We start from the raw sequence: 125034 nt of genomic DNA, 5'->3' as shown, positions 1-125034 counted from the left end.
ATAGAGATAGAGATAGAGATAGAGATAGAAATAGAGATAGAGATAGAGATAGAGATAGAGATAGAGATAGAGGGAGAGATAGATAGAGAGAGAGAGAGAGGGATAGAGAGGGAGAGAGTTTGACTCTTTGCACAGGTTGAATCAAATGCAGTACACTACTAACATTTCTAACATTTCACTCATATAATACTTTCACAAATGAGAACATATTTTTTTTTTAAATGTTTATTTGATATTCTGTTGAAGATCAGACCTTAGCCTTTTATCTATCTCTGGGCAGTAGCTTCTGTTTTTTGCACCTGGTATATCCATAACTTCTGACATAGCTCTGTTTCAACATCTGTGACTCTCACCAATTTGTACCATTTGACTGTGTGCGTCAAACACATTAGATTTACATCTGTCTGAGCAGGACTGTTGTATTGTGACTACATCTTTTGTCATGAATGTTCATGGAAGTAATGAGTAGCTTGAGGGAATCAACACTAATGACTCACAGGTTGTGATGGGTTTTCAGTGTTAGAGATATTATGTTGGAGCTTGGGATAGGGAAAGGACCATTGTACTGGCAGAGTGCAACATACATGCCCATTTGCTGAGGGCAACAAAGATCTCATTTAATATCCACATTCACACACAGGAGTTAGCGATCTTTGCATCACCATATAAAAATCGCTTTCTTTGCCTCCGTTCACACATGTTGCTCAGGAATAGTAATTATCACGAGAGTTAAAGAAAAAATCAGCTGTGAGTGACGGAAATGTGACTCTAGGTGTTAGAGTGTGCAGACCTACTGTGGCCAGTTGTATTATGGGACTTTAAAAAAAATATATTGATATAGTCTTTGCATGTGGTTCACACACACTTCATAGGGCAAATTAAGAAAAAAAATTGCATTGCGATGTCGATTGGGAGACTTCATGATTTTTTATTTTATTTTATTTTTTTTTGGTGTCAAAACACATGAATTAATGATGTTCGCAATTCGTTGCAAAAACTTTTCATTTTAGGTCTGTAGGGCCTACATTTGTATGAATACATTTGTTGACAAGTCAGTTGCCTGTTAGGTCATAGTGCTCCTGTCCAATGCCCATTTAGACAAGTTAGAGAAATATCTTTTTATTATGTCATTTTTAGCAGCATTGGATTTTATCCCATCTACCAACAAATGCTGACTGAGAAAGAATATTTTGAGGTGATCCCTGGATGATCTGACAGTGTGGCAGATGTGTGTATGGGGGGAGGGGACCGTTCCTACCAGCATATCTTCCAAAACTTTACTAACAATCAACTTTATCTTTGACTCATCATCCAGAGAGATCCTTTGAATGAGACTGTTCACTGTAAAGATGAGAGATTAAATTTAAGATTGATTATTTCACATGTGGAATACTGAAATACATTGTAGCTCCATGATCTGGACTTGTATAATAGTCATCATTGTAGATTGTCCAAACAGCTTTGTAGGGGTCATTGTATAAGTGCGTTAACACTGTTAATGTCATCCATTACTGACAATACTTTGGTCTCTATTGTGAGAATCCAGGTTACTTTGCTGATAGCAGGGGATGAAGGATTTGCCTTTACAATGTATGTGGCTTTTAGTATTCTGGGTCTGTATCTACAGGAAGTTTATTTTGAACAGGTCTCTGTGCTTTTGTTGATAGCAGGATCAAGATAACCTGTAGAATAATGGTGATAGCTTCATGTAGTATAGCATGGTGGACTCATTATGAAGGGATTACATAAGACATACTGAGAACTTGTAGTCATTAAAATGGTGGTAATTTGCTAAGAGATCCTCTTCTTCCTGTTTTTTTTACCCCACAAATTCTCAAGTAACTTCCTGGCTTTTTGCATGAGAAGAAGAATGATAGCTGTAATATCCCATGTTGGATTGTATACCATTGCTCTTTGAAGTCTGTTTTATCAACCATTCTTCTCATTTGCCAAGTTGAAATTACAGTATGATTTGTCACTGTATACAATGTAAGCTTCATTTATTACAAACACCCCCTATCTTCTGGAAGAATGACTTAATGGTACTTATATGTCATACCTGCAGTTGCATCTAAAGGTCTTGTTTTTTACTGCATTCAAAGTTGGTTCAGTGCTAACTGAGTATTAATAATTCGGCCATGAGTGAGTGTCTCATGCAGTGCTTAGGATTTCGATGAGGGCTTACCAAGTGCAAGTGACTTGCCTTTATTTAAGCCTGTAGTATTTGGAGATTTATGTCAGTTTATAATTATACCTCCGATTATGCTCCACTATATGGATGATTCCTGTAAACATAAGCAGTTTTTCTTTGGCACCATTTTTTGCTGTTACCACATATTAACCCCACTCTCTTTATCTATAGCAGTCTTTGCTCTTAAAGGCATAATTTACCATTTGCAGATGAAGCAAAAACCCAGCATTAATGCTTTAAAATAGTTCTAAAATGTGAGTTAGGGATAGCAAATTTGAATCGGTAAAATTGATGTTAAGTATTGATAAATATACAAAATGTGAACAGTAGTTATAATAAAAATGTTTCCAGACTAAACCATCTACAGTTATGGTTTATTGAGAAAAATATCTCCTTATATTTTAGACTTTATCACAAAAATTTTATGTGATAGGATGTTTTGCGGTACAACAGACCTACATATATGCATTAAATGTCATATCTTGAATTTTTTTTTTGAAATCACTGTTCCCAAAGGTAAACAGGGCCTTTAAAATGAAAGTGGGGACAAAGTCTTTCAGTTAATTCATGGTATAAAGGACTTTGTTGTGCGTCCTTTTGCAGCAAGCAGCAGCAGTCTTAAAGTATTCCTTAAAGGGATGGTACAGTATTGGTGGAGGCGAGGACTGGGCTTGTAACTTTATTCGAGATACTACGAACCACTTATGATATAGTGCAGAGCATGCCATTCTAAGACAAAGTCCAAGTTTATTTGATGGAAATCGGTTTTGGAATGGCTGAGACATCCAAAAACAAAGTAAATAAAGTGATCATAATAAAAGTTGGGTCCAAAATTTTATTAGGATTACTCTGTTTTCGGTATCCTTGTTGTTATGATGATGATTCTTTATCTTTCCTGAAACTTAAAAAAATATATAAGTTAGAAACCAGTAGGTGCCTAGATATGCTGGAAATATCAAGATCTATTGGTAAGCATATTGCCATACAGTAACCCGTTGAGTCCCTGAAATCTCATGTCTGTTTTGTGATGCCTTATCTTTGTAATATTTGATTATAATTTTTAAAATAATTGTTTATCAGGTTAGAATTTTCAAACTCCTCTAAATTGCTACTGGTATATTTGATTCTTAAAATTGGCAACACATTGAAATATTGAAGTTTTTTTTTGTCCCAAATGTAATAACTTTCCTGTTATATGGTTTTAAGCATACATTGTATATCATAAATTGAAAAAAATTAATTTGATCTTTCTCCGATAAGATATCTTATAAGTCCTACAGAGTGAAGTTAAGAGGTGCCAATTTGATGGTAACAAGATGATGATTTCAGTAGCAGATTCCCTTGTGACTTGATTTGTTAAAACTTTATGAATTTATAATCTTACTAAAGAAATTATATGTATATATTTTTTTTCATTATAATTTTTTGTTTTTATTTTTATTTTTTTATTCAAAAGAGTATCAGTATCTCCATTGTACCATGGGCAAGTGCCTGCAGATGTGTATTATAGCCATCCGTCATTCCACATTGTGTTCCAGTTGTTTTTTTTTTTCCAGCTCAGCGAGGTAAAAAATGAAATTGCTGGTTTTAGTTATCATTCATTATTTAAAACATATGCGATGGTATTCTTTATGATATCATCAACTAACAGACCTTGCCCAGACAACATCGGGACAACATCCGTAGATGCCACTACTTGGGCCCAGCAACAGGTTAAAAAGGGCAGGTCTATGGTATTTTTTTTATTTTTTATTTTTTAAGGAGATGGCTTTCTTCAACTTTTGTAATTTGCTTTTCAAAAGTTTTTCCCCAATAAGATCGCATAACCAAGACCTTTCATGATACCTCCACTTACACATTGTTCTTGTTCTGGAAATTGTTAAATGTTTAATGAAACAAGTAAAATGAATATTGAGGACAAGTGAAACATTTGAAACAATTAGTCAGACAAGTTACATAATTCAAGTCAGACTGTCATTTTTGTTTTGCTAGTCTTTATCCAATCTGCAAATAACTTTGCGATTATTGCAAAGAACTCTGTTGTCATGGCCAAGGTCCAACTTTGAGTTCACCTATCTCACTATAGTAACTTTGACTCTAGAGGGGGCTGTTGCTATTCAAGTGAGGGACTCTGGAAAAAAGAAGAAGTATGCAATGCACATCCTGCAGATGTCCTCCTACAAAGCATGTAATTTTTATGCAACGAACAGATGCTTTGAAGGCATCGTGGTATGACAAAGGAAAAATTGTATGTAGGCATCTGAAATTTTGGTTCTTACTCATAAATAATTCATGTCTACACTCCTGTGTTCACACTTGAGTCCCAGTCTGTGGATGCTGTAATGGTTATTTTAGCGGGTGGAAACGTGGCTTGTATCGACGATGAGTAATGCTTACTCACCAATAATGGAAATACATTTAGCATGTGCGACTGGTCCATTATGCTATGGGGACATCAAATGAGTGGCACTGAGTGGGGAAGCATAAATTACATCACTGAATGTGAAACATGTGTGATGTCTAAAATTGTTGCCATATTTTTTTTTTTTTACTTGAATTAGAACAAAGTATCATCAATCAAAGAGCTACAAGCTAGTGATGCACTGTTTTCACACAACCAGACTTTTTTTTTTTTCGTATTACTCAATCTCACAGTCACCTGTAGTTGTATCTAAATGCTCATTGAATGTTAAATCATGTTGATGTTTTGATATACATCTACATGTATAACCCGACTCTTTTGTGAATTGTGTCTTTGATTGCTGGGCCAAATCAACATGAAAAGGGGAAACCTGTGCAAAAGATACATCTTTTGTACTTAACCCATTGAGGGTGAGCCGATTCTCATATAACATACATTTCCCATAGATATCTGCTGGAATATACCCAGGACTTGTCTCCAAAGGGTTAAGAGGACAGTGCAGTTGGTTTGAGGTCCATCCTGTGGGTGGAGGAGTCCTTGTGAAGATCACATGCAATCTTTCGTGGTTGAATTTTGAAAAGAACCAAAGCACAGAAGTAGTTATAATGTAAATACGCAAAACCAATCCTCCTTCATGACTTGTCTTACGAAGCTATACAAGTGTTTGCGATGTACGCAACTTGAAGCTGACAAAATGTCAGTCACAAAAGGATGTGATTGATTGTTGATTTTGTTGAGTAGAGGAATGTTTAAGATGTCTTTGTCTGATAGGGAGGGACTGGTGTCTCCTTGGTGTCTGGATGAGATTAGGAGGAGGTAGGATTAACAATGGGAGGAGGTTAGGATTAACAATGGGGGTAGATTGATTGAGTCAGCCCCCACTATTCTGTTTGCTGGTAGCTGGTGCTGAGCATCACTGAGCCACCATTCTTACTGTATTCACTTCTTTTTAAAATTCTATTTTATGTACTGATGGTCTATAGGAAACATGGGAAGTTAGTCATTGAATGACATCAGATAACAACAACAAAATCTTGTGAGAATGAGAAAAATTCTGGCATAACAGGACACTGAACTGTTTATTTAGGCAATCAATATCTCGAGAAGATTTTGAAATTTTTTTGGAGACTTTTTTGTTCTTGTGCCCCCTTCTCTCTGTTTAAGTATTTTATGTATAATCACAATGTATACAAATATATGCATATTATGTATGTGTATGTATATACATGTACGTGAAGTAAAGATTACAAATATATACACCATATGCAAAGAATCACTTTGTTTGAATATTGCTTTTAGACCAAAAGGTAATGGAAGAACTTGGACTGACATATTTCATATAAATAACATGTGCAAGTGTTGGCTTTAGAGGTAATACTATAATGTAGGCTTTATACAGGGAGGTGGGAATATACTCTCCTACCTCTTTGCTGTATACCTTCATGTGTTTGTACTTATAATCTCAGCAATATTTCTTGCTGATTTTGTCAGCCCATACCATCCACTTGACTGAATTTTAAAGTGCTTTGAGCTAGAATGATGAATTCCCAAACACTTCAAAATAGTTTGACTATTTTGATATAATGGACATTTGACCACAAACGAGCAGTGCAAATTCTACCTCCTGGGTTTGGCACAAACTCCTACCATCTGATTTTATGTACAGGTGATTAATCATTCTACATTTCTTTCTTTAGGTGGAATTTCCCCTCCCCCATAAACCTGAAAGGTTGAGTGACCTGATACAGTGTATGTCTGTATGTATTTGACTTTTCATGTGTATGGATTTCTGTTAATGTGCATGTTCTTTGATAATTACAACTGAATAGAGGAGAGAGAGAGAGAGAGAGAGAGAGAGAAAGAAAAAATAGTGTAGCAAGCTCCTTTCCTTGGTAATAATGTAACAATTAATTTATTTATACTTTATGTAAAATAATAATGAATGATTCAGAACCATCTATATTTGACAAAAGATGACAAAATTAAATGGTAACCCGAATGTTATTAAACTGATGCCAGAAATTTACTGGAATTAGACATAAGAAAGTTATGGAATTTCAAAATATTACATGTTTTGTGAAATTATGATTTTGTTTGCATTCAGTTGTACAAAAGTGAGCATGCTATGATATTCTTCTTATCTCTTCTTACACGTATATCTTTTTGTTTGTTTGATAATTCAACAACCACAACCCCCTCTGAAATGAAAGTCATAATTCTATTAAACTCATTATAACTCCATAGTACCGTATTTCAGTGGGAGAGATACATTTCATTTTCTCTTTCTGATTTTGTCGAAAGTTTAGATCTTTAAAATTATATCAATTAATTTGCAAGTTCATGGGATGATTTTGAGAAATTACTTAATAACCACATCAGATTCGTATTACTTGTTAAAGCAGGCCAAGTGACTGATTTGGTTTTGTTGAAATGGAAACTCTTGACATTTTGTTACTTACTCTTCTGTTCCATATATTTTCAAAACTTTACCCTATTGAGGTGGAGTTTTACTGTTTAGATAATGATAAACAGAAGTAAGAGATTAGGGAGAGAAACAAAGATAGATAAAAGATGTTTGTTAAGGGGGTGGTACAGAATTACGATTTTAAGTATTGTGTTCTGGCACTGGGCAGGTGAATCCTACATTATGCCCTGGATCAATAATGTGACCTAGCCAAACAAAGAATATTGTAATACACTTACCGTACTTGAGTGAACACAGATTGCAAATCACTCTAATTTGAAATCAATTCTCATTGTGTGAGGGAAGGTTAGTTTCTGCAACCAGACCCTGTTCTGATAGGATTTAGAATCACATTTCAACTTGATTATTTAGCTACTTCTTCATTGCATGCTGAAACACCCTTACTCCCCCCCCCCCCCCCCCCCAAAAAAAAAAAAAAAAAAAAGAAAGAAAGAAAGAAAGAAAGAAAGTATATGACTGTGATAAAACTTTACATGGTAGGTGTCAAGTACAACCATATTTTTATTTTGCAATGGAAGTGATACCATAAGTAGACATAGAAGGACTCTGAAGGTTAGTTAGAGCAAGACTATTTATATGGATTATTTGACACTTGGGTGTCTGCTGTCCAGACTGTGGCCCTGTGTAATGCATGTTGGCACAGTGATTTAGGCATAATGCATGCATGATGAGCTGCACTGTGTGTGCCTATTGGCAGCACGTGCCAGGTACAGCTCTTATCTTTGTAGATTGAGCAGTGCTGTGGTTTTGTTTGTGTGTGTCTTGCTATACAGAGTTAGGGGCCCTGTCTTATGAATATTCATGAGGTCAATGACTGCCCTGCATTCATTTTTGTGCTTACACTAGTTTGTGGCTCATACATATAGTAAAAAATTTTCATGAAAGTCATTGTTTCTTGATATTGTCTGTTTTGATTTATACAGGAAATTAATTTAAAATTCTGTTGCTGTTTTTTTAGTGCTTTGTTTAATTCAGAAAAAAAGCCTTGCTTGTACATGTAAGCACTGTTTCACAGGAATTTAACAGAACTAATACATCTGTTATTCAATTTTGCCAAAATGTTGGCTAATTATATGTGTGAGAAGTGTTTTATAAATGGGAAGTATTTCATCATTCATCAAGTGTTATTGCCAATTTAAAAAAAAAAAAAAAGAAGACACCTCCCTCACACACAAAATAATGCACAGATACCAATAACAGCACATCATTCGTACCAGTTCATAATAGGTCCCCTTTCATGACATTGGTGTTTACATCTTTCCAAATGTAGAGCATTAATAGTGACCAATGTAAAAGGTGTGCGTATGAGAAATGAGATACATAATAATAATAATAATGAAAGGTATTTATTGAATAACATCTCTTGCAGCCCGCAGACTGAATTGCGGACATCTTACAAGGATCATCATGAATACATTCAAATGTACAAACATGTATTAAATATATTAACTATTTTTTACATTCACTTTCTATTAAGACAATGCATTATTTGCCTGGAGCGTATGGGTTGGAGGAGTGAGTGGGAGAGATAGATAAACAGATTAATGAATAAATAAATAGATAAATAGATAAATAGATAAATAGATAAATAGATAAATAGATAAATATATATATAGATAGATAGATCAGGAGAGAGAGAGTATTGGAGTATGAGAAAGTGGAATGGTATTATATCATATTGCCTATTTTTCATTGCCTGCTGAGAAGCAAATGAGGTTTTCTATCTTGTAAGGTACAGAATGCAGTGTATTTAGCAAGCAGAGCCTTAATTATTTCCAGATAATATAAATCTCAGTTTTTATCAACTAGTCCCTTTGTCATTCAGTTGTGAGTGCATAGAGTTTCCCCCCACTTGCTCTGTTCATATGCAAATAACTTCATGAATTATTCATGGGGTGAGTCATTCAGTGATGCAGCGTCCACTGTCAAAGCCGAAGCTGTGTCATCTCTCCCAGCTAGAGAAGGGAGACGAATGTGACAGGGATGTGGAAAGGATGTAATGGTAGTGACGTTAGGGTGGGGAGGGGGGAGGTATGGATGGGTGGGGTGGGGTGGGGGTAGTGAGTATGGTGGACTAGACAGTAGGGAAATAAAAACCCCTTTGTCTTGGCACGGTCTTGGAGGGCTAGCATCTGAGACAAGGGCCAACATGTGTCTAGGATACTCCTTTGTCAGAGAAATGCAGCGGGGTTTTGTATTGTGGAGACGTTCATTCATGCGTTTATGAACCCAATTGCCTGCTAGCCCAGGGCAACTGAATCCCACTGTTGGGCAGAGTGAATGTGAAAGGACTCTTTGAGTATAATATTTGTAGATATATATTTATATTTTCATATAATAGATTGTAATATAAAAGTATTGCATCAGAACAGAATCCAAAGACCTTGTTGTCAAATGCTGTGGAAGAATGAAATCAGTTTTCTTTTGATTTTCTATTTCATTGTATATTACATATTATTACATTACATATTAGGCGTATATTTCATATTATTGTAGTTGTGGATATATAGTAGGGTTTTCTTCTTTTTGAAAATAGAAAACCTATAGTTTGTGTCAAATGGTTATCTAGATTTTTCAATAGTATGTACTTAAACAGGTTATGGATTTTCATTTTTCCTCAATGAAAAGATGGAACTAAAAGAAGTGAAAATTAGAATAACCATATTGAGCTCTACATTTGAAATGATATTTAATATCCATATTGAGACTTTAATTAACCTTGAGATGCAGCTGACATTTCGCGTACCGGCTGAAACGTGACTTGCTATGAGGCTGAACGGGATGGTGTCTTTAAGATGATAATAAATGCAGCCTTGTAATCAGATGCAGTAGGATTCTCAGGCCCAATTAACTCCTGAGCCTGCAGTTTCAATTCTGCCTCCTGCCATCTGCACACTTCTTTGGTCTCCGCACTAAGGGTTTTCACACTTACGAAAGAACTCGTTTGTAGGGTATTTCACATTTTGAAAACATGGTTTGTGATTGTGGTTCAAGTTACAATGTATTCACACTCTGGAATGAGTGTTTGCCTCGCTGACTGCTAACTGCAAAAGGCATTAAGTTACAGCAGCTGCATCACAAACTCCATGATCTGACTATAGCTGCATTCACACATAGGAGTTATCTGTTTTTGCATTGCGATTTTGAAATATTTGCAAATTTTTACGCACAAAGAGAACCTCTCAGTGCAAATTCAGGGCTTTGAGTCTCCCGACCCCTGACCCCTGATTGTACAGATACAGAACATTATGCCTTTTATGGGATTAAAAAAATTAAGGGTTTCTTCATGTGCCATTAAAACACGGAGTGGGAGTCAAATTATTGCAAGAGTTTCCATCATGATGTTCATTGCAAGAGTTGTTTTTCTGTTTGTTTATGTGTGTGAGTGTGACCACACACAAAAATTAAAAGTTCTTACTGTGCATTGCAAGAATCGTGAAAAAGTGGCAATTTTTGGTGTATGTGAACAAGTCTAAAGAAACAGGCAACCATTACAAACTTACATGCAAGCAGAGTTTGTATGTTTATGTGCATGCACCATATCATATCAAAAGTAAATGGAAGGTCAAGTTAAGACTCCATCCTCTTAACTGTCTCTTAGGGTGCATATCTAAAAAATTTGTTGAGGCAGAATCACAATCCTAAATGTGTTTGAGGCATTTTCAAGCGATACATGTAGATGAACACAACCATGTTTTCAAGCATGTTTAGAAACGCCGATTTGAAATGCCATTCAGAGGGCGATTTGAAATGTGATTTGAGACCACAATTGCCTTTCTTTGAGTAGATAAAACAATGCCGTTTGAAATGTATTTGTATCTCCAAGCTGCCAAGGTCAATTCCAGTGTACAAGCCGTGGGTTTAATACAAAAAAGCGTGCGCCTCAGTTGACCTCTACTTCCTGGGTCAAACTGCACAAAGTAGCTCCGCAGTGATTCACTCAAATCACAATTATATGATGTTCAGATAAATGCGGCACCCTGAGAATCGCATTTCAAACCACGTTTGTAAACTCCATTTGAAACACGTTCTGAGACATGATTCTCTCTCTGGAGTTAGATAAACACAGCCTTAGAATTGTCCCTTCCAGAATGGAGCAAGTCTCTGTTAGAAAGCACCTCTGGACCCAACATGATTTTAGACTTGCGTCTGTACAAAACATGATACTATACCAAATGTGCTATGCAAGAGGTAATCCAGCAGCATAAAATGTTTCACTAGTCAGGTTGACAACAAGTTCTTCTGCAATCTGAAAAGACTCCCAACATTTGTGATGATGTATCCAGATGAACAGTCATGTGGAAATGTATGAGTGAATGTTGTCAGGTTCACATGTTAGGATACAATGCAGTTTTTTGTCCATATGTGTGGGAATGTGTATTAACTAACATAATTTCATCTTTTGCTATTTTGTATTATCAGTAAAAAATTTCTGATTGTTGCGAACCGTAGTATGAAGAAATGGAAATCAGTTCATTGAGGTACTTTATGTTGCTTCATTGAAGACTTTCAAGCATTTTTATGGTAGCTATTGGCAGCTTGCTTGGAAAATTCTGCATTTGTGCATGCATTTTAGATGGCATTAAGCCAAGCATGTATTATGTTACCATTGAGACATTTAGTTGAATGATGTTTATGAAAACCCTTGTCTGCCTAATGATAAAGATCTAATTACATCAAGGCAGTGTATCAAACCAGAACGTTAATAAATTTTATGAAGGCCTCGCTCTATTCAGACCTGCCCATTTCTGCTTCTCGTAATGCTAATTGTCTTTGTCAGAGGCAGCTGATTTCTGCAGTAGAAGAGAGGAGATTAAAGGATGCAATGCCCTCGTGATGAATGTGACCAATATTAACTCGTTGAGAACAGACTGATTTTGCTACAACACACATTTCCCATAGACTCCTGCCAGAGTATACTCGGGACTCGTCCTAAACGGGTTAAATTACTATCTTTTCCCTCATATTTGATAAGAGGTCAAGTAGAGTTCATATACAGACCAGAATGATGAAGTATTCTCTGCTTGTGCCTTTCTCTCATTTTTTTTTAAAGGTGATACTACTAGTACTCTTTGATTCTTGTAAATTAGTTCATTTGCTGGTTAGAGTTAAAATGACAGGAAGAGATCAGAATACATGTGTGTCATACTGAACTGTTTTGTGCAAGTGTAGAATTTTCTGTGTAGGCCTATGTATCTTCAATTGTATATTAACTATCAAAATATAATACACATCATCCTTTTTTTTTTTTTGCTGTGGATACTGTGGTTAAATGTCCCTGATGATGTGTAGTAAAAAAAAAAAAATAATTGTCCTTATATTTTGTGATTAACCAGTATGTTGCAAAATATACCTGAGACCATTGTTTGCCTTTAGATCTTAGTGTAATAGACTTACTCAGTGAAGAGAACGTCTAGTCTGAAGAAAATAATTAACCTCTTTATAAAACAAAATGACAAATTTAGGAAAACTAAGAAAGTAATATTGATGTTATGAGATGATGCCCTTACTTTGTTTTGATTCTTTTATATTAGTTTTTGTATTGATCCAAGCCATGGGTTCCTGACTAAAAAATATCTTTCCCAGGAGTCAACTGCTTCACAACCATTTTCAGTATTTTTTTATTCATAATTTTAATAGCCAGTGGATACCTTTCCTATCCTTTTCTTTCAATGCAGCAGGTTAGGTGGTCGGAATGAAGTTAGGAATGGGGCCCCAGAGAAGGCAAAGAATGGGGAGGGGCTGACACGATCGATCCATGTATTATAGTGGGGATGTTGGACATGAATCTTGTTCGGTGAATGACTCACCGCGGACTTCAACCTGTCGGGATTTGACTTGCATTAATGCACGGCCAGCACATTAGTAATTATGTCTACGCATGTATCGGGTGCGAGACAGGTGGGTGCGAGAGAGGTGGGCATGTGCGGGAGCGGTTGGTTGCTAGGCAGAGATGTGAGTTTGAAGTCGTCGTCTGCTCTGGATATGAGGATGTTGAAAGGCAATGACATGCATTGTGATGAGTGATCGTAGGAGTATCGATTGTAATGAGGCTGCCCGCTTACCCAAGTGTTCAACGCGTGTTTAAAATACAAGTTCACTCTATGCTCAAATGACTTTTATACTGAAGTTAGAGTTAATCAGCCGAAGGGAATGACAGAAGTGTTATCAAAATCTGACTTAAAATGAAAAAAGTTCTGGAAATCTGAAATTAAACAAAATAATCTTTTGTTAATTATCTTTTGTTATTTGTTGTTATCTTTTGTTAATTGTTGTCTTGTAGTAACCTAGCAGCAGTGCTCTTTTGGGGAAAGTGCTGTTATAGCAACGTATACAAGTGTATATTAACCAAAACCTAATCTTCATCATTTTCATTGCCTGTATGGTCTGTAGTGTATATCTGTACTATGCAACAGATATACTTCAATCTTCAGAAAGCAACAGGTTTTTGTATCAACTTTTCTTGCTGTGATTCTTACAGACAGAATGAGGAAATGATTATGAGAAAGAGTGTGATTTTACAAAATATAAGAATACAGTGTGATTCTCAGAAAGAGAGGGAAAGAAAGAGAGGGAGAGAGAGAGAGAGAGAGAGAGAGAAGAGAAATGTGAGTGGGAGAGGAAAGAAGAGAGTCAGGAGTAGAAAAGGAGAGAGAAGAAAAGAAAGAGTGGAAAATGGCTTCTGGAATGATCAGTGTGATGACGGCCCAGCCAGTCATCAGCTCATGAATAATTCATGAGTCATCGCAGCACCTCTGCCTATACAGTGTAGGGATCCAAGCCATCCATCTCAATTTACTAATGTGATATCTTCTATGTCCCTCACTGAGGCAGATCAATAGGGCATATATTTGTACTTTCGACTACCATGTGGCTATTTTCTTAAAGTCTGAGATCTCAATTTTACTCTAGATTAATCTGGTATCATAAGAGAAATTTGATAAAACATTGTCGCTCTTATATTGTCAGAATTATTTTGTCTCTCTCTCTGTCTCTCTCTATTATCTGTTTTCTTGTCTCCATGGTGATAAATATTTGTATGACTTCGACATCAAATGAGTTTTGTAGAGGAGGAAGTGTAGTGAGGTACCATCTATTTTCATCATAACAAACTTGTTGGTACTTGTGAAATCCCTTTGTTATATCAACATTTTATTGTATTCAGGTTTGAATAACAAAGAATTAAAAAGAAAGTTTGAACTTTAAGGAAAAGATAAAGATGTTTGCTATAAGAAAGAGTCCACTTCATATCAGAAACAGCACAAGGATATGTGGAATTACAGAAATTTAGGAATGTTTGTGAATATTTACAATAATGTCAGTTTTCATCCCTGGATACCATGTTGTGTCATCAGTCCGGTTTACATTTGCAGACCTACAAAAACATGGAATAGTATACAAATAGTGAATGGTCACGAGTGCAATGGTACAAGATTTTGCACGAGGTGAAAGATAAAGGCACTCTATTCAACGAGGCAAAGCCGAGTTGAATAGTGCGCCTCATCTTTCACCGAGTGCGAAATCTCGTTCCATTGCACGAGTAAAGACCGTACACTATTTGTTTTATACAACGTCCAAGTAGATCTCTGTTTGGTTGGAGGATTGTTGGGTAGGTCTAAGTAGGCCTTGAAGTCTATATGAAAAATATAGCCATACTTACATGTGGATCCACTGCGATTCTCTTTCTGGCTTGTGCAATCAGTGTAGATACAGGTAACAGCTAGCGCTCATACACGTACACTAGCACTACGTACGTAGGCCTACATACGCGCATGGGATGTGCTGCACGCGTTCACCGCGCTAGCTGCAATATGCAACACACAGTACATGCAGTACCGTACAATTTCTCGAACCGTGGAATAGAACGAAAAAATCGAACCAAGTTGCACGCAAAAATAGAACCAAAATTGCACGGCGCGTTGAATGGAGTACTTATTGAATATCACGTCACCGGCAATCCTCCAGTCAAATTACAAGGATCTACTTGGGCGTTGTATAATATCATATATTCTGTGTCTTTTGCATACTGTTAATGAATGCTCACTGAAGGAAAATATCCATGGATTAGATCATGAGTATCATGTAGTGTTTGAACACTACGGAACATTATTTATCACTAAAGAGCTCGGTGAGCAAAATTTGTCAATTTATAAAACTGAGCCGCCGCATTGTCAAGCAGTGTTTTTAAGCACCGAATGAATGATCAAAATAAGAATTTGTAAGTGTCTACCCATGGGCCAATATCTGAAACTTGATTGGTGCATTTGTCTGCTTGGTGAAATCCTTTATTTGATTGGACGTCATGGATCCTTGGAGCTCATGTAAACAAGATCCACTCTGGATGTGAGCTCTCTACTCATCCTGCCTTTCAGCAATGTTGAGAATTTTAAAGTTACTGTTTACCATGGGAACAGTGATTTAAAAAATGTTTGAGATATCTTATTTGATGCAAATGTGTAAGTCAGTTGTATCACAAGACATCCTACCATATCAAAATTTTGTAGTTACACCTTAAATATTAGGAGATATCACTATTTTTCTCAATAAACCATAACTGGTTTAGTCTAGAAACATTTTTGTTAGAACTATTGTTCACATCTTGTATATTTAATGATACTTAACATTGATTATACTGATTCAAATTCTTACATTGGCTGTTTCTATCCCTAACTCACATTTTAGAACTTTTTTGAAGTACTAAAGCTGTTTTTTGTTTGTTTGTTTCATCAGCAGATGGTAAATAGTGCCTTTAACCTGTGACAGGTCATGTATACAAGACATCTACAGCTGAGAGGGTGGGAAGCGCATGACTACCATTACATAAACACCATCGCCAACAATACACTGTGTTTATTGTGATTTGAATGAAGTTGATAGGCATCTAAACTTTGAAAATTGGATCACCTCCACTTTTTCCAGTCCGTCTCTAGAGAATATTTGATGTAGATGTTATCGTGGTCTGTAAAGAAATCATGGATAGTGCTGAGAACATTTTGCTTGCATAGAGAGTCTGTCTATACAATTATGATATTAAAAACAATGAAAGGCACAAATTTTCATGCAGCTTGGTTCAATGCTGTGTGGTTTTATCAACCATCACTGAGAATGGACATCTCCCTAATTAAATGAAATGGAATCCCCATCGTTAATTCTTTAGATGCATCCAAGCTTAGGTTTTGCCATTGACAGAACACACCGCAGCAGCTGTGCCAACATGCATATGCATGAGCTATGACCCGCCGGTGCATGACCTCATGCATAATTCATGACCTTGCACCCATGTGTGTACTGGAGGATAAAGTGATCGCGGGCATGAGAGAGGGAGAGAGGGAGAGAGAGGGAGAAAATGCACAGGCTTCATCCAGACGAAGCATGATGTACAGAGCTAGCATGCGTTGGATCTGGGCGGATAGTAGGGCTATGGGAGGCCTATTGTAAACATTCAGATTTCTGGCAAAAAGGGCAATTGTGCTGAATTTGTGGGAACACAGCGTGATCTCTGCTGGGATATTTCTCTCTAGTGAGGAGAATATTCTTTTGATGCTGTGGAAGAGCTAGACCAGCAGCCCTATATCTCTCGGTGAGTATGCACTTTATATCGTCAGAAGGGCCGTGTCTCTTTGCATGTGATTTTTTTTTTCCCTCCCCCGTTGGTTACCTCAGGTGTACATTAACACATGGTGATCGGTAGTGGGAGAGGTGTGTACAGAGGCTATGGTCTATGTCTTGACAGAGACAGAATAGGGCTCATTTGATGCTATGATTTATTAGCCAACTCTGAATATCTCAATGAAGCATAGTGATATAGCTGGAAGAACTGATGCACAAGGAAATACCCAGCCAAATATTATTGAAAGCAAACCATGCATGCCAGCCACAAAGAATGTAGTATACTGTGAGATATATAAATATATGTGCCTATTTCAGTATATTATATATATTAAGATATCTGAATTATATACTATGAGTGAAAGACTCTCAATGACATCCTAATGTTATATCGTAATCATGTTAATTATCTCATGTAATATGCTCTGTGAAATTCTTTGAACCTTACATAGTATAATCTATTTCTCTCATGCATAATTCAATTTTGATTTATATTTCTGTCAGGACTTCCTGGAATTTGTTCTCAGTATTCTGGTGTGAGTGAGAGTCAAATTGCTTATATACCTTTTAGTTATACAGGGCTCCACACTAGCTTTTATTTTTGGTGGCCCAAAGGCAAACATCCCACCTTTTTTGGTGGCCAGATCAGGCTACCAAATTCTTCATTTCTGAAATTTTGGTGGCCCGACGTTCGTTTTTGGTGGCCCCGGGCCACCGGGCCACCGGGCCACCGGGCCACCGTTAATGTCGAGCCCTGCCTTATAGTTTGAGTCTATATCAATCATGTGGTTCCAGTGTATTGCATTACATATATTATGTATATATCATATTGATAAATGGTATGCCATGTACTCCTGTCATTGCACACGTAATGAGCCTGTCACCCGAGGCATATGTCCCTGTACACTATATGCTCATGGAATGTCGCTATGATGTAACTCCTCTAACTAACAAGTTTACAAAATTTTGATGGAAGGGGATGTGAACAAATTATTCCTTCTACATTCTGTATACCTATACCATATATTTTGTGAATTGAACTTTTTTAGATTCACAATCAAAACCTATCTGTGGTATGGGAAATCCATTATCAAGGAGCAAAGTTTATCATTTTCCATCTTGGAGATAATATACATTGCATTTATTTTGATAAACAATATCTTTACCTGATGTTGAATATGGAAATGTCGGTCAATTCCCAAGGGAAAATAAAACCACTGAGACATGTATGGAATAGGTCTTTGTGATAAGCGTGTTTTGGGCCAGATAGTCATTGTATGGATTGTGTAGACACTATGTGCATAAGTGTAGCCCTTTCCTACTAAAAGTCAACAGTAGGCTGTATTTATGAACTATAGGCTTAGTGAGACTTTCATATCACAAACTTTACGAAGACATGTTGATGCAATGGATGAGTTTTGTATGGAGGGGTGTGATACAGCCATGTACCTCAACAGTACTAAGTAATGTGTGATTGCTTACAATGAATTGTGCATTTGTGCATTTCAAATAGTGTTCGTCTTCATTGTCATATTAATGTTGAGGAAAGTCAAGATTGATATGATATATGAGCAAGAATCGTACGTTGATAAGATGGAAAGTGCAGTGACCTTTCTCAGAGAGATGGCAATACAGATTATCATGTCATGGATGAGTGGAACTGGTAGTAAGAGTGTGTATCAAAAAGGGATGCGTGTGTCGCATATGGAAGATGAGAACCAGAAAAAGGGATGAAAGAAGGAATGCAATAGAGATGATGATATACAGATAGAGAGATAGATGGATAGATGGATGAATAGATAAATTGAGACACAGATAGAGATGGATGAATGAATAGCCAGAATGAGAAAAAGATAGAATGAAAGAGATATAGAAACACTAATAAAGAGAGACAGATAGTTGGATATACAATGTATAGAGTTAGAGAAAGAGAGAGAGAGAGAGAGAGAGAGAGATAGATAGAGATAGAAAGATACAGAAAGATGAATGGAGAAATTGAAGGAGACGTAATATTATAGCCAGACAGAGGGCCAGTAAACAACTTGATGTACTTGTAATTAACATATAAGATTGAATGTTCTCTCTCGTAGTGGTAGATGAACATAATAGAGAGCGGTTACACACGGTCAAAAATTTGTCATTTGAATGATGATTCCAGTGAAAAATAATTCTAATGACGAATTTTTAGCACGTGTGGAAGCAAATTAGAATCACGAATGCTAATCACAATCACGAATTCAAATTCTAGTCCGGAGTTGAATTCCAGTGAAGTTTCACTCAAATTATGGTGCGAAATTTGCATGTGTAATGCTTGACCTCCAAAACATCTTTTGAGGGGCAGAGCTTACGTGACCCTTCAAGCACTTCTGTAGATAATACGCATGCATGCATGCACTCGATCGTACGTTTTGATTAACAAGTCACCAAGGATTACGTAATGCCTTAGCTCGAGAATTCGAATTCTAATCACAGTTTTCGAGCAAGCATGTGTAAGGTCCGATAATTCTAAAGACGAATTGCAATCATCATTACAATGATGATTCAAGTTACGAATTTTCTCTTGTGTGTAACCGATCAGAGAAGAACAGAATGGAAGAAAGGAATTAGGAGTGGAGGGATATACAAATGTAAAGTAAATCCTGTTTTTGTATGGTAGGGACAAACTACTTAAATCGAGAGTTTAAGAGCTAACCCACTAGCCATGGAATTCATATGTAACCTCGCACACGTCTGTGAGAAGTTCATAACTTAGTGGTGAATGGGTGAAGGTTTGACAAAGTTGTGCTGGCAATGAATGGATATCATATTTTTGCAAAGTTTGCAGGAAAATGGAAGGGCCAGCAAAATACAGTCATAGTTTTCCTTGATGGCATTTTCATGTAGGACTGTATAGTGAGATGATGCCCTACTGAGTGATCTGAAATAATGATGAGAGCACTACCTTGTACAAACTCAGATCCTGTATTGAGTGATAGTGTTAGCACTGCATCAGCAAATCAGGTGCCCAGTACCGTTGCCATGACAACATTCCTCTTTCACTCACCTGGCAGCAGATTTTGGTACCTCTGATGCAGGTGAATGTTTGCTCTTTTACTTAAACTCTCTTGTGATGCATTTTTAGGAGGCAAGAAAGATTATGAAGGTACAGTAGTGTTTGTAGTTGCATGCTATGTACAATTGTAAAAGGGACATTTTCATGGTATTGGTTTTATCAAAATATCCCACATTATCGTATCACAGTCACATATATTATTCAGTGGCTGTATTATTCTTTTTAAAAAAAATGAAAAACCCTTGCTTGGTTGAGAAACTTGCAATGTTGCTACACTGATTTATCATATTTGTTTATCATAATTTCTTCCACTCCATATTTGCAAATGAAGTCACACAAAGATAATTTGTTTCATTCAGAACATATAAAGTTTGTATTGCTAAACATTTTTCACTTAGATCACATCATTGCTTGGGGATGGGGGATGGGGGGGGGGGGGGGGTGATGTCTTACCGGATCAACACTGGAAAGGACTTTACTTGCTATGTAGTCATTATTCTCTGAAAACTTAGACACTTAGATCTTATATCTCAATGTTTTTGTTTTTAGATTAGACACAATTTATGTTCTCATGCTGCTTTGTTTTAAAGTTTGATTTAATTCTATGTTATCTACTTCTTTGTTCCCTTATTCTTGACTACGCAGTATACATTGCACTGCTCTTTGAGCACCTTGTGAAGGTGGACAAAGCACCTCACAAATTATCATCGGTATTACTTTGTAAATGACCAGCCTAGAATCTATGGTCATAAACTCTTTGACGCCTTTCCAGCTGTGTCAGCCAAACTTCCCAAGACCTAATAAAGAACTTCATCTTCTCCATCACACTCTATTCACTACCTTAGTTAGGTAGCTTTAAAGGGATGGATCAGGATGTATCTTTTAAAATTTTTGATTATTATATTTAATTGTAGAGCTCTGTATATCTTGTACTCGTTTGGAAGTTAGAATTTGTGTAAGAATTGCAAGGTTGTCCCGTTCACTAAACTGGAAGGACTTTTTTGAATAATATCAAGGGCAACACTGCTTTTGCCTGATTTTAAAAGTTTATATGACCCACCAAATTCCTTTTGATAAGTGTTAATGAGACATTATTGTGCTTTTAGAAAGAAATATCAAATGCTTGTTAATAGTCAAACAATATATCTTTTGTATGCCCCTTGTACATGTAGGTGATTTGATCATCTACCCATTTGTCTGGAGTACATACTTAAGAATCAAGGTGTAAAACAATTATGTTCCATCCAGAGGTAATATCAGTTTGTATCCTACTTGATTGGAAGCAGTAGGGCCTACCATATTATAGTGTAAATCCAGTATGCAGTGACTAGCATGCATTGGATTAGGGTCATCCATATTCCTTCATAATCTGAAGGTTTAGTAAAAACTCTGATAGACAATTTTGTACTGTAATGATAAAAAGGTAGGGGCAAAAATTGTATTAATACTATTGATACTAGAAGAAGTGATGACACTGAACATAATGATGATAATTGTAATAAGATGAATAGAAGAATCTGGTGAAGCTGTTCATTCCTAGATGAAACTGTGAAGAAAAAAATCCTGGTCCTACCCCCCCTTCCAGGTTGTGTTAGTCATAATGGAGCAAGTGGTTTATAGAGTAAGTTGGATTACTGCATAAATGTTATATTTATGCAGAGTGTAGCTTTACTACGAAGGCTGAATAATTTTCCTTCCTTACTCACCGTGAGTAAGCACTATGGTAGGCTGACTGGTACAGTGACCTTGTACTCCTTCTAGTATGAAGTGCCATCGTGCAGTACATGTAGGTGACTAAGTTATTTCATGGAAATACATATGTGGGATCTGTCAGAAAAACAGAGAGAAAGAAGTGAAGAGTTTGTTTGCAAAAGCTGATAAGTCCATATTTGCCAAATGGAGATATTTGAGATTACAGGTCAACAAAAATATATAGAATAATAAGAAAATTTTTGCTTCTTTTGACCATAACTTCAAAAATGTACCTTTATATGTAGTGACCAATATATCATTTAAAAGGTATTATTTTGTACTTTATGACTGAGACCATACTTCAAAATCTTCAAAAATGGACTTATCGGTTTTTGCGAACAAACTCTTCAATTGCAATCATGAGCCATTCTTGACAGCTTTAGAACTGTGTGGTGCATTGCCAATTTGATAATGATAATATTGTTGATAATAGGAGGAATGTTTCAGATACAAGAAAGTCACTGGGTTCCAGCATTTAGATTTCAAATAAAGCAAAATGAACGAAAACAAAAATAAACAGATTTTTTGATTTAAAGTATTTATACAAAGCAATTGTTTTCCAGCCTTTAGGGTATTCAGTAATATGCATAAAATCCATGATTTAATGACATAATTATGGAACTTTATTGTCCAATAATTAGCAAGTTTTTCAGAGAGGAAGATTGTAAAATGAATGGTTTAATGAATGGTTTAGGCAAACAGGTGTGATAAATGGAGGATTTTTTCCCCTTTGTTTACTCCCGCTGCATATCTGGAAGAACCACTAATAATAACCATGGTTGTGAATTAGTTCATTAATAGTAATGTTTGAATTGATTGCTTCAAGGATTATTAACTAGACTTTATTGATGAAAGACATATCTTGGCTCAAGGCAACATAAATGATAAACATTATTCGGTGGTTTGTTTTAAATTTGTTTTCATTTCTAGGAAACAAAAAGGTCAAGGTTAGCATTTGCTCTCAAAATTGGATTGAGGTTAGGGCTGGAGTTAATTAAAGTGGTAGGAATTGTTGGCAGAGAGGGATTTATATAGGGTTAGGCATAACAAAAGTGACATTTGGAAAAATATTGGAGAGACAAATATCATTAACCCTTTTTGTTCTTCTTGTAATTTTTTTTTTACTGATTTTTACAGAAAACCGCATATAGTTCTACACGCTGTCCAAAGTCCCTGGCACAGTAGGAGTTAAACCCATTATAACCTGAGGAGCTGTGGTGGCCCAGTGGTTAAGACCACAGACTATCAATGATAAGGTCCCTGGTTCAAGTCCCCTGGCTGCAGCCATTTTCCCTAATGATTATACTTTAAAGAAATATATTTCTGTATATTTCAAAGGATTTTGTTGTTGTTGTTGTTGTAATCATGGGACATAGTGATTGTTTTAAAGTGACTGTTTAGAGAACAAATGTCTTAAAAGAGACACACCCTGTATACTGAGAATGATAAAATTTGACAGGTTCAAATGAGAACATGCAAGTTGATCATTTATTCTCTCAGAAAAAAAGGAAAAAGCTTATTCTGAAGTGATGACATGAGCTGTTATGATGTGTATATTAAGTCTTCTACTTTACTGGATGTCACATCCAACATGCTGACTTGTCCTGGGAAACCAGGTTTCTTTGTTTGGCTAATGAAATATGAAAACCACTTGCCCACAGAATGTCTTAGATACTTGCTCAATACTGCATTCAGGCAGCAAGGTCAGGTAGCAAGGTCAGGTAGCAAGAAAAAAATACTTTTTTTTCCCTACCAAACCCTGCTTTTAGGATTTGAACAGTCAAAACTATAGATGAATGAAAAGCTCTGTATATTAAAGCAATGTTGTGAAGATGGAAATATTCAGTTCTGTGCATAAAACGATGAGCTGGCTGGTAGTTTGTGAATGTTCATGTGATGAAGCTTACTTTGGCAAGGAGAAGTTTTGGGCAGATTGAAAAAAAAAAAAACCAGCAGCTAAACAAAAAACAACAACAACAACAACAACAACAACAACAAAAGGACTTTGCCAAAAAACAATAGTGAAAGCATTCTGCTGCATTTGTGATTGAGGAAAATGAATTTAGCAATCTATCCATGGATTGACAGTAATCTGGTAACTTGAAACTCACTCAGCTGAAGAAGCAGGTTGTAGTATAGTGTGCACACAAGACCGTGTATTTATCGGTGTCATGTGTACATGTGATATGAACCTATCAGTCATGAATAGCGACGTTGGGGCTATGTTCCCAATGATCATACTTAATATTGTTAGGGTATGGATCGGCGCGCTCTCAATTCAATCCAATTTGGACACTGTCGACCCCAGAGCATTCAAATGCTTTATATTGCCTTATGGGGACACTGGATAGGAGCTTGTTCTTACTTGTGAAGAATGCAGGAGTGTCTGTACATTTGGTTGATGTTTTGCCATGCCCATCAGAAGTGGTCATGGGCCTGAATTTGTAAAATTTGGAATCAGTTTACTAATATATTCAGATTTTATGCATTTTTTTTTACACAAAAGATGTTCTTGACAATCAGAAAGCTTTCCCAAGGCTTGCTTGACATAGCAATAACTTGTAATGTATGCAGAGGGATTCCAAGTACTGAAGTTTATTCATCAGGAACAGTTTGATGGAAAAAAGCTTGTTACTAGAACGCAGGAAAGCAACATTGAAAAAAATCGACTATTGTAATGGAATATGCCATATATTCAGCAAGTCTAATTTTTCATGAATCTGGACTTCTTGACATTTTCACGATTGGTTACATTCGCCGTTATTGAGAATAGCAATTGACAGAGAATTGTATACATGCATGTTGGTTTTATGTTGGGATCATAATTAACATTTTTGCGTGTTTTGAAATTCGTGAATAGCACCCGACTCACAAAATTCACAAATATTGGGAGCTGTAAAATATATGGTGTATAGAGTACAGTAAATCAGCCTATTCGGAGGCAAGGGCAGATATAGAACATATTTTTTCATTGTTTGATGTAAAGTTTGAGTTCTGGTTCTGTATAGGAAAATAACGCCATGCTCATCAACAAGCACAAAATAAGAAGCAATCAAACAAAATAAGCGATCAAACTGTTGTAAAGTTTGCCTTTAGATACTGTCACATGGTACAAGACATATGTAAAGTTTGCATATCAGATGTTTCTGCTTGAATTGCTGTCTGACCATGATATTGGAGTAACCAATTATGCAATGGGAAATATGTTCATTATGAAAATTAAAATGTTTTGTCCCCAGATAGTTGGTCTCTTAAAGCCTTTATACCTCTACAGATCTCTCTGAAATAATGAACCTTAGCCATTGGTCATTGAGGTTTATCGATTTAGAATCACTGTGAATGTTCCATGCAAAATACTGTGCAGCTGTGCGAACCAAAATCATTTCTCACTCTGTGCTATGCTAATGGGAGGCTGGTCATGATAGTATGCTGTGTTTGGCTCTCAAAGCTCATTTTCCTGTGGGTGTCAGCTGTTCTAGTGTCGTTCCTGAGGGTTAGTTAGTCTCAATTAAGGCTCCAATTAGCTGCTTAATTGAAGGACTGGGGGAAAAAAAAGGCTTAGAGTGCTGCGATGTAGTGATGAGATTGATAAAAGCCATGCATACTAACAACAGCATTAACCTAAGCTATCCACTTGCCATTGGATTTAATGTTAACCCTTTGGCCATAGGAATCAATTTGAACTTGCACAATATCAACAGGAATTTTAGGCTCTAGGAGGGAATGGATTTCAGAGGCATGACACCGCCTTTGATTAAAAAGGGGCTTGAAAATTCCCTCTGTTGGCATTTGTTTCCTGCATAATATGCAAGACCTGGTGCATTTCTTATTGTGCATGATAAACTATCAGCTTAATGAGAAAGTTTTACACCTTTTCCTACCTAGACCCTGAACGTACAATTTAAGTTTTAGATATCAATGCAATTACAAAACTTATGGTGCAATTATACACTATCACTGTCATGATTTTTACTTTCCTTTTTGTCCCAAAAAGATAACATGGATCTTCAGGGAGTTAGAATTTGAGCTCAGGGGTACTCTTTCTTAATATTTTGTGATATCAAAATATTAGATTTAAACAAAGGTGTGAACTTTTCTTTTAATTAGTCATTGTGAAATGACTCAAATCCAACTGACTATGACAAAATAACTTGAATTGAATAGTTCATCACTTACTTTGTTTCATTGTCTTGCATGCTGTAAACTGAAGTTTGTCAGGGTTCTTCTGTTAATTGTTTAATAGTGAATCCTTTGTTACTTCAATTCTGATGTATATTCATGAATTATCAAAACACAGTACATTTTGTAGACTGTTTATTTAACAAATTATGAATTGTTTTTCTTTTCTTTTGAAATGTTTTCTTAATTGAGTTATAGAGATTCAAACAAGTTGTCAAATGAATGTTATACTACTTTAGAAACTCAAAACATTTTGATTGATAGGAAGTATGATAATCAGTTGATTCATATGAAACATGTAATTAAAATTATCGAAATCATGCAGTGTTTTAATGAATAATAATATCATACCAATTTCGCCGAAATTAAGTTTTTGATACAGAAAACAAAGATCATTATGGGAAGGGATGATATGGTTTCAATGTGAGAACTGCTGTAAAGGAGACTAATGAAGTGTGATGTAAAAAAAAAAACAACTAGGTCGGCTGATCTAGAAACCTTCCAACCATTCAATGCCTGGCAGACATGGATTGATAAAGAATGTGAATCAGCCTGAATTTGTATCTGTGAGCAACATTTGTCAGCAACCAAAGGATCTTTAAATTCAGTTTCCCCAGCAAGTGCAATTCCACACCATGTTCAATTTGACATTCATTGTCATGGGCAGACATCCGGGTATTTTACGGTGGGTGGAGTAAAAAACAACACACAATTGGCATATTTTTGAGACAAAATTATCTATTTTTCTTCCATGATTGGCTTTCAAATTCCATGGAACTGGCAGATATAGCCCATCTTAACATTTCCGATAGCTGCAAGAAACATTATTTATAAATTGTGTTAAAATAGCGCAAGATGGAGGATTCTGAATGTCCATGTGTTGCCATGTCGTCTGTATCACCACGTAAATTCATAAGCTTGCACTACATTTGCAAGTTGAATGCTTGTGCATGCACAGCATTACTCCGATTCACACTCCCGCTCCGCATAGTTCAAAAATAGGAGAGGCGTTTGTTTTTACTCAAGCTGCACCAAAAGTGAACATACACCCAACCATGAGAATAGAGATAAAATCCAAAAAAGGGGATGGAGAGAGATTTCAAAGGGATCAGATCTGTATTAAAGGTCCTGTTTACCTGTGGGAACAGTGATTTAAAAATTTTTCAAGATATGGCATTTAATGCATATGTGTAGGTCTGTTGTACCACAAAACATCCTATCATGTAAAATTTTCGCGATAAAGCCTAAAATATAAGGAGATATCTGTATTTTTCTCAATAAACCGTAACTGTAGATGGTTTAGTATGGAAAATTTTTTTTATTATAACTATTGTTCACATTTTTCATATTTAACAATACTTAACATTGATTTTACCCATTCAAATTTTTACAGTGGTTGTTTCTATACCTAACTCACATTTTAGAACTATTTTAAAGCACTGATGCTGGGTTTTTGCTTCATCTGCAAATGGTAAATTATGCCTTTAAGCAAGTTATGAAGTATGTGATATCAAAAGTGTCGTAAAAAACACTCCGTGTTGTCAGTATAGCAGCAATTGATGTACATGGGAGAAGGTGTTATCATTGTCTCACAAGCCCCTCATTAACCTCAAACTTTGGACAAAAACATGATTTTTATATTTTTGGATAAAGACCAAATGCAGAGATAAGTGGTAAAGATGTGTCAGTCTCTTCTAATTTGTGACCAATATCTCTATTCAGTAGAAACATGTACAACTTTAAAATATCTTAACATGTTTGTTGAGATAAAGTCAATTTCTTCAGGTGTGAGATTCTTCAGTTTGTCTCCCTCTACAAATTACATCAGCCCTCTGAATAATATCTTTCTTTCATTCAGTCCTTTTCTTTATAAGAAATCAAACATTCTGTTGATCCAAATTCATTTGAGTCATGATTTGTTTTACCTGGCTAGTAAGTCCCCACTGATGGACTATACAGTGAGGATAAATTGCCTTGCCTAGGGGCACAACCACTGCAGCCAAGGGACTTGAACCATGGACATAGTGGTTTACAGTCTGTGACATCGGTAACTGAAAAACAACAGTTTTCTGCCCTCTTTGTTTTTGAAGTTAGCCTAAAGTTGATTTGAACATGATATGGATCTGATACTCTTTGAGTTTCCTTCATTATTAGTTACTACTATGCAATCTGCATAAAATGCAACTTTCATGTGACTTCTTTCAATGAATTGTGAGTTCCTTTTATGCACAGAAGACACACAGGCATGTAGCAGTGAGAATGGTCATCTTATGTAGATATGGAAGTACTGATAGTTTAGACTTAACCTTGTAAAGTTGCAGTTTAATTACCTGATTTTTTTGAACAGCCAGTCATGTGGTCTGATACACAGTGTGTGAAGAATTTGCTAGTATGATTGTATTTATGCAAACTTGTGATTGAAAATAGGACCTGAGGTCTGATGCAAAGGCCAAAAGAAACTCAAAGATGTAATTGTTTTTATCTTTATGATATACCAACAAAGTAAATGATTATGATATTTTTATATTTGCTGAACATGGTTTCATGCATCTGGTGATAAGTGTGGTAGGTCTCCCCTTGAGAAAGAGGAAAAGATAAGCAGAATGGGGAGAGAGAGAGAAAAAGAAAGAAAGAAAGAAAGAAAGAGAGAGAGAGAGAGAGAGAGAGGAAAAAAAATATATGCACCACTGGCAGATGTGTGTACACTGGTATGGTAATTAGGAAGAATGTTTTGAATGAATTTATTGCACATGGAGGTGAAATATAGATTTGATATTGCCAGCTACAGCTGCACAAGTGATAAAAGTCAGATCAGTAGAAATAAAAAGAAAGATGGATAGCATCAGATAGATATATTACATGAAACATATAGATATAGAAAGAGAGAGAAAGAGAGAGAAAAAGAGATGGGGGGGGGGGGAGAAGAGATGATGGGAGAAACCTTCATGTTAGTAACAGTTGATGATATTTCATTATTGTGCCCTAACCCGGGCCTCCTCTTCAACTCCAGTCGCGCACATAGAGGCATGCATGCTGCAGAGCTGAATGCACCATTCCTATATAGAGTAGAGTGGAGTGGAGGGGTATGATCACATGACTTTGCCTACAGGTAGAGGGTTCAGAGTTTGATCAGGCCCCTAGGAGCTTGGGCACTTATGGCTTCCTGTTTGGGGGCCCTGCTCGTATGACACGGTGCCTAGTCAATGTTACATGCTGCCTAGTCAATGTAACACGTCATGATTTGTGACAATGGGCACTTAAACTCTCAGACACACATGATTCAGATCTTAGAATATGATGTTTACTATGTTAAACAGTGTGATGCAGCTCCACCACATAAAACAGATTATTGCACAAGTAGCAGTTGCTGCCAATTTGAGTACATACACACAACATACACTGTTTCTTCCCTAACTTGGAAACAGGGAAATAAAGTTCCTTCTTCATATTTCAAATTCTGATGAGGAATCTTGCAGGGAAAAAAAATGATAATAAATCTTTTCATCATTAAATTGGTACCTCTTGACTTACGGCATATCTTATATTAGAGGTAGAGTATGGACTGGTTAAATTTATTAAATCTGCTCAAAACCAGAAAGTACTTTACTACAAAGAAGAGGTACATGTACATTCAAGATAAACAAGATTTTTTGCCACATAATCTTCTTCTACAGACAGTGACAGAAATTCTTCCTTATATCTATAATGTATTTTTCTTTTTATATCCCTTGTGTGAAAAGAAATAATGTGAAAAAAAGAGAGAGAAGTTTACAGCAATGTAAGTATACTGTGTAGTGACAGAACAGCAAGGGGTGTGCTACCATGTGCCTGGTAGTATGTTATTTTACAAATTGACAGAAAACTGTGATCTGTTGGGATACCCAAATGTTTGAAAGTCAAAGTGAGGGAGCACTTTGTATAGGCAGCAAATGTATGACAGTTATGGACTTTTCTGTGAATGTGGCTTAGAATAAGTGATGTACAAAATAAGATGGGAAATCATGGTTAATGAATTGTAAGAAGTCCATTGATTTATTCCATAGTATTTCTTCTGTAGACGTCATTGTATACAACATAAATTTAGGCCAGTTTTGTGAATTTTAAATCACAATGTTTATGTCATAACAAACCCATGAACCCTTTCTGGGGTCTGTTTCATAAAAGTCTAATGAGAGACTTTTTACTCATAAGACACTCTTGTGAGAGACTTCATGAAATGGATTTAAATACTTCTCTTCGAAAGTCTCACATTGTTACATCCCTGTATATGAGCAACTTTGGCCATTCTCAGATTTATGCAAAGACTTGTATGTGATGACTTCATAAATGGACCCCGGGACTGACACCTCAAAATGCTGTTAACTTTGTCTAGAACTAGTTTGCAGTTCGTGATGACGGGATTAAGGAACAGGCATGTCATATTCCTTCAATATTGTCATGTTTTGGTTAGAATTCACTTTGCAAACAGAAGATAATGCTTGGGAAAGCCAAGCACACGCATGAATACCTGGTTAGTTTCATGATTTATATGAATATGAATGAATTTGTCAAAGTAATGTGAATAGAGTAATAGATATCACTAGTCAGGGTCATATGTGTTTCATTGAGCATAATATGTGTCCAATTAATAAAGCCTTAAAATTTGATTAATTCAGTTATTATGGCAACAGCTAGGCTACAAGCAAAGTTTCATTTATTTGTTGCTGTATTAATCTGTAAGTGTTGTGAATTACATTTAATCACAAGGCTTCCAATGATGTGCTGTGGAATTTTAATCAAATGAGAAACTGGCAAAGGCACACTGTCTGACTTTATAAATAGGATGAACGAAGGCTTGCTTGAAACTTTCACACACTTTGGGGAATGTCTGCGCTGAGCTGAGCGATGCTTGACGATGTTTCAAGATGTGTTGCTATGCTGATGGAGGATTTTGTTCTTCGAGTCTTTCATCTTATGCCCGTTTCACACTGGACAATTTCGTCGATTACACAAAACAACACCAAACAAAGTATCTTCGATGAAGAATATGTCTGTGGTCCTTGTGTCGCTATAATCACTCCTGCTGGAGTGCTTTGTCGCCAGTTGTCACAGATGTCTGAAAGCTAATAACCAATGAATAGAGATTACTGTAAAAGTACATATTTTTGCACAAGTAATTTTTCACGCTTTTTGGGGTTAGATAAATTTTGCATGTTTTAATTCTGTGGAATCAAGACATTACATAGGTGTACATATAGCAGGCAAAAATATTTGCACACTTTTATTTTCACACTAGTTTTGGGTTGCACGAAATGCACAAAAATTTCCACACCCTGAAAATGTCCACTTTTACAGTACTGTAATTCATCCCAAATTAATTGCTGGTTATGACTAAGATCTGAACCCCCTTCCCCCTTCTCATGACCTACTGTAAAAGTGGTTTCTTTCGCGGTGGTTTTATTTTCACGCTTTTTGCGCTTTGAGGTTGAACCACGAATTTAACATCACGCGAAAATGTTTTAAACTCGCCGCTTGTTTCATGGCACTGGTTACAACGCTACAGCGCACATGCACACACGAAGATTCCGCGCATTGAGTGTGTTGATGGTCAACACACACACAGCGATACCGCGCAATGTAGGTACAAGCATGTTATAAAGTATTCGAGAGACAGGATTTCATGTAAGCCTGCATTTAATTTTAATTTCTATTTAAAAAATAAAAGAATAATTGGATTATAGTTGGGTTTTCATGTGCAAAATAAAACAGTTTTTGCCAACTATGAATTCACAGATTTTGGCCACCGCGAATTTAAACAGACGCGAAAAAGTCGGCACCGATAGAAACCGCAAAAGTATCTGTACGCAAAAGAAACCACTTTTACAGTACTTGGTTTTCAATCGGTAACCAGTGCATGTAATCAGTATGAAAGGGGTATAGAATCAGTATGAAATGGGTATGAGATGGGGGAAATGGAGCCATGTCCTTCCCTGAGGAGTCTACTGATGATGAGTCTACCACTAGGAGTCTACCAATCCTCTTGTCTGTCTGTCTGTCTGTCTGTCTGTGCTCAGCCAGTGAAACTGACGAAGTAAACACACCTGACGTTTCTGTCGGGCCTAAAACTCTCCATTCATCATCCCCATCCTGTCAGACAGACTTTAGAGAGATCACAATTCCACCAGGAGATATCGTGCATTATTCCATCCCAGTCCACCGTAAGGGAGAGATGTTGATTGTTAAAGTTAGGTACAACTCCCTTCTCATTACCCCATCCTTGTTGGCATAAAGCGTATTACTTGTGGTATCTCCTGAATCTCTTCTGAATGGGCAGTTTACTTTTATCACTTTTAGCTGACAGGTCATATTGGTCACTGCCCTTTTTATACTTTGCTGCTGCACAGCCATCCAGCGTATGGAATATGTTTTGTTTGGGTACTATACTCCTGGAGGAAATTTATGCAATCTTGAACATGTGACTTGGTTGAAATTCACCAAGGTACCTTGTGTAGGATGGAAATTGGAGATGCAACTATTCAAAACTATCCTATGCGCCTTGTCTTTAAAAGAAGGTGTCCTGGTACCCTTGTGAGTTTATACAAGTTCTCCCCTTCACACGCAGTCTTGTCCCAAACAAGGTGCCTTAGATGGGTTTAATGAGTTTGTCCTCGTTTTTTGTGCCCTGGCAAGGCTGTATTTCTTCATCTTCTTCTTGTTTTTTTCACTCCAAACAAAGTTCTTAGATGAGTTTTGAGAAGTTGCTTTCTTGTGTTCCCATCCAGTACAAGTTCAAAAGTTAAACAATCTTACAAACATTTCGGCATGGTTAATAAAAGTTCCTCCTCATAACAAAAATACACAACAACAATAAGAAAATGGGTCTTGCACACAGTATTCCATAAAGGTTACACTCCACAATATCTTTATTTTATGGTATTCAGTCTTTCTTTATATGGCAAAAGCTGTTATCTAGTCATCCCTTTGCATTTTAGCTGTCAATAAATTATTGGAGCTGCAATTATTTAAGCTATCAATTGGTAAATAACTTTCCTGGTATAAAAATACCATACCGAAGCACAGAGGTGAGGACACTGACATAATGGATAAAACTTCCGACTTAAAAATAGAGGGATGAAGTTCAAGTCCTGCCAAGTACTTATGTCTTGGGACCTAATGTTATTACTCATGATGCTCCTGTCAATCCAGGTGTAAAAATGAATACCAAGGACCCTCTAGAAGAACAGTGCTAATCAAATGAAGTGACTACTCTGGGTGAATAAGACCATAATTATTATCATCATCATCATCATCATCATTATCAGTAACCAATTGAGGATGAGCTGATTTGCTACAACACACGTTTCCCATATATACTGTAGACATTTGCTGGAGTGTACCATGAAGCTACAAACCAACTAGCTTCATGAGTGTACTCAGACTAGTCTTTAATGGTTTAGGACACGATAAGTGCACATGTTTTGATAAAAAGTGATGGGATGTCCATATCTTAGTTGTGAAGGGTCACTGATGGCTTCCTTTAATGATCCCTGTTTCATTGAAGCAGGTGACGTCAATGGTCATGAGTTATGGCGGGACGGAGGCGCCTCAGAAGCAATCTTGAGTCTCGTGAAGAATTAATGAGTGTCTGCAGGATGGACTTAGATGTTAGTAGCGGAGGTGGAGATTGGGGTGGGGATTGAAATGGGAATGAGGATGGGAATAGGGTGGGGTAGGGAATAGAGATAAGGGTGGGGATGGGTGGGGATGGGTTGAGATGAGGGTGGGGATGCAGTGGGGATAGATTGAGAAAAGGGTGGGGATGAGGGTGGGGATGAGGGTGGGGATGGGATAGGGATAGGATGGGAATATGGCGGAGATTAGGGTGGGGATGGGGGCAGAGATGAGGGGAGGGGTGGTGAGTATGGGTGTTATGATTAGCCAGAGAAGAGACAGAACACACACATTTCACATCTAGCCTAGATAGTGACGGTCAGTTCTCAGTCACGCTAATTCGGGATGTGGTATATAGCACATTTGGCTGTGTTTTAGTATTTGAATTTTGTGATTGGATCAATATTTGTGATATTAAAAAGTTGAAAAGTGATACTTTTGTCTTAGTCTCTCAATATGTATTTCTAAATTGCTAACTCAGTCACTCACAAACTTGTAAGTACAAGTTCCAATTCATGATGATAAATACGAATGAAATGTATATTTTATACAGTTTTGAAGAATAGCAATGAATATTGCTCTGTGTGTTCAGATACAGGGTTTGTACCGTATGTTTATTTAGTATGGAATAGATATCTCTTTTCGTTCAACATTATTTCAAAAGAAGCCCTGTGTGTTGGAGACCTGTTAGGATGATGATTGAGTTGTCCGTACACATTATGACTGAAAGAAAGAGCTTGATGTAAATCTATCAAGATGCACAGTCACTTTAGTGGCCTCATTGTTTTCAGCCAGAGAAAGTAAAGAAACAGATTGAATCCCTTCCATTCTGGCTTCAAAATATGTATAATGTATGTGAGATATACCGTAAAACGAGGAATGTGAGGAATGCATTTTAATTTCACAAATTTCGCGAGAGCCAAGATTTGCAAAATTAAGATGCATGTGAAAGTTCCTGTCTACGCTATATGTATTGAATGCCAGTGGCAATTCGCGAAAATTTCATGCCACGAAAATGGCCGTCAGCTCCAATTCGCAAAAATGTCGTGCCGCGAATATATCATGGTTTACAGTAACGAGTAAGTTAAGAGTTTCACACCCAGTGATTTCTTTAAACCTTTCTGTGCCAAGAAGTTTAGGTACAGTGTGTACAATTCTATGGGATTTTTGTGTGCCAATCAGCACTGAAGGTATGCAAAGAGTTACAGACAGTTTCTGATGTAATGGAGTCCATTTTCTTCATTGATGTCACAAAGCTTGTATGAACCACCAGTAAGAAGACACACACCCTCAGTATCTGTAGGTTAATTATCATCCATCACATGTTTAGTACAGGGGTGAGGATGCACTTATCACCAGTGATGCATGGCGGACAACTGTGAGGGGGTTTAAGGTGGAATGCAGAATTTTTATGACGGGCTCTATCTCCCGCTGATATAAGAGGAGACCCTGTAACAGCAGTAGCTAGATGTAAGTAACAGTTGTTTTGTTGGATTTTTAAACTAAAAAAAAGAAGAGTCATTTAGCTGAAGTGAGTGTAAAGCCAATATGGTAGCAAAGTGTTGGCAGTAATAAGTAGTAGCTAGCTTTGAGCTGCAGATGTTTTGTTTGAGTCTTTTCACTCAAAAAAAAAAAGAGCAAAGAGAGTAATTTATTAGCAAAAGCAGAGTAAAGCCAGTATAGTAATGAAATGATGACAGTAAAAAAGCAGTAGCTAGTCTTTAGTTACAGTTGTGTGTTGTGAGTTATTCATAGGGAGCCTGTCTCAAACCATAGATTGTATAAAATGATTTAAAGTCATGTCTATCATTGATATGATTTAAAAAAAAAATTAAACCCCTAGTAAAATAATTGTGGTTGTATGAAATATATAAAAATCAGTCAGCTATAATACCAGGTAAGGTTTCTTGACTTATAAGTGATATGCTTAGGTGCAGTCTGTTTGATAATATAGTGGTGACATCTTTCTTCTGTTACTACAATATAAGAAAAGAGTTCTGGGAACTTAGAATTCATGCTCATTTTCACTCTTGATTAAATTCATTGCAATCATACAAGCATTGATCATCTGGGTTGGAATTATGTAAATAATTGTTCCTTGAATTATCATATACTGTACTGTATAGAGAATTTAGAATTAGGAATCTGAAATAGCAGAAAAAGTATTTTCAAGCCCCTGTTTCATGTTCCATGATCTGCTGAGTTGTTATTTTGAGTATATGCTCCCTTGCTTCATACCCGGCTTCATATCTACCAAAATTTCTTGAAATGACAAGATATAATGAATCTATCATAGAAACAGATATCTACCCATTGTTTTTACTGTTTTATGCTGTAGAATGATCAGTCTTCAATACTTTACCTGTAACTTCTGACTTTCCATGTTTTATGCCTCCGCCACGAAGTGGTGCCGGAGGCATTATGTTTTCAGGTTGTCCGTCCGTCTGTACGTCCATATGTACGTACGTACGTCTGTCCGCATTCGTTTACGCGATAACTTGAGTAATATTGACTGGAATTTTACCAAACTTGGTCCAAGTATAAAGTATGATGGGGCAATTACTTGATTAGATTTTGGGTGAAATTGGCCGAAGGCCAAGGTCAAAGGTCAAGGTCAAATCATAAAATTGTATCCGTTTACGCGATAACTCAAGACTGGATCAAGCAAATTTCACCAAACTTTGTTCGAGGATGATGTATGATGGGGCAATTAGTTGAGTAGTTTTTGAGTGAAATCGGACAGAGGTCAGAGGTCAAAGATCAAGGTCAAATCCTAAAATCTATCTGTTTACATGATAACTCAAAACTGGATGTAGCAACTTTCACCAAACTTGGTCCAAGGATGAAGTATGATGGGGCAATTAGTTGAGTAGTTTTTTAGTGAAATTGGCAAGAGGTCAAAGGTCAAAAGGTCAAGGTCAAATGCTAAAAATGTTGCTATTTCCACCATATCTATGTAATGTCCAAAGGTATTTTCTTGAAACTTAGTATAGACATGTACTACTGCGTAACGGTTCTCCAGAGAGAGTTTCATGTCATAAGGTCAAAGGTCAAAAGGTCAAAGGTCAGGTGAAATGTTACAATTTCACTTTTCTCTCAAATGGTTCAATGTTTCTTCATGGAACTTGGTACATATGCATGCACTGACTGGCAGGGATTATCTAGGAAATTTAGGGGTCATGGGTCAATAGTCAGTTGGTCAAAGGTCAACATCAACTCCTCAAAGTTTCACTATCTATCTTATACTGTAATTACGCTTTTTCTTCATACCTTGAAAATTACTCAATGCATAAACTTATATAAGGGTCGGTCAAAAGTCAAGTAAAAATCCTCAATTCCCCAAATACATGTGCCTGCACTCTTAGACAATTATAGCAAACCTAGTTCAAGGAAAGTAAACAGTCAAGACATTTCTGACAAACCTGTCATTTCAATATTTTGCCACTTATGTGAAACTGTCATCACACATTGTGAAGACATTGTACTATACACCTATTGGGAGAATCATGCATTATGGCGGAGGCATACCAGTCACCATAGTCACATTTCTAGTTTTTTTCTGTTGCCACACTAATCCTTTTCGGTATAAAATAGGTGTGCCCAGACGGCACATAATTATATCGCTGGTAACCTAGCGAATGGCATTCTTGTAGTCAAAGTCCTATTCCAAGGACCAAAATCTTTCTTTGAGTTTCTGTAGAATTTGTTGCCTACAGCAATGTTCTTAGTGATTTATAGATTCTATTTTTTGTGATTATTTACATGTCATCACAATGGCAGTGCTGCCAAGCCTCCCTGATTCTCTAGGGCAGTTTCACACTTGTTGAGAAACATAATTGCAATGCTGAATTATAATTACAACTACAATTACGATTAAGATTATTGTCCATTTTTAATACCTGACCAAGGAAGGCTTCATGGATTCTGCAGTTTCAAATTTCAGAGGGGAGGAGAGGAGGTGTGGCTTCTCTCTGAGTTCCCATCAACTACTCCTGAGTGGCAAGTAGTGCACACTTTGACTGCAGTGTGAACATTCGAGGAGCGTGGTTTCTCTGCAGAAGTGGTTGAAAGTTCACTATAAGCTCTGCCCTCAAAACACGATTTTGGAGGTCAATCTGTACACACCAATGTTTCATTCCATGTGTCTGGAGAATCGTGATTTGAAAGAACCTCTGGACTGTCATTTGAATCATGATTGGAATTATGATTCAAATCTTACTTTGCAACTCCAGTTTGCATACACACAACCAAAATGCATCATTCGAATCATGTTTCTAGTGATGTGTTAATATACAATCATGATTCAAATTACGCTGTCTCAGCACGTGTGAACACAGCCTAGGAGGCTCCCTGAAAATCAAACATCTCCTCACGTCCTGGCACTAGAATACAACAGCATCCATAATTTGGGGATTGCTTTTTTTCTTTTTTTCTAGTATGCGCCTTGAGAGGTGTATACATGTATCACATAAGGTTCTCCGTGCTTTCTCTAAAGAACCTGATTTTCATGCATGTTGGCAGCCTGCTAAGGACATTTTAAAGGTTGTGATGGCATGCATAATGCTGGCATACCAACTCAAGTTTAAAGGACAAGTTCACCTTCATAGACATGTGGGTTGAGTGAATGCAGCAATATTAGTAGAACACATAATTGAAAGTTTGAGGAAAATCAGACAATCCGTTCAAAAGTTATAAATTTTTGAAGTTTCTGCTTACTCAGGGCTGGATGAGAAGACTACTATAGCTTGGGATGTCACATGAGTACAACGATATAAAGAAAGAATAAAGAAAATTCAACATATTTTCACTTTTCTCATATAACAAAAGAACACTTGACTTCTTTCTTTCAGAAGGCAGGGGGAATAATATTACCCTTAACACATGTCAGTAACAAGTCGAAAAAATTTGCACTTTATTCAAAAAGAAAAGTTTTGTGAAATTCTCTTTTTATTTTCTTTATATGGTTGTACGCATATGACATCATACACTGTAGTAGTCTTCTCATCCAGCAGTGACTACGCAGATACTTTAAAAATTCATAACTTTTGAACGGATTGTTCGATTGTCCCCACACTTTCACTGATGTGTTCTACTAATATTGCTGCATTCACTCAATCCACATGTATATGAAGGTGAACTTGTCCTTTAAGGAGCATTAAACCATTGAGGATGAGCTGATTTTACTTACAGCAAACATTTCCCATAGACACCAGCGATAGAGTATACTGTAAAGGTGGTTATTTTTGCACGAGTAATTTTTTGCGCTCGGTTGGTCAAGATGGATTTTGTGTGTTTTTGATTCCATGTAATCAAGACATTTATTAATGGACCTTGATCTGCAAAAACATTCACATGTTTTTATTTTCACGCTGGTTTCTGGTCACATGAAATGCGCAAAAATTTCCACTTTTACAGTACTTGGTGCTATACTTCAGTGGGTAAAGATATAGGCCTACTGTATTTCAAGGAAGAAATGTTTGTGGCATTAAATTTTTTTCAAATTTTAGCCAATGAAGAGCTATAGAGATATGTATACAGACAGGTTGTCAATAGTAATGATAGGGTTTATCAAATGGATGAAGTTGTAAATAACACTAAAGACTTGTTAAGTGATTACAGATTTACCTCACCCTAATGTTAAACTATTTGTGACAAATGTATATCAAATCATTTAAATTTCATTTAGATTTCTTCTAGATTTTTTCATGACACTTTTATAGTTCAGACAATTTGATTTTCTGCTAGTAGTTATTATTAACTAGAATGTGGGTAATGTTTTAGATTAAATTTTTACCTTTGAAAGGTTCAAAGATGTCTTATACCTTCATTAGCAATGCATTTGATGATCACGTCATGCATATCATAATTTCATAATTTTCTTATTTTTTCTGACTTTAATGACAATTTCTTGAGGATATTATTTTAACTTCAATGATTAAAATTGAGAAGGACTGTGAATGCAGAGTAGCTGTAATCCACCCCTCAGGTAGGCTTACAAATGTCTGTCACATATTTGCCGATGCGTAACAAATTGAGACCGGTGTCCCAGAAATGCATTGCTGCGAATTACTGCAGGTAGAAAGAAATGTGAAGTCATGCATGTGCACCAGTCTTCCTCCTTTGAGTCCTGCCTTAATCATGGGAGAGACCTCAGGGGGTTTGACATAATCAGTGTATGCCTGACTTGTCCAATAACAACCCTTCATCTTAACCCATTGAGGTTGAGTCCCAAGTATACTTGGGTAAGTGTTTAAATGCAAAATCTGCTTGTCCTCAAGGGGTTAAGGATGGCCGAGTCAGTGCAGCATGTTGTACATCATGCAATGTGGCATTGTAGTGTTTCAGTGACCCATGACCCCTAAAGGGCAAGGTGGCTGTTATTCTGTTATCCTAGTACCTTTTTATAGTCAGTGGGCAAGGGGCATTTTAAAATGATATGTGGAGTCAAAGTACAGTCTATAGTGAAAAAGCGTTTCTTCTCTTTTGTGCTTCTTGAAGTCTATGACATAAACATTTATTTGGCACTCACTTTTTCACTGTGAGTTTAATATCATGTACTGAATCGTCTCACAGCTTGTTTGTGTAGAGATTTTCCCCCCCTTGGAATTATAAGTGATAGAATTGAGATTTTCCTGAGTTGACATGAAAAGTAACTGATAACACAAATACGGAGACTCAAATTCTCCCATTTTGAGGCCATTTGTGCGACAATATCTGGTATCCCTCTCTCCCTCTCGAGTTCGAATTTCTCCTGCTCTAGCTGTGTCCGCCGCCTAATAAGTATTTTCTCCAGCTCAAAATTTAGCTTTCTCCTGCATGCTCAACTTTGAGTTATAAATTGTCATCTGTTGAAAGATAAGACTGAGATATGGCACCAGAGTGCCTATAGAGCTTCCATGGACCCTGGTTGCTATCTCAATGCAAGGGACATCCTGCTTTGTTCTCATGATGTTAAGTGTGCCACGATAAATGATCAAGTGCAGCCACTTTTCTTTTTATTTTGTTTTTTACATTGTATATTCATTTCACACTTATCTTTAGCCTACTCTGATATAATATGTATCAGTTACCTCATGGCCGTCTTGGAGAGAAGAATCTTGGAATGTTAATTATGAAAAAAACAAAAAACAAAAATTCAATAGGGGAGACCATATGTGTATCAAATGACTCACGCTCTATGTATACAACATCAATCAAGCGACACATTATATCAGGCTGTACAGTGACAGTGATGACTTGGTTACCGTGGTAACATCTCCATCCTTCATTTCCCGCTCGCATCGTTGCACATTAGGATGACTCTGGGCTGATTGGAAGAAGTATCTACCATGGAGGTTGTTTGTAGATAATGTTTATATGTCTATGGGTGCTGTATTAGACACCTAGTGATAAAAGTCCATACAGCTAGCAATGAAATTATATAGATGGGACTGTCTTAGGCTACCATAACAGGATGTGGACATTTTAAAGGGAAGATCAAAATTTCAAGGTACAAGTTGTCTTAATCGAATGAATCAAATCAGTGAAATCAAACTGACTCAACAGTTACTGGCAGCTCAAAATTAGGCTGAAAATAAGAAATTTTGGAAATTTCTTCCCATATTTGTGCATGAAACAGAGGCATCATAGTCAAATCACATGCAATTCAGAATTATGAGGTGATGTAGCTATGACTGCACACATCCCTCATTAGTGTTACAAATCTACACAAGGATTTTTCTGTCTTTGATATGATATTAAGAGGAAGAATATATGATTTTCTTGGCGTCAACTTGTTTTGACTCTTGAAGTTACAGGGTTTTGTAGGTGCTGTGAATCATTGACAGAAAATGTGATTTTTTTTTTTCATGAATATTTCATGATTATTTTTCACGTAGGAACCAATGGGGCTGGTCAAAGCCAAGTGCTAAAACCAAAACCACATTATCCATAGGATTGTCTGAAGTCTCAAGTAATGAGGACATTTTGCCAGTTTGAATGCCAGTGAATCATATACTGTGACCTGCTCCTTTTTAGGGTTGAAATTTTGATTTTGTCATTGTCAAATGAAAGATACTTTTTCTATACCTTTGTGCAAAAGAATTCGTTAATGTCATCCACAATAAGAGCAAACTTTTGACATTAATTCAAACTTCATAGTTGTGCAAAGGTGCTGGGACCATTGTTTCTACTGTTAGTTCATTTTCCAGATGTGTACATAATGATGTACAAATAATGTATAGAACTTTGTAGTTGCTATTTAATACTGTATTGAAAGTCTTTACTGCCTGAATAGCAGATCGTTTGTGCATTCTTATAATGTCAGAATCTTAACCCGTTGAGGACGAGTCCCGAGTATACTCGGGCAGGTGTCTATGGGAAATGTGTGTTGTAGCAAAATCAACCTCAACGGGTTAAGATTGCAGTATATCAATGTTCCACAATATTTCCATGCTCTCTCATGAACTTAAAGGGACTGTACAGTACTGGTTGAGGTAGGGATTCATGTTTTGAACATTCATAAGTGAGATAATGAAAAGCCTCTTATGAAATATGAAAGAGCATGTAATTTTTAGAAGGATTCAACGTTTATTTGATGAAAATTGGCTTTCCATCGGCTGAGATAACCAAAAAAGTGCTAATAATAAAAGGCGACATGCCCCAACTTTAATAGGATCTCTTTGTTCGCCTTGTTTTTGGATATCTTAGCCATTTCAAAACCGATTTTCATCGAATAAACTTTTGATACCCCTTAGAACTGCATGCTCTTTGACATCTCATCTGGTTTCTGAATGTCTCGCAAAATGTTAAAAGCTAAATCTACACCTCGACCAGAACTGTACACACCCTTTAAAGCCACTATTTAACATTGGGAGCTGCAGTGATGAAAAAAAGTGTTCAAACTATCACATTTGATGCATATGTGTATACATAGTTCAGTTGTATCAGAAAATACTCTACTGTACAAAAAAAATTGCAATAGAGCCACAAATACATGGAGATATCACTAATTTTCTCAATCAACTGTTACACTCGCAGTGACAGATTATTCTGGAAAAGTCTGTTTCAATGAAACTCTTGGTAACATTATGCATATATTTAACAATACCTAACATTGATTTTCAAATACTGAGTAACATTTTCATGTTGGTTATTTTTGTCCCAAACAAACATTATAGAACTTTTTTAAGCACTAAAGCTGTTATTTTTTCTAATCTGCAAATATTAGCAAGGGGCATTAAGATGTTCCATGCTTTATGAGGATAAGATGTTTTATGCTCTATGAGGATTTTTTCTCTCACTCCATTCCACTTCTGTCAGCCTACTTGTTGTCTATTCATGTCTGTGGGTTTGTAGCAGGCGCTGTCAACCACGCAAGCAAATTAGACAGTCTTTATGGAGGAAAGTATGATACCACCTCGCTGGGCCCCCGTGCCTCCTCAGCACTGCGATGCAGGATGCGAGACAGTTACCATGGCAACCCATCCCTCTGCCGTCTCTGGGATAAATCATGATATTTTGCAGCCTGTGTTTTCACAGTTCGTTCATAATCTGCATAGAGTCACACCCTACATATAAACTATCTGCAACTTAAGTGTGATAAAAGTCATTTTCTTCTGGGGATGCAGTTCTCTGTGAGATTACCATAATAAAGATAATCAGTTCTAATTTTCCTCCTGTACAACATTTGCAAAGTGTGAATTGCCAATATAATGAGAAGATTATAATTTCTGCTCGAGGTAAACATCTGTGGAACTTGATAGGTTGAGAGTCACAAATAGGTTGTATCACTTTCTCCTCCTGATGAAGAATCTGATGATTGCAGGTTGTAATCCCTACATACGTGTACATTATACCATTTGTATAACACTTTTTCCAAAGGGTACAAAACTCTTTATATACGAATATTAAAAGTAGCAATATATCAGACATGACAAACTTACACTGCTATACAAATAAACAAAAACAACAGTGTGAAATATCAATAGTATTAATTAAATAAATGGGACTGAAAACGCTTCTTGAACAATGGCTGCATGCTATAAACCCCATTTTTTCCCCTACTAGTCCAACTTGTGTAGATCAGACCAGTAGGTACCCAGATTTTCAAATTTTTACTGGTCCATTCCTTGATAAGTTACTGGTCCGACAGTGATTTTTTTACTGGGCCTGGACCGTCAGACCAGTGCCAGTATGCAGCGTTGCTTGAACAAGAAATTAGCTGGCGTATTTGCTAATGAGGAGGGGTGATGAATTGCAAAGTTTTGGGGCAGTATATGAGAAAGAAGGATCTCCTGCCTTTTTGTGATGATCATCATTTCAGTGTTTATCCATTTCCCTGTAAGTGTCTGGAATGCCCATATGTGTTTCTCAGAATCCAGTTCATTCCTGCCAGCGGTGAGGTTATTGAGGATTACTGAGACATCCGTAGTAATAATTTATCAGTACAATAAAAATAGTAAATGTGCCATGCAAATACTTACCATGCTACTCCTGTTACCATTACATTTGCAAGTTATGATGATGATAATGTAAGAGTAATTCTGACATCACTAATGTTACTACTAGTACTACTACTACTATTGCTTTTAATACTTTTGATAATAAAAAAAATGGTTTTGATACTGTAATCATAAAATGTAATGGAAATGAGCTAGATTATGAAGGAAATATAAGCTAGAGAAGTGGTAAATATTCAAAACGGATAGACAAAAATTATATTATATATGTCACATAAAAGAAATGAGTTATAAAGCAACAAGAACTCAAGGGTATTGATACTTAAAGATAAGAATACTAAAAACGAGGAATGTTCGCTTGCATTTTAATTTCACCTTGCAAAATTCGTGAAATTAAAATGCACGTGAAAGTTCTTGTCTACGCTATATGCTTGAATGTTAGAGGCAGTTTTGCCAAAAAAAGGCTGTCGGCTACAATTCGAAAAAATTTCATGCTGCGAAAATATTGTGTTTTACAGTAGAATGATATCTTACATTGACATGAGGTACCAAGAGGTATTGCTCCTAATTAAGCACTGTGTTGTGTTACCAGCTGCTGCAAATGTGTACATTAGAATGGGTTCTTTGGAGAAAATTCTAGAGAGGTCACTTTTCCTTAGTGACCCATAAAACCTGGTATGAAAAATGAGTTAATGACCCATAAACCTTGTACAAAATTGTGCCCTTAAGCTGCTGTTAATGACCCATAAACCTTGCACAAAATATGTGTCCTTAATCTGCTGCTGCCAGCACACACAGAATTTGGCCCAGCAACTTGCTATGTCACCTTCAAATGCATATTAATTGACATTACTAGAGTACATCTATTCCTGTGAATGGTTCCCGTAGCAACCCCTCATGTAGCTGCTGCACTGGTGAGAGGAGGAAGAGGAGGAGGAGGAGGAGGAGGGTGGGACTGTCCCATGCTCATCTCTCTCTCTCTTCGAAGCATGATCTTGATTCAGAGGCGGACATAATTATTGTGACTACGCCATGAGTCATTTGCTGATATTTGTTGAAATGTGGATGCCATATGGTCTCACGTACCTCTTGACTGATAGTTTGCTATGCAGATTGTTCTGTACGTAAGCAGGAGATTATTCATCACATTTGACTGTATGGGTATCTGTACTTTGTTTTTATATAGATCTATCAAATATATAGAGACTTGATTAAGCAAAATGCTTTGATGCCATATGTTTCTGTACCGGTTTATCCACCAGGCTTATGATTTACAACAATTATTTGTGAAAAGCAGTATTTTCTGGTTGCACCAAATATATATATGATTTATACACCAAATATATGTATGATTTTATCATAAAAAAAACTATGAAACCTCAAAATGGATTTATATCACAAACATATTCTCCTTTAAGGAAGAAAGATTTGCGGTGACACCATGTGTATGTAGTCCTTAACCGGATCGTTGTTTGGCAGAAGAGCCTAGAAAGAGGAGAAATCGTTTCTCCTCTTTCTAGGCTCTTCTGCCAAACAACGATCCGGTTAAGGACTACATACACATGGTGTCACCGCAAATCTTTCTTCCTCATTTACTTTACACCATGCAAACCTTCAAACAACACATATTCTCCTTTAGGATTATTGAGAAGTTACCTTGTTTACTGTATATACCTAACCAGAAATTTTCATGTGCATGAAACTTTTTTGAATTTTGTGAGGAACCAAGATTTGCAATAGTAAAGATGCATGCAGAAGTTTTGGTCAATGCATTGAATGCCAGTACAATGCTGTACAATATCATGGTCGGCCGTTCACGAAAGTTTCACGCCATGAAAAAGGCTATCGGCTCTACTTTATGAAAGTTTCATGCAGTTAGTGCTGCTGGTTTTACTAATGTTATTTTCATATTGGTCATTTTGTTCATGTAAACAATCCTCCTTAATTTGGTATTTTTTTGGGTAAAATTGTCATTTGAGGACGACAGTTTTAGATCAAAGTTGTTTGCCCAATTTATTTTTCTGAAGTTATACCAAGATTTCGAATAGCCGAGAGGATTGGACTGTATACTTACTGTGGCCATACAGCCAATGATGATGTAACTCTATTGCCAAAGTTTCAACATGAACATAGAGACAGATGAATTATGCATATGTTCCACTGACGGGGAGAGAGAGAAGGGAATATGACTGTGTGTTTCCAATAGAAAGTGGAATATAGAAGGATAGAAATTGAGCTGTTTTCACACGTACTGAGAGTCTGTTATTCTAATCACGATTCTAATGACACATTCACTAGAATCATGATTCAAATAACGCATCTTGGCCATGTGTTTACAAACTTTAATCACCAAGGGTGATTTGAATTGTAATTCTTATCATGATTCAAATCTGGAGGTGTTTTTGCTATGACGATTTTCCAGAATTTTGGAACAAAACAGTTTTGTGTATGGGTTAACTTCTAAATTGTTTTTTAGGGGGTGGAGCTTAACTTGGTAACCTTTCAACCATTTCCGCTAGTAACTGTGCTCCTAACATACAATGTACTCGCACTTGGTCAAAAATGGCTTCTTACAGCTTGAGAGCCACACCTCTCCTCGCTCTGAAATTCAAAATTTGCAGAATTTGTGAAGTCTTCCTTGTTCATTTGTTTACGGACAATAATTCTAATTGTATTTGTAATCCTAATGCAATCCAGCATTGCAATTACGTTTCTCCACTGGTGTGAAAACGGGCCGAGAGAGATAGAGAGGGAAAGAGCTAGGTAGGTTGATAGAGGGAAAGAGATAGAGCTTGTGCAAGTGTGTGCCTTGATGCATCTTTCCGTAGTTTACAATCGGATACCAATAAAAAAAAAAGCAAGATGGAAAGATTTGGCTGCATGAAAGTCAGAGAATGCACAAAGTGTAGAGGCATCCTCATTAATGCACCCATTCCCATGTCCATGTGTCTACACCAAAGAATCCTAAGTATTTTGCGTAATCCAATTTGGTCCCAATCAGCTGTCATCTCTCCCCCGGATGAGATTCTGAAATGCCCGGTATCATACAGTATTTAACTTAACCCTCTGTGTGCAATGAGTTCCAGTTGGCACAGAAAAGCCCATAGCATTATACACCATGTCCAAACCCTTGGCACAGGAAGGGTTAACATGACTAACGACCTTCATCTCTCTCTTTTTTTTCTTCCTTATTTTTCATCTTCTCTCCCCATTGCATTTCATGCACCCTCAGCACGTGGACACAGAAATCTAGAGTGGTAACTAGCCTGTATTTCTGGCCAGAGAAGTCCAAACTTGACTTTGCTGGACAAAAAGTCCTAGGCACGTTTGTGTGAATGTTGGGCCTTCTGCTTGCATGCTAAATATCAGAATACCCTGAGCCATCTTGTTTACTTTGTAACTGCTCGCAGTAAAATATTTCTGCCTTGATTTGCAAAAAAGTAACCAACCACACACAGCAGGATAATGGAGAACAGACACACTGATTCAGTGTTCATGAAGATAGACAATTCGCCACGTACCCAGCGTCCCAAGACATCCATGTTTGAGACGGTGTGTGGGGGTGGGAATTCCCTGCGCTTCACGGAGGACACACCTGAGGCGAGGGAGCGTCAGCGCAGGATGCAGGAAGAGATGGCGGAGGCAGCCAACTCGCCCCGCCGCGTCCCAAAGGGCCGGCTGGGGGCGCAGAAACTGGACTCTTACGAGGGAACGCATGACACCATGATGTTCCCCTCAGAGCGCGGCGAGGGGATCCCGTGGCAGAAAGAAGGCTCCAAGGAAGTTGAATCCCCACGCCACTCTGCCCTCAAGCGGCCTCAAGCCTCGGTGTTCAGCAGCGTGGATGGTGGAGGCAACTCCCTCCAGTTTGACTCTGAGAGGGGTGTCCGCCGAGGAACCAGCGTCGACTCGGTCTCGTCCTCACCTCGTCGAATGCCCGGTGAGTCCGTCTTCAACGTCATAGAGAATCCGGATGAAAGCGCAGATGCCAAACCAGGGGACCCGTCACCCATCTTTGAGAAATCGCCCTCTCGCTCCGGAAGAGGTGGTGCCTGTGGTGGTGGTCCTGTCTCCTGGACGGGAGGTCCCATCGTCAAGGGCGACTACAATGAAACAGAAGCCGATGCTGCGGTAATTTGAGTTTTCAAAAGACCTTTGCTGCGGTGCAAGTGGTCCATGTCTGTTTCTATACTGTCCGTGTGTATTACAGTTGTTGTTGCCTTGATACTGCACCCAACTATCAAAACCCTCTCGGCACAAGAACCTTACTCCGTAGTGACTCTGCAATGCAGTCCACATCTGTATGCAACCCTCCAACTTGTGATTGGTATTGTCGTACACCTTGACTCTAAACGCTGCTATAGTCTTTCATTTCCATGCCCTGTGGTAGCCTTCTATGTGTACTCTATGGTGACAAACTTTATGATTTCTGCACTTTGTATTCAAGTCCTTTTACCGCCTTCCCTTTGTTTCTACTTGTAAGCCATTATCCCAGTGATCGTTTGTCTCAAACTTTGGATTTTCCAAGCATTCTTATAACTCTTTCATCTGCTTCCAAATTCTGTGGTGAATGATTGTCTGTCTCATGTGCAGCCGCGTCCTTAGACAGCATTGCTTGTATGTTTCTATTCTGTATTGTGCTGTTTTCTGTGATAGATGTGTAGAAGCTCTTGCTGTCAAGTTTTCTTGTTTTCTGATGCCATCCTGGATGTTCTCAAGATGCTATTTTTGTTGTTGTTGCTGTAATCAATGTTTGCAAGGCTATATTTCCTACTGTATTTATTTTTCTTAAATCAGTGAAGACGGTAGTATTGAATGTTTGTAGTCCTTGTGTCTCTTTTTTGTGTGTTTGTGGACAGGTGGATGAAGGACATTGGAATACTGGCTATTTTAGTAACTTTGTCTTAAGCAGTAATAGTCTTCTAAAATTTCTCTAGCCAGCATCTTTGTGGCTATTTTAGGCCTTGCTTAAGTTGCCCAATGATCGACCACAAGCTGGTGCGTCCTGTTTATCTCTGGTCATCTTGCATCCAGACTTGAAGTAATATTTTCCATCAGGGATTGTTTATTTCTTTTAAAGAGAAAAGGGTTTCAGGATATATTTGGGTTTGGATTAAGATTACCAGCTAGCTAGCCAGCTATTAGATACATATTGTGTCTTTGTTTTTGTCAGGCTAACAGATTAAGCAAGAAGTTATATTCCTCCTCAAGAGTAAAAAAAGTTACTGATTTTCCACTTTAGAGACATTAATAAATGTATAAAATTGCATTTGATATGGGAGGCAACATTTTGTTGATTTCTCAAATATCACTTGACTCACAAAATTCATGAAAAAATATAAGTACAATGAAAGATATTGTGTATATAGTGTAGCAAGCCTCTTTGATAGTGTCATTGCATTTCAAAAAGCATCAACTCCAAGTCACCTCTAGCTGAACAATATTTTAACTCAACTTTGCTTTAATCAGCACAAATAATTATCTTTGAGACACATATGTATTGCAGGAGTTTTAGTATGTGGGATGCTCAGATCCCGTGCAAAGTTGGGTAGTCTTGCTTAAAGGGGAACTCTGAACCATTGAAAAGTTAGTATGAAAAGAAAGAGTAGAATTTTACAAACACAACAGTGAAAATATCAAAATCAGATGAAATTTAGGGAAGTTATGAAACTGAAGTTATGCAGTTGTGGAGTTTTGCTAATTTTCATATTATAAAAATAGTTTTTTCAACAGTCAATATGAATATGGAAATGAGTGAGTTGATGATGTCATCTTCTCACACCTTGCCATATAAAGTGTTCAAGAAATCTGAACATTTTTATATAGTTGGTTGTTCAAACACAATTATGCTCCAGTCTCCTAACATACCTCACTAATCATTATTTTGAAGTTATTTAGCTGGGAATAACATTATGTTTGACAGTTCATACTTTAAAGTGGAACAGGTAAATTTTTGTGAAGGTTTTGTACATAATCAAAGGCAATGACATCATCAGCTCACTCATTTCCAAATTCATACTAACTGTTTAAGAACTGTTTTGTAAATATTAGCTAAGCTTCACAAGTTCATAAATTCTCTAATTTTGATCCAATTTTGACCCATTTTTCACTGTTGTGCTTGTAAACTTATACTCATTCATTTCAGACTGAAGCATGACTGGTTCAGAATTAAATAAACATCTTGTGGGTCTACGAAAATATGGAGTGGTATAAAGTATGAATAAGTGTCATGTTTTCTCTTACTATCTGGTCCCCCCCCCCCCCCCCCCCCCCCCAAAAAAAAAAAAAAAAAAAAAAAAAAAAAAGGTGAGCTGAAAGTGAAGCTGTGCAAACAAATGTGCTTGGGTAAAGAGTGGTACGTAAGGGGTTAAACAATCTCATGCTTTCTTTTGCTGTCTGGTCAAAAATGAGAGGAAAAAAAGCAAAGCTGTGAAGCTGCACTAACAAATGTTGTGATACATGGGTGTAGTGAAAGTTTGGCTGGCTGGACAGTCTTTCAGGTTCAACTCCCCTGCACTCCCTTCAACCATAGAGGGCAGGCTAGCATTTTCTGATATACCACCTGCAAAGTCTATATATTATGTGAATCAATATTTACTATTCTGATATTTCACTTCAGGTGAACCTATCAACCTTTATGTGTATCTTCTGTCGCTGTTGTTGCTATAATAATCAAGTGTACACACGTGGCTGGTTCTAAAGTATCCTGAAGTTATTTTTGAAAATCCTTGCCTATCTCATGAAAATATAATGGTGTACATTGTATTCCATAGTTTTATATGTAGTGTGTGCATGGATATTTTTTGTGTGCTTGACATTGTTCTATTATTGTGCCTATCAGCATGAATATGTATGTGTATGTGTATTTGTGTATGTGTGTTTGTGTATGTTTATGATAATGTTGAGTGTATAACTCTATGCTTCGTTATTTCATCTTTTCGTCATTCTCGTGAAAGGGACTGTGCCGAGTGAGTCAGGTGTATTCCATTAAAATTCCATTAACCTGCTGTATCCCTGACAGTGCAATTTTCTGTAGGATTTGTACCTACCACTCTGAATTCCAGAATATAATCAGTTTAGTCTGTAGGCTGCTGTGGAATTTCATTTTGATATCATGTCTATAGAGAAATTCTATGCACTTAGATAAAATATGCTGTCAAAGAATAAAAAAATGCATTGAAATGCTAAGAATATGATTAAATTGTCTTCAGATTTGATTAAAAATGTGTCAGTAAAATCTCAACGTTTATTACTATAGATATTAGATTCTGCTTCAACTTAGAGCAACTTGTCATTAGCTGAAATTGTGTGATGAGCTTTTCCTCTCTTAATACCCAACAACAACTAGGCATTGATCAGTATTCTTTAGATTTTACCCAGTTTGTTGTGTGATATTCTTAAGTTCAATGAATCAGAGGTGCATGGCAAATGGATACATTCCTGAAAATTGATAATGTTGGTGGTGTAGTCTAAGCAGCAAGATGTCATTCATGCTAGAGGAAAATTGAGAGAAACCAGCTGTGCCAAGATTAACTGTCAGTTTAGCCTTTTTTCAGACTGCCACAGAGATTTTATTGCACTAGAGAAATATTTCTAGTTTGATCTGTAATCAGTGGTAGGATGAAATCTAAGTTGACATAAAATTTGTACTTGTGAAATACTGAAAGAAACTTGATCATGGTTGTGAAAACAATGAATTGAGTATGGTATGATTAAATGTATCTGTGCATGAGAATGAAGTGTATTTATTGATTAGCTGGCTTAGAGAAAATAGAATAGAGTAGTAGAATTTGATGTGTATGTATGTATACTTAGCTGTAGCCAGTGCAGTGTCTGTGCACGTAGATGTCAAACAGTATCCCTAACTTTCTCTAACAATAGTACTGTAAAAGTGGACATTTTCGTAGTGTGAAAATTTTCATGCATTTTGCATGACCAGAAACCAGCGTGAATATAAAAGCACAAAAATATGTTTGCTTGTGATATACTGTCCATGGAAGCAAAAACATGTGATATTCATTACATCTGGCCAAGTGTGAAAATATCCACTTTTACAAAAGATGCAGTTTAGCAGAAATTTGTTGTCATGGTGATAACCTTTAGTGATGTTGATGATGAAAAATATTGAATACTTATGAGATGGGATGAGCTTGTTTCTCGTACTAAATTTCGTCCAGCATCTATTTCATATGGTGCAATGCTTGCCTATCACATGTCAGATATTAAAGATAGAAACATACGCACCTGGGCAAGTCCAAGATAATGCGCGCGTTACGTATGGGACATTCAGAGACTTTTATGACCTGAAAAATAGTGTTAATGGCCTTTGATCATATTGAACTTCATCATGGTGATTGATATCTAGGAGAAGTATAATCATGTAAAAAATTGAGAAAAATGACCTTGACAATTATATTCTAGAAGAGAAAATATGTGCCGTTACGTATGGGACCAGAAAAATTATGTTTTTTTGAACATTTTTTTCAACCTCAAAACTCTCTGAAAGTATTTCATTCTACAACTTGTAACTCACTGTGATGAAAGTCACAACACTCAAGATTATCACAGGTAAGTTTCATGTCATTAGGCAAAAAGCTCTAATTACAGGTTCTAATTAAAGACAGACATGACGTGTTACGTATGGGACAGTTATGTATGGGACAGTTTGTCCCCCATTCATTTAGTGTGTGAAGAATCATGTTTATGGGTATTTTGCAGAATTATTGAAGTAAAATCAGTTGAAACTACTCAAATACTGATCCAGATCGTCAAGGAAACAATATTCCCCAAATATTCACCATCATAATCATATTCAATCATATTTTCATATTTTTATGACCAATCTGAGTATGCATGCCCTTTGTCCCCCATTCATTTAGTGTGTGGAGAACCATGTTTATGGGTATTTTGCAAAATAATTTTGCAAAATACCCATAAACAAATTTTTGCATAATTATTGAAATGGAATCAGTTGAAATTATTCAAATACTGATCCAGATTGACAAGGGAACAATATTTCCCAAATATTTACCATCATAATCATATTTAATCATATTCTATATTTTTATGACCAACCTGAGTGTTTTTGCCCTATTTTTATCAGAATAGTTACTACTGAAAAATTGAATAGTTTAAAGTGTTTACTTCCATTGATGAAGGGAAGTTTGCCATTTAGTTTCAATAAAAAACAGCTTGACACAAGAAATATTAATTTTTATAAATAAGCGATACCTGCTGCGTGGAACCCCAGTGATTGAGTAGATATATGATGTCTGTCTAGCAGTCAGGTCATTGATTCGAGTCACACCTCAGTATGTATACCCATGAATTTTGTCGTGGCTACTATTGAAAACTGAATAAGGACAATTTGTGTATCACTTGCAATAAAAAAAAAAATCATTTGACTTTATATTTTTTTAAATATATATCACAACCATTTCAAATTGGATCTCCATCACATAAACTTTGAATTCCTCTAGTCTTAGGATTGTATGCTCTTTAGTAATTCAAATGTAGGTTTCCAATCATCTCATTAAATGTTGAAAACTGAATCCCCATTTCTACAAAAAACTATACCATCCCTTTAATGCTGATTTTTCATTGTGTATTTTGCCATTTTCCCTTCCCCCTTTCTGAAAATTGTTCAGTCAAGTACATGTATAATTGTTTAAAGTGTCTATAACTCAAAAAGTGACTACAATGTTGGGATGCTTTCTTCAGGATGATTGACCATTTGTGTACTGAGAGACCTTCCCAGCTAGCTACATGCATTCACATGCAATATGTATGAGGATGTCCCATACGTAACGCATTTGTCCCATACGTAACATTATTTCAATGCCTAATAAAAAATATTTCTTTTGCTGTTTTTTCTTTTTTCTATGGTATTTAATTTCTCTAAACAATAAATTAGAACTTTCCAAAAGGGCATTAAAATAACCTTAGCAATTTCAGAAAAAACCTAAAAAAATTACCTCAATTTGTTACGTATGGGACATCTCATGATAGGACACGAGCTAATTTGCATAATAATTTGCATAATCCCTAAATTTTCATACCAAGTTAAACTATTTGATGAACTTCTTATGTCCACATATTAATCAAATGTCATTTGCTTTCCTTTGAATTAATATGAATTTTTATAATAGTCCCATACGTAACGCTGTGTTTCACATTTATGCTAATGAAGCCCTTGAAATTTGCATAAATTTACATAATATAATTTTTTCCTCCATGGAAATCAAAACTTCAACTCATAAGCTTCAAAATGATACCAAACATGTCAATATTGAGCAAAGATGAAATTTTGCCTTCTGAGGGGACCTTATCTTGGACTTGCCCACCTACATTTATACACACCTACATGTACATGTATATCAACACACATACGCACATACACAAAATCCACAGAAGACAGTTCATAGAGATGAAAGTTGACCTTTTTCTGATGAACTCTACATTTCTGTTATGTATGTAGATTTCAATTAAAAATTCAATTCAAAATGATTTATTTCCATATAAAGTAATACAAAGTAATACATAATGCTTACATGAGTACATGATATTTAAAGGAACTTTGAATCACATATTTTATAGTACAAAGGTTAGATATGAGAGTGCAAAAGTTTAATTTGTAGCAACACTATTTTGTATTCATAACTGTGTCCACACCCATGTATGACAACAAAGCTGGAATGCTGCAATGTCATTGAAAGACCTTAGATGTAGACCCACATACTGACTGAAGTGTGGGAGAAACAAACATGAGGCCATGTATTGAACAGCTCTACCGTAATGTAATTTGTGTAACCTTGCAAGATGTTTAATTTAAATTCACAGCCTTGGCTGCAAGAAGTCAGTGTTGCTTATTAAAGTGGTAATGAAGAAGCAGGAACTTAAAAAAAAAATACCTAAAGGAAAAACTGGTAGGAATTCAATTAAAGGGAATTATTACCCCCTTGATCTACTCTGCAACTCCAAGATCATCTAATTATGCTGGATCTTGTCTAATGGAATTAAAGCTATTTCAGCAGTCGTGGTAGGAAGTGAGCAGAATGCTGAGAGGCCCGCATCACGTTTCCTTTGTGCTCATTCCCTCTTCCTTTGTGGGGAGGAGGGAGAGCCGACTTATCATTAATGATTAATATCGCACACGTGCTGGTCGTAACAATGAAAAGTGGTTCTGCGCTGGCGGAAACCGGTGCTGATCCCGTTGTCGCGGTGGAACGGTAATTGCTCGGCCGCCGATTGTTGTGTTAGCACAGTTGTATCATCAGTGCATTCAGGCCCGACAATTTATGATAATGTCTGTCACCAGAATTTCTCCTTGCATTCTGTCGCTAGACTGTCTTTATGTACGGTGCTGGATTGACTGCTAACATTTCTTGTGAATGTGAGGGGGGGGGGGGGTGGATGTTGGAAGGGGTGGGGTTGGAAGAGAAAATGTTGTCTGGGTTTGAGACAGTCCTACATATGAGTAAACAGTGACACAGTGAGACAGTGAATAAACATTAATCCATTCTGTCTTCAGTGGCAGACTCATCATCATGATCATCCAATCTACCACTGTCTGTGGACTTCATATGATTCTACTTTGAAGAGTGACTTTTCCGCCGTAAGCTGTCCCTTTTTTTTTCAAATTTGTGAGAGACATAGCGTGAACCTCAAATAGAAATCATCCGATGGTGTCATAGTTGAACTAGAAAATAAAGAGGAATTTGTAGAAGAGAATACATGTGGACAGGATGTTCTGCATAGACCTGTACATCATGGATAGAGTGTCTTTAAAGGACAAGTTCACCTTCATAAACATAAGGATTGAGAGAGTGTAACAATATTAGTAGAACACATCAGTGAAAGTTTGAGGAAAATTGGACAATCGATGCAAAAGTTATGAATTTTTAAAATTTTTGTGTTGGAACCGCTGGATGATGAGACTACTACAGCTTGTGAGTCATATGCGTACAACAGTATAAAGAAAATGTAAAAAGAAATTTCAACGTATTTTCACTTTTTTCGCATAATAAAAGAGCACTTGACTTGCCTCTTTCTAAAGGCAGGGGGAATAATATTACCCATAACATTTGTCGGTAACGAGTCAGGGGAATGTGTACTTTTTTCAAAAGATGGAATTTTGTGAAATTCTCTTTATATTTTCCTTACACTGTTGTACGCATGTGACATCTAAGTTATTCATACACTGCAGTAGTCTTCTCATCCAGCGGTTACTGCACAAAAACTTCAAAAATTCATAACTTTTGAACGGATTGTCTGATTTTCCTCAAACTTTCAACGATGTGTTCTACTAATATTGCTACATTCTCACAAACCTTATGTTTATGAAGGTGAACTTGTCCTTTAAAGGTCAAATAGAATCAGCAAAAAGTAATGATATGCTGTTTAAAGAGAGGAATAGATGAACGAAAATACTCAAGTGCAGTTTAGAGTTCAAGTGACTGAATTGTATTGTATAGTGTAGGTTGTGAATCATAAGAAATATGTACTGATAGAATTAGCATATGATTCCGTGTACTCGTAGCTGTGTGTGCAAGGTGATTTCTAATGCATGCATAAAACCTTTAATAAAATGCTGATGACTGTCAGTTGCTTGGTATTAGCATACTAATCACTAGCACCCAGGCTGCAGTTATTTCAAGAAAATTAGTTTGTGCAGTTTTTTTCATGAGAGAAAATGAGAAACTGAATTAGAGAGAGAGAGAGAGAGAAAAAGAGATGTACTTTTTTTTTTACACTCACAACTCAGATACTTTACATCTATTAATCTGGAAGATGTTAATTAGTCTGCCAAAAATTAATTAGAATTTGCTGTACTGTGAAAGAATATTTTTCCCAAATGTAAAAAGGGATGTTGCTATAGTCTAATGAGCAGAGTAAAGTGATTGATTTACAACACACTCCTATGGGAACTGCTCTTTTTTCCTGCTTTTGAGCCAAAGCATCCCTATTTTTCAGTCAGAAAGGTTGGAGGGTCTGTAACTGAGCAAATTTTTCAACTAAACTGAGCCAGAAACACAGCAAGAGATCATGACTAAATTGTATTAATTCTGATAACATTGAAGACCAGAATGAAGGCCATGTTTATAAATGAAGATTTTAAGATTTTCCAATCTATGACAGGCAGATGGTATTGTTTGATATCTTTAATCTGGTGAATCAAACATGCTGGCTCCTCATGCTGAAATGAGCTGAGTATGACTTTCTTTGTGACACCATTCTGGCGCTTTTGTTGAAATATGCAGTTGATTTGGCCAGATAATACTCATTTCGCACTTGATTATGGAGTTTCAGGCTGAAAGCTGGATCTAATTTTCATTTCTTGGTTCAGGGGTTTCTTCTAAAGCTGAGCCCAGTGGTCCATTCAGAAGCAGACCCCTATGTAAGAGGATACTCTGCCTCCATTTAATGCAAAAATCCCTTTGTCCCCAATTTATATTTTATCTAATTCTTTCCAGTAAAATGCGGGGAGTGGGGCAAGAGGGAGGGGAGGGAGTTGGGGTGGGGAGAAATGGAAAGAAGAAAAGAGTCTTTGGGTGCAAAGGGACCTCATTTTGTTGGATGATGTATCCATTAAGGGTGAGAGGTTGATAAAATGTTCTTTTTCTATGGAATACAAAAATGAGGTATAAAGAGCCCAAGGGTTGATAGTGCATTCATCGGTGGAGAGTATTAAAGTAATGTGGGATGAAACCGTTTTTTTTATCTTAAGAGCTGTCTTTCTGATAGTTAATGGGTTCAAATAAGTTTATTCTCTTTTTCTTTTTTTGTCCTTCACATAAACATTTTTTTTTAAATGTGGTCAATACATTATATAGTTATGATAAGATATAGATATAAAATTTCCTACATTCTTGAAATTTTGTTTTTGAAATAAAGTAGCTGGAAAAAAAAGAGTTGACATGGACTAGTGGAAAGAGAGAGAGAGAGAGAGAGATAGGTAGATAGAAAGGTAGATAGATAGATAGATAGATACGAGTAGATAGATAGAGAGGAAGATATATATATAGAGAGAGAGAGAAAAAAAAAATAAAGAAAGAATGCCAGAATGTATTATTTTCATGTCAAAGGACAGATTAAAGCAGCAGAAGGAGTATTCTGATGAGTTTAATGCAAACTTATGCAGTGAATGATGTGTGCCATGCAGAGTGTGAGTGTGGATTGTGTTGACTCAGAGACTGCTGTGCAGGTTCCGGGGCCAGGGCTCCTCATTTAGCATCCGCATAAATTAAACTCCCGGCGCACTCCAAATGGGACTTGTCCTTGCTAAGCATAATTCACTGCGAGCTTCATATTGCAGTCAGAAAGGCTTTGTTCAGCTTCAGGAGTGACGCATATTCTTGCAGTTGTATTTAGAAGTTGTATGTGACTATTTATTGCATACATTCTAAGTAATATTTGGGCTTTAAAAAAATATTTTTCTCAAGTTACTGCTACATTACATGGTTATTAACTTAATGGCTATTCATGATGAATTTTTCAAGTCCGTCAGAATGGTGTCATGCAAAGTGGGGCAGATAGTTTGGTATTCATTACATAGGGAAAAATCATAGATGTACTAGTTTATAGTTTTTTATTTCATGCACAATTGACTGGGTTTTTTTTTAGACATAGGAATCATAAAAGCAGAAAAGAATAGAAAAAAGGTCCAAGGAATAAAAAGGATGCCAAATTACATTGCCTTTCTTCAGCTTAAAGATGCAAGTATCTACTGAAAGAGAAGTGAATTTCTGCCAATTAGATTCAATATCTATATGATTTACCTTTTGAAATAGAGAAACATATGAGTGATATAGTCAAAGACATTGACATTGAATATAATACAATGTACTCCATGAGAAAATGCACGCACAAGGTAATAATGTACAGACACACAGATGCCAGCATGTAGTGTGCTGTCTTGATCATATAGCCATATGCCTCATTACACGGCCTAATTATATCTCCATATCTCTTGCTTTAATAATGTGTCAGTTCAGTTGGATTACATGTCACATCAAACTCTGTGGATGAAAAGAGATGTTGAATTGCAAGGCAAGGTTTTAGATGTGGGCAAATTTAGTGGTTAGTGGATTGAATAGATACCAGTGGCTTGGTATTTTGTAATATCTACCACCCCATACAGAAACAATACCAAAAACAAAACCAACATTCCCAAATGTGACTTAGTTTGAAAGATTTCTACATCATGTGATTAGTGACAAAAAATATGTTTGGTGAAAGAATCTTTATATAAAACCTGTGTTTATGGTATAATTTTAGAAAAAAAGAAGAAGTTAATTTCACAGACCTTGGGACTGCTAGTAAGATAATAGCTGGCTAATGGACAGGGCTTGATTATTCCATGTAGTTAAATCTTGATGTGGTGGCATTCTTTAAATAGAATAAATCAATGTGGTACCAACATGGTCAGGCTGTATGCTTAGTTGCCATCAATTCTTTTTGTGATATTATTAGAAGAGAAGATCAATCTTTTATACTTGAATTATTCTGCTGGCAGGAGAGAAGACATGTACATTCAAGGGGGAAAAAAGGTGTGGAATGTAATAGAAAGGATAAAAAGAAAAGATTCAGAAAGATCTGAAGGAAAAGAATGGAAAGATAAAGAAAGGGAAAGAGAAGGAGCAGAGGAGAAGGAGAGAAAGAAGAAGAAGAAGAAGAAGAAGAAGAAGAAGAGAAAAATGAATGGTTTTGAAATCCATTTCACAAATTGTGTCAGATCATTGAAATAGATTATCATTGGGGTTTCAAATTCTAAAAGGATCAATACAGATTTAAAAAGATCTATTTGCAAGAGATGTAGGAAATTGAACTCATTTTGCCATTCATAACTATTCTGCAATATATGCTGTCCCATGAGTAAATTTTCACACTGTAGTCTGGTAAGATGACTTTGTGAGTTTTCACTTTGGCTGACAGTCAACATTTTACAAATAATGGTATTAATTAACCAGAATAAAACAAAGTTGAAAAAATGCTTTACATAGTTTTGTCTTCATGTTGTAATAACAAAGCGTGGAATGGGCAAAAATGCATATATCATACCATGTACTATTTTATGTTGTCTATACTCGAAAGAGCTAATACCTTTTGCCTTGATTCAATAGCAGATAAGTTATCCACACTCGCAAATATATATATGCAAACCAGAGCAGTGCCTTTTTTCAACCCGTTGAGGATGAGTTCTGAGTATACTTGAGCAAGTGTCTATGGGGAATGCATATTGTAGCAAAATCAGCCCATCCTCAACGGGTTAAAATCAAAACATTTATTGGTTTTGAGCTAAAATGTGCAACCTTTTCCACAGGTACATACCATGTGATTTCATCGTTTGTAATTTAGGCCATGCTGTCATTGATGGCTTACAGCTATAGTCATTGTACTAGTAAAATCAGGAAAATTGAGTAACTGGAATCATTCTGTGCAGCCTGAGAAAAAAACATTGTGATGCATTTTGGATTCTTATCTTATAACATGGTCATATCTAGTTTGTTTAAAATCAGAAATTGTAGCCAATGAGGCAGTCATAATTATAAACACTCGGCATCCCTGTATTTAACAACACTGGAATGTGTCGTGCTTTTTTAAACATAAATTGATATTCATGAACAAGAGTGCACCATTCTGAAGAGGGACAGATACAGAAATGGAGGGAAAAACTTGGATTGAAAGAAATTCCAAGAAAAAAAAGAAAAGGTGCATACATGAAAATATTTGCCAGCTCCGAAATGACCTGAAACAAAAAAAGAAAACGGTGATGATAAGAATAAGATGTTCATTTATTGATCACAAGCAAATGTAATGATGATACAACACATTAACATAAATAATGGACTCCAAGTAGGTCTATAAAAATGAAGATTGAGAATTGTCATGAAGAGAAAGCAAGTGGACGAACAAAAAAAAAAAACACCACCAAATAGTCAAAGTCATTTATTTTATGAGATATATATCACTTTTTCTTCCTGCCTATAGTTCAAGCTGTAGACCCTTTACATTGAAAATGACAGACCTTTATGACCTTCATGAATATTCATGATCAAAGGGAATGTTTTGCAGTAAAATATGTTTTGCATGTCATTTACATGTGTGAGGACATGAAACCATTGCCATCTGTATGGACATGTAGGCCAGGGTTGGTGCTTTATTAAACTACAGGAAGATAAGATAGAGAGAAGGATGGAGAGGGAGAGAGAGGGAAAGAAAGAGAGAGAGGGAGACAGACAGGGGGAGAGAGAAGATAAGAGGGAGAGAAGGAGAGAGAGAGGGAGGGGGAAAAAAGATGGGTGTGTGAAGAATGGTGAGATGCTTGGCCCTATGCTGATGACCCACACACAGAAGCCTTCCATGCAAATATATGTATGCACACAGCAGCTAGGGAATGCATACATTTACTGCAGCGTCCCTGACAAGGAGCACACACACACACACACACACACACACACACACACACACGCACACACGGCACACACGGCACACACACACACACACACAGAATCCTATACACTTGTACATTGATCTATTCGTATTACCGCCAATATGTTTCTCCACATGGGCGCCCGCACAGGACTCGTTCATGTAGGTAGATTGCAAGTGTACTCATCGGAGAAGCTTGTATCTCCAGTGAAGGCGTATATACCACCTCTGTTTGGGAGATACATAAACATATATACCCATTGCATTTGGTATTGTATATGTTTATATGTCCCAGTCTCTGGATTAGGATTGCATGATCTGGGCCAGAGTCGGATGCTTTAGAGGAGGTTGTGGCCTTGCAGATCGCTCACAGCACAACGCCAAAAAGACAACTGTCTGAAACTGAAGTCTTCCTGTGTGTGGAAAGGTGCTGCAGCTAGCTCTTGGCTTTTTTTCCCCTTCCCTCATCCTCTCGCGGACAGGGTCTAGCACATGTGTGTGTTGTGGCAGTAAAAAGAGTGTGAACTCGTCAGGCATATCTCGCGAGTGCATGGGAGAAACAAGTGGTTGTTGAGGAAAGAGATACACCTGTCGACGGACGTTTCTGCAACAGCCGCGGCAACCGCTACAACGTGTCTCTCGCCTGCCTAAGCTGAGGTGTCAACTATCCCCCACTCGATGCACTGAGAGAGAGGCTGCCCTGTTGTTGGATCCCATGAAAGCTGTCGAAATCAGTTCTCTTCATCAGCCCAAAACAAAACTTACCCCCTCTACAAATTGAGTGCAATTACCTCATTATCTTCTGTGCTACAACCTTACCCTGGGCAGAGAGACCAGATAGTTTGTAGTTGGTTTCTGGTGATTGAATGCATGCCGGTAGTCCTTGTCTTGGGATATAACCTCGTCAATTAGCAGACTGACAATTGTTCTTGTGTCAATTTGAACTTCCAACCATCACCTGGGTGCAATAAACATAGCCAAGTGTCAAATTCATCATACTGATCATTCCTGAGATGACTGTGCCACACTATAGTAATTCGCTGACTCCCATGGAGTAACTCTTTTACAACTCTTGCTGCTTCCTTCACTTTTGATCTCCTCTGTCATCTGCTTTGCATTCTTCAGTCAAGTCTGTCGCTCATCTTTTAGTCAAAATTTTGAGCGAGCAAGACATTTTCTCCCCAGCCTTTCTTTTGAAATTTTCCTGTGCTGAGGAAAAGACCCAAGGAGAAGAAGAAGAAGAAATTTTGTATCCTTACGTTGGAATTTCACACCTTTCTGGAGTAACACACAGGTGGATTTTTAAAGGGAAAGCTCACACCACTGAACTGCAAGATGACAACACCATCAAAATTCCGAAATGTCCCTAAGGTAAATTATGTTACTCAAGCTTACAGACTGGGTTAGAGTGTAATGTATGGGCAGGGATAACCCTGTTATATGCTGCAACCTCTACTTGCTCTACGAATCAACTATAATGTAAGATATATATTGCATTTCCATCTGGAGATATATTTACCCCCCTTCAGTGATTCGTCTAACTGGTATAAATTTCTTCTTAGAGGTTTAGTTCAGTATAGGTCCTACATCTATCCTACACAATGGTTATCGGTAAAAAAAAGTGAAGTCATTTTAGCTTCTTGTCACATGATGGCAGCCATTGTTTTCACTTCAAGCTTGTCTTCTTCATTGTCGGTGAGAAATGTGATATTTACCGCAAGCTGTCAGATATGAAGTGATGCGTAAAGACTTACAAATTGCTACAGTTTTGGTTTCTGTAGCTTTTAACACTAATCGTCTTAGCTGTATGGAACATATAGATTACATGAAATGCAGATTAAATGCAGCAATACCTGCTGTGTGAAGAAAACCCTCCCTAAATCTATTGCAAAATGCAAGCAATGTGGTCATTAGTTATCTGGACTCAGCATTGACGAACGACAAGTTTCATGTGAATCTTTTTGAAAAGGGTAGGGGGTTGGATGAGAAATATGTGTTATGCCTGTATACCATATGTTTTTGAGATAGCAGTAAAGGGCTTCTGCATGCCACCTTTATCATATGTTTATGGCATGCCTACTTATCTATATCAAGGAGTTATCACTGCACTCTTCAATTATATCTTCCATTGCGTACCGGTGTGTGTGCTGTGAGCAGGCCGCATTGGTCTTTATAAAATGGAAACAGGCAGAAGAGGGAACCTTGTTTCTGCCACAATTCTCCAGTGTCTGGATGCTGGGCATAGAACTTATATCCCATCGGTCAGATTAATCAAAATTTCTTGTTTCATAAGAATTAGGGAATTTTCAGACTACAGATGTATGTGTCTGTCAAAAGAAGCAGCATTTGAATATTCTATTATGATATCAAATGTAAGGTAGCAATGATTTGAGTGGTTTCATCATTTTGCATGGCTGAAAGAAAGAAAGAAAAAAACTCACAAATCAAAGACAGGTTCACAGTATAGACCTACTTTAATCATGAAGTTCAAAGCTGAGGGGTAAATGCAGTGTCTCTTAGTGTAAAATGAGCACTCAGTGATCTGGAAAGTAGCCTGCATTGATACTATTTGGTGCTCCAATGCATGCAGTCACTGAATGGCACTGTACATCTTTTGTCAGTTTTGAATAGTCCCAATCAATGGCACTGGGAAACCCTGGGGTAACACCAAAAGGATGTGATGGGACTATGATCCTATTTCTTTATAGGGAATCTCATGCTTGGCCACTGTTTAGGCTACTAGTGTTTGAGCAGTGGACGATTAGATGATTCTCATTTTGTAGGGGTATAATTGTATACTTGGATGGTAATGTTCGTGCAACTGTGACCCTGCATGTATTGTTTGCTAGAATTAGGGATTACAGGGCTGAGAAGCAGCTGTTAAACTGTGATATTTGATCCCAGGTGAGCAGAAATAGGAAGGAAGATGTGGGCTTCTAGATGTCAGTAGTCTTGAAATATTAGCCTCCTTGTTATTCCTAGAGTAATGCAGACTCTTTAGAATGTCTCAAAACCATCAAAAGTGGTGTAACCATGTACTTCACAGTGAGTATTTTGGGTTAATGTCAACTTTATAAGGTAACTGTCTAGGAGAACATTCACACAGTAAGTATAGCCTGCTTGGGGCTCCACTATCATTGACGTGTAAGCTAACTTCCATGTTATTAGTCGGCAAAGCCAGCTCAATGTGGCCCCTGCAATTGCAACACAACTTGTTTTTCATCCTGAGACTGAAAACACTGCAATGGTGTCCTCATTCCTCTGCATGGCATTCCGGATGAGCAGGTCACTTTTTGATGCAACAGCAACATTACATTATGAAACGTTCATGGGGAATTCCGCACCAGCTAACAGTTTGTGTAAAATAAATAAGAGTAAAATGTTGCAAGCACAATAGTAGAAATTAAGTCAGAGTCAGACTAAAGAAATAAAGTTATGAAATTTTTAAGATTCAGCCCCCCCCCCCATTTTCACATTCATATTGACCAGGTGCAAGAACTGTTTTGCGAAAATCAGTGAAATTTTCCAATTTTGTAATTTCCCAAAGATTTTAATCAAATTTTCACCTTTGTGCAAAGTAAAATTGTACTATTTCTTTTCAGACTCACTAAACTGGTCAAGAATTTCCCATGAACACTGAAAAAAGTGAAAAAAAAGAGGTCTTATGGAGAGTCATTCACAATCAAGGTCTGATGTGAGCCTGAAGAGAAGATTTTATGGGGAATTTTTTAATTCAGACAGTTAATGTACATGTAGAACTAGAATGTAATTTTATCCCTGGTGTTCTTCAGTAGTTGTTTGAGATAATGAGAGCTTCTCATCCATAAAAGCTTGGTCATGATTTCTCTCCAAACAGAGAGTTTCCGTCCATTGACCTGGTTTTCCACTGGATTTGATTGGTTTCCTGCGATCTTTCCAGGCCTGAGTGTCATTGAATATTTCCTGTATTGGGGAGTCATTGTCATGTATAGTCTCCTGTAGTCTTGCATTCAGAGACTGTAATGTACATGAGTTGTCTGAAGTTTGTAGGTTACAATGTCACCATAGGGAGTTCTGGTGCAGTGAAAATTCTGTAGGCAGTTTTGATTATTATTAGTATGGATCCTGATGACGTAGATTAACTTTCCTAACTTTAATTGTTTGATGGCAAGTTTGTAGCTTGCATTTTTCTTTTTAATGAGGCTGAAAACCTGTAAATTGGCATCTATAAATCTACATATTTGTGGCTTTTGAGCTTTAAAAGAAAGAAAAAAACCAAAACAAAAGACAACACTAATGAATATACACATTAAAAATACCCTCTGTGTGCCAACATTTTTGCATGTATTTTGGAGATACAACATATAGCCACATAAATATATAGATAGGCCTATTCCTAACCCCCTCCCCACACCTTTGGCTCTATACCCCTTCCCAACAAAAAGAAACCTGAAAATATCAAAAACAAAACAAAACGAAAGTCTTTACTTTTAAATGGTTCTGCCTAGGAAGGGGAGCAGCCCATTTATCATTTCTCGTCAGCTGTGATAAAAACTATCATTAGACTGTGTGATAAAGATTTTTAAATCATATCATAAACTTTGATGTACCTCAGCCTAAGGAATAATTTTCCTGGAATTATCACACGACAATCCATCTGACAGTTCCATGGTATAAGTTATTGAACAAGTGTACAAGTAAGCTGTTACATGGCATTGGTTGACGGCAATTGTTTAACTTCTAAATTTACATTGACAATAAAGTCCTATGATCTTAGAAAACTCAGGACATTGTAGTAAAAGTTGCTAGGCAACCGTGTCAAATACAATCCAAATCATTGCCTTCATTACTATTTGTTGGAGAGTGATTTCTCTCTTTAAACTTGGCTTGTGGTTTGCTATAATGATTCCTGATGAGATCCATCAGTGCAAAAAATGTTGTTTTTTTTAAAAACTTTGCAGCACTTTCAATACTTAGATTTTTTTCCAGTATCTTTTTATGTTGCTTTGATTTCATTCATTGCTTTACATTCCATTTGAATGTTAATTGTTCAGATGAACAAATGTAGAAGTATTCAAATATACAGAATTGATAAACAGAACATATCTCCGGTCAAGGAGTACACGATAAATGAATGCTAATGAAATCTTTTATTCAAAAGAACACTTCTTCCCCTCCCCCCCACAAAAAATATAAATAATACAAACACAAACCTGCTTACATACAATGTAACTGTCCTGCCAGTAGCCACACACACAAACACACACACACACACACACATGCACAAAACAACTACAAAACCAAAATAGAGCATGAATTGCAGATAGGTGGCTAGCGTATTCCTTCAGTTTTCATACAGGGCTCGACATTAACTTTTTTGTCTGGTGGCCCATTGGCTATATACTTAAATCTTATGCGATTCAAATTTTGATGGCTGGAAAAAAAATGAAGTGGTCAGACATTAAATAGACATAACAATCCACTCTAAATTCAATCACGGGATCGGGTCACCAAAAGATAGCCTTTTTGAAAATCTGGTGGCCCAAGATAAATTTTTAGTGGCTTCGGACCTCCCAGCCACTGCTATTGCCAAGCCTGGACATAATTGTACCTTGACAGTCAGACCAAATGTATGTTTAAGTGGCTGTAAATCTTAAATTTCCTTGACACCCGTTAACATCTGGAGTCTTCAACTTCTCGATGGAAGTTGAAAGGGCCAAACATTTATGTTGTGGTCTTATCTTAGTGAAAGTTGGCCTGATGATTGACTTTTACTCTCACTCCCTGGCAGCTCTTGAATAACAAAATGTAGGTTGGATCCATGACCTGTTGAAATAGAACTGATGACTCCGCCCCTTTTGTCGTGGCAACTTTGATATACTTTCACTTTCAAAAGGGAAGTGAACTCTCTAGACTTTCATCCAGAGCTCCAATGTCAAATTGGTTTTGAATGATAGGAGACATAACAGGAAAACATCTTGAAACAAGGCTACCACATGGCATTCTGTGTGTGGCTTCTCATTTAGGCTTTGTATAAAGATATAGGCCCTATACAGTGTTTTTATATTTTTTATGCATAGGCCTTGTCTTCATAATTGTGTTATTTTTATTTATAGTTTTTATGATACAAGGACTTTCAAGGAAGATGTCATTCCATTTTCAAGTTGACCTTAGAATACGTGAAACTTTTACAATCAAGAATTTTGGGTTAAATCGTTTCTTTGCACTCTGTTCATGAAAGCTAGAGCTAATTCAGCATGAAGTCGGATGACATCCAGCCTACCTCTTGCTTGTCAGAGCCACTGGGTCATGAAAGTAGGAGTCAGACTTGGAGTTCCATCTCATTAACCCTTTGAGGACGAACTGATATTTCTATAACACACATTTCCCATAGACACCTGCTCAAGTATACTAGGGGCTTGTCTTTGTGAGTTAAGGCATTTTTAGCACTAAGAATGCGACCTCTCGTGATTCTGACTGAGACCATAATTTGCAATCCCACCTCATATGTCTCTGCAGTCATTATTCTGCCTTTCAATTGGAATTAGGTTTTAAGGAGGTCAGGGCAGGATCATTTTGGGGTCCTTGAGGTGCGGGGGTCATGCGTGATAGGGCATGGGAAAAAGAGAGAAGTCATGGTGTAGGGTCATCTTGGAGGGCATTCAGACGCAAAAAATTTATACTAGAACGGTATAGCTATATATACCAAAACGGTATTGCTATACGATGAATTTATTACGTCTGAACGGTGACTAACGAAACGACGTATAACGAAACGACGTATAGCGAAGTGACGGTCAGAGCATCGTTTCGAACTAGAACTCGATAACGAATCAGCATTCCCTGTGCGTCTGAACGTACGGCGACCATAGAACGGTATAACTGGGCGGGGCTTAATGGGAGCGCGCGCGATAGGAGACCCCACAGCTGTCGCTCATGATTATAACAGCATGTGCAGTGAGAAACTGCACATCTATACGACGTTTCCCAGAACGGTCAAATCAGTGTCTGAACAATCTTTCGGCTATACGATGATTCTTTATATGTCATTTCGTTATCGAGTTTTGGTATAAAATGGCATGCATCTGAAAAGGGGGTTAGAGTGCATTTATCAACTCACTTCTCATTCAGAATGAAGGTTTCCAGGCAACTTTCAGGGAGTTGAAGGGGCATAAATGCAAAGCTATTTGATTATGGGACTTAGAAACAAGTTTCTAAAATGCCGAAGAAGAAAGTGCAATCATAAACCCATTTAAGCCAAAAATGCATTTCTGCAGAGTTAATAAACGCAAAGTCGTTTTGAAATGTGTTTATAGCTTGGACCTGTCCATGCCAACCACTGCCAACTATACATCTCTGCTCATTGGGACGAACTGCACAATGGAGCTGTGCAGTGACAAGGCCTCCCAGTTTTCACAAAAGCGTTGATAAATGTAACTCAGAAATGCGATTTGATAGGCATTTGGGGATGCATGTTGACAGTGTGTATCGTAATGTGTTTCAAACATGGGAAAGGAGATAAACGTAACCATAGAGATATTTGTAGTGTTTCTGTGTTTAGTGAAAACATCTCAGGGTATAGACTCCCAGAACTTTCCTTATTCATATCTGGTTTGTAAAGATAAAAACATCTACCATTCATTGAAATGAAATCTTAATTTTTGCACTACTTTATGAAAATGAATTGATAAAGTCAGCGTAAACTTGGATAGGACTTCAGAAAGAGAAAGAGACATGTCCTAACCATGGTGTGGTCTGGAACTGTACATGTGTGCGATAGATCATCTCGGATTGTAGATGACATCTGCGCACCCCTGTCATGTCCGTCCGGCGAAGATGGATTGGAATCAAGTTTGGAATATGACAGCTCCCCCACCCATTGAATGATGGGAAGGCGCATTCCTGTGTGCGTGTGTGAAGTGACGGTCATTGCACTTTGGAATCTCATCGCATGCTATTGATGCACTTTGGGTTTGCAACATGAGTTTGTTGGAAGAAATTGAGAAAACATTGCAGCAATATTATCAGGCCACAGTGATAATGGAGATAATATTAAAATATAGTGATCTTGATATAGGTGAGAATATTACTATGATTTCTACTAATTAAAGCAATATTAGTAATTGCAATGAACAATTATCATAATGTTGATAGTAATATCAATATAAACATAATTGTAAAGATATCGTGATAACAAAATTGTGAATGATTTCCTGAACGACGAGCCTCACAGCCATTTTGTGTTGCTTGGAGTGCTACACCGCCTCAAATAATTTGTTTTTGCTAAAAATTGCAGTTACAGTATTTGAGAGCTTGTGCTGCATTTCATCATATTCCAGGTTCATGATTTGTTTGAAATTGGAGGGATAGAGTTAACCGTTCAAGAAGTGCAAGTATCTGGACTAGCCGCACGCCATATGCACTGAAGCTTGGTTATTAAGCATGAATTTGATGTCATTGAGGCAAGGCTGTGCTATCTCTGGTTGCATTAGTCACTGCTACCATGTCGCTCCATGGCATGCTGCTACGTTTCCTTAGTATATGCGGCTCATGTGTGGGTCATGGCAAAAACAGATGCTGCCGGTGCTTATTAATTTGGAACCTGATTTCTCTGCCAGGTTTATTCTGATGCATTATCATGGCATTTTCTCTCCAGCTGTATCATGCATTTTCAGACTTAAGAGACATTTTTTCATGGAAATGGCAAATGTGTTATTCATTGGCATTTTTTGTTGTCGTCTGTTTTCATTCAGAGTACAAAAATTTCTATACAAACTGTTTGTTGTAAGAGTTCTGAGACATGCTGTACAATTTGTCCATTGAGCAAAGGGTAAGTTGATGATGAAGACGCATATTGTTTACACATTATTTGGTTAGGTATGTAGTATTCAGGCTTGCATTAAAATTTGTGATGTTGATGGCAATTTTTTTGAATTACACACAGTAGGCCTATACGAAACATCATAAGAGCTACATCTATCCTCTGTGGTTGAAGCAGATAAGGTGTTGATCGTAATAAGTCTTGAGTGAGGTGTTCTTGCCATGGATATGGATTTCAGTTTTTCTTACAGAAGTATGTTTTGTAGGCTGAAGAATACTGTAAAACTGGAAATTTTTGCACAATTTGCACGACCATAACTAGCATGAAAATAAAAGCACATGAATATTTTTGCTTGCCATATGTTCCACTAGTTGAAGTCTTGGTTCCACGAAAAAATTAATTGCACAAAAAATATCCACCTTTAAAGTACGACTTGGTAGATTTTAGCCTCACTCACAGGCTGTCATAATTATACCTACAGTCCATTGTTCAGGGATGGGATATACATCTCCTATCTGCTCTGTCCTGCCTTGGTGTATGTTTCTGTTATGGAATTTAGGGTTTGTAAATTGTTCAATAAATCCAACAAAGTTGTCAAGAATATGACTGATGACTGGGCCTACCATAAACATGAACAACAATGGCAACAGCAAACACAAACGGCCAAACATAGCAGACAGTATATACAAGGAGATTGGACAGTTGACAGTCTGGGAATGAGACTAATATCTGACATTTAATCTCAGTCTTATTCTGAAAGAAGGTCTGTGAGAATTGAATGTACTGTCCAGGGCCATTACATTGACTCTAACTAATACCTAATCTGCATCTCATGTCATTATGATTGGTTTTGCCTCAATGATGTTCATATCACAGTTTCTGTACTTGAGAGTTATGATAGTCTCTTCACTGTTCTGATAAAGCATCACTGTGGAAGGAAAAAGCAACTCACAGCCTGGGAGCAAGGCTAGTCTGTCTCTGGGCGGGAGAAACACTATCATGCACACTCATTATGTGTTGTTCACATGAGAGGGATTAGAGTGATGTTATATTGTTGTATCCCTGATTACATGGATATTGTGATGTTCTAAAGGGATTACCCCAGGGTGAATTCATTGTGAGCAAGAAGACAGGATTTGCTGCCCTTTCTTCTTGTAACAAAACATGTCTTGGTTTGATGCCAGAGTAGAATGCTTCAGAAGGTACAGCTATTCGTGCAACTTAAAAAAAAAAGAAAAAAGAGAGAAAAAGAAGTGATCGATAATCTGTAATAGTAACAGCCCTCCTTTTTTGTTTTCTGAGAATCCTCTAAGTAGATCTGAAGATACTATTGGGCAAAGTCCACCCCCAATTTCCAGTTGAAATCAGAAATGTTTATGTAAGTAAACTGTTTATTTATTTATTTTTCGAAAGGAATAGACAATTATTTACTTTCCAGAGTTTGTATCCTCTGTAAATCCAGTAATAAGAGAAATTACTAAGCAAATGGCTGTTCATTCAAACGAGTTTGGAATAGGTTGTATGTTGATGCCATCATAGCCCTGTAACAGATAGGATCAGAAATTCATGTGTTCAATTGTATAGCATTTGCAACAAGAATGATATTTTGTTTTGATTTTCTCTCAGATTCATAATCCCTTTCACAATTTTAATTTTCCTTGTTCATTTGCATGCTGAAATTTTCCACTTTCAAATTAGCGGTCGCCACCATACAGCATTCAAATTTTCTCAAGCAGCGATATGCCATATTTAGGAAGTAAACAGTGGAAAGAATAATGGGGCCATGTTTGCAAATACCAGCTGTTGGTTTCCGTACCCATTATTGCTGCCTTGTGACACAAATGGAGCAATTGCAGTGAAGCTGTGTGGTCAATGCACAGAAATGTGAAATATTTGCGATATAGGCCTATCCCATATCTGTGTTAATAGGGACTTGTGGTGAAAACGACCTTGGTGTTTTCATGCGTGAATTATCTGTTCAGGAGCGCATGAAGGGTTTTCAGATGTGTTCAGAACGGTGTTCTTTTAGGGTGTACATTATTCTGCACCAGTGAGCAATGTGGATACCAAGCACTTCATATCTGAGCCACTGTAGATTTTGCTGAAGGTAGTTTTAGAAGTCTTGGAAAATGCCCATTGGAAAGAAGGAAAATATGGTTCATTTTAACCCACTGAAAACTAATTGCAAGTATACTTGGGGAGATGTCTATTGGGAGATGTGTGATAATGGACAAGTGCACTGTAACATATATCATACTTTTGGATCAGTTGAGTGAATGCAGCGATATTAGTAGAACACATCAGTGAAAATTGGAGGATATAAGACAGCGATATTAGTAGAACACATCAGTGAAAATTGGAGGATATAAGACAATCTATCCAAAAGTTTGGAATTTTTCAACATTGTTTCTCATACAGGATTTGGCAGTAAGGAAACTTGAAAAATTCATAACTTTTGAACAGATTGTCAAATTTTCCTCAAGTTGTCACTAGTATGTTCTACTAAATAGCTGCATTTCCCCAATCCATGCATTTTATATCAAGGTGATCTTGTCCTTTAAAGCATTATCAGCCTGTCCTCATTGAGTGTTGAAGTGCAATTCTATAACAGCATGGTAAAAGTTTCATCAATGTTGGACATGCATCATATAAAATGTGCGTAAACTAAAAAGTTGTGGAACTTTAATGTGCAGAGATATTTACCATGATAATGGAGTCGAAGGAGGCCTGTGCTCTTGACCCAAGCAGAATCTTTTGGATGTCATGGGCAAAGTGATAAACACAGAAAACAAACATATAAACCACAGACACATAACAACACAACATGTTTACTCATATTGGTTGCAACCACACACCTGAATTGGGTGATGTCATTGAGTCATCAGAAAATGCTATGGTTTCTTTCGTACACAAAAACATCACACAAACAAATCATGTTTTCCATCAGTTGTCTTTACAAGCTTCAATCCCTGCCCCTTAAAAGTCATTGTTGTTAAAGGGTTATTAGTAAAATCAATCATATGATTCTCAGTATAAAAACTTACAGAATACCAAAGTATGATGTCATAGCCATTCAATCACCATGGTAACTGGTTCTAAACAACCTCAATGGCCTCAGTGTTTATGCGGCATGTGGTTCCAACCAAAGCTATAACAAAAGACTGTGACGTCATCTTTATGGTGATCTATTTCTATTTATTTTATGTCAACACAGGAAATTTAATAAAGATTTGATGAGGTCAATAAGAGGTCAATAGGAGACTGGTAAGGTGATGCTTTCATGCTTGATATCATTAGTTATAAAGTTTAGTTGACGATTAGAACCACAAAACATATTAGGGTTTATGCTCTATCCACGAGCCATAGGGGGTCCTTACTCATAGTTTCGCTCTGTGTGGACACAATAATCAATGAGTTTGTGAGTTAGCGTGAACCTCGCTTCTCGTTCACCTCCGGGTCAACCTCCAGGTGCGCTATTTTGTGTAGGCATGATATATATTCCCATCTATTGTAAATACTCAGTAGGCCCTACCATATATTTTTTGGTGTTTCCATTTTGGTATATTTCGTGAGTTGGCGGATATTCGAAAAATCAACAGTCTTCACAAAATACTGCACTCAGTTTATGATCAATTGTCCGTATATCACCTCAAAGGCAGGAAGTCACTTGATTTCTAGCTAAAAAGGCATGCTATTGCACCATTGTGGTTATCCATTTAACCTTAAAAAAATTGTGATAATAATCCCAGCAGAATCTGACTTACATGGCATATATCATATCGTCTGTCTATGAGAGTCTGCGGACTGCAGGAGTTTCTTCAGTCTGGTCTGGTGCAGGAGACTAATCTAATGTCTGTAATATTGCATGAGTCATTGGCTACCTATAAACACCCAGGAGTGAGTCTAACACAGTTTCCAATAATGTTGCAGTCAGGTTTCTGTTTGTGATACATGGTAGTATATATTGGTCCATTGATACCTTTTATTTATGAGAATCTCATGATCTCTAATCGTACAATATGTTTCTCTTTTTTATTCAGCTAGAGGTAATAGCAGTTTTGTTTTGAATGTTTGAAAGCCAGGCCCGAACTAAAGTGTATACAAGTAGGCCCTACAGAAATCTGCATTTCGACATCTGTCACATGGGATATAGAAATATAACATTTTGAATATTATGTTTCTATATGTCTGTATTCAACTGTAGAATGAATGAAATGCAGGGCCAGGATTTTGTAGTGAGCAGTTTTTGTCATAGAAAGTAAATTAAAATATGATTTCAGTGCCAATGATTTGTGTGGATTAAACTATTTTCATATTCAAAGTGAATACAATGGTCATAGTTTTGGCATCATTGTTGCATTAAATGATAAACCTTAAATTTAACCCTATGATGCACATGTAATACACAAAGATTTTATGACCATAATATGTATGAAGTAGTTTTAATCATTATAGGCTGTTGATATTGGCCTGTTATCTCATTTTGGATGCACCTTTCCTTTTATTTCTTTTCCCTTCTTTACTATTCAAATGCCCTGCTTTCATGATGAAAGATAAAAGATTTTGTAGTTATTCCATACTTCCTTGGACAATAACAATTTTAACAGTGATAAATATTTTCCAAGAATGATGGCACAGAGTAAATAATATTTTGAACATGGAAAGGGTCAAAGGAAAGGTGATCACAGTATATGTATCAACCAGCTGTCGATTACTGTTTCATACTGACATTTGATACTAAATTTAGAGCGTGCAATATGAGGAGATGAATATGGTATACTGCTGTCTGATGCAGGCACTGCTAACACATTATCCCAGGGAACGTTGCGAAAGTGATATGAATTATGCTATCGGTGTGCTCTGCGTAGCGTGTCCCTACGTCTGTCTTCCCGCATATGTTTATGCTGCCTCTCTGCAGTGTGGTGGCATTGTGGTCCATTAAATCCCCAATATGCCCTGTGGATAATTTATTTATTGTCTATTTTTTCTTCTTCTTTTTGCTGGAGTGTGTCATAAATCTGGATGACTAAGGCAAGTGGGGGGAAAAAAGAAAGAGCGAATATCTTGGGAAATGAGTCTACCCAAAGAGAGCTGATGAGACTCCAGGACTGGGTGAAGATGGTGAAGATTATAAGGTGTGGCAGGATTAGCATCATAGTTACATCTTGGCAGAATAGGAATAGACCTTTAACCCTTTACACTCTGCTGCCAGATGTGCCATACATTAACATCTGTGGGGAAATATCAACTCTGAGAGGCAGAGTCTTAAGCTTAGAAGGATGCGACGTGCATTCTCTCAATTCCGTCAGATTTCGTTCAATTCACTTTGATTTAGGCTTCTCGTTTATTCTCTGCTGATCTCAATTTGAGTATGATCGTACTACAAGCTTGTACAACATGTCATACTAAAATAATATCATGCTGTACAAATTGTATGGGCTTCAATAGCCAATGCTCTGAAATGACTCTTGGCTTTGGTTTTTATTCCTACAAATTTTTCAACTGTAAGTCACAAGAACAGATTTTACTCTATTTGATTATATTACAGGCTTTTCATAAATGCATTCAAATCAGCGAGCAGAGTTTCTTCGATGGCAACCTTGTATAATAGAGAAAACACAGGCCATGATTTTCTTCATATGATGTGATACATATATACACATACTGTATATCATGATGAAAGTGAAAATCAAGTACCCGTAGTGTTGATTGACTTCAAATTGATAGGCCTACCCCTTTCCCAATTCAGCGCTACGTGTACTGCTGTTGATGTCACTGATATCTGAGATGAAGTGTAGAGCTCTTTTGTATTGGCAAAATACTAGTTTGTAAGTGCACTTTGGAATTCATTCTGAGTGTCTTTTTTTTGGTGGTTGAATTGTAGAACTTAAATCGGGTTTCTTTGGAACAAGTTTGTCAAATCATGCTAAGCCACAATTTGTATGCATGCATGGAGGTGTGTTCCGGTCGGGTGTGGTGCGATTCTGGGTAGGCAATTGCAATCTGTTGTAATCTGTACCTCTCAAATATGGTACAGGGAGGACATGGCTCAGCATGTACGTGTATTTTTGTCATGGTGCGTACATGTAGGTACACACTTTTCCCTAGAGAATTATTTACTCTAAAAGCTGATATTTTTGCATGCAGATATTTTAGCGAATGAGAAAGCACAGACATTTTCGTGAGATGTTGTTTTTTGCAATTTGACACCGCGGCTATCGTACATGCACAGATACTAGTACATACCCCAGAATGTAACAATATTTTCGCGTGTTGTTAAAGGACAAGTTCACCTTTATAAACATAAGGATTGAGAGAATGTAGCAATATTAGTAGAACACATCATTGAAAGTTTGAGGAAAATCAGACAATCCGTTCAAAAGTTATGAATTTTTAAAATTTTTGTGCAGCAACCGCTGGATGAGAAGACTACTGCAGTGTATGAATAACTTGCGTACAACAATATAAGGAAAATATAGAGAGAATTTCACAAAATTCCATCTTTTGAAAAAAGTACACATTCCCCTGACTCGTTACCGACAAATGTTATGGGCAATATTATTCCCCCTGCCTTTAGAAAGAGGCAAGCCAAGAGCTCTTTTATTATGCGAAAAAAGTGAAAATATGTTGAATTTTCTTTTATATTTTCTTTATACTGTTGTACGCATATGACTCACAAGCTATAATAGTCTCCTCATCCAGCGGTTCCAACACAAAAATTTTAAAAATTCATAACTTTTGCATCGATTGTCCAATTTTCCTCAAACTTTCACTGATGTGTTCTACTAATATTGTTGCATTCTCTCAATCCTCATGTTTATGAAGGTGAACTTGTCCTTTAAAATGATTTGTGAAATTTGCAAAAATAACAACTTTTAGGTCTAAAGCATTAGTTGATAGATGGTAGGGTACATGTTGCAGGTGCTTCTGTTGCATAAAATGCTAATTACTGGGAGCATTAAGTGAGGAGGCTCAGTTTAGTGTTTGGAAAGCATACCACTAAATACATTTTAACCTATTCAAGAAATGTTGATCACGACAAGTTCTTTCCAAAGTGTGAAACCCCTCACAGTTGGCAGTGGCAATGATAAAATTCAGATGTACCATGTCTGACAGTTCTCCCTCTTCAGTCTGACATTTATATTACCCAGCGAGACCTTGAAAAAATGCTGGTGCTTATGTGAAAACCTCTTGAAACTTGGTACTTTAACACCTGTTCTAATTGAACTCTGATTTTAGTGGCATAATAGCATCAGAGTTTCAGTTTTCGTTCTTCTACCAGCCAAAATCAGTATACATTATGACAGGTGATTTCACGTTGAGTTGTCAATTATAATAAGATGAATGACATTACATGGCTGTAGATATTTTCCTGTATTAAGGGCTGTGATGAGCCACTAAAAGTTAATAACTCCTGTATATGTAAATATTTCTTCATAAAACTAGTATATGGCGGATGTACACTGTATAAGGAGTGGTTGTCATATTATAAGAGAATGCCTCTGTACAGCTTCATGAAAAAATTACCTTGTGTTGTTATCTTTCGTGTGGAGGACAAATGATATAATGTGGGCCTAATGGTTCTTGATGTTGAGGTGGAGTTGTGCTGTTACTGTAGAAAGTGTTGCATATGGGGTTCACAGACATAATCTTGTCTCTTTGGACTCTTGAAAGATATTTCTAGCTCAGTAAGATATTATGGCTATAGATCTGACCACACGTACTGCACAGTTTAACACAAGGTCTGTGATTGAGACTACTGTGGCTGTTGCATCCTTCCTACCCACAAACAGAAAGCTTGACCAGCAAATTTTAGTGCATGGGTAGTTCACAGAACAGAAACAGAAATCTGTGCAATCTTTACTGAAAAGAAACAAAAAAGACAGGAAAAGATAGTAGTTCTACTTGCATAGGCTCTGAATCAAGGTCAAATCTGAGAAGAAGAGAAAAATAATGGAAATTCCCACTGACCTTAAAATGAGGTCACAGGTTGTCAGCATGGGCAGCTGTTATTGGGTCATTCCCAGGTGCCTGGGTAGTTCCACTTAGTCTCCTCTTGTCAGACCTCTTCAGAGATGATAGGCAAGTATTAAGGGGGTTCAAAGAGAGAGATGAGGCAAATCCACTTCTGTTACTTGAAGAGAGTCAGTAAATATTTGCTGTTCTTAAAAATTCCTTTACAGTCCTTACATTTTCATCTTCTTTCTAACATAATTTGTGCAGGCAAAATGGTCTAAAAACTTGTAACACTTAGCCTGAGTCACTCTAAACGTGAATGCAGCTTTTTGACATCATATAAAGTGAGAAGAATATGAATGTAGACATAAGATTCCAAATCGTTGCAACATGAATTGCATCTGCTGGCATCACAAATTGATTTCTTTCTGATTTGTGGATTTAAAAGGGGGAGCTGCGAGGCCTTTAGGGAATATTTTTAGCATGCATTGATTGCAGGTCAGAACTGTGAGAATATTGTGAGTCAGTGTACTAATCCACTCAACCCAAAGATATCTCTCACCTGTTGTGCCTATTGTGAGTCCCCATTGTTGTGGTGTAGACATCAGTTGGCGCGGATTCTAAATAGGTGTCAAAATTCATAGAATCAATGAGTAATTTCCACACTGTATTCAAGATGGCAGTAATAAGTAGATTAACATCAGACCAGCAGGATTATTGAGGGTACTTAAAAGGGGATGGCTAGTAACTGATCAGTGGGAATCAGTGGGAATGCTGAGGGATGATTGTTCCAATCTTTGTGGGATTCATTTAAGAGTATGGTTTATACATATATTGTTGTGTGAAAATTATTTGCTTCAGAATGGTCTCATATTCAAGTAATGTGCAGATGAATGCCCCGTCACTGACCAGGGACGCTTACCTGGAAACATTTTAACTGCACATTACTTGAATATGAGACAATTTTCAGGCAAATAATTTTCACACAAGAATAGATATATAATGTACTCTTAAATGAACCCCACAAGGATTGGAACAATCATCCTCCAGCATTCCCACTGATTCCCACTGATCAGTTACTAGCCATCCCCTTTAAAATTGGGCCAAAAATTAAACTAAAAAAGTTATAGGACAAGCTACTGTAGCTTATTTTGCTACGGCACATGTGTTCCATAGACACCTGCCCAAGTATACTTGGGTCTATGGTTTCCACATGTCTACAGAAAACAGTGACAGTAGAGCAACCACATATGCAAATTTAATGTGTACCAATATCCGGAGTATTATGTTTGCTATATAGGCCTACTTGAGACATGCTCTCTGCAAGATATTTGAATTTTTTGCTCCTCCAATTTTTAGTTATTGGGGTTTTAATGTAAATTTTCAAGGGTACACAAAAACAAAAATGACTTGAAATAGACTAGTTAATTATCCAATTTGTTCAATCGAAAGAATGGGCTGACTTTGCTAAAACACGCATTTCCCATAGACACTTACCTGAGTATACTCGGGACTTGTCCTCAATGGGTTAAGGAAATGATGATTTCATGGTTGCACAAGATGACTTTTAACCTGTCTGTAATTCTTCCCTATTTTTTTTTCTGTCACCAAATTTTCAAACATGAAATTAATGGGAATTATTTTTATCCTTTGCATCAAATTGCTGTAGTCTTATAACATTCTAGCTATAATGAAAATGAAAATGAAATTCATTTTTGAAAATATAATAGCATGCTTATTTGGGATGGAATTGTGCTTCAACACCCGTCCTTACTTTTCTGCTGGTGAAATATTACAATGGATGACTGATGAGTCATAGAATCATGTGTGATAGAGGTGGCAAAGTGTGAATGGATGTGTCATGCAAATGACTTTAGTGGTTTGAAAGGCGGTGGCCTTCCATGGCAGCCATTGCTCTGTGTCACCTTTCTATCAGGAGCTGTGTATCTATGGTAATCATGATAGTGCATAATGGGTAGCTTGTATTGTCAGTTTTCTAAAGATTAGCGACTCAAAATGAAATTGCGCAAAGAACTTGGATTGCAATTATAGGTAAATGCTAGGTCATACACAAGTACAATACGGCTAGTAGTAACAATACTCATGTTTATTATATCCATGGCTTAAACTTGGAAATGCTCTACTGTGTATTCCAAAACACAACAACTAACTTTGTGGAATATATTTGATTATACTTTATCAGTGAAAATCTTTTCTGAGAGAATTAGAAGCCTGGAATATTATATTTGTAAAATTGTAAGTTGAACATTACATCACAATAGCCTGAGAAAGAATACTCAAATTTTCACCTCCTGACAGTCCACTTGAAGCTGTGAAAAATCCTCATCACTCCCTTAAAGGGTGTGTACAGTTCTGGTGGAGGTGAAGATTTAGCTTTAAACGTTTTGCGAGATATTCAGAAACTACTCTATGAGATGTCAAAGAGCATGCGGTTCTAAGGGGTATCAAAAGTTTATTCGATGAAAATCGGTTTTGAAATGGCTGAGATATCCAAAAACAAGGTGAAACAAAGATATCCTAATAAAGTTGTGGCATGTCGCCTTTTATTATTAGCACTTTTTGGGATATCTCAGCCATTTGAAAACCAATTTTCATCAAATAAACATTGAATCCTTCTAAAATTACATGCTCTTTCATATTTCATAAGAGGCTTTTCATTATCTTACTTAGGAATGTTCATAACATGAATCCCTACCTCAACCAGTACTGTACAGTCCCTTTAAATCCTTTTTGCGCTTTGAGTACCAATTCGAGTTCAAGTTTTTTTATTCAGATTCAATGATAAAGGCACAGAGAACCCCCACAGTTGTTGTGCAAAAAACAAACAAAACAAAAACAACAACAACAACAACAACAACAACAACAACAGCAAAACCCCAAAAAGAAACCACAACAACATAGCATTGTACACACTGTCCAGAGTCCCTAGCATACAAAGTGTTAAGTTGCAGTGCTCTACCACTGGCCTCGTTTGAAGGTTCGTCCAGCCACTGGTGAAATAATTGGAAGGTAACACGATCTTCCGTCTCTGTCATGTCAGTCGCGGTCAGGCTTCGCAGCGGCGGCTCCGCAGGTATCTAGTCTGGGTTTCTATTCCTGCTGCTGCAACAGGTTTTGTGCTGGGAGTATCATGTGACATTATTATAAACAGACAGGACTTTTTAGAAAGTGAAGAGGAATGTGTAAGAAAACAACGCTACCAAGTTTGGAAACAAAAGTTAGTTCACCATCGTGTGATCTCATACTAGTAGCTTGAATGGCACATACTTCAAACTTTGCCGAAATATCACATGGGGACTTGAAACAGAAAATATTTTTTTTTTTATGTGCCAGTTATCACATCTTTGGAATAAAAACAAGATATTTTTAATGCTTGCCACACCTTGAATACTTAGGCCAAGTAAAAAAAGAAAGTAGTTTCTCGTCCGGGTTTTTTGAGCAAGGCGATGAGGGAGGCCCTTACTATTTGATATCTTACTATTTTTTCGAGGATTGTCAAAATGAAAGTAATATGTCTTTCTGGTCCGGTAATTCTGAGAGAGGTAACGAGAGAGGGCTTTACTATTTTCTATATCGAATTTATGAAATGAAATATCACTCTGGTAGCTGTGTTATGAGAGACCAGGTCCCAAGTGTATGTCTTGCCTGCACTCTGTGCATTTTCAAACAAATAGATATAATATGTACCATACTTGAAATGAAACTTCATGCATGCAGAAATACATTTGCTTTTTCTTTCCACTACGTACACTACAGATGTCAAGGGAAAATGACCATCTTAATACTGGTATTTAGTGTTGTAATGGCATTTCTGATACCAGTGTACTTGCAATTCTGATGTATTGTGCTATTAATTGAAACAGGTATAAAACATTCTATCAACAAATGTACGACTGAAATAAATTCCATGATATTCAAAACACTGCTTTATTTATCATTGGTGTTTGTGACTTTTTTTGTCCACACAGCTGGTATGTACATGTATCTGCATCTCTTCACACTATACAGCACAATTGTAGCACATTCAACTGGAAACTGGCTGGTACAATTGCAGATGGATGTCAAAATGATACTGATATGGCATTATAGCATTAAACATTTAAAGATGTTTCTTCATGTTCTAAAAAGACATTTGATAATCACTCATCATTTGGATGATGAATGATTGTATCACACTACAGGTGATACGACTCATGGCCGTGTCCGTGAATTTACATCGTAAAAGAAAAGTATCCCGCAGAAATACGAGACAAACCAGAGTTCGTGGAAAAGTTATTTATTTTGTAGATACACCCATTTAATAATTCTACATTTGCTGGAAAGCGCATTCATTTTCTCTTCAAAATAGAACAATACATCGCCGTCAGATGCAACGTTACAGAGCAGAGCTAGTGTTTGGGCCTCTACACATTCGAATGTGTTCATGCGTGCGTGCAGACAGCTGATAGACCAGGGGGATGGGGACCCTGACAGCTACAGACACGCATACGCGGCCGGCACGGCCACTGCGCTGGCACTGTACCTTCCGACACTGCACACACATGCACATAGTCACAATGACATGAAAATGTATACATACAAAACTCGATACAAATTACAATCCTCACAAGCATTTGTACAGTACAATTCATCCGCTTAAAATATGAGAAACGGGGAAAAATACGAACAATGTGCGAAATATGCGTGGAATATCAGCGATTGTTCGTAAAAAATGTTGCCGCTATCGCATTCACGACGTATCGAGTGCGCTGTACATCACCGCCCAGGCCCGCGCCGCCCGCCCATCCAACTACAGTTCGACTGCTTTGCGGGTCATTCTTTCTTGCCCAGTTTGCAGTGTGAAATGCGTGCGTTATTACATACGCACTACAGAAGCTACAGCTGTACTCACTGTCTGTACTCCAGCTAAGTAGAGGACGCAAGGCGTATTAGAAATGAGACATCACGATTGGTAGGCAGAGACTCCAACTCTCCCGTTTTCGACGGGAGATCTCCCGCCGAAAGCCCATTTTTGCAAAATCTCCCGTTCTCCCGTTTGAGATTTGATTTCTCCCGCCCTGGCTCTGTGTCTCCCGGTGGACAGGATTTCTTACTTTTTGCTATCGTATGTCGAAAAAATAAGCCTTAGATAGTATCAGAGAACATCTAGAACCCTAGGAACTTCGCGCTTCGCACACATCAACTTGGAGTCTCCCGTTTACTAGGGGTTTCGGGCGGGAGAATCTCCAGATCAGAAGGTGCTTGGGGTTGGAGTCTCTGGGTAGGTGAATTGTCGATTTTGTTTTTTCGGCGGCCTAAAAAAATAGTAAATATCAAAAAAGTCGATGCGGCAACTGAAAATCGATGCGGGCGGGAAGCGGGCTGGGACGAGAATTATGAATTTCTTGGTATTTTCAGCGCCATTTTGAAAATAGTAAATAGTAAAAAAATCGATGCGGCGGCCAAAATCGATGCGCGCGAGGACGAGAAACTGGTTTCTTTTTTTACTTGGCCTTATAGTTGATGAAATTGACAAATTAACCCTAAAGGTTTATCCTTACAATTTTGTAATCCACAGCATTTTTTTTTGTCACATCTTAGAAATGAAAGATGTGTAATTCTTTTTTCTCTGTCAGGTTGGCAAGAAAGATCTACGATAGTGTTGAAGTATAAGAGATTAAAAACTGGTTAAAGTTGATTTTGATGTGAAGCAGTTCAAGTTGCTATCAGACAGTGAATTTCAAAACATGTTTTAAAACCATGCAAAATGTTTTGTTTTAGTCTAACAGGGCCACAAAGATAACTTGAATGTCCTTTCATATTTGTCTATTCTTTTGTTTTGTATGTGATGTATCTCATTCCAATAATTATTTATGACCATTTTAGCCAATCTGTGTGAAGCATTGTGAGGTTTTGACTAGAATTACACTCTGGTACTATTCAAAGATTTTAAAATAAATCTATCACAGTGCTACCGATGGACTTATAATTAATATGCAACAAGAAAATCATAACTACTTTGAGGGCTATGAAAAGGAATTTGGATAGAAATTCACAGAGACTATTTCTTCTCGTTGATTCAGTTGATGACTTGAAGCATGACATGAAAACATGCTATTTTGATCCCAATTTATTGTTTGCTCTACAGTTAGTGAAAAAAAAGACAAAAACAGGAGGAAGCTTTGTATAAGAGGGTTCACAAAAGATAACCATTGCCTGCATGGTCAAAAGAATAGATTGGAATACCAGTTTACATGTTAGTCGTGATGGTGTTATATGGGAACTGTTGCAAATAACATATTAATAAAGTTCATCGTTCGTCGGTACATCACAGAGGCTCAGGAATGGGATAAGGATGTACATCATCTCAAGTGCTGATATTTTTCCCCCTACCCCCTAATGGCCTCATCTCCTGGTCACATGACTGAGGAAGTTGTGCCACTCCTAGCAGCAATAACATTATCTTGGGCTAGTCTCTTCGTTAAGCACCAATTTCATTCTGTTGCTATGAGAGAGAATCCATGTGTATTGAAAGCCCTGGATATGCGCTGAATTGTGTTGTGCTGTCGCATGAGGGCAAATTGGTGTCTCCATGAAAAAGACTAGCCCAGGCCAGTCTCATTTTCAGGTGATTTAAAATTCATGCAAATTTACCCCCTCCAGGCGGGAATGTGCAATACTTTGGAATGGCGTGGAATCTACCATGTTTCGATGCTTATCTCCTTTGGCTGCTTGCGTGTTGTGATAGTATCTCTTGCCTGCAGCCAGGCTGCTTTTTAATGAAATTCATATCCTAGCATGAAACACAAACAGTATGAGAGAATCCCTTGGCTTGTAGCCTTATGAATATCTGTGTGTCTTTCGATCACCCATGCTTTATGATTACCCGTGATAACAAAGATGGCCTTACTTTGAAAATGAGCTCCTTCTGTTCATAATTATCCTCATGAATAATGAGGAACGGCTACGCACAGAGTTGGTGCAGTGGACATATGTAGGCATGGAAATAGCACTGTATACACTGAGCACATTGAGCATGTAATTGAGTCGAGGGCTAAAAGAACTCGGTAAGCCAGTGTGTGTGCACGTTGGATATGTTTGATCTCGCGCATTGCCGTGGAAGGATTTGAGAATTATTTCCGCTTGTGCTTCAAACGGCGGGTCTTGTTGACAAAGATTACGTGGAAGTGGAATTCGGCGAGGCTTTGCTGCCTGGAGCATCCCCTGTCATGAAGGTAGTCGTGTGGCTCTTTGAAGAGTACAAAGTTTGCATGGACGAGTTTCTCCTATAGAGCATGCATGTGCCAGAGGGCTGCGTTGCCAGGGTGATGTGATCGTGCTTGAAATTTTGTGCAACCTGCTGAAGGGAATTATTGCAAGTCCTTTGCTACTGATTTCCAGATAGTATTAATGTGGCCACAGGTTGCCTGTATGCTGTTGTCTTTCTACTTTTTGTGTGTGTAGGAATTGTTTAACATTGTGTGTGGAATTGAGCTGGATGTGTGTGGTCAGAGTGGTGTTTCTTCAGGTTATGTTCCTTTCATCTGTCCATTATCATCAATATATTTTGTGTTGATTTATTCATATTTTTATTTTATATATTTGTTATATATTTATATCTTATTTGAGTTCCCTCATGTTTGATGATACATGCATGATGATGAACTTTATTACCCAATCTTTATCGATCTTTGAATGAAATTTTCACTACACAGGGTTAAGTTACTACCCGCTTTACTGACATAAGGATAATGATCAAATTTCTCATTATGATATGATGTAATATTAAAATAGTGACCTTCTGGCTTTAGGATACTTGTAATTTACTCTGTAATATTGTGAAGTTTTACTCAGTTTCTGTATCTTGCCTTTATTAAATTGCATCCATTTGAGTTATTTGAATTTCAACTTGGGAGCATAATATTCCATGGCACCCACATGTATATTTTGACAGTTACTCTACTTAGCAGTGTATGAAGCCATAGAGTTTACTGACCAGTGTGTTCCCCCTACCTACATGAGCCAGTGGTGCGGTAGCCAGAGGTCATATCAGGTCACACAGACAATAGCTCTCCCCAAGCCACTCAATCAGTTGAAAGGGTTTGGATCTTTGTCTACGGTTTGTGGATTGTTAGCTGTAGTGGACTGTTCTCACTTCTCAGTAAAGCGGCTGACTACATGTATATGACCATGAATCAAGTATTGCATAGTTTTCTTCAATGGGTTAATATGGAATTACTCCAAATGCCTCTCCCCTGCCTGAAATAGGCTTGATGAAGCCAAGAAACTCGCATTAACGAGCAGGTACCCAGTCATTTTTCATGACCTACAATGAGATTCACTTGCCATGGACTTGTGGGCATTTATGCACTGGTAGGTTTGTATTTAAACAAGGCTTGACATTAGCTGTGACCTGATGGCCTGGGGCCACCAGAGATAGATGCTGGGCCACCACTTTTGAAGAAAAGATATGTTTTGGGAGTACGATTGGGCCACCAAATTTCATTGCTGGACCACGGAAAGAAAAGGTAGTGTCGAGCCTAGGATAATAGAATTAGCGTCTCCTTCGAGGTACCACATTTTAACCCTTTCTGTGCCAGGAACTTGATGCATTTTGTACAGTGCTATGGGTTTCCTGTTCCAGTTTGCACTCAAAGCACACAGAGGCTTAAAGCAGGCATTTAATTTTGCTTGATTAACAATCTGGCTCTTGATTTGCTAGAAAGTCTTGCCTGGTGTAGATTTACTCTCTGTTTCCTGCTGGATGCAGTCAATATTTTTCATTCAAATGCCTCATTAAACTGTTTGACAAAATGTGAGTGCAGCACAGGTGTTCTTGGAATGGACATGAGCTTAAAGGCATTTACCATTTTGCAGATGAAACAAAAACCCAGCTATAGTGCTACAAAATAGTTCTAAAATGTGAGTTACTGATAGAAACAACCAACATAAAAATGTTAATCAGTATAATTAAAGTATTGTTAGATAAAATGTGAACAATAGTTATAATAAAATTGTTTCTAGACTAAACCGTCTATAGTTATGGTTTATTGAGAAAAATAGAGATATCTCCTTATATTTTAGGCTTTATTGCAAAATGTTAATTTGGTAAGATGTTTTGTGATACAACTGACCTACACATACATGCATGAAATCATGAAATGTGATAACTTATAAAATTTTTTTAAAAATCACTGCTCTCAGTGGTAAACAGGGGTCTTTAAATGTTAATTAGGAAGAGGGGCTGTTTTGCTAGGAAGAGGCAAATTGATGCATTCACACTACATCCAAAATAAGATTAGATTTTCATCTACTTCATCAAAGTATTTGATATTTACACTGCTTTGCGTGTCCACATCCAAGTAAACTTGAATAATTGAATTTCTGCCTCAATTTCCCATGGCAGTATGAGGCTTGTATTGACTGAATAGATAAGAATGTTGCTGCATGTACAAAGTATTGGATTGTCTCAGTTATGATTATTCATGATATGATAATTTGTATGAAATCTCAATGATGACAGAAAAAAAAAATGAATGTAGGTGTGAGTGTGTTTTTGTATGTGGTCAAAAAGACTTGTAGTTTATTTCATATCTCTCTGTGTATGACAAAAAGTGGAAGAGAACTGTGTGTCATGAAGCAAGTAAACTGTCTGCTTTAGGGTGGATGTCCTCATATTGCCGGGTAATGAATCCTGAATAGAGCGTGCCATCTAGCAGTAGGGAGCGACTGAGTGTGAGATGTTGAGCTTGGCAAAGCAATTTGGCACTCCCCCAGGGGTCAGTGAAGCATACAGCAAACCACCATGACTTGTGTGGCTCTCAGTCCATTAGCCGAGCGGTCCGATACATTTGGACACGTCGACACGGCGTCCCGCTGAGGATCAGGAGAAGAAAAGAGAAACGAGAGTGGTGTCTAATAGATCTACATTATGATCTGTCTTGTGGAATTACCTTGGGAAGCGTTTACAGACTTTAAATCTCCTTCTTGCCTGTTTAGTCACGTTTCCTTAACAGAAGTATTATAATAATTGTGCAATGGTATTTAACCCGTTGAAGACGAGTCCCAAGTATACTCAGGCAAGCGTCGATGGGAAATGCGTGTTGTAGCAAAATCAAACCGTCCTCAACGGGTTAATGGACTTACTGCAGTGAGCCCTGCAGAGTTATTACATGGGTAAATTTATTCTCTTTTGTGTGATCTTTGTACCCCAAAGAGGACTTTCATGGTTTTCTGCTTTAATTTGATGCGCAGGCCAATCACCTCTTTAATATTGCCTTCGAAAATTTGTGTTCAAATAAACATGTTTGTCATTAGTAAATTGTGCATTAGTAATCGCCCATTCAAGGAGATACAGCAGCCATTGCCATATGATCATGACTGTATGATTTATCTAGTAGTTTATTTTGCAAACCATGAAATTCTGCCTCATGAGCACATAGTCATCCCAATCGGATATTTTTTAATGCATATAAACCTCTCTTCAGGTATTGTCTAAGCTGTTAATAATGTTCTTACGTAGGTTGTGCGTTCTTATATGTATCCAAGGGCAACAGGATGAACGCAATTCCAAGCTTATTTATCCTTTGTGTTTTGTCTCCCAAAATATAGTGGTAAGCTGTAGACCCATTTTAAAGGGGAAATATCAATGTGACCTTTATGTTCATACTGCTATGAAATATTTGGGATGATATAACACTTGGGAAATCAAGTGAGTGTTTCGGTCTATAATGTACATGAATGCCTTTTCCCTGTCTCCTAGCTGAGTGTGACTGCCATTGGGTGACTCTTAGGTAGTAGCTTGAATGATACTCTCACTGCGCAGTCTATGAGTGGTCACAGCCTTGTGGTGTGTATATACACTGTAGGAGTGAAAGTCAGTACAGCAAACTTTGCAATTTGTCTGTGGCTGTTATTGGAAGCAAATACCACCCAGAGATGGAACAACCTTTGCTCTGATGTGTGATTTTTGTTGTGATATTCTTGAAAGATTTGCAGGACACTTTTCACTGAAATATCACAATTCTTAATTCTGATATTGCCATCATTTTTTAGCTCACCTGAGCCAAAGGCTCAAGTGAGCTATTGCGATCGCCCTTCGTCCGGCGTCCGTCGTGCGTCGTGCGTCGTGCGTCGTCCGTCGTCCGTCGTCCGTCGTCCGTCGTCCGTCGTGCGTCGTCCGTCGTGCGTCGTGCGTAAACTTTTTACATTTTCATCTTCTTCTTGAAAACCCCAAGACCGATTTTCATCAAACTTGGCAGGTAGCATCCCTAGGGGGTTAGGAACTCAATTTGTTAAAATGGGCACCATGCCCCACCCAGGGGGCCCCCAGGGGGGCCCAAACCCCCCAAAATTAAGGAATCTGTAAAAATCTTCTTCTCTAGAACCAGAAGTGATAGAGCTAAGTTAATACTATGAGTTAGTACATTGATGACTGTAGTTTCAAGTTTGTTCATGGCAGAATCAGGGGTGCCCCCCTTGGGACCCAGGGGAGGGGGGATGGGGAAGGGTTCTAATGGGGCCTAAATTGTACATTTTCATCTTCTTCTTGAGAACTCCATGACCCATTTTCACCAAACTTGGCAGGTAGCATCCCTAGGGGGTTAGGAACTCCATTTGTTAAAATGGGCACCATGACCCACCCAGGGGGCCCCAGGGGGCCCAAACCCCCCCAAATTAAGGAATCCGCAAAAATCTTCTTCTCTAGAACCAGAAGTGATAGAGCTAGGTTAATACTATAAGTTAGCACATTGATGACTGTAGTTTCAAGTTTGTTCATGGCAGAATCAGGGGTGCCCCCCTTGGGACCCAGGGGGGGGGGGGGGTGAGGAGGGGTCCTAATGGGGCCTAAATTGTACATTTTTATCTTCTTCTTGAGAACCCCATGACCCATTTTCACCAAACTTGGCAGGTAGCATCCCTAGGGGGTTAGGATCTCAATTTGTTAAAATGGGCACCATGCCCCGCCCAGGGGGCCCCCAGGGGGCCCAAACCCCCCAAATGAAGGAATCTTTAAAAATCTTCTCTAGAATCAGAAGTTATAGAGCTGAGATAATACTATGAGTGAGTACATTAATGACTGTAGTTTCAAGTTTGTTCATAGGAGATCCAGGGGTGCCCCTCTTGGGGGTAGGGGGGGGGGTGGTTGGAAGGGTCCAAATGGGGGCCTGAATTGTACATTTTCATCTTCTTCCTGAAAACCTCATGATGGATTTTTGTCAAACTTGGCAGGTAGCATCCCTAGGTGGTCAGGATCTCAATTTATCAAACTGGGCACCATGCCCCACCCAGAGGGCCCCAGGGGGCCCCAATTCCCCCAAATTAAGGAATCTTGAAAAAAATTGGGCCCTTATTGTACATTTTCATCTTCCACTTGAGACTGCCTCGTCAAATTTTGATGGAGCTGTGAATAATTTAGATTAGTGACTGCGTGAAAGGTGAACTTGCGATACTCAGGTGAGCGCTAGACCCGCGGGTCTCTTGTTTTTTTTTTTTGGCTGGTAGTGAGAAAGTTCCTCTTGCCCTTATTGCGGTGAATGGCTGATTGCAGTGATAACACCCATTCTGGCGTGGAGTTCCCTTGTGTATGTTCCGATAGGCTTGACAAGAGACTCCTGTTAATTAGATAAGTGCCTCCCCCCCCCCCCCCCCCCCCCCCCCTCAGTGAGTATTAATTAATTCCATTGATCAGTCTAGGTTCTGTCCGTCTGTTAGTAGAATCGCTGCCTTTAGTGAGAGCACAGACGGACTGCCTCAGACATAGGCTGGTGTAGAATTGATGCTGACGTGCAAGGGATGAAAGGATGATATTGATTTTGTGTATGATTTGTAAATGTGCATACATAGATTGTATATGTGTGTTTTATGTGTGTTTTGTGTGTTTGTGTATGAGCTAGTGTATATGTGGGCATGTGTATTTTATTTTGCATATAATATTATAATTTGTGTGTGTGAGTGGGTAGGTCAGAGGGGAAAGAGCTTCTAGGTGAAAGAGGGGAGGGTCGTTACATTTCTGTGATATGATGCAGAGTTTTATACTCCCGAGGTATTTATGTGGGTGAATACATATAGCATGTCATTCGCAGTGTCTTCCACGTGTGTGTTTTGGCTTTACAGAGCAAAGGGCATATTTACTCTATACATTTAATGGTGGATTCAGCTACTGCATACTGTTATGAGCAATTTGCAGAATAGAGAAGATAATGACTGAGACCTGATATCATCTCTCTGATCATTATAATAACTAATATTTCCCAGATAGATTATTATTTTTTGTTTGGTCTTTTGTGTTTGAAATATAGGCAAACATGTTTAAGAGTGATTGTATGTGTATTGCATGTGATTGTATAGTGACAATGTGTGATATTCTCTCGGAATGGACCTCTACCTGGGGTCTTTTTAATAACTTATGGTTAAAAATGTACACCCATTCGCCACCCTTTAACAATTCCCTTCGTATGATGAGGTTTAATATTGTGGTCATATTCGGTAATAGACAAGTACTGCAGACCTGATTTTGCTCATTGCAACTATGCAAAAGGTGTTTCAGACTGGGCTATACCCCAATCAATGGAATATTATATTCCTTTATGTTCAAGACAGATAGATAACAAGATGATAGAGAGATAGATGGACAGATAGATAAATGGATGATGGATAGATGAAGAAAAGAAGAGGTTGAGAAAGATACTCTGTTGATAGCATGACCTATTTAACATGCATGGCAATGAGAGTAATAGCGATAGTGTAGGGAGATGAAATCTATGTAAGAATGATGCACAGAAAGAGGATGATATCCAGTTTGATGATTAAGAGGAGATTCACACTGACGAAAAATCTTTTTGCTAATGGATTTCTTACGATCTTTTAGGTTAAGTGAGTAATTTATTGTAAGTGTGAACACACACTTGCGTGTTTGGTCCATTGATGTTTCTCAATTCCTGTTTGGCTGGTTGTGACTTTTAGGTATTTTCCAATCAAGAGTTGCTTAATTCCAGTGGCACATTTTTAATCTGAATGGTTTGGATGCTAGACCTTGCCTTTATTTTGGCCATGGTGTTGGTTAATGACATTGTTGAATGTTATTTGCGATTAGCAGCTTACAAGAAAACATGTTACTGTGCCTGAGCAATTGATTACCCTTGAAACTCACAATCAGAAATGCACTTTCGGGAACATGATTACAAACGTGTGCTCTCAGCGAGTGTGAAAACCCTTGGACAGTTGGCTGAGACAGTAACATGCTCACATCGGGGAATCGCCCTTCGTTACAGCCGCCCTGACACCACGTGTATGCCCAATTTGGCAATTTTGTGACTCATGACTTCTAATCATGCTACCATACCCACCATGCTGTACCGGTAGTCCCTCTAACAGTGGTATGCGTTTCTGCACGTCCTATCGGAGAGAACCTTCTGCTTGATTAGGAAACAGCCACAAACAAAATCAAAACAGGCTGACATTGTGATGTGGCACGCAAATGCCAGACATTTGAATCTGTTGAGAATGTATTGCCTTAAATGCAGTACCACTTGAAATGTACTACATAAACTAATTTGATATTGTTGCTTTCATTTTGTTATAAGTAGAGAAATGTTAAAGCAAAAATTGGGTCATTATAATATAGGCCTAATTGATTTGGTGTGGGGACATACAACACAAAATATGTTTTTTTTTTTATAATGATTTCTGTTTCTTTGAATTCTGATCGGAACGAAATAATAAGCATAAGTAGACGGAGGCATAAAAGCATGCACAAACCGGACAATAAAAGATTTATGCTGATGAGAAGATAAAATCAAAGTGCTCTGAAAGGAGCTTCTTTGTTGTTGTTGTTGTAAATCCAGCATGAAGATAGAGGTTGTACATTCTGCAAGGTCAAGGCCTGTGTCAACCTGTGCTCAGTGTGAGAGTGCGACAAATAGATTTTCACTTTCTTTGGGGAGCACATCTGTGCATATTACTCAAACCTGGTTACTCACATTGAAAAGTCACTATATTAGCCTGAACTAAAAAACATGTCAACATATTTGCTCACTCAGTATTGTGTCAGTATAGTCTTGCAGCACAGTCATGTCTTCTTCATTAATTATTATTATTATTATCATTATTATTATTATTATTATTATTATTATTATTATTATTATTATTATTATTATTATTATTATTATTGTTATTATCATTGTTATTATTATTATTATTATTATCATTGTTAATATTATATTATTATTTTGTGGTCATTCTAGTGTTATGGGTTATGGATTTCATCCTGTACTGTTGTAAGTCTATTATATTGTTTTGATACTTCAAAAGGATTGGAATGTAGATGTTGGTTTGATTCCGATGTCCGTAGTAGTACAAGGGTAATAAGTTTTAAGGCTCCTAGAACTCTGTGATGTTACGGAAATGCGCTATGTAAAAACCGAGTGGCATGCATAGGACTTGCCCTGCAGCAAAATTTGGTTGCCGGTGGCAATGAGGGGGATTGATTTGACGCACCCTGAGAATCCCACGTTCATTGAATTCCATCCTTTGTATGACCATGGAGCTACAAACGAAAGCTCCATGGTATGACTGAAGGGCAATGCCTTTATGTTTGCTGAGACTTCTGGGTAAATAGTGCGGTAGTACAAAGGGATTACTCATGTTTGAAAATGACTCAGAATGTTTCGGGAGATCTTGAATCTTGTGATGAGGACTGAAGCTAAATACATGAATATGTGCTGGTTCAGGGGCTCTCTGTTTTTGAGGTTTACAGCCAATATTGCTTACCAGTCACCAAAATCACAGCAATGGATGGATAGGTTGGACATACATGTCCATATTTTCATAATGTAGATGTGCATATGATTTGCCATACTGTACAGGTTCAGTGGAACATATTTTTGATGTGGGGAGGGGGGGGGGGGAGGGTGTGCTTGTGGTTGGATAGGTCAAGGAAGATTCATGGGGGAGGGGGATGCAGCACATTAACCCCAATGCTGGATTTTTTTTCATATTGCCTACTTAATTAATAATTGATAAAAAGTCTAGTTGTATTTTTCACTGAGTGAATTTCTTCTTCTTTTTATTTATTTATTTATTTGTTTATTTATTTATTTTTTTTTTTTTTGGGGGGGGGGAGGAAAGGGGGGATGGAAGCGAGGAAGGGGGTTTAAAGTGTCAACCTGTGTTTGATTTCTGTGATATCAACACTTGCAAATACCAAACAGGGAGTATAATATGTACCTGATACACATGTACATCCATGCCCTGCAGAGATGTAATTGATTAAAAAAAATCCTCAAAACGATATCAGCATTAGTGCTGACCTGAAAAGATCTACTGATGTCATGTATCTCTAGGCAGCCAAATGAATCATACCACGGACCAGTGTCATTACGTACAAGTACCTTGTATGGTAGCAAAGCAATGCAGCTGCGTCTGGCTTCTAGCAAAGGATGCCATTTATGTTGCTCCCTAAATGTCTTTGAATGCTATTAACCCATTGAGGATGAACCGAGTCTGCTATAGCAGGCATCTCCCATAGGCACCTGCCCAAGGATAGTTGGAACTAGTTTTTCATGGGTTAGAGGGGGAACCAATCTTCCTGGCATACATTAGTATACCAACTCTAATGTACCACTCTTTAACCCCCTCCACCTTTCCCAGGGATTACTCTAGAGTTAACAGTCCATGCCTTGCATTGGATGGTGTGGGAATTTTGTGGGACCTAAAAGGCCATGTCGTGTTTGCTTTGGCCCACCTGAGCATACAGAATTATTTTTTGTCTTCCTCTTGTCAGCTTTGAGGCTACATTTGCCAACATCGGATGTGGGCGAAGGGATTTGTTTTCATGCCCTGGATCGGGGCATGTAAAGAAAGTCTGGTGCTGCATTGTGATGCGTTGAGGCATGTGGCTGTGTTGCAATCATGCATCTGTCAATAAATATCAAAGTTCAGCTATAGGGGGTTGTCAAATTGTTGAAAAGAATTTTCCTCTGGGTTTTATCATGCCATCTGCTTGAGAATTGTAAGATTTGGTGCTGTAATGGTGAATGAGTTTGACAGTGACTTGAGAATGACTGTGACTTTTGATTTGCAGGAATAAAAGCAGGGAAATGCTTATACAGTGTAGATTTATATAGGATTAATCAGCATGAATTATGACATTCCTAAAATTCATGGCAGTGACAACATGGTGTTTTCAGGCAAAATGAAAGTTGAAATGGTCACCTTGAATAATTGAAAAAAAAAAATTAAATCAGCATTCACAATAAATTCTTAGTTTTCACAAACCTCAAGATGGAAAATCTATGAAGTATCACACATCAAATTCCTTTGCTTGGATACAGAATGATTTCTACAGCAAACCTAAAAGAAAAAAATGAAGAACTATTACTCCTTCCAATAATTGTACTTTGTTACTATTCTACTTCATATTGGGAGTCATCAGCCTTTGTCTGAATGTGATATTGCATTGTGTGCATAGGAAGGCATACATTATATATGATTGATTGCACATGCACCATGTATCACTACAAACAATTGTGCTGAGCATAGCTCAGGAATCATAAGGTAGACAGAACAGTGATTAATGTCTGTTGTAATATGTTTGCTGACATTCCAACTCGCTACATTTATTTGAATAATTTACAAACAAATATTCAAAGACAAGGATTGTGTTTATACATTTGAAATGATACATGGTGAAGAATAAGAAAGGTTTCCTTGCCTATGGTATCTTAGAAGAGCAAAGTGCACATCAGTTTATGTTTTCTTGTGATGATTATTTGATGGAAGTGAGAGCAACATTTTTTTCTTTTGGTTAATAGATATGTTGGTGCAATGCGGCCATGAAGTCATACATCATGCAGTGGGACAGTTGAAATGTCAAAGTTCATTCTTGTAGATGTACCGAAAGGTGTGATGTTTAATTTTCCGTCTCTGAGAAGCTCCCTCCCATCTGGCTGTGGGTGATGAGGGAAGTGTTAGTCCTCCAGTCGATAAAGCCATCCTCACTGTGACAGGTGTAAGGGGATCTCAAACCAGGAATCTCAGTAATTTCCTACGCTGATCACATTGGGTTGAGCTCTGGCAGACTGTGAAAATCCTGGCATTGATGAGATATACTTGTGCAGATATTGCATTGCTCATTGATGTTAAAAATACGTAAAACAAAGTTCTCATATGCCTGCAGAACTGTCGATTATTGCTCCAAAATGCACATGTATGCGTGAGAAATGAGGGAAATAAGGCTGTAATAACACAATTTCAGTTGTGTAACAACAAAAATGCAAAATATTAGGCAAAAAAGTTTGGCGGAAGTCCGCAATCTTGGAGCTTACCCAGTCTAGGTTGCTACGCAATTTTTCATGATCAATTAAAAGAATGGACAAGTCGGACCACAGCAATATCCATTGATCTAGAGTGAATCGCAGGCAGATTACGATTACAAGGGTGCAATCGATCATCTCGTAAAGTTCAACCTCCCCACAATGCTGAATGGGGAGGGTGATTTCCGAATAAAAGTCGGTATACTGACATTTATTACTTCACAGTAACCTATTTATAGGTTTCATACCTTTCTGCAAGTTAGTGCCATCTTTTATAGCTTCGAAAGAATAAGGTTTTATGGTTAATTCTTTCTATGATGGGCACTGTTCAAGGTTACAAAAATAAACTCATATGGGTGTTATGGAATTGTTTAGGATGTAGGCCTATGTTTTTGTAATTCATACAATATTTAGGATATTATTAATAAAATGCATATTACCGGTATACAGTATACAATATTTTATTTCATATGGCTACTAAATATTAAAGTTATATGAGACTGTGTACAGAGCAATTTGACCCAAACTAGATGCAAAAGGCAGTGCTTTATAGAAAATCTATTTCTTTCTTTAGTGGTTGGCCATATTGGTCATGTTTATGCTACGATGTCATTCGTAACTGCACTTTACAAAATAATAATGACATAGCACAATTCCCAAGGAGATGTTATAGTGCATTTTCAAAATGTAGCAACATTCATGTGTTCAGTAGAATTCATTAGGTTTGATTACTTTAGAACTATTAAAAGTCAGAAATTCTTGCTCTTAAATGGAATCTGGCTTGAAATCCTGAGAGTGTGTTCCATGAAGTAATCTTGAGAATATTTCCTGGTCCATCATGCTTTCGCAGACGGGATGATTCTTACATCTTGTGTTGACCCTAAGCCAATTCTTTGCGGTTTAATTGGGCCTAACTGGCTGTGAATCGTGCTCGTTACGCTCGCCGATGTTGACATTTGTGTTTGATCTGGATGCGCGCCCGTGGAAGCATATCCATCACCAGTCCTGTCGTGTTTGTTTTTCCGTCTTCTAGTGTGTCGAGATGTCTGACTGTCAGACATCTCAGCTATTTCAGCGACGTCATCCTACTGTTGACGGAGTGGATGGAATAGTGCAATGATTATGTGTGTTTAATGTGTGAGAAATGAAAATCTGTTGAACAAGTAGCATGCAGTTTTAATGATTAGTGCAATTGGCAATTTTTTTTTTCTGGTTACCAGAGAAGTGGCTGGTGTGTAGGTAATAAGGATTTTTGCAAGGTTGATATTACTTTTCAAGTATAATCAAAGCTTTTTCAGGCAGAGAAAAGGAGAAAAGTATTGGTGGAGTCATTTGTATGAGAAAGATAGGGACTTGGGATGAATAAATTCTTGGTAGGTGAATTGGCATATTTGTCTTTTAATTCACATATACATGTAGTAGGGGTTTGAGGTAAGTGCAGGTATACAGAAATGCAGGTATATAATTACTTTCAATTAATTGTACGATATAAATTTAGTTACTTCCTCGGTCACTCATTCTTGGAATCTATCTTATGTGTATCAACCACTGATAGGGCTACCCTGGGTAAAGAATACTGAAGAAATAAATGAATAAATAAATGAATATGTCACAGGTCTCTGCACTTTTTACCAGCAGGGTTGAAGTGCATGTGACACAGAACTGAAGTCACTGTCCATCAGTTGGATAACTGCAGCATCCTTATAACCACATGATAGATCTACTTTTCCAGTATTTTTATGAATTTGCCATGTGATATTGTTTTGAGCTTGACATTGTTTGAATTCTCTGAGTACCGACTCAGCCCAGTCCTTGTAATTTCCATTTCATAGATATCACCATTTTTCGGAAAAGATAGTCTATACATCACAACTTGTCCTGTATATCTACTGCATGTCCTTTCTGTATGCTTATGTCTTTGCTCAAACCCCTCATAATATACAATATGTTTCCTCCTATATGTTTCCATTTATTTCTCTATGTCTCTTTATCCTCTCTATCTATCTATATGAATACATACTGTCTACTCTATCTGTGATGTATATATTCATATGTTCAACTTTTGTTCATGCTGCCTGTTCCTTAGCCATTTCTTATGTAGCACACTTTGTCTTCATTGTCTAGTTCACTGACCGTTAGAGTTGGCCATGTGTGAATCAGTTGCTGGTCAGCATTGTCCAGTGTATGCTTCTGGCTGACCGTTTTACCCTGTTCTCTCTCCCCGCTCACTGTGAGCAGACCAGTGGACAGTAGCCTTTCATGCCTATGCTTATGACTCATCGGCATCTACAATGTCCTTCATATTATAATGAAGCCCATCCATGGGGAAAAGAGAGATGATATTTTAATTTATTTTGTTCCTTTTTTTGTTGTTCTCTCATGTCCAGACTGCCCAGAATCGTCTGCTGATCAAGGGAGGGAAAGTGGTCAACAGTGACCAGGCCTTCTACGCTGACGTCTACATTGAGGATGGAGTCATTAGGTGAGATGAAAAGAAGGATGGAAGGGAGGAGTATAGGAAGGAAGGATTGAGGGAAAGACAGAATGGGGGAAGTTGATGAATGCTTATATGTAGAAAGGAAGACGGTAATGGCATGCTTATTTCACTCATGCATTCATTAAATCACCCATTTAGGTAATCAGTTATTCATTCATTCATTCATAATGATATGTTACAGTGTAAGCCCTAAATATTTTACAGGTGTCATGGGGTCTCCTATCATTTATAAAAAGTCGATGTTAGAAGTATGTGTAAAATGAATAAACATTCCATGTAATTGAACAAAATCAATACACTAATAAGAATTGAGCAGATGAAAAGCACATATCAGTAATCTCACAAGTATGAAATCAAAGACGAGACTATATAGGCCTAAGTCATATAATTATTGGTTTATGACAGGCAAGTGATGCATCCTTTGAAATTCATTGGTTTGCTTCACTGACCTCACTTTATTTTAGTGATATTTGTATCCTGGCCACCAGATGTTGTTTCAATTCACAGATCTGATTGGATGGGACTATGATAAAACGTACAGTGGGGAGAGGAAGTTAGCTTTGGCCCTTTTCCCAATACTTTTTTTATTCCCTTCCTGAATGTCAAAAACAAACCAATTCTTCTCACCAGTCTACTTTTACATCCTGTGGCCCATCACCAAAGACATTGAACCCAAGAAAATTGCAAAGTAAGGTGAAAAAAAACCCCTGAGAATTAGAAATGTCATAGTTGTTGAAGAAACAAACCCACAAAAGTTTGATATCCTAACAAGCTCTTGATATTGAATTTCTTTCAAAGTCTTAGACTGTTTGACTGTAGATGCTTTTCTGTTTTTATGAAGCATGTTATTGTACAGCTTTTGAGTTGACCTGCTGTGTTAATGAGCCTGTATCTCATCCATATCTTCCTACATCTGAACCTACTGGGCAACATTTTCTCAAAACTTATCTATATGGAAACCACCTTTTTAAATGCTTTCAGTGATGGAATTTGGGGAAATAAATGGGATTTGTACATATGGGAAAGTTTGAGATTCTTTGAAATGTTTTTCCATCAAAAAAGATAATTAATATGTGGTCAGGTCTCCATGGTAACAGGTTACATAGGATTGTGATTGAACTTCTTGGAGAGGGATGGAACAGAATGGGTAGACTTTGTTATTTCCAGTTGTATTAACCTTGTGAAAACCAACTTCATCAAATACCAGTGACACCTTGTGCAGCAAAGTTGCCTGTGGTAACAGAAGAGTTAATCCCTTCAACACTAGATCCTGATATTTCCATTGACTTCACAAAATTTATACAAATCTTACCTGGTTCTCAAGGGCAAAGGAATGAATGGTATCTTCTCTGAACTTTGCTATTAAACTTCAAGAATGTAATGTGCGAACCTTGACCTCTGACCCATGACCTTCTCTAGACAAGTTGGGAAGGACCTCATCATCCCTGGGGGGTCCAAGACCATCGATGCCAAGGGCAAGCTGGTCATCCCTGGTGGGATTGACACCCATACCCACATGCAGCTTCCCTTCATGGGTACCCAGGCTTGTGACGACTTCTATCAGGGCACGAAGGCTGCCCTCGCTGGCGGCACCACTATGATCAGTGAGTAAAATTACCTTATATACTTCTGGACTGCTGGTGTAGAAGTGTTCAGTGTCAAATGATGACACAGTGTAGTTGAAAATGTTTATAGTGTAGTGCAATACATGCATTATAGCTGCCCTGACAGGTAACACCACTATGATCAGTGAGTATACTACCCTATATGCTGCTGGACTGCTGGTGTAGCAGTGTACAGTGTACAGTGTCAGAAGTTGACACAGTGTAGTTGAATACATGTAAAGTGGAGTGCAATACATTGTGGCATGATGTTGGCTAAAAGTGTAGTGCAACATTAAAAATGTAATGGTGTACCACCCTGGTAGCAATTTCAAATGAACTGAAGGCATTTGCGAGTCATGTTAGTGCTTCAAAATATACTGTGTTTACTGGATATGCTATTCTCAAAAATGAAACAGCAACACTGGCAGTGTAGTCATGGACTTCAAATGGCTGGTATTCTATATCTGTCATCTGGGTCACCTCTGGGCCCTGTTTTCTCAAAACATATAATCGATTTTAGATTTCCTTAACACACAGGCTGCCATAGACTTATGATAGAAATCAACTTTATAATCAATTTCAACTCTTCATGAAACAGGGCCCTGGAAGCATAAAGTCAGACTTGCATGAACAGTAATGGAACTAAGAGAGAACCACAACTCATACACATAGACATATTTCACTCTACTTCTCCCTAGAAAGAATCTGTAGAAATCACCTAAATGAAGTGATCTGTCTTGTGAAGAATCTGGGAAATAGGTGAAAATTTTACTTCTACCTTCCTTGAATTACTACTAACCTCATTGAAGTTTACTCAAGGTGCTCTCAACAATTGATAGACATGTAAACGTTGTAAATGAGGCACATCGTACCATATGACGGAAGTGTAGAAGGAAGAAAAAATAAAGATATAAAAACCGTCTGCTACACACATTACTGGACATCATATCATGTGATTCTCTTCCTCTTGATCTCCAGTTGACCACTGCCTGCCCAACAAGGGTCAGTCTCTAGTAGACGCCTATGAACAGTGGCGGTCTTGGGCTGACCCCAAGGTCTGCTGCGACTACACCCTCCATGTCGGCATCACTTGGTGGGATGAGAGCGTGAAGAAGGAGCTGGAGGTCATCACCAAGGATAAAGGTAAAGGGTTAAGGGTCAGGGGTCAAGGGTCAGGGGTCATGATTGGGGCTTGGGAAAAGATTACAGAATTACACAGTTCCAGCTGCCAGTTTACCCTGATTTGCCTAGAGTAGCTCTGAAAATACATTTACTGGTTCCCTATGAAATTCTAAAATTTTTAATAGATTTTGTGCAGGAACTACAGTGTTCCAAGAAGAAAAATGGGTGAGCATTGTGAATATTGTCCAGTTCTTCTTTTCTTCTTGTCCTTCTTGTCTTTCTTGTTCTTCTTTCTTCTTCTTTGTCTTCTTCTTCTTACTTTCCTTTTTATTGTCATATAATCATAATGATAAACATAATTTTGAATGATGTTGATAATGTATATTTTGGGGATTTAAGATAAAGTAACAAAGTGCATTATGATAACAAGTAGATTAGAATTGGCATATTTGTGTTGTTTTGATATCAAGAATTACTGCCAGTCGGCCCAACTTTACTAATGAAAGATTTTTTGGCTTTGAAACTTTCAGGTGTGAACTCTTTCAAGATGTTCATGGCTTACAGAGATGTCTACATGCTGAGGGATAATGAGGTAAGTTGGGGAAATTTTGGTGGTAGCCACATTCATACACACAGGAGTTATCAGGGAATTTTTTTTCATCGCTATGATAAATTTGATTTTGTTAGCTACCATTCACATGTGGCCAAAAAAAAAGAAAAGAAAAAAAAAGATAAAGAAAATCACTCAGCTTCAAATTAAGCACTTTAAGTCTCCAGACTGGGCATATCTAAGCAATGACAGGAGCACAACCTCTGGCACCTGAGCATGCAGACCTAGTGTGGGGAGATGCATTATGGGATTGAAAGATTAATGGTTTATTCATGTGCTGTTCACACACACTCACTATGCAGGGCAAAGTATTGCTAGAGTTTACAAAGAAAAAGTCAACTTGGACCAATTTTCATATTGCAATACATAGAATGAGAATTGATGATTTCTTTTGTCTATGCACAAGAATTCATTACAGTTCAAAAGCAATTCGGTTCGGTCCGATTCGATTGGATTCGATTTAATTTCTACTTCCACAGAACACAGTTTTCACATGGCATTGCAAAAATTAATTTTCATAAATTATTCATTTAGGGTGTGTGTGAATGCGGATATGTTTTTGTCAGTCCTGTTGGGTGCAAGTGTTAATCGACTTCTCAGAGGAGGGCTGTAAATAAACCTGATCTGGAGGGTTAGTGTGTTGGCACTGGTTGGAAATTCTTTGGGCACATTGCGGGTGTAAAGTTGCTGTGACTCTGCAAAAGGAAATATAAATTCAATATCTCCTCAATATCCTGATGAGAAAGTATGAAATTTTCTCTGATTTAGGTATCATTTTTGGCCATTGAGATTGATGAGTGTCTGCCTTGCTTTTGTATTGTAACCGGGATGAAGTGAATGCATGAGTGTTGACATCCCTGACTTCACAGTGAAGACATGTGTGAATGAAAGAGAGTTTGCAGCTGACTCTTCCACATGTCATCTTCAGATGACAGATAACAAGAGCTGGAGTAATCATCTCAAACAGCTGGGCAACATCTGGTGCCAAACAGCTGGGTGTCATGGTTCTGCATTGCTCATCTAAAAAGTTTTTCCACCATGTGGGAACAACTTACTAGTTGTTTTCTCCCCTCCCTATCCTCTCCTCACATAGTTGAGGAAGTTTAGACACTCTAGTAGTCTCTACCTGCATGCTGACTGTTGGAATGGCTTTTTCCTCTCACTGTAAAAATTCATATCCCCCACCCTTTATGTAGGCCATCAAACTGTCCCAGCATTTTATGTGATTCACTTTTACAATGAAGTAAGGAAGAGGATACAGCTGAGCATAAGGAAAGGAAAAGGAACCCAACAAATACAAAGTCATCCATTCAACCTGTTTGATAGAATTATAGAGGGATTGCTCATATGAATGAAACTGAAATGTCAAATTTAGTTTGTAGTATTAATTCTTTATTGATATCAGGCATCTTATTCTAGAATACAGTGGGAACGCTGGTACTTAACTCACTCTGTGGTGATGTCAGTTTATCTACACAGGTCTGTGTAAGTGATGCACCCTGCATTGTACTGTATACGCCGAATATGTCATGAGGTTTATATTTTCGTGAATTTTGCGAGGTTTTTATTTTCGCGAATTTCATGAGTCAGGTGCTATTCACGAAATTAAAGACAGGCGAAAATATTGACTCTGATCCCGATGTGATTGTGACGTACGTGTGTACTCTTCTCCGTTCAGTACAGGACTCCACGATAGCGAATTTAACCACTCTCGAAATCTTCGCGAATTCCTGATTTGCAAAAATTTAGACTCGCAAAATATATGTTGTATACAGTAGCCTACTAGCTGACATAGTTTTTGATTGAGATTACCCCCTCACTAGGAGAGGGGGCCATTTCATTCAAGAGTCTCACTGTGAATGTTTTCTGTGATTATCTTTCAGTTGTTCCACGCCTTCTCAGCCCTGAAGGAGCTGGGGGCCCTTCCCATGGTGCACGCTGAGAATGGGGACATGATTGCCGAGGTGAGAGCTCTGATTGGTTCAAAGTAATGCTGAGCAGCAGAGTATTTCTCGCTCTGCAGGAGACTCCCTTCAAAATTTGAATGCCTTTCATTTTTTTATTTCATTCCATTTCCACATTTGGTAGATAAAGAAAGCAAGAACATCAGCCAAAACAAAGGAACAATACAGGAAAATAGTTCCTTTTGGCATTTTTGGCAAAATGCATGATATAGCATGAAAAGTTATTTTAGTATGTTGGGGGATCGACCTAGATTGTTTGTCATTCTAAGGCTGATAGTGACATTTTTCAGCTAAAGATTAACCCTATTTTAACTATTTTAATCGCGCCATGATTCCGCAACGCTCAAAGATTTTGCCGGGCCGTTTCATGACTTTTTTCATTGAAGTCTCCCGCATATTTTGAGACCAAATTTGCGATGTCCGGGTACACCGTTCTGAAGTTACGTAATGTTTTGCATATGCATGTCAACCAAAAAACAGCTCAAATTTATGATATCGTTTGCAAATCCAATGCAAATTGTGTTTTTTGGTTAAATTGATATAAATTAGATTATTTCAACTTTTAACCATTGAAATTAATCAATTCTAGTGTAGATAAGCTTGAAAAAGTGCCAGCAACAAATTTAGGCAAAACAACAATAGAAAACACAAGGAAAAAAAACCCAATAAAATACATAAGAAATTAACAGAACAATAAAACACAAAAGAATTGATATTGATTGTGTTATTTTTTTACAGGAAAATTTTTTAATGTGTCTTGTCTTAAGGAATTCTGACACAAAAATTTAGCAATCCTTCAGTCTTTTTAATGGAGTTACAGGTGAAAACATGATTTAATGCATAAATTTGCATAATTAATTCATTAAAAATAGAAAGGCAATATTTTTCTATTGTATGACCATGTAATCTTGTAGTTGACATCCGGCTCTATCTTTAGGCAAAATTTAGCGGCGATCACGTGATCGGCGGCCGAGAAGGGGGGGGGGGGGGGCGTTTGACCCCCCCCCCCCCCCCCCCAGTAAAAACTTGGTCTCAAATAGCCCAGTAAAAATAGGGTTAAACATAAATGCAACAATAGAAATAAAAAAAAATACTACAAAGGAGAAAAGACCACACAAGGAATGTAGCTGAGAATTTATGTTTCTATGTACAAGAAGAATTTATGGCTTCTTTCGAAAATTTAGAGTGTAACAGGTGACTTACCTATTCAAGCATGTCAATTTATAATGCTTGACCCCTTTATTTATGAATATTTTTGTGTCTTAACAGTGTAATACAAACAGAGCACCTCTAATTAATAGACAAATAGGCAGCCAGATGAAATTGATAGATGAATAGATAGATATATAGATAAATAGAAAAAAATATGTGGAAAGAGAGATTGATAAATGAATATAGATAAGTATATGAAGATATAGATAAATATATGAATAGACAGATAAATGACAAGATTAATAAGTAGATAGATAGATAGATAGATAGATATACTAGATGTAGATGGATTGATAGATAGATAAATAGATAGATAGATAGATAGATAGATAAATAGATAAATCGATAGATAAAAGATAGATAGATAGATAAATTGACAGAGAGGAGAGACAAAAAGAAAGCTGGAAACATGGGAGAGAGAGAGAGAGATTGAGAAATTTATATGTCACATATATTGAGTAGTATATTGCTATTCTGTGCTTTGATAGAATGAATAATGGTGACCCATATATAGGTATATAATAGCAATAAGGTCATCACCTTTAATGTCATTGACAAGATCAATGTAGCAGTAATATCAAAGTGATTTTGTTGATTTTGTTTTAATCCTTTTTAGAATACCAAGAAGCTTCTAGATTTGGGAATCACCGGGCCTGAAGGTCATGTTCAGAGCCGTCCTGAAGATGTGAGTATACCAACCTCTAGAGTGTGGTCAAGTCCAGAGCGTCATTTCACTAACTCTTTATGTGCCATGCTTGCACGCCCGACTCAGTCTACGGCGTGCCAACTTAGCATGTTCTGCTCAAACGCACAAACCCTCCTAAACCGATCGATAAATCGCCAAATGCCAGAGTATAATGAAAGCGTTTCTTGTGATTCTGTTCCTTGCAATACTGTTCCTCCCAATGATAGCTTGCATTTTATGTGGTCATTGACTAGCAAGCCGTGTTCCCTACTCGATTTGTGTATAAATAACAATTTTCTGTAACTGTTTTGTGTGCAAAGTCATGCCCTTACATTAATGTAGCTACTGGTCATTTAAAAGAAAAAGACTTGTAGATTTGTCATACAATTTACGTCAAAGCAAAGCTTTGCATTTTCTCAACAACTTGGCTCACTTCATGTCCAGCTAAACAGAAATCTACATTTAGTTTTTTATTATATAGATTTGAAAAAACATAATGCTTTCTCAAAGCATGGTGTCTCAAAATAATTTATAAAATGGGTTCAAGAATGTAGCCAATTGGAAGCGCTGAAATGAGTCACGTGTGCGTGCATTAATTTCTTAGTAAATGCACGGCCGGGGCCTGACGTACGTCACAATGTTTACACTAGCAGTGCGCACTCAATCAGTTGTTACAAGTGCGTCACGCGCTACTATACGCGCTGTCAATCCTGTAAACAACTTCTAGTTCGGGCTGCCACAACAGCCGGCGGCCTTTCTTGTGCATAACACGTGGCGTACGTATACTCTTATACGTACGTACAGTACTTATGTGCGGGATTTCCGAGTGCGACGTGCGTAAATGTTTGGGACGAACATCTTCGGACATCTTGACTTTTGAGCGAGTGCTACATGTAGCTGACTGGTATTGACCCACAACGGTACGTGAATAATGCTGTTAGTTTTCGACCCATTTTATAAAACAAATGATGCACAGGATTATTTCGTGGCGTTAGTGAAGGTGCGGCGCACTCTCGAGTATTGACAACGGTTGCAAACATGCACTCGGCTGCGCCTCGTGCATGTCGCACCATTGTCAATACTCTCGAGCGCGCCGCACCTTCACTAACACACTCTATCCTGTGCATCATTTGTATAGTGGCACACAGGGGGTTTCCACCATGGCACATAAAGATTTTTTTAAACAGTTGCTGTGATAACTCTCATGCTGTAGTGGCTAGTGTCATGGTAATGACAAGAATCCTGCTTCCTGATTGGCTTTTGCTACAAGACATTGCTATTTCAACAAGAATTGTTGTCATAATTTATTTATTCATTTTTTTAAAATGAAAGATGAAAGAGCATGTACCAGGATGTTCGTATATAGAAGCAACTTTGTGAACGGACTATGTCTTGTGCTCATTTGTGCCATCTATGACAATGTTTATTAATATGTATAATGTGGTGCATTTTTAATTTTCCAAATCTTAAGCAATTCCACCCAAATATTTTGGTGTTGTCAGATCTAGAAATATATTCAATTATGGTAGACCATGAACATTCATCTGTATGGTAATTTGTGGAAAGTAAACAGATACATGTAATTGGGGTGATATATTTTCTACTCATCTGTGTATGTATGACATCACTGGTAAGGTGTTGACAGTCTGTCAATTCATCTCATCTGTCCAAATGTAAAAAGTCGATAATCTGAAAATATCCGTAATTTGAATGGAGATTTCTATTTCTGTGTGATGACTCCAGAGATACGTGTGGAGTCCTTCTTGCTAGCAGGGAAGACTAAATATAATTTTATACCCTGACTCTGTTGGTAGGTGGAGAGAGAGGCCGTCAACCGTGCCATCTGTATCGCCAACCAGGTCAACGCACCGGTCTATGTGGTCCACGTCATGAGTAAAACTGCAGCCGACGAGATCGCCGCTGCCAGGAAGGAGGGTAAGATTTTTTTTAAGGGTGTATTGCTGTAACCTGTTGAGTCCAGCGGTAATTTTGCTGCAAAAATGATCAGCATGTCAATTATCAAATTGGCAATTGTGGCTCCGATATTGCTCTTGTAAGGGTTTGCTTTTTAATGTGTTTTAGGAGAGAATTCATCACTTTCGTGATGTGCAACTAATCAAAATGGGCATATCCCATGTGTGCAAAAAGGAATATAGGCCATATTTGTAATTTTGTGTGGACCTTAGCCTTGCTTCAGTCAGCAGTGATATGGGGGTAAGGATTGGGATTTCATATGTGCTTTATTGCTTTATGTCTCATGTTGTCTTCCAACAGAAGATTTAGTGTGTGGGATTAAAGGTGCTCAGCCACTAACTCATTTGCGTATTAGAAATTGCAGTTTAAAGTGTTACCTTATTCAAGTGTAAACATGTAAAACACTTTAATACACAAGTACCGGTATTTGATTATTTGTTGTGTGTAGGCAAGGTGGTGTTCGGTGAACCCATCGCAGCCAGTCTGGGAACGGATGGTTCAGCCTACTACCACCACGATTGGCTCCACGCCGCAGCCCATGTCATGGGTCCACCCCTTAGAGCAGACCCAACCACACCTGGTTACCTAATGGACTTGCTTGCCAAGTGAGTGTACACACTGCTCCATCTTTGGAGTTATGACACGCTACACACTACATCCTTCATTGCCATGATTCCTTTCATTCTGTATGTGACCCTGCATCACAAAACCAACCAAAAGTTGCCAGACATGGTTTTCAGTTAAGGGCGGATTCTGAACGAGCAGACTCTAAACTTTAAAATGATGTATAACTCAATTCAAATGGACTCCTAACCAATCTAAATATTGGAAAGAAAGCACACGCTCTGGAAAAGTGTGAACTGAGAAAAGAGGCTTTGAAGAACAGGATCAGTTCATGTGCTTATTCTTTACCAAACCATGCTAGCTGTCAGATGGATGGGACAAAAAACAGGATGTAAACCACTGCAGCAACAACAATAAAGATATCAGATTAAGCTGAAATTGAGCATGCTCTATTAACACATTCTGTCTATGATTAATGCCAACTTTCAAAGCAGTAGCATTATTCTTTCAAAAGTTATTTGAGTTGGAAGTAAAGAGTGTGCAAAGGATTTTCAACAAGTGAAAAGGGGCCTCTAAGACGTACATGCCTGAGGGGTTCGTTTCTTAAAACTTGTCATCAGTGACAAGTTGTCATAGATGTGACAAGCTACTGAAATCCTTGCATCTGATTGGCTGAGAGCAAATTTGTCATAGAAATGTGGCAGTTGTCACTGATAACAAGTTTTATGAAACGGGCCCTCACTACTTTACCAAAAAAAAAGGTTGTAGAAAAACTGCTGAAAACACACTTTCCAGTTCATTTTATGTAGAAGGAAAATAGCTCTTTCAGGAAATATGAACAACTCAAGATTGACTTGGTTGACCCATTTCACTGTTTTTGAATCCCAACGTAAAATCAAGGGGTACAACTTTTTGTTGGCTTTGTGATGTGCGGTCATCAAAATCCTCGTCACTTCTTCTGCTTGACTTTGTATTCACTTTTTACAATTTTTTACAGTTTTGTAATTATCAATGTCATTGTCATATCATTGTGATGATTATCGTCCTTTGTGTCTATCATCATCTGTGTACATAGAAGACACCAGATCAGTGCAGAGACATATTCTTTAACTTGTTGCGTGCCATGTTTGCACATCTAACTTGGTTGATGGCTTACCAGCTTCCCATATTTCATGCAAGTACAAAACTGCACACAAACTGATCCAATTGGTTGCAATATGCCACAGTTACATGAACAAGTCATAGCCATAGCTTCTTCATAAAGTCTCCATCACAGCAAAGCTTGTAGTAATCTGTACAACTCTATTTCTTTAAATAGTTACAAGGACTTGAAAAAACAAGATGTTTTCCAAAAGTGCTCATGTGTAGTGGTCTCAGAATCATGTAGCAGACACGAGGCTTACACCATGGGGAAGAAAGAGTTTAAAAAAAATTTAACATTGGTTAACTTGCAGATTAATAGCCTCATCGCAAAAATGATGGATTAAGCCAAGTATGTTTTATTTGACCATTTTCCAAACTCTGGTCACCATAGCAACGACCTCCAGCTTACCGGGACGGACAATTGCACCTTCAAGTCAGACCAGAAGGCAATGGGAAAGGACGACTTCTCCAAGATCCCCAATGGAGTCAATGGAGTAGAAGATAGGATGTCTGTTATCTGGGAGAAGGGTGTGGTAAGTGGAAGAGAAAATAATGTATTATATATACCATATATTTAGCAAGTCTATTTTCCTGCAAATTGGGACCGCCTAACAATTTTGCGAGTGGTTGAAATTTATGATCATGGAGGACAGTAATAGATGTAGAAATGTATGCGTGCACGTCACATTCGTGTCGGGATTGGAGTTCAGACTTTTGCATGTTGCAGAATTCGCAGATGGCACCAAACTTTCGCAAAAATACAAACCTTATGAAATATAAGGTGTGTGCAGTATATGCCATATATTTTGCAGTTTCGGTTGATCGTGGCAAATTTCTATAATTTATTGATATATGCAAAATTGAAGCATACTCGAGTATTGCTGCTGGTAAGACGAATAATCTGTATTGTCATCTGCAAGAAGTGACATTGCTATTTCTGTGCCATCACTCTCGAGGTAGTAGTCGTAATGTCTCTTGGACTTTGTCTCTTCCTGTATCACTAGGAAACTGGCAAGATGGATGAGTGCCGTTTCGTTGCCGTCACGAGCACCAACGCTGCCAAGATCTTCAACATGTACCCCAGGAAGGTGAGAGATGAGGTTGTATGGAGTACATCTCCATAGCGATGAAGTACCGATACCTGGAAGATGACAGTCAGTGCTCCATATGCCTGATTAGGTTACCATGGTTACTACATCCAAACGATGGTTTCCAATGTTGGGAAAAAAAAATCGCCTTTGAAAGACGACGGTTAAATTTACGTCATATGTTCTCAGTCATTCATATTTTCAAATCAAAATGGAAATGTCAAAGTGGAAATGCATTTGTGCAAAAATTGCTTTGCTGAATCCTGCTAATCATACTTCATTATAGAGTGTATATGGCAGTATGATTGTTATGTCAATTTTTTTTAAAGCTCTTTTGTCTAGATACTTCTGTCAAAAGATCTAAACTCTATGATAATAATGATAATAATAATAATAAAGGACATTGGTATTGCACAGTTATTATAATGATACACTCCACTGGACATTGCAAAATTCAATCATGAGTAGCATTATTCAAAAGATGAGATTTTAACCCGTTGAGAATGAGTCCCCAGTATACTCGGGCAGGTGTCTATGGGAAATGCATGTCGTAGCAAAATCAGCCCGTCCTCAACAGGTTAACTTGGTCATAAACTCATTAACTGTAACTGCTTGCCTTACAAACATGGAGATTGTTCCATGATTTTGCTGCAACATACAAAAACACTTTATTTTACACAGTCGCCACTGTTCCTATCACAGTATCACAGAAATAAAGGGACGTTGGCCTTTTTTTTCCTTCCAGAAGTAAGCAAAGAATGTAAAAGCGGTTAAAGGAAAAGTAGTGATGGACTCGTGCTCTGCAGGGCTGTATGATGCAGACTCTGTGATTTTGACCATTTTATGTTGATTATGCTCTGCAACACAGGGAGTGATCCAGGTTGGATCAGATGCTGACCTGGTCATCTGGGATCCCATGGCAACAAGGGTCATCTCCAAGGATACCCACCACCAGGTCAGTTTGATGGACATAACAGCTAAAACTTGCTCTTAATGACCTCTGGAACTTGTGCTGGAATACTGGCTTTGTTTCCAGTACACTGTAGTATTGTTCTTTGATGTAACACTTTACAGTACAATGCAATACACTGCAATGCAGTGCAAAAAGATATCATTATGATGTGTGTTCCTATTTAAAGCAATTTGTTGTATGGAGATAAAACTAATTAAGTTTCATGTTGAACAAAATGCTAAATTAATTGCAATAGCAGAAAAGAAAAAAAAAAAGAAGGTAGACATTCACGTATCAAACATGTTTTGTACTTGCAGTAAGTTTTGCATACCATTATTGCCTTTTTGTGTCAACTAAAAATGCTAATGATGAGCATGCTCCCTTCAAAATAAAAAAAAAAAAACTGTTAGTGCCTTTGCTGAGCAACAAATAAGACCTAAACCCCTTCAGTGAAAAACTACTACAGTTTGCAGTTTATGTAATGTATGTTTCTAAGTTAAGTTATTGTCCTGTCTATAATGCCACATCTATTTGATAATAATAATAATAATAATAATAATAATAATAATAATAATAATAATAATAATAATAATAATAATAATAATAATAATAATAATAATAGTAATAATAACAATAATAATAGTGATCTCTTATGATGCGCTGAAGTCCATCAAGAATGATGCTCATGGCGCTCATTTATCATTTTACTTATTAGGTTTAATAGTCATAGTTCTTGTTGGCACTTTGTTATTTGTATGTTGAACAAATTGGAGGGAATGAAAAGAAATGAAATGAAATTCAAATATTAGTATAATAAGTTCTGCATCCTCATTGAGTATTTAGCAGGATATATGCTGATTATCTTTAATTAAATCTTTGGTCTCCATGGCGATGTGATCTCCCTGCACAGGCTGTGGACTTCAACATCTTTGAGGGGATGGAATGCCACGGTGTGCCACTGACTGTCATCAGTCAGGGACGAGTGGTCCTGGAAGATGGAGAGGTGAGGACTGGTGGTGTTGCTATGGTGACAGTGATGATTTCGTGGTGATGATGTTGATGCTGGTGGTAGCTAGTGTTGGGTAAGATGATGTTAGTGTTGCTGGTGGCGATAGTGATGATATCATGGGGATTATGTTGGTACTGGTGGTAGCTTGTGTTGAGTAAGATTATGTGGTACTGATGATGTTGGGATGTTAATATTGCTTGTGGTGGTGATGATGATGATGTTGCTTGTTTGTGGTGATGTTAATGTTACTGCTGGTAATGGTGTTGATATTGCCGATGGTTGTGATGGTGTTGGTGTGGATGTTGCTGGTTGTGACGATGGCATTTGATGGTGTTGATGCTGCTGGTGGTGATGATGGCGATATGGTGTTGATGTTGCTGGATGTGATAATGGTGATGATGTTGATGTTGCTGGTGGTGATGATGGTGTTGTTCGTGATAATGTTGTTGATGTTGCTCAATGCTGGTGGTGATAATGGTGATGGTGTTAATGTTGTTGATGATGATGGTGATGGTGTTAATGTTGTTGATGATGATGTTGATGATGATGGTGATGGTGTTAATGTTGGTGGTGATGATGGTGATGATGACATTGATGGTGTTAATGTTGCAGGTGGTGATGATGGTGATGGTGTTGATGTTGCTGTTGGTGCTAAGGTTAGTGTTACTGATTGGAATGATGTTGATGATGATATTGTAGTAATATTGATTGTCCTGCTGGGGATACTGCTGATGTTGCCCAGGAATGGAGCTTAGCTTGACCTTACACTTCCGTCCGCAATGATGTGGGCATATGCAATCAGCATGTACGCATGCCTGACTTGAAGCATATCCAGATGTGTGTGTTTGAGTACTTCATACCCCGAATATTTCGCGAGGTTTTTATTTTCGCAGATTTCGCGAGTCAGGTGCTATTCGCGAAATTAAAGACACACGAAAATATTGACTCCGATCCTGATGTATATGTGACGTATGCGTGTACACTTCTCCAGTGAGTTCAGGACTCCATGATCGCGAATTTAACTACTCACGAAATCGCTGGGAATTCCCAATTCGTGATAATTTAGACTCGCGAAATATATGGCGTATGCAGTAGCTCTATTCATTTCTACCAACATATTCTGAGATGTGCTCATCTGAACCTTTATTTCTCATTCTTTCTCAGCTCCACGTCACTCAGGGAGCGGGTCGATTCATTCCACGCCCCCTCCACGCCCCCGAGGCCTACTCAAAGATCGCCACAAGGGACAAGGTGAGAGGTCAAAGTCAACCAATCAGCACCAAGTGTGTGACCACGCCCCCTTTTTGCACGGAATCTCATATTTAGCTATAAACCATGTGGCTCTTGGAAATGCTGTCAGCCTATGCTGACGAGACTTCTCTGTTTTCAACAGTTTAATATGATGTCAACAGTTAGTAAATAAGTAGATGCAGTGTATTTTGAGAAACTGTTTTTGAGAACTGCTTTCATTTTGGAGCAGGAATTCAAAACAACCATCTGCATGGCATGAATGCACTTGTGTACCTGGTATTGTCATTTATTGCGGTTTTGATAGTCATTAGAATGGTAAGGACATACTGTAAAAGTGGATATTTTTGCGAAACTAATTATTTTTGGCGCTCGGCGGGATAAGAACAGATTTGCATGTTTTTAATTCCACGGAATCAAGACCTCACGCACAGGAACATGGCAAGCAAAAATATTCGCATGCTTTTATTTTCATGCTATATACATGTAGTTTGTGGTTTTGCGAAATGCGCAAAAATTTCAACACCGCAAAAATTTCCACTTTTACAGTACATGTTTTGTGTAGTGTCTGTCTAACATGCCATGACGTTAAGAGTATTTTACAAACTATTAGGACTCCATTTACTGGAAAAAAAGCCACAACCACACTTGGTCTACTAAAAGTATTCCTCCCCTTGTGGAACTTTCCAGATAAGCTACCACTTTGCAGGACATGTTTACAAACTATAATCTCTAAAAAACATTTAGCTTCTTACTTCATACCAATTTATGCCCTTTGGTTAAGAGGAGCACTGTAGTTGAAGGGTCTTGCTCAAGGACACAGTGCTATGGCAGAGCGTTGAACCCTGAACCTTCTCAATGTGGGCACACAACCACTAGACCACACACACACACACACACACACACACATACACTCACACACACACACACACACACACACACTCACACACACACACACACACACACATGCAAGAATAAGTTGATGATTACAGGCATCTCTTTCTTCTCCCCCAACCCTAGATCAGAGCGCCCCGTCGGGTGGACCGTGAGGGCTACCAGGGGGAGGTTCACAAGCCCACCGGGCAGCCGGTCCAGAACAACTACCGCAAGGTGGCCCCCCAGCCCTCCGAGGACCTGCCCAGCCAGTTCAACAAACACGGTCAGAGAGATCTTCACCGGTCAGGCTTCTCCCTATCAGGCAAGCTGGGGCTTAGCGGCCATTTCATTACCATCTCATTTGCATCTCATTGGAATATTCATAAGCATGCAACAAGTCAATTTGCATATTCATGTTGATTGGTGGAGTCACATTGTTCATTGGCTGAATCTTCCTAATGTGTGTGGCATACAGGACTTTGGCTGAAGTTGCAAGATTTCACTCTCTTGCCATTAAATGATTGGCTGTATCTCACAATATCACACTCACATCAGAAACATTGTCATCTTTGCACTCAGCGGTGACGGGATATTGATCACTTTGGTTGTGGAAATGTACACATTTCTTTTCTTTTTTTAATTCTTGCTCTGAGTACTTTAACTCTTAATGTGCCAGGCCCAAAACCCCTAACGTGCCAGAGGTTTTTACCTAAAGCCAGAACGTTTCGAAATTGGACCGACAATGAAATTTAAAACCGCCATATCTCTGAAACTATTGACTGTTTTGAATTGAGTTCTACACAACATATATCAAGAAATGTTTGTTCTTTCATGTCATGTAGTCAGTTTGCCATAATTTCTATCTGAACCTGAAATATTGCAGAAATAATTGATACATCAAAAAAAATATTAGAAATTTTTGTGTAGTATGGAAAAAAAGAGTCAGTCGCGGTTTTTCTTCAATAGAACGCTCCCTTGACTCTGTGAGAAAGTTTTAGAGCAACATCTCCTCTTTCAAATGATAACAAAATTGCCTTCTAGAATTGTATGATTCCAAAGATACTAGCAGTTTATTTTGTCTTAGCAATTTCTCTTTCTACCTCAGTAATTCATTCCCAAATGTGACTTCTTTAGTCCCAGATCCTGTATTTGCAACTGAAGTAATGTCCCTGACCCTGGAAGAGTGTCTTTTGTCCACTTGAGAAGGAAGAACCTACTAATCCTCCTGTTGTCTAAGCGGACCGGGGGCGGGCGTATTCTATTGAAATCGGTTAGCCTTTGTCCGCGCGTAATTCCTATGCTAGCGTGGGGGACGATTAGTGACGTTTACCAAAACAAAAGGATGAAAGACTTGACCGACGAACGAAAGCTGACCCTCTTTCAGGGACAAAATCAAAGCAGCTTCCCGCAGGACAGCATCCAAGTGGAACAATGCGAGTGGAACCGCATAGACAATACACGCTGATTCAATAGCATACACACGCGTGGTTTACCAATGAGACTTTTTGGTCCATACACATCTTGCGGAGGGTGCGCTCACTGCGGATTTTCCCGACGCGAAAAAAGTACATCTAGCTGAAAAATCATGTATTTACTCAAAAATTTCCAATGTAAACATGGTCATATTTTCAGTGGAAACGATGGTTATACTAATCAGCTACCAGTACATATCATTGACAGTTCTTGGTGTAACACATTACGGTACCACAATAACTTAAATGATCAATGCTTTTCTCGCTCTTCTTAGTCGCCGATCGGCGACCATGGCACGTCAGGACTAAGGTCGCCGTTCGGCGACCATGGCACGTTAAGAGTTAATTTCCAGACAATGATGTTGAACAAAAAAAAAATCTGATTTTTTTTTTCTTTTTTAATACAATTGACCCTTTCCACTGTTGATAGATCTGGTAATTTGGTGTTCTGTATCATCAGCACTGACATTTCATTGCAGAATGAAAACTTAATGGAATGAATTTTGTAGGGGCCAACAAGTCTTGAAACCATAATTTCTTAGGGGATGTCCTTTGTCACAGATGTGTTGTGTGGTTTGCTTTGCAGTTCTGTCTGATTGAGATACTTTTTGTTGATATTAATTTTTGTGTTATTGTCTTTGTTATTTATTTTGCAAGATTCTGCTGTGTGATTGATATTGAGTAAAAGTATCTTAACTGTCATGACAGAGATTACCTGGCTAGAATATGACATTATTAAAAGGACTGAAAATATCAAAAAAATTGTTTTGCTTTTTACCAAGAGGTTTGAAATATATCTTCAGATAAGAATATGTGCTAAGTCAAGCTTAATCTGAGAAACATATTAAAACATGGCACCAACAAAGCAAGTATTTTACATTTTGTATTTATGTATATACTGCATAATGAAAGAAATTATTTCTCCTTAGGAAGTTACTGCTGTTATTCTATAAAAGGATAGACTTTGCTTTTGAGTCAGTTTCATTTGTGAATTACAAGAAACTGAAACTACTGCAAAGCACTGCAGAGTTTGTGATTAGTACACTTCTCTGAGCAAATTTTTGTAGCTGTTTGCTTCCAACACCAACTTGCCAAAATTTGATACTCCCTTGAATGTTTTTATTGTCTGATTTTCTTTTATATTTTGTTCATCACAATGTTTGTGTTGTTGATGTCAGTGATTTTGCATGTGGATTAACATGTGTTTGCTAATGTAGCATCATCTTCACGTGACACCAAGCCTTGAGACTTGTATATAACTCTATATATTCTCTGTCTTTTTGATGTGTCTCTAAAGGATGTAATTCTTAGGATTTTTCTTACATTGGTGACTGTTCTCATATTTTGACTTTGTGTGTTTGGTCCATCCATGAATGTTTAATTGGACTGTTTGTAAATATACCTACAGTGTATTTCACTTTTCAATGTGTTATCAGTTACCATTCCATATTGAATTTTTAAACTGTAGTAACACCAGAACAGCTAGACAGAATCAGAGACATGGTAGTTCTTTCCTGTCAAAAATAATGTTAATAGAATTGGCATAGGCCATATGTTCTTTCATCTCACGGGGTCAAAGGTCAATGTTACTGCCGTATATCACAGCAGCCATAATGTTGGTCAGCCTGGTATTCATGAAAAGAAAAAAAAAAGACTGCACAGCTTGTTTTCGACAGGATTCTTATTTGTGGTATTTGTGTCATTAGTAAAAGCCTTCTCTACAGTAATGCCTTTTAACATTCTTAATATCTTACTTACATTCATATCCATTCATATTTATATGACTTCCATGCATGTTTGGCACATTTTGCCCTAATCTTCCTCACCGTCACACTAACTTTCTTGCCACACTTTGGGTTCCTCACCAGGCTTTTAGTGCTGTGCTTGCAATGCTAGCCCCCCAGTTTGTGTATGTAAGTATAGAACTAGTATCTACCTGTGGCAAGCATGCTTGTTGGTTTGTTCAATGTCGCCCCCTAGAGTTGGCCCCGTGCTAGGTACCCCCTGACCAACCCAGACATCCAAATGAGGAAATGTCTTGTCTACTTGAGAGTTGACCCCAACTCTGAATTCTTAAGGGAGCAGCAGAAGGGGGCTGACCTTTTCAGAAAACATTTTATGTTGAAGTTACTTGTATTTCATAGCAGATTTGCCCGCTTACATTCTTTGGAAAGTCCATCTAATTTCTTCTTTAGATGATATGGGATATCATACTTTCATATTACTTTCTTTTGTGTTAGTATCAAATGTAAGCATCATCCCTTTGTAAGCAAGTGCAGGTTAATATGATAAAGCATCAAAAGATGAATTGAAAAAATGAGAGGAACTTTTTAAATCTCAATATTTTAAATACTACGATTGGTGATTAGAAAAATTGCAGAGCACCATCCTTTGCTTCTGAAGGTAAAATTTTAGTGAGTAAATCCAGTCAGTCTAGTTAAGGTCTTTTTTTTCTCTCATGATATCTATCAGCATGAAACACTAGAAAACATGATGTAAAGTTTGACTCCACTTCTACATTTACCCTTGGGTCAATATTCGCTGGCCATATGCCAAACCACTTCCATTTTGTTGGATAGATATAATATGACATGATTTATAATTTAAAGTTGATCTAGATACTAAGGTCGATGTTTGAGGTGGAGCTGACAAGCTGTATGAAAACGCGATTGCATTTATATTTGTCTAAAAAAACACACATCGAAAATCAACAAAACAAAACAAAAATAACAATGATAAGGAATTCAAGAGCATGTATTGATAGCAGTATTCCAAGTTTTATTTGATATTAATTACAATTTTGCATATTTGTTTTGCTGTGATGTGTGAGTACAATTTTTTCGTCATATCATTTCTATGCCTTGACCTCTATAGGGTGCTAGGGGCATTATTTTCTTCATTGTTTAAAGTTTCTGTTCAAATTGTCAATGTTTGAAGTGCAGTGCGCAAGCTTTGGTGTCAAATGTTGATTTCTTAAACATTTATGATTCATTTTATGCAGCAGCATAAAAGGCCAAATCAATAATGTGACCAAAAAATGGCTGACTGTGTTTGAGCTGTTACAAAAAACATCCTGTACCCTTTGCAGACATTGATTTGATTTTTTTTGAAATTTTTGAATGTACTTTTATTTGCCTTCACCTATCAAACAGCAGATACAACAAGAGATATATTTCAACATCCACATATTTTGACCCTTTTTGACAATAACTGTGAGAAAAATATGGAGAAATATTTCTTGGATTGCCAGTTGTAAGTTTACAATGACGGAGGGAGCTGATGATAAGACTTGCAAGACTAATCCATCAAGTCTTTGCTAAATTTTGCTGCAGAAATCACCATTTTGCACCAAAAGAAAGATCAGAAATAAATTTACATGGTTTGCTAATTGAGAGAAATGGGCAGTTTAATCAATCAAATGCATTACTAATGTAGAAAAAAAAATGCAAACTTAGAGAGTTAGATACATTTTAGAATTATGCAGCTGAAACCAACAATTATGTATGAACAACACAGGGCTTAAGTAAGAGAAAATTTCCTCTCTACCTATTAAAGAAAAAGATAAAAGTCAAATGTAAAAATAATAGCAGAAAGACACAAGAACCAATCTGCAGAAATTATTTTTCAACAACTGGGTGGATTATTTCTCACCGATATGTGTACTTTCAATGTGGCATTGTCATAGAAAATCTTGTTTGCCAATTTCAGGATGATCTCAGTACAATTCAGCTGTGAAGAATTGAGTGCAAGAAGGACCCAAGTCCATGATAGAGAAAAAACTTTGAGAAGATGAAAATAAAATAAATATAACATCCTAATATTATGGAGTTTTCAATAATGGGAATGTTATGTGTACAAATTGAAATGTAAAACAGTCATTTGAATCATTATCTGTATTAGCACTACAGTGTACTGGTACTTTGCAAAGGGGGTTCCTAAAGCCTGCTGCACACTATATGACTCAAGACTATTAGACTGACAGACTTTGGATCTGAAATAAACAAGCTGGTTTATTCTGAGGCCATAGTGTGTGGCGTGCTTAGGATATTTGCCAAATTTGAACATCAGCCATTCTTATATCCAGGTATTCAATTATTGAAAAGCTATATTGGAAACAGTAATAGAGGACTCAACACAAGCAATGTAGCGTGTTATGTTGATTATGATAATGATGATGGGATTTTTAAAGTTTAGTTTGATGTTGTAATCCTTTAGAAAATTGGCACAATTTGTATCCATGTGGCATTGTACATCTTCAATACCAGAAATGTTGTTACCCTACTGCACGTCTCACTGAAATCTTGTCTCTCTCATTTCAGAACCTTTCTCATAACAATCTTGAAATTAAAGCAAGCTTCAATAATTACAATACCATTTCATCTGTTACCATGACATCAGCCAGGCAACAGCCAATTAGATGTGAGATGTTGAGTTGTTGCCATGGTTACTGCACTTAGCACACATTTGTTACTTCGTTCAAAATTTCTCCATGAAGCAGGGCCCTGACCTTAGGGATCTCAGTGTGCTTGTTGTGACAGACTGCTATGATAAAAGTCCCCCCCCCCACTTTGTACTGATCATCTCTTATTAAACTTTGTTTTTGACCTTGTTTTCCTTCTTTGAATCTTTTATTTTTGCACACAGGACGACAGCATGATGACCATGTGGGACAACGCAACACGCAAAGAATCATAGCGCCCCCTGGAGGCCAGTCCAGTATCTCCTTCACATAAGTGTCACGTCCTACGTAAGCCCCACCGGCTGTAGAGGGGGGAACAAACCATATAGAGTGAAAAGTCTAATCTTTGCCTAGATCTTTAATGTAGCCAGACCCACTGGAAATTTGTGAATAGCTTTTGATGTACTGCATGTTCAGTATAATTTTTTTTTTTTATTGAAGTTATTGGCTAAATTTCCCCATTGTGTGTATCGTACTAGTATATGCTTGGTGTCTTTCTGCATTTTAACAGATTGAGGAATTGAATAGAAACAAAACACAACATGCCAATAATGAGCTTGATGTGGAAAAAAAATGGACCCTATGGATTTTGAGATTGAAAGAAGATACTGCCAGAATGTTGGAAATGGTGAATTAATATTGTGTATAAAGATGGCTACACAATCAAGCTGTAGTGCTGTAGTGAAAAATGAGGCATAATTTTTCCAGATAAAAGTGCTGAAAGGTGATTTCCACCCCCCCCCCATTTCCACCTTAATGCCTTGTACAGTGACAAACAGTGGTGTTTTATTACTGAGGAGGGATGTAAATCATCAAATTTTGAAGATAAACACCAAGATTTGAAAACAGAGGAGCTTTGACAGTATATGCTAGCAAAAAATGTTTAACATGTATTTACAAGGAAAGGACTGCTAAAAAAAAAAGACTCGCAAACGATGCAAGAAAATTGGGGATGCATATTAGAGTAGATTGAATGTTACACTTTAGCACAGCTTTTGACAAATGCTCGGCAGATGTGTGCTGGTCATGAAATTTCATAGGTCAACCAGCCATTCTTCTTTCAGATTTTCATATTCATTCCAGTGTGTTAGTATGTTCAACTGAAGAAAAAAGCACAGAAATGGTTGTACATGTAGAATGTTGTCCGTCTTGGGCACATTCATCCCTGATGCTTTGTAAATGTAATTGTTGATATGAAAGAGGTTGCTCACCTATGCGGGGGATATTTGTGAGAACTAAAATAGTAGAAAGAGAACAGTTAGGAAAGATCAATCTAGGCAAAAATGTTGTGTGGCTATTTTATACTTTGATCGAGTTTGAGACAATTACAATAACTTCCATGAAAGTATACATGTTTGTTTACTTGGCGAATGTGAATCCTCTCATATATTCAGATTCATTACAATTAACTGCCTGTAAAAGACACTGATATATACATTTAAAGAGTGTTTTTCTTGTTTTCCAGATGTTTATTTCAAATTTAAGATAGCATGATTAATTTCAGGTTGTAGATATTTTTGTTGTGAAGATGTTATTGTTTTAGTTGAACTTATTGTTTATAGTCACATACTCTTCCGTATGGATTTGTAATATTGAAGGAAAAAAAAAAAGGTCAATGTTATGATAATTAGACTAAAGTGTGAGAAGAAGTGGAGAACTTTTGGCTGATGGTAAATGTAATTTATGGAGAGCAAAGCAAGATAGATCATCTAGTGAAGCATGATTGCCTGATGTCGCAGATTATACCGAAATGTGCATTTATGAGAGACTGACATTCAGTGAGTTTGAATTAATAGAGTGAAAAGGAAATTCAGAAGACTGCATACTTGGTAATTTGGTGACCAAACCAGAATTTGATGTTGTGGGTGCATGACCTTTGTTTGAACTCTCGTAAGACAAACATAAAATGTAGATATTTGATGTCTGTGCTTGTGTGTGTGTTAAACAAACTGTCTCACATCATAGCATGTGTATTTCCCGTGACTTGGGGGAGGGCAATTCCTTCTCTCTCTCTCTTTTTTTTTTACATTGAAATGTACAATATGATATAAGCTCTATGTGTGTTGATTGTCAAATGTTGCTGTATTTGTGGAGCTTTATGTGGTTAGAATTGAGATCTGTAGAGAGCGCAATGCAATTTTTAGTATTTTGGCAATGTGAGTGAAAACCTCTAAAGGCATTTTACTACTTAATGGTGACACCTCCTTCACTTTTAGAGTCACTTTACTTTACTAGTAACAAGAGCTGATGACAATTTTGAAGAAAGCACGTATAGATGATTTTCAGTGGTTTTCTTGATAGGGAAACAAACTTTTAGGGGATGACTGTAAAAGGTGCTACAGGTCTGTATGGTTTATAAAGGCAATCATAAAGGCGGGTAACTATGTCGCAAATAGTTACTGAAATCATTAAAATGTATACATGCTCTTTCACATGTATGTGTCTGTTGTTCTATAACGCTCCTTGGAGTATGTAGTAGATAGCAAGCTAGCTTACAACTGCCTGTAATGTGTGCAAATGTATTATGCAGTAATTGCTGGATGCCGAAATGAAATTGCTTCGGCCTCTTTCACGTTTGAAAAGTAGATTAGTAGAGCCCTTATGTGATTGACATTCAAACTCAACACACACACACTCACAAAAAAAAAACCACACCAAACAAAACAAACAGTGGTTCTTGCCTATGGAAAAGTCAGTATTTAAGGCCCATTGGTAGAAACTTTGTAGCTAACCTGTGCAAGTTTATTCCTGAGCAGTATGTTACCAGGTTACTCTAAATATGTAGGGCTGAAAAATACTGAAGTGCATTTGCCATAGAATATGATATCATCATGTTTAGTGATTCTGTTATGATTATGTTACCTCAGATCTGGGGGAAAAAAAGATGCAAAATTCATGTAAATGTAGGTATATATCAACTTCCTCCCATCAAATCATGTACACGTACTCTAGAATATTTGCATATCACTTAAGAATTATCGACATATTGATGTTTTACATTCTGTAATCATGCAAACATTGATTGGAAACTGTTTACTAGTATTAATCATTGCCACCCGACAATTGTACTTTATATTTGGTATAATGCATGTAATGACTGGTAGGATTAACGTACCTGTTACAGATGAAGTTGAGTAAGTGTCTTGGTGCAGGTGCTAAGAATTGGCCAAAAGATTCATAGGGAAAATTGTCCCCCAATCACAGTATTTCTATCTACTGAAATGTCATCCAAAGATGTGTAATTGCTTCTCTCAGATCCACCTTTGTACTTTGGGGGTCTGTGGAGATGATTAACTTCTTTAAAAGCACAAATAATTGTTGTTGTAAAGAGTGCCAATGTTTCTCATGGGGTAGATGCATGATTTTCTGTAATAATGGACAGCAGACTCCCCGGGTCTGCTCTGTACAGATTCTTCGGCCGAAATTAAGTGAGGGGGTTTAAAAGTAGTCCATGGATTATGCAAATTTCAACTGCATAAATTTGTGTGACACATCATGTACACCAACAGAGGTCCAACATAATGAACACATGCTGTGCCTGTGCGTATAGGAGAGGCATGTCTTATTTTGGACTAAAATGGATTGAATTTAAAGCATTTACTCTGGAGTCAAAGTACCTTTTTGTCTATCTCGTACCAATATATGAAGAGAATTTGGTAGCAGCAGAGCATAACTTTTATTCTTGAATTACATACTTTCTCCGGTCTAGTCCATATGTTCATGTCTAGACAATCTCTCTTGGACTTGTACAAGGTTTAATGTGGTATTTTTGAACAGTACAATTTATGTGCCATGTATAGTGGGTATATGATTTTTCCCCCTGCCTGTGGGATGTTAGAAGTATAGGCTGTGTGTTGTTATAACACCATGCAGTTATCAAGTTTACCACTAAAAAACACATATTACAACAATTCCCCTATTGTGGGTTATTTGCATGCAGTATTTTAATCTCCGATTTTTAATATCATGAAACTTTGATACTCATTTAAGCGACATGCCAAAAGGTATTATTTGCCTTCAGTCGATTGTGGCAAAAATCAGTTATCAAGGATGACGTATGTACTAATAAATAACTGTAGACATGACTTTGTATGATTGTTAAATGTAGTGGACTGTGAAGGGTATAATGTAAAATATGGACAAGTGTTGCTCTAGTGTTTTGAATTCAGTGCATCAGAATCAATTTTTTGAAGAGAATTAATTCCTCTATGATAAAGTCCTGACATTTTTGCTCATGCATATGTTATTTACATTCTGCTCTGATTGGACTTCCATG

The 125034-nt window shown here is 37.5% G+C and overlaps 1 protein-coding gene across 1 annotated transcript; it reads left to right on the top strand.

The window, feature by feature from the left end:
• The first annotated feature begins 16240 nt into the window (after window positions 1-16240).
• On the top strand, window positions 16241-121081 carry LOC139733671 (dihydropyrimidinase-like). Its single transcript, XM_071644486.1, has 17 exons — window positions 16241-16678; window positions 47012-47910; window positions 98667-98761; window positions 100196-100380; window positions 101359-101523; window positions 102033-102094; window positions 103996-104076; window positions 105905-105973; window positions 107788-107908; window positions 108396-108552; window positions 110046-110187; window positions 110659-110742; window positions 111611-111697; window positions 112605-112697; window positions 113868-113954; window positions 114972-115149; window positions 120944-121081. Exons 2-17 carry the CDS (start codon window positions 47245-47247, stop codon window positions 121030-121032), a joined length of 2361 nt encoding a protein of 786 aa, XP_071500587.1. The 5' UTR covers window positions 16241-16678; window positions 47012-47244; the 3' UTR covers window positions 121033-121081.
• Window positions 121082-125034: the final 3953 nt, after the last annotated feature.

Source organism: Diadema antillarum, unplaced genomic scaffold (assembly GCF_040938485.1).
Source record: "Diadema antillarum isolate AM-2024a unplaced genomic scaffold, OU_Dant_1.0 scf00000025, whole genome shotgun sequence".
NCBI lineage: Eukaryota > Metazoa > Echinodermata > Echinoidea > Diadematoida > Diadematidae > Diadema > Diadema antillarum.
Note: the sequence above shows the minus strand (reverse complement) of the source record. Positions and strands in the feature narration are given on the sequence as shown.

Bases quoted from the DNA above. Each gene is read 5' to 3' on its own strand.
- LOC139733671 (XM_071644486.1), top strand. From the start codon at position 47,245: ATGGAGAACAGACACACTGATTCAGTGTTCATGAAGATAGACAATTCG. The intron at 105,974-107,787 runs GTGAGTATACCA...CTCTGTTGGTAG, and splicing joins TTCAGAGCCGTCCTGAAGAT to GTGGAGAGAGAGGCCGTCAA. The intron at 110,743-111,610 runs GTGAGAGATGAG...TCTGCAACACAG, and splicing joins TCAACATGTACCCCAGGAAG to GGAGTGATCCAGGTTGGATC.